The sequence below is a fragment of the Phoca vitulina genome, unplaced genomic scaffold, assembly GCF_004348235.1.
Source record: "Phoca vitulina isolate PV1807 unplaced genomic scaffold, GSC_HSeal_1.0 scaffold1, whole genome shotgun sequence".
NCBI lineage: Eukaryota > Metazoa > Chordata > Mammalia > Carnivora > Phocidae > Phoca > Phoca vitulina.
The window spans coordinates 14,511,910-14,656,088 of NW_022589704.1; the positions used below are offsets into that span (position 1 = coordinate 14,511,910).

At 41.3% G+C, this 144,179-nt stretch overlaps 1 protein-coding gene across 2 annotated transcripts; it reads left to right on the top strand.

Annotated features, from left to right (window-relative positions):
• The first annotated feature begins 23,961 nt into the window (after positions 1–23,961).
• On the top strand, positions 23,962–77,671 carry AP1S3 (adaptor related protein complex 1 subunit sigma 3). Of its 2 annotated transcripts, none has more exons than XM_032401220.1 (5): positions 23,962–24,113; positions 60,888–61,066; positions 63,087–63,195; positions 70,377–70,514; positions 75,638–77,671. In XM_032401220.1, exons 1-5 carry the CDS (start codon positions 24,111–24,113, stop codon positions 75,671–75,673), a joined length of 465 nt encoding a protein of 154 aa, XP_032257111.1. In that variant the 5' UTR covers positions 23,962–24,110; the 3' UTR covers positions 75,674–77,671. The 2 variants fall into 2 exon arrangements, with proteins under 2 accessions (XP_032257111.1, XP_032257113.1); XM_032401222.1 differs by lacking the exon at positions 75,638–77,671 and adding an exon at positions 67,407–67,538 and having other exon boundaries at positions 70,377–70,462.
• Positions 77,672–144,179: the final 66,508 nt, after the last annotated feature.

The following is a 144,179-nucleotide window of genomic DNA, read 5'->3' on the forward strand; positions in this document are numbered from 1 at the left end:
CTTCTCCATACACCTGCTTTCACGTGCTAGAGTGTAGTGAGTGTTTCCTGTAAGGGTTAGGGGTCAGGTATTATTATCTCTTTTGAAGTTTGTGAAGCCCCCAAGTCCAATTGCTCTGGATGTCTAGGCTCCCCAAGTCACATGGGGACACCGGCATCTGTGCCCCAGTTCTCCACGTCAGCAGCTCAGTTTTGTGAATAAACACAGGGTGGTTCAGACCCAGGAGAAGTTATTCCTTTGCTTAGCTGATAGGAAGTTGATTTCTTAGAAACCAGCATGGCAGTTTACTGTGTTTCTTCAAAGCAATATAGCTTTATTTAATAAATAATATGTAATAAAATAATATATAATTTAAAAAGAATAAAAAGAAAATGAAAATTAAAAGATAATACCAAAAAGTATTAAAAAGATTTGTTTTAAGCCCTCTGTCCCACCACCCAGAGAAAACACTGTTAAAGCTGGGCTGTATGTCTTTCCAGTGTTTTTCTTAAATGCATGCACGCATCTGTAAAAGACACCTATGGATACAGTTTTAAGGGGCTGTACTTCTCCCCCCACCTGATGTATTATGGATCGTTTGCCCGCATCAACAAATAGAGCTGCACGGGAGCATTTTCAGTTGTGGTGGATGCGAGCTCCGTGTGGTCGGACCTGCGCTAAGGCCGCGGGTCTCCAGCGCCTCGAGGGTCGTTGAGGGCACGTGACTTGCTTTAGCCAATGAAGTGCGGGCAGAAGCGTTTAATGGCAGGTGAGAGGCTTACCCTCCATGGGTTTCCCCCGGGGTCACAGAAGTGCACGTTGATAGAGAAGATCCCGTGGAGCCCAACTGCCCTGGACCCACCGTGGACTTTGCATGGGAGATCAATAAATCTTTGTTGTTTCAATCCACTGAGGTTGCGTGAGTTTGTGCGTGTGCACGTGCGTGTGTGTGTGCCCTGCGGCATCACCTAGCCTGGACCGCAGTATCCCATTGTTCTGTTATGTGGCTGAACTGTCGAGTATTTTACCAATTCCATGTTGAAACTAGACCATATATTTTTAGGATATTTATAATTTTAATTAAAACACTATTTAGAAATACTAAATTCAGCATGCTTGTATGTTCATCTTTGCCCACTTTTCCAATTATTTTCATAGGATAAATACTTCAACATGGGAATTACTAGGTCAAAGAATATGCATATTTTAAGTTTTTTATTCTTACTGCTAATATCTTCACACCATTGCCAGCACTTGAATTTTCTTCCTTTGAATAGGGAATAAAAAGGCACATCTTAATGTCTTAATATATGGAATTCCAGTTTATTAATTTACAATAAGAATTCTATCTACCAAACAGACCATGTATTTTTTTTTTTTTTTTTAAGGTTTGTTTATTTATTAGAGGGCACGAGCAGAAGGGGCAGAGGGAGAGGGAGAGAGACTCTCAAGCAGACTTTGCACCGAGCGCAGAGCCTGATGTCGGTCTTGATCTCATGACCCAGAGATCACGACCTGAGCTGAAACCAAGAGTTGGATGCTTAACCGACTGCGCCACCCAGGTGCCCCCAGACCACGTAACTTTAGGACAGTCTAGATAGAACCCAAGTCATCACTGGAAGAATGCTTAGCAGCCAAGGACACAGAGGAGAAAGGTTGGCTGGATGACTGATGCCATCGTGACAACCTGATGGGCTCATTGCCAAGGTTACTGGACAGTGGAAATGCATGAGCAAGTTCTTGTTTCTGGCCTTCCCTTTGTAGATTTCATCTGGCTTACCATTCATCTGTAAAACACATGCTCAGGTGAGTGGTTCAAGTATTGGAGTTCCAGCCTTCCTTCCCTTCACTCTTCAGTTCCCTAAGGCTATACCTTAGATCTCTCTCTATATCTTTGCACTGTACATGCAAACTGTCCCTCAGAAGCCCATTACATATTGGTACATACGGTTTCTCATGAGAGCAGACAAACACATTCTGGGCCCACCATCAGTGTTGTCATCTGTAATGTAGAAGTGGGGCCTGAGATGACCTCTCAGGTCAAACCCAACTGGGAGACTGAAGGTTCCAGCTCAGTCTGTCTGACCTCAAAGCCCATGCTCCTTTTTCTCTTACCCCATCCAGCTCGTTCATATTTGAGATAATTTTAGATCCTGAGTTTTGACATTCTGGAGAAAGATAAAGTAATAGTAATAGACACTTGGTTACAGCATTAGCAAGGCAATATGGCATATTTTCCCACACCCAAAAGTTCCAGTAGACTCTGTGACAGATGTGACATTTAGTATCTTGCTGCAGGAGTCCTAGCAGCATTTATCAAATGGATTCCAAGTTGCACATGTGTGCTGAAAACAGGCAAGCTTGCAGACAAACCTCAGTACAAGCCTACGGGCTCTACCTTCCAAATGTATCCCAACATGGCCCCTTTGCACCATTGAGCTGCTATTACCATGGTCCAGTCCAGTGTTATCTGGATGATTCCATTAGCCTCCTTTTTTTTTTTTTTTAAAGATTTTATTTATTTATTTGAGAGAGCGCATGAGCAGGGAGGAGGGGCAGAGGGAGAGGAAGAAGCAGACTCCCCGCTCAACAGAGAGCCTGATGCGGGGCTTGATCCCAGGACCCTGAGATCATGACCTGAGCGGAAGGCAGACGCTCACCCGACTGAGCCACCCAGGTGCCCCAAATTCCATTAGCCTTCCCAGTCTCCCTGCTCCTGCCCCTATCATCCTGTTCCCAACACGCCTGTTAAAACATGAGTCAGATTATGCCATTCCTGTGCACAAAACCCTCCCAGTTCATCCCACTCAGTCAAAGCCCAAGTTCTAAAATGGCCCATCATTCCTTCCCCGATGTCTGTGTTCTGGCTTCCTCCTGTCTCCCCTCACAGTTCTCACTTTTTCCTCCTAATTGCTATTGGGACGAAGCAGTTGTGCACACAATAGCATTGAGCTTGGTGTCAGGCATATAGTAGGTACTTAACAAATGATGCTTGTACGTGTACAGTTTGGGTACTATGTGCATAAATGAACTTGTGTGAATTCGCCTTAAGTTTGTGGTGGGAGGCGGCTGCCCCTCTCCACCATCACCCCCACCCGTCGCACACCACCTACCAAGCCACTTTTAAATTTCCAGACGCTGGGGGCACCTGGGTGGCTCAGTCGTTGAGCGTCTGCCTTCGGCTCGGGTCATGATCCCAGAGTCCTGGGATCGAGCCCCGCATCCGGCTCCCTGCTCCGCGGGAAGCCTGCTTCTCCCTCTCCCACTCCCCCTGCTTGTGTTCCCTCTCTCGCTGTGTCTCTCTCTGTCAAATAAATAAATAAAATCTTTAAAAATAAATAAATAAATAAATTTCCAGAGGCTGAAAGGAGCACCTGGAGGAAAGTGTAGGGAGGTTATAGAGAATACGTTACACAAGGGACATGATGACATGTTCTTGTCTTCCTGCAACCTCAAATGCCACTTCTGGGTGTCTGAGCATCCTAAGACCTACTTTAAGACAGCCCCAGTTCGCAGCTTCATGTTTGATGGGTGTAGAGGTTTTAATTCTGCGAATTCTCACTCTTATCAAGTGGTGGGATTTCTGTTCCTCCCCTTGAATCTGGGCCAAACTTAGTGACCCACTGATAGGATATGGCGGAAGTGACTCTACAATGTCTTAGACCAGATCAGAAGAGGCCATGTGGCTTCCACTTGGTTCTCTGGGGGAAGCCAGCCCCGTGAGAACTCCTGGTCAGCAGTGGAGCTGAGCTTCTGGCTGACAGCCCACATAACTGCCAGCCCCATGAGTGCCATCTTGGACATCCGGCCCGGTTGAGCTTTCAGATGGCTGCAGATCCAGCCCACCACTGGGTTAGCAGGAGAGGTCCCAAGTCCCAGGTGAGACCCCAAGCTGCCCAGGTGAGCCCTTCCTGAATTTCTGACCCACCAAATTGTGAACAAAATAAAATGGCTGTTATAAGCTGCTAAGTTGTGGAGTGATTTCTTTCACAGCAACAGTAACCTGAGCAGTGGGCCACTGGACCCAGTTTCCCATCTGGGAGCCAAAGGGCAGAGCGCTGCCCCCTCCCCACCACCTCCACACAAGAGAGGTGATGTGAACTCGAGGCAATAGCGTAGCAGGGAGCTTCTTCAGGAGCAAGTTATTTTCCCATAAGGGTACTCCAAGGGCCTGTAGCCAATAAGTCATGGTCCTCCTTATTTTCTTCAGACTTCCATGTGTCTGTCCACCATGGCCATCCTGCTGCCTCCACTCCAAATTGTTATTTGAGGTTTTCCTTTTGACCACATTGAATTTGGTTTGAACTAACCCAGCCTGGACTAAGCATATTAGATTCTTATATTGGCCATATTTAAGGGTGCTCACATTTTTCTATGTTTTTGCGCATTCTGTAAACACAAGCTGTGCACCATGACTAGGGCATGGAAGATTCTGAATTAACAGAATTTTCAGTTTCCAAGCACTGATGCATACCTATGTTGTGTATGATGTGTATTATTTCATACATAGTGCTTTTATTGACGTAACACCATTCATAGAAAAAATACTGAGTACTTATATATAGGTATTCTAATAGATTCTTAAAAGAACATTAGTGAACAAAACAGAGACCCCCCACTCTTGTGGAGTTCACGTTCTTGCAGAGGGTGACAGACAATAAACCATAAGCCTAATAAAAAAAGATAAATTCTACGGTATTCTAGAAGGTAATGAGCGCCATGGAGAAAAGAAAAAGGTTCCTGGAAATGGAGATGCCTATGGGCGGGGGTGGGGGGCAGTTTGCCAACTAGAGTGATTGGGGTGATACACGCTCAAAGAATTGGAAAGAGGTGAGGAAGATAGCGGAATGAAAATCAAGGAAAGGGTCCCAGGCAGAGAAAATAGCTAGACAAAACGCTCCAAGACAGGAGTGAGCCAGATGTGTCCAAGGAAAAGCAAGGAGCCCAGAGTGGCTGCAGCAGAGTGAGGGAAGGCGAGAGTTTTAGCACAGAAGGTGTGAGAGCGTGGTGGGGGCTGGATCTCGTAGGGCCTGGCAGGCCTTTGCAAGGACATTGGCTTTTACTAAGAGTGAGGTGGGAGCCATCAGAAGGCTGTGAGTAGAGGAGTGATGTTATCTGACTTGCACCTTAGGAGGGTATGCTGTGCATACCCTATGGAGGCAAGAGTAGAGGCGTGGAGGCTGCAGGAGAGTCTGTGGGGTGACCCAGGACAAATGACAGCAGCTCCCCCAGGAGCGGTGATGTCGAGGGGGTGAGAAGTGGTCATATTCTGGACATACTTGGATGGAGGACCCAGCATGACTTCCTCATGCCCTGAATGCGAGGTACGAGAGAAATCGGCAAGTCAACATGGACTCCAAGGTTTGCCCCAAGCACCTGGAAGAGAGGAGCTGCCGTATAGCTCAGGATTATTACCGGGGATCAGTTGTTGAACTGAGAAGTAGATGCCGTGGAACCCTGGTCTAAATTTGCATTAGAAAAAGAACGCAGCATGTTCGGAACCGACCAGGTACCAAGCCAATACTCCGAAACTCTATACGCATTTTTTTATTTCATACCACATCCGTGAATGAGGCTGCATCTGCGTTTTACAGTGAAGGAAACTAAAGGTCAGTGAGGTTCGGAGAAGTTTCCGTTCAGAGAACTTGCCCAGCCTGGTAAGTGGAGGAGCGAGGACAGGACGCAAACCCGTGTCACCGCCAAGGCCTGTTATTCTGTCTTGTTACTCCTTGTTACTATTTGCTGGTTTGTTTTCATAATGTGTTCCTTAACTGCCCAGTTGTTGTAGAAGACAAAATTAATTATTGATCAAGGGGTGTCACAGCTTTCTAAGCCTCCCCTCTCCTGAGTCAGTAGATACTTCAGTATCTTTTACCTACAGACCCATTTGACTTCCTTTACCCTATTTATTCGGTCTGAACGGCACTCTGTTCTTTGGTTTATTATCTGATGCAGCTTGAACATTGCTGCCAAAGACTGTTGAAGGCAGGCTGCTTTTGGTCCTACCTGTAGTTTTCTAATTATTGATACATAATTTCTAATTACTGGTAAATACTTAGGCTTCCAAGCATAGGTATGTGAATTACCTATAGTTTCTCTTCATCTATGTTGTGCTGACTTGGGAACCATTTTATTGTTGAAATAGTGTGGATTCACTCTGGTGCCAGATGATCTGTTAATTAGGAATGCTTGATACAACTACATTTTGACATCTCGCTAGGCTTCTATTATATGCAGATATTCCACAGAAGGAGGAAGTTTGTGAAATGTGGAAATGCAGGCATCATTGTTCCTGCTCTGTAAATGCTTGTGCCTGTCGGAATGTCCAGCCCTAGGCAAGGGGTGGGGGTGGGGACCTCTCCAGACCATTCTGTTAGATGCCTAGGTCCTCCCGTCTGAGAAGAGGGGGCTGCAGGTGTTTGACTGTCCCATTGTGGAATAGCCATTCCATAGACACCGTTTTAGATCCATGAAGGGTCCACGGTTCCTTTCTTGTTACCAACTGCGAGTGTCAGCTCTTTGGTTTGTGGGGTGCATGCAAAACCTCAGGGGCTTCCGACTCCGCCTCAAGGCTTTTTAATCTTGGTTCCCTGTTTCCAATTATAATTTAAATTAAAATTGATCATAATTTAATTAAATTGATGCTTGCCTAGGCTGATTCCTTAAATTTTCTGCCCTCAGAGACTCACAGGCTGTACCCTAATCCCATCCTGAGTCACATTACCTAAATTGTCTTGGTATTTGTCATAATCAGAAACTATTTTCTTCATTTATTTACTGAGGTGAATAAAGTGAAATAGTTCTCTCTCTGCCATCAGACTATAAAGCTCCATGAAAATATAAACTCTTATCCCAAACAGGGCTTGCTAATCCAGTAGGTTTAGGAAGCACAGGTGCCTACGGCCCATGATACTTGCCGGGGCTCACGCAAACATCTGAATTTTAATTCTAAAAATCAGAAACGCTATTTTCATACTATTTAATTTTTGTTATACTGTTTGTTATGCTCTTTAATTTTTGTTGTCATACTGCTTAATTCTTGTTAACCAGAAAAGGTAAGAAAAGGAATCCCTGTAGTTTTAATTTGCACTTCTCACATTATGAGTGAAGTTGAACATCTTTTCATATGTTTAAGGGTCATTTAAAACATTTGTGTGCACGTATGCATGTGTGTCTTTTGCCTTTTGCTCATATTTCTATCAGACATTTTGACCTCTTCCTCTCTCATTCTGAGGAGTTCTTTATATGTTAGATAACTAGCCCTTTATCTATGGCCAATGTTGCAAATATTTTGTCCCGTTTTTCATTTGTATTCTGACTTTGGCTTACGGTGTTTGTTTTCCTGTCAGGACATTTAAAAAAATTTTTATGGAGTCAAGTTTATCAATCTTTGATTGATTCTGTTTTTAGAAATCCCGTCCCTATACACAGGTGAAGAGGAACTTGCATACATTTTCTTCTAGTACTTGCATGATTTTCTTCCCTTTTTTTTTTTTTTTTTAACATTTATGATGAGGGGGCAGAAGGCAAGCTGAGGGCAAAGCACAAGCTGACACCGGGCAACGCCCCCCCCCCTCCACTTCCTGATGGGCTGTGTGTGGCATTCCTCAGGACTCCAGGGAAACTGAGGGAAGGGAAAACAAATGGTTAATTAATAGAGATCACTGTCCTTGGAGACCGAGTCTCCAGCAGTTTACAAACCTATCTTAGTGATTTACAAGTTAAAAGCCTTCTTATCAATCACCTAACTTCCAGAGACCCATAGACTCAATTTCCCTGGAGCCCCCCTTCCCCCCCAACATCACCCACCCTTCCACAGTGATGTGGGAAACAAAGATAGAAGGAAATGTAGATAAAATTAAATTTCCTTATAACCTGCAGTCGATTAACAAATACTTGAGTCAGGCAGAGTATGTTACTCCGGGAAACTCCCAACTGTCTTAATGTTAATGCCTTACTAGAAGGAAAAACAACCTTAGTTTGACAATGGCCAGGCCTCCAGGATCCTGGGAGTCTTCTTTAGCACATCAAAGCCCTTTTGGACACCTCCCTTTTTCCTTACCTCCCCCAACTCTCAAGTATTTAATCCGTCACCCCTCACAACCCTGGGGCAGCCGCACTCTCTGCCCGCGGGTCCTGTCCCCGTGCTTTCAGGAGATCACCTTTTTGCCCCAAAGATGTCTCAAGAATTCTTTCTCGGCTGTGGGCTCCGGACCTCACCAACATTCCCAAAATGACATCATTTCGCTCCCTGATTCCTGTGGAGTTTAATCCCATCTATGGTGTGAGGTATAGATCTAATTTTATTTTTCTCCAAATGGTAAATCCGTGTCCCAGCATCATTTATTAAAAAGCCCGTCCTTGCCTTGTCCATATTTGAGATACCAGCTTTGTCGTGAAGGTGCAGTGCACTCGGGTCTGTTTCTAGACTTTGTGTGCCCTCCTGCTGGTCTGGTCACTTCTGTGCCTGCCACCCTGTCGCAGTTGTAAAGGCTTGAGAGTACCGGCCATGTCTAGTAGGCCTGGTCCCACGCTGCAGCTCTTGTTTTTAGATGTTTCCTGACTGTTCTTGCATGTTTATTTTTCTCTATCAACTTGATTTCTACTTGTCCTGCTCCATGAACAATGTCTTGGTATTTTTATTGGAATTGATGCTTTTATATTGTTGAGTAATCCTATGCAACACAGAGAACGTGTGCCCTCTTGTTCAAATCTACTCTTGTGTCCCTCAGGAAAATCTCATTTTTTTCTCAAATAAGGTTTTGAACATTTCATGTTAAATTTATTCCCAAGTAATTTTTCTTTTCTATTTTTGTTGCCATGGTAAATAAAGGTCTGCCTGCTATTATTTTCTCTAACTGGTAATTGTGCAGTTGAAGGGTATTGGGTCTTGTCTCGTGTTTGTTTTTTGTCTTTTGAAATTATATACTGCTTCTTGACTGAATTCTTTTATTGTTTGAGTGCTGAGTGCTCTTACAATTTTGTGTTTCCCTCTCTCCCTGAAAAACTACTTTTCATAAAACCTGGACATCAATGGCTCAGTTATCATGAGTTGATTGAAGACTTTTTTTTTTTGGCCACATTTCAGCCACAATTGGTGAAAGTGCATAAATGGAAATGAAGAAGTGTACATTTTAACAGCGTGTTATCTCAAATCCTCGTATTTAATTTTTAAAAAATTTCAAAGTCCTAATTATGCAGTGAAGTCAAATTTGTGGCTGGTCTCTGGGAATGTGAAGTATACTTTTTCACATGGCTCCTTACAAATTTCTTAGAGAAACTTAAACAATGGTTTACAGATATTAAGCAAATTATACTTGTGTGAATTTGAACCTTTGAAAACTTTAGTAACCTATTGGGTAGAGGGTAAGGAGGAGCCTTCATACATTTTTTTCTGATTTCCAAAAGCAGTAAGTAGACAAAAGTAGCTTAAAAAAAATCTAATGTTTTACGTGTTAAAATGTATTAACTAAGGATAGTACACAATTAAGCACCTAATTGTATTGAAAATGCAATTGCACATTTAGGGAAATTCTCCCCAGTCGCAAAGTTGTTTCTGTGCTCACATAATCATTTCAATTGCTCTTTGATCTCCTATTTAAACTATTTATCTACCTCCTAATGAATGCAGTGGAAGCTTCTAAATAAGTGCATAGTGCTGGATTTATTTACATCCATGGCCTAAGTCTCCAAACCAAGTCACAGGCAGGATCCAGAGGGGCACATACATCTCAGAACATCAAATACCATTAGAGACTTGATGTTGGTATTTGCACTTAGTGTCTGAAAATCAAATATTGAAAGGAACATAAAAGGAAGTGTGTGTGCCTCGTGCAAGGCTTGCAGCCCTTGCATTTCTTCTGGCATCAGGGGCTTTATTAGAGTTAATTCAATGAAAAAATATGTCTCATTATATTTTTCTAGGTATCTCTGATGAAGTTTAGGAAAATCGGGTTATTAGTTAGAGCCATTTTTTTTTTTTAAGATTTTATTTATTTGACAGAGAGAGACACAGCGAGAGAGGGAACACAAGCAGGGGGAGTGGGAGAGGGAGAAGCAGGCTTCCCGCGGAGCCGGGAGCCCGATGCGGGGCTCGATCCCAGGACCCTGGGATCATGACCTGAGCCGAAGGCAGACACTTAACTGCCTGAGCCACCCAGGCGCCAATTGGTTTTTTCAACAAAGTCAAATTAAAAGGTAGAGCATTGAAGAACTGTTTCAAAGAGAATAAATATTGATTTATTTGTTCATTTATTTGAATAAATGAATTTGAATATTTTTTCTTCACATTTCTCCCCTCTGGCCCTGGTGGAGGAAAAGGATTGCTTACATACACTGAGTGCTTATGCTTTTCTAACCACGGTGCTAAATTCTTCACCTGGGTTATCTGTTTTAATCTTTTTAAGAATGCTCTGTAGAAATGGTCCTCAAATTACAAATTTTCTGCTTCTAAAACACACCATCTCCCTCCCTCCCCAGACAGGGATTCTAGAACCTGGGAGGACGCCAACAGGAAGTGCTAATGAACACCGTCACACAGTGTCAGGTAGAAAGAGCATGGACTTTGGCTCCAGACTTACCTGGGTTTGAATTCCAGTGCTGCTACTCACTGGCCAAGTTAACACTTAATGCAACCATTCTGGGCACTCATTGCTTTCATTACCTGTCAGATGAGTGCAATTATATCGTGTGTATAAAGATTAAGGCATTGAGGGGCACCTGGGTGGCTCCGTCGGTGAAGCGTCTGACTCTTGATTTCGGCTCAGGTCATGATCTCAGGGTCATGATCTCAGGGTCGTGAGATGGAGCCCTGCTTCAGGCTTCGGTCTGGGTGGGCATGGAGCCTGCTTAATATTCTCCCTCTCCCTCAGCCCCTCCCCACCGTGCTCGCTCTCAAAAAAAAAAAAAAAAAAAAAAAAAGATTAAGGCATTTAAAGTCGGTAGCCTAGTATCCATAGTAGATAATAAATATTAGTACCTTTCTTCTCCCTCCTGTCAATTAGAAATGATAGAGATGAAGCAGGGATTGAATCTGCTTTGGGGAAGTTGATGGAGAAGAGAGTGCTGTGTGAGATGTTCCCCTTGAGGCAAAGCTCACTTTGGGGTGGAATTGGAATGTGTGGCCTGATCCCATTTGGAGTTCCTGGCTCATAGCTTTTAAGAAAGGCTGATACTGGTCAGTGCCATGCAAGTGTTCTCTGGTCCAGCCCCTTAGGTGCTTGTTACCAGTTAAAGAAGGAACTTGAATGAGCAGGACTGGGGGTGTGGGTGAGGCCCCCTCTCCGAAGGTGGCCAAGAGGGCTCTGTAGTCATGGAGGGGAACATCTCTCCAAGGGCCAGGGATAGAGCTGCCGGCTGAGAATCCCCTAAGGTCTAGGAAAGAAAGGCGAGGTGCTAGGAGAATGTGGTGTCTAGGAACATTTCTCACTGGGACCTTGAAGTGAGTTCCATTTTGACGCGTTCAAACCCTGGTTGGACATTGGTTCACTTGGCATGTACTCACTGAGCATCCACCGTGCAGCAGCAGCTGTGGGGGGTGGCAGTGTTGGGGGAGGACCAAGAGCACAGGCTGTGGTAATGACCCCCTGGACTGGAATCCCCCCTAGGAGCTGTGTGGTCCCAGACCAGTTATTTAACCTCTGGATCCAGATTTCTTTACCTGTAAGATGGGGAGAGTAATTAACTTTAGACAGTGTCGTAGTGAATATTAAATGAGTTAATACGTACAAAGTGGTTTTTTTTAAAGATAGATTTATTTTAGAGAAAGAGTGTGCAAGAGCAAGGGGAGGGGCAGAAGGAGAGAGAGGGGAAGCAGATTCCTGCTGAGCGGGGAGCCCAGTGCGGGGGCTTGATCTCAGGACCCTGAGACCATGACCTGAGCAGAAACCAAGAGTCGAACACTTAACCAGCTGAGCCCCCCCAGTTGCCCCCGTACAAAGCATTTCGAACACTGCCTGCCACGTACTCAATGCCCAGTGAATTTTAGGTATTTTTATTTGTCAAGCTGGGCAGAGAAGATCAGCATTTCAAAGACTAATTAAGTCTCAGAGGGCTGCAGGGCACCTAGAGGCCCCTCATCCCAGCAGGTGGAGTCTGGGTATCCTTGTCAAGGCAAAGACGTGTCAGGCACTTCCAGACCCAGTTCCCAGCCCTGCTTGATGAGGTGCTATTGAAAAGCCTGCGTGCCATGGTTTCAGGTCAGAATCTTTCTTCTCTGGTTCCGGACTGGTCTTTCTTACTCACGTCCTTTCTTCTGGGGGCAGAGACCGCAGTGTAGGGGAGCTACTGTAGTCTGAGAGCCAAGCCTGGGGGAGGCCACAGGCTTGGACAAGTTGCAGTGGTGACTCTTCCAAGCCTGTGAAGCTGGGTGGAAGTTTTGAAAGTTACAAGTTTAAAGTAGCCGAAAAGAGTGAGTAGAGAGCACTGAATCCTATCCCACGACCCATGACCCTGGAACTTGACCACCCAAGCCAAAGGCAAGGCGAAGGCAAGGCTAGAACCCAGGTCCCCAGGTCTTATCATAGGCTCCTGAGACTTTAGTACTGAAAAGGCCCCTGGACAGTGTACGGTCCAAACTTTCTCTATTTACAGATGATAACATTAAGGCTCAGTGACGTTAAAAGACACAGCTTGCTGGCTCCACTGAATTTAAGCTGACTTCTTGTTGATTAAGTTGTATTTGGAAAGGTGGCAACCCATCATAGAATAAATACGTTCCTAAGAATGGCCATGGTGCATGAAGGACATTTCCCCTCTTAACACCTTTAATTTTCTTTGGGTGGGAGGAAAAAGGTTGACACTGGTAGCTATTACTCAGAATGAACACAGGGGGTCTCCACTGCCCTGTCTTGGCCTTCCATTAGCTCAGTTTTCTGGTCTTCCTTGAAAGCCTTACTACACCTCCACCTCCCATAAGACTGTTAGAATCTAGTCTGTAAGCCGGGCAGGGTAGAAAGGGTTACTTACTGCCTGGGAGCTTCATTTTACCAGAAATCCAGCTCTGAGCTCAGATTCAGACTTTCCTTTTGCCTGGAAGTGTAGGTTTGATGCGAGAGGACTGTCTAGGCAAATGTTGAGGGTTATTCAGTGGGAGCAATGAAAAAGATGGAGCACTCCCCATCACCACATTCCAAGACAAATGATTTCTTGTGTGGCACAGGGGGGCTCGGGTAAGCGGATACCACGCTGCCGTGACCTGGGAGGGACGACACCGTGGAACATAGAAACACAGGATTCAGACAGGGGAGGGGGAGTGAACCAGTGTTCTATTCATGAATTCTTTAATCGTGGAAACTAATGAGTGCCATTTTGCTCAGAAAGCTAAAACAAGGAGGTTTTTTTCTAATAAAATTCCAAGTTTTTACCAGAGCCGACCAGGCCTGCCCCATCTAGAGCCAAGATCTTCTTGAGTGTTCTGCTCCCCACTATGTTCCTGCCTTCATTCCACTCGGCCAACCCCTCACCTGCCCTCGCCCATCCTCTTCATTTGGCTGAATCCAGTCCAATTCTCCCAGTCCCCTTCAGCCTTCAGATTAAATGTCCCTTCCTTTATTCCCCCTCTAAGTAGATCCCCCACTATTCTCCATCCCGGTCACTGGTTCTATCTACCATGGAACTCATCACAGTTTCCAATTATGCTTTATTACTGCTTTTGTTGGTGTACTGGTTTACTGCTGGTTAATTCTCACCACAAAACTGTGAGTTGTATACTAATACTATCTGCATTTACTACTCCTCTCCTGGTCTTGGAGGAGACATAGTCTGAGTGAGATCTTTGTTTTTGCCTATGGCAGAGGTTCACAAACTTTGGTATCAACAAAAACAGTTAACCTTTATCAAGCACTTACTAAGTATAGGCGCCATGTAAATACTCTTTAGGTATTATCATTGTGGTTAATTCTCACAACAACACTATGAGTTGCATGCTGATATCCTCTCCATTTACAGTTGCGGAAACTGAGGCACAATCAGTCCACGTTTGCAGGGTTAAGAAATGGTGAGGTCACTTATTAAATCAAAGCCTTGTAGTAGATCTGAGCTTGCAACTACCTCATTAGAAGCCCTTGAAGAGATCTTCTGAATCACCATTTCTCTGGGCAGGGCTGGGCATGCGTATCGTTAGCGTGTTCTGGGTGATTCTGTGAACACCAGAGTTTGAGGTCCACTGGCTGTAGTGAGAGGGGTCTTGAGTTCTGATGGCTTCCATGGTCTCAGCAGGACTTTTCTCGTAGGTGTGTGAGTTTGCCCTTCTAATCAGGGGGACCCCACCCTGTGTTGAGAAGTGTGAACACAGCTGTGTGCAGGAGACAGAACCCTCTTTAGAATCTTACTCACAAACGCTGAGAGGGTTGGCTAGAATAAATGCAGCCAAGAGAGTTGGGAACGAAGAGGACGAGATAAAGGAAAGGTCAAAGTCTAACTAAAACATGCTGGGGGCTGAAAGATAACTGTAGTGGAAAGACAGTGGACTCTGGAGTCAAGGTCGCCCGTCTGAATCCCAGCTCTGCACCTTACAAGGGAGGTGACCTTCGAAAGCGTAACCATCCTGAGCCTCGGTTTCCTCATCAATACAAGAGGGATAATGACTTAACACGGTGCATCTGGAGCATCTCTTTCCAAAATGTGTGACCAGAGAGGAAACAAGAGGTAAGAGAGGAAAAGAATGTTGTTTAAGAAAATAAAGAGGGGGATGAACCGCTCGGAAACCCCCCACTGTAGAAGGGACTCCTGGCCATTGTTTGCTTCACTCAACTCTTAGAATACTAGATCAAAAGGGCAGAATGCTTGTCTTAGAGATAAGATTAATGGCTAGTATTGATTACCTATTAACCCACTAGAGAAAAGCCAATATGTAAGGGGATATTTATGATGGTGTCATATTGTAAGGACAGAAATAGGAAGTCAACGTTCTTAATCTCTCTCAACAGAAGAAAAGAGAGTACTTTCTCACACAAAATTATGAATGTAGGAGACGGCTTGCTGATGTTTTCTCAGGTGAAAATCTCTGCCTTTGCAGATCCAGCCAATAGCCATGTGCATTCACATTACTCACCCTAAAGAACGTCGAGACCGTGTGGTCACCCACACCCTGGTTGTGTGTGCAGATCACTATTCTGCTTATTTCTTGAGTCTCGTGCACCTCACCTGGCATGTGGCTTGCACTGCTGGGGACAGGCTTGCTGGGGCCATGAAGCTACCTTGACATCCCGCTCAGCTTTCTCCATTACTTTGAAACATGCACAAGAGGTCACATTTTAATATGCATTGGAAAAAGTATTTTGGTCCATGAGTATACAAGGCTGCTATTCAATAAAGTTAACACAAATGAAAACTTAATACTAGTAGTAAGACCAGCTAGAATTATTGAGTACTGGCTTTTAAATCCTGGCAGCAACTTTAGGAGGCATAAGACTAATCATCTCCACTTTACAGATGAGGACATGGAGGCACGATGAGGTTAAGCATCTTGCCCGAAGTCACGTGGCTGATAGGAGGAGAAACCCAATCTGCACTCAGCTTCTGATTGCAGAATCCTCTCCTCTTAGGAGGGAATCCCAGCACTCAGCCAGGTCTGTGGCCACATGTCCCTGGGCAGGGGTGAATTCTCCACCTTTCCCGTCCCAACTCACTCGAGGGCTAAGGGATTCTGTTCTCCATCACCCTCCCTGCTCCCTGTCCCAGATTCTGAATCACTGGCCTAGATGTTCAGTTCCTTGCCCAACATCTACATTTATCTAGGGACTCTGTTCTCATTATGCTCAGCCTACGCACAGCCACAGGATTGCACGGGGAATTCACAACTAAAAGCTACAGAACCAAAGATGGCTCTTCATCAGGAGCACCAGGGCTAACAGTTCTCTGGTTGATGTTGAAATTTAAATATCAACCAGGGATTTCAGCATATTCGGTGTATGATACCAAGGTGGCATCAAGTTTCAGACCAAACCGAAGGCCTCTCAAATAGGAGGGGGTCTCCTACCCAGCTATAAATCGGGCCCCTCCATGTCACCTCTGTGTCTTTGGGAATTCACCGGTATCACTGCTGGATAAGCTCAGGAGCCTGGAGTGTGGCTATTTGAGTCTGCAGAATTCCAAAGGTGGGTGGATATGAGTAGTGAGGAAATGGTAGCAAAAATCCGACAAAAGTGGAATGCAGCTGTCAGGAATGATGTCAACCCTTTTAAGCCAGGATCCAGAGCAGGGAAGGTGAGCCTAAGAAAATGGACTGATCAAATCAAAGGCTTGTTCTCACACATGAAATGTTTTGGTTGTTTCAGAGGTACTCGGTCTTACCCATGACGCCAATGTATTCTGCGTTTTTATTTTTATTTTGTTTCATGTTAGTTAATTAGTTAATTTTAATTAATTAAAAGTAGGTTCCATGCCCAGCGTGGATCCCAACACGGGGCTTGAACTCGTGACCGTGAGATCAAGACCTGAGCTGAGGGGGAGTCTGACACTTAACCCATTGATCCACTCAGGTGCCCCCTATTCTGCGTTTTTAATGGTAACTGCCAGCCAACATCGGGGTGCCTCTGCATTCCACTTTCTTTTTGGTGTAGCGTCTACCTGCTTTGTTGAAGTATCTCATATTTGACAAGACAAAACAAATGAGAAACACAGGAACTGTGCTCCTTCCCGTCCTGTTTATCTTCAGTTTAGTTAGCCTTTAACCAGATTACCATTATGATTGGAAAGAAAGACCTTGTTCATTTCCTGACACATGTTGTTTGGTATCAGTAAGTCTTATTTACAGAGATTTATCGTTCAGAATTCAATAGCCATCAGGAAGCATTTTGCACAATCACACGGAAAACGGCATACTTTGCACCTTTGTTTCTTCTAAAGAAAATATGGCATCTACCGTGTGATAAAATAACATTTGAATCGTGTTAATTGGTGTATACATCATCTGGATAGATGATTGAAACTCTAAGTCAGAGACGCAGGTTACTGCGGGGATAGTTGTCTCATTCTGGAATCATTCACATTCTTGAGGGTTTGCCATGTGTGCATGAATCCTTTAATATGTCCCGAAGAGATGACACAAGGGACCACTCTTGGTACTACGCATATGGTGATGCTTTTAAAGCCAATTTATGGTCTCTAGAGATCATGGACATAATCATGGACCAAAAGGGCTTGGCATTTCAGAACTTACCTGAAGAGGCAGGGACCTACTCAAGGTATCCGCCCAGAAGAACATGCAGGGGTGACGGCAAATCTTCAGCATATGACTTGCTGGCTTTTCCCCCCTTCTCAAGAATCTGTCCTGATCCCACCACAGCTCTGGCTCTGGGGTTCACACCCCTCTTTCCATAAATCCCCGCTGCATGGAAGCCATGCTGGAAATATGTTCATGTAGAAATGGAAACAATTTGATAGCTGTGGACTGCCTTCCCGGGTGATTGATTTCAAGAAATGATAAAACCCATAACCTAGAGGAACCGAGTGCTCGTGCAGGAGTGTGTGGGCATGTCTCTGTACGTGTGTGTGCATGTGTGCACACACGCATGTCTGTGAATTAAGTTACACGCACACCCTGAATTTCTTGGCCAGGATTACTCGTTTCTTCTCCAATCTCCAAAAGCACATCTAAGGTCCCACGTGATTGAGCATGTAGCTGTTAGAAGAGTTCCTTCAGACAGCCTGCCCCTATGCCCTGCAGCTTTCAAACACTTTCTCCAGTTAATCTCCTTCAAGCACAGCTGTGTTCCAGCCACACACTCACCCCTCCCACTGCACTCCCTGCCCCCAACCTTCTCACCCTGCCTGAAAAAAATTAATAGCTCCTCATTGTCTAAAAGTAAGGCATAAATTAGCTGATGGGCGCTAGTACTCTTCAGAAATTTGTCCATTAGCAGCTTTAAAACACCCACTGTCTGAACTCATGCCGCATCTCAGCTAAACCAGGGAGTGAGTTCGAAGACAAGAGCAGTCTGAACACTGAAGGCAGGTAGGCCAATGCATAGGGGACTGGAAGGTGGGGGGAATTTAGCAAAGGCAAAAAAGGACACGGCCAATGAGGTAGGAGAGCCGAGAAAGGAGTGTCCTGGAGGCCAAGTACACAGTTTCCGGGAGGAGGTCATGAGCAGTTTGATCCAACGCTGCTAATGGACGGAGCTGGATGTGGATCAGAGCTCCCCCACTGGGTTGGGCACGAGGAGCTCATTGGTGATCTGGATCAACGCGTCTTGGCAGGCCCAAAAACCTAATGGAAGTAGGTTCAAAAGAATCTGGGATGTGTGGATATGAAGACAGAGTAACAGCGAACTGTTCAAAGGCATGACCAACAGGGGAGCCGAGACAGAGGTGGCAGCTAGAAGGGAATGTGATACCCAAGGAAGTTTTGGGTTGTTTTTCAAGGATGGAGGGAATTCCTGCACGTTTGCACATGGCATGGGAGCACTCACCGGGGGAGGGGAGGAGGTGGGACGCAGAAGAAGGTGGCAGGTGCAGAAGGAGATCTTCGCTCTGTGGGGCAGGGGACCTCGTGCCCGAGGGGACTAGCTGGGCTGGCTGTCAGGGTGGTCCCAGGAGGGTTGAGCAAGTGGCAGAGGTGGGGGAAGGCGGGAAGCCACGTGGTGTTTTAAGGATGAGGCAGTTCTGTTCTGATTGCTTCCATTTTCAGAGAGGGAGGCAAGAAGGGAAGGTGGAAGATACTTCCTCCAGGAGAGAGCAGCCAAGTGACTGGTGAGCCTGCCCGCAGGCCCAAAGGCCTATTTAAATCTGTGGGCATGAACGTAAAGTGAGACTGGCCAGCCAAGTTGTGAGTTTTCCCCAGCTAAATTCAGCTGGAACTCTGTTTATATTAAAATGCATTCTTAACTGAAGAGTTGTTTATTACTGCTGGGAATGTGTATCAGTATAAATTGGTACAATCTTTCTAGATGGATGGGTATATATAGAGAGAGGCCTGAAAACGGTTTACTCTTTTAACCAGTCATTTGAATTTTATGGATTGATCCTGATGTAATCAGAAGCTTGGACCGAAACTTTATGTACAAGATTTCCATTGTGATATTTATCAAATAAAAACCAGAAGCAATCTCAGTATTTAGTTGAAGGACTTAGATTCCAAGAATTTCATTATGTATCAGTTATAAGGAAATAGAATATGACTAGCCCAAGAATGGGCTATTTCTATGTCCTCTAAGTATCTTTTTTTTTTTTAAATTAGAAATTGATGTTGAGAAATTCTCACAAAATAATATGAAGTAAAAAATCCATTATAACCCTCCTGGTCGAAGTCACAATATCATCTCTCACTTGAAATATTGCAAAGGCTCTCAAATAAGTCTCCCTATGTCCTCTCTCGTCTGCCTTCAGTGCAGTTCTCCACACTGCAGCAAATGGGATTATTCATAAACATCCTTAAAACATAATCTGGACAATTCTCTGCTTGTAAGCCTTCAGTGGTTTCTCATTTCTTGGTCTCATATTCCGAACCCCTAAAGTGACCCCCAAGGCTCTACGTGATCTGCCCCTCCCCACACTCAAGCTTTCTTGTTCCAGTATTCTCCAGCTTGCGTGCTATTCCCTCTGCTTCAGTTGTGCTCCTCACCTCTCTCCTGGTCCAAGCCAGCTTCACTCTGATTCAGTCCTCAGATCTCACCTTACACCTCCTCTCCTCAGGGAAGCCTTTACATCCCCAATCATCTTAATTACCCCAAATTGTGACAATTCAAACTAGTTCAGATAGCCGCAAAACCCAAGGTTAGCTCAGGCTCGATTCAGGACAGAAAAAGTCACCGGACCTGATTCTCTCTCCACATCTAGGCCCCATTTCCTTGGCCTTGCTTCCACGGCAAAGCTCAACCTTCATGGTGTTAAGATGGCTGCAGCAGCTCCAGCTACCTCATTCACCTTCAAACCCAGTAGGAAGAGGGGATAGATTTCTCCAAGAGGATTCCAAACAGTGTCCCAGAATTCAGTCCAATTGACTTGGGTTACTTGACTCCAGGTATTTGCCTATTTTAAAACCAGTCATTGTCACTGTGACAATGCAATGCTCTGACTGACTAGGACTAGGTCAGGTGCCACCCCTAAGACTAAGAGTTCGCGTGTGGGTCCGGTCCCAAAGCTAACCTGGGAGTGCAGGAAGCAGGGGAAATGTATCCTGAAGAGGTAAACAATCTTTGTCCCACTGGGATTTTTTTTACTACATGATTGCATAGCACCTTATCCTTCCCTTTCATAGCATTTGTGATAAACTGTATGTTTATGTATGCCACTGTTTATTTAGTATTTGTCTTTCCCATGACCCTCTGCACTTACTTTGAGAGGGACTGTGTCTCTTTTCACTGTTCTATGCCTGGTAGCCAGCATAGTTCTTGGCACACAGCAAATGCTCAATTAACATTTGTTCAATAACTATGTTACTAAAACCAAAAAACAAAAAACCCACAGCAGACTATAAGACAGTACATATAATAAAATTCCAATTTTTGTTTTAAAAACTATCTCTCTCCCCTCCTCTCTCTCTATAGATTGCAAATTTGAAAGGAACTACACCAAATATAACAGTGGTTATTTCTTGATGGTAGAATTAAGAATGGGATTTTATTTTATTTTTTTATCTTTTTTTTTTAAGATTTTATTTATTTATTTTGAGAGAGAGAGAGAGAGAGACAGCGAGAGAGGGAACACAAGCAGGGGGAGTGGGAGAGGGAGAAGCAGTCTTCCGCGCTGAGCATGGAGCCCGATGCGGGGCTCGATCCCAGGACCCTGAGATCATGACCTGAGCCGAAGGCAGATGCTTAACGACTGAGCCACCCAGGCGCCCCAAGAATGGGATTTTAAAACAACACTTTTCTTGATTTTCCTAATCTACAATGAACCTGTATGATTTTTAACTGAAAATTTTTCTGAAAATATGCCTTAGAAATATAATGGATAAGGTTCTTCCACTTGGAATAAAAATGTCCTGTTTTGACAAGAAAAGGGATTTTCTAAAGAGTGTACAGCCTTAAGCCAAAAGTTTCCCCACGACAAGATGAATTCCTGTGCACCGCAGAAGGGATTACTGGAGATGTTGATTACTTACAACGTTAACTGGAGGGCACTGGGGAACAGGAGCGCCAGGTTTCAATCAAGGATGTGTGCTGCTGTGGAGGCGTTACGTAAGAAGGCTTTGAAATGGGCCTCTCTTTTGCTTCTTTTATTTTTAAAACTTGTAGCTTGACCTCTCTCAATCTCTAGAAAGGCAACATTTTGATTTATGGATTATCATAGTTTTACTTTATTATCAGGTCCCTAATTTCTCCTCCTCCCCCACCTCCATGGTTGGTGGTGGCTTTCACGGCATTCTCTCTATCTTCTGTTACCTTGTGGTTCTGGAGCGAAATTCATGCCTTGAGTTGATCAATTACCGGCATTGTGTGGTGAGTAAATGTACACACACAGAATCGCTGTGCACCAGCTCACAACCTCATCTGAAACACGCAGCGCACTGTGCTCCCTGAGCTCTGCCTAGGCCAGCAGATTCTGAATCTAAAGACCCCCTCGGGATTGGACCAGGGAACCCCTTTTTACAGGGGAACATCTTAAGCTACGGGGCCTCTGGGTCCCCCCCTTGGGGTCAGCCTCATTGTTGGTAGACCTGCTGAGGAGTTCGAAAGGGAGCAAAGATGGGAGAGGGGAGTGAAGACGCAAAAATGCAAGTTATTCCTCTGAGACACGTGGGCATTCTGAATAAACATTGCTCACCACCCACTGTCGTGAACTGAGTGGGTCTGTCCCCGTGTGAGGCTTCAGGGGGAATCAGCTTGAGCCATGGTGCCGTGACACCAGACGTGCTCTGCCTCTTATTAGCTGTCTTACTAGCTGTCTTATAGCCTGCTTTGGCCTCACTTCCTCTGAGTCTCAGCCTCCGTCTGGACGACGGGCACAGCAGCCCCCTCCCTACAGGCTGTCTCTACAGCCAGATAAGATAGGCTCTGTGAAGCGTCCAGCCCTGGGGGGGTGGGGGAATCTGGGTGCAATGGGAGAATCTGGAGGGAAGAACATTCGGGGGCAGAAGCCCAGGAGAACTTCCACTGCCCATCTCAGCAAGGCTGTGAGGGAAGGCAAAGGATACTAATAGTTTTTAAGTTAAACTCTCCTCATTTTCTATTCAAACGTTCCCTAACATGGGCCACCCTGTAAGGGAATTTTTCCTGCTTTAATCTTTTATGGAACCATTATGGCAAGAGCACTGAGATTTCCTTAGTTTTCAAGCACACCTTTAGTCCCCCAGCTCCTTGCATTAGCAATAAAACCCTTAAAGCAGAGGGCTCTGGATGCTTTTCATAGGCTCACCAAGGCAGGTGGGGCAGGGCTGGGTCTTGTCCTGAAGTTAGAAAGAAAAAGACACACAAAGGTTAGAGTAGAACTGAGTAAAGTTGAAAGGCCAAAGATAGGGAGAAAACGCACCGTGGGGTGACAATTAGAAGTTTAGAAAGCAGCTCTCGTAACTTCACAGTAAATTGTGGATCATCTGTCAAGAGGCAGACTCACCCCATTGCCTGGGGTGTAACTGTTAAGTATCCTCTTCCAGAGTCCTCTGGGAGATGCCGCAACACTGGGGCGGAAGCCAACAGGGGTGTGTGGCAACACGGCGGTGAGCTTTTTGAGGACTTTGAGGCTGTCTTGGGGGCTATAAGTGCACATGATGCCATAATGTAGGGAAGACCCAGTGCCTTCCGACTCCGGCCACCACTCTGGCCTCCTATCGCTTACGTCCAGACACAGAGGCCTGCTTTAGGGTCTTTTGAAAATGACAACTCTCTTCTTTTCCTTCTGAGCACTGGTTTCTCACCTCCGGGTCTTATGTCCCGGCCCTGCCCCGCCTCCACCCCCCCCTCCCCGCCCGCCCACCCCCAGCTCAATGAATGTGGCTTTCCCTGAGCCCATCCCAGCCACCTGCACTTACCCTCCTTATAATTTTTTTTAACACTCATCTTACTTTATAATTATTTCAAATTATTATTTATTTACCTGTTTATTATTTGTTGTCCCACAAGAGCCTGTAAGCTTCAGAAGAAAGGCGGCTTGTTTGTTCCCAGCTGGACCCCCGTCTCCTTCTGTAGGACTTGGCACAGAGTGAGCACTGATAAATGCGGCAGCGAGGCATGGATGGACGGAGTATCCCTTGTTTCCCAACACCTCGGCTGGCCCACACCCCATGGAAATTACACAGTAAATCCTAGGAAGGACTTCCACCAATTTTGGCTTCCAGGGACCCCCCCAGGCAAAGCCTTTTAACCTTTCCACACGGATCTCTTTAGGTATGTGATGAAACCAATGGACTCTCCCAAAAGAACCTATGTATACACTCAAAACTCTGCTTACCACCTGGGGGTCTGGAGACTTCTGCCGCCCCAGGTAAAAACTCTAGACTTAAGAAAAATCAAGTGGAGAAGGAGAGAGACTGGAGACTGGACGCCACAAAGTCTTAGGAGAGACTTAAAACCGCGCCTGTAGAAAACGATCTATGTCCTTGGTTTGCAGGATTAAAAGATAAAAAGAAAGAAAGAAATCTAATTGCTTCTAGTTCTGCATCTGCCAACCGCTTCTGCCCTTGGCGGTTTAGGACGAGCCCGCCTCTTGCCACTTTCCCTAAGCGTATTCCCAAGTGCCAGGGCGGAACACGTTTCTCAAATAAATGAATGACACGTTCCCCGTACAGAATCCGGAAAGCAGCCCCCTCAGGGCTCCCTGCTCAGCGCTTCCCAGTGCCCGGGGGTGCAGAGGCGCGGGCAGGTGCAAGTGCACCTGCTGCCGCCCGCGGGGCGCTGGGCTGGGAGAGCTGCGGCGCGGGGCGGGGGGCGTGGGGGAGAGGAGGAGGTGGAAGAGGCAGAGGAGAAGATGGAGGAGGGAGAGGAGGAAGGGGAGGAGGGAGGGGAGGGAAAAAGCAGGGGAGGAGGGAGAGGAGCCGGAGGGAGAGGGGCCGGAGGGAGAGGGGAGGAGCGCGGGGAGGAGTCTGCAAACTTTCAGTTCGAGGGCATTGTGGGAAGCAGCCATGGTCTGAGGCGGGCACCTCACCTGTCAGCCGCGCGGGCTCCTGCGCTCGCCTCGCGCCCTCGTGACCCCCGCGCTCGCCACTCGCCGCTCGCTAGTCGGCGGGCGGGGGCGGCGGAGGCCCGGCCACCATGGTGAGTGACCCGGCAGCGCGCGCCGGCGGGAGGCACCTGCGGCGGCCGGGGGTGGGGAGCCGCCGCCGAGTCCCGGTCCGCGCGCGCCTGCGGTCGCGCCGCCGGACGGGGCGGACGCGCGGGCCACCGGGGACGCCGGTCAGGGACTCCCGCGGCCACGGGCGTCGCTCCTTCATTCATTCGCTCGCTCGCTGAGCGCGTCGCCTGTGCCGGGCAGGGGGCCAGGCGCGGGGTGTCGCGGGGGACCCGGGGGACCTGTGCTGGGGGGGGGGGGCTTACATTCTCGGACGAGGCCGTGGACGGAGGGAGACGTGTCGTCTACCGGGAAAATAAAGGTTACCTGCGCGAGTGAGGTCTCCGCGAAGGCCTCTTTGGGGAGGCGACATCTGAGCTGTTGGAGGTCCTGAAGGGGCGCTGCCCGGGGTGGGCGCGGACAGAGCAAAGGCCCAAGAGAAGACACCCTTGCTGGTAGGGTTGATACACAGAGACCAGAGCCAGTTGAGGCAGGTCCTGGAAGGAGTTGGGGTCTTATTCCAACGGAGTTGAGCCTTGGGAGCGTTTTTAGCAATATAACAGACCTTATTCCTCCTACACTGAAAAAAAGGCCTCTGGCTGTTGGTGGAGAGTGGACTGGGTGGGGTGTGTGTGAGGAGGGGTGTCAGCGTAGAAGCAAGGAGACGAGTGTCAGTGCCCCAGGTGAGAGAGATCCTGGCATGCACTTGGGTGAAAACTGTAGCTTCCGGGGCCTCTTCCAGTGCCTTCGGTCGGGGGGCTAGTGTTTTGAGAGTGTGGGGGTCCCCCTTGCCCAGGTGAGCTCACTTCCCAAATATAAGCAGGAACAGAAGTGACCTGCACTCTGAGGGCTTGAGCCCCCACCTCAGGCAGGAGCAGAGGGCCTGTGGCTTCAGAAAGTTGGTGGACAAGGACTGCAGTGGGGTGCTGAGCCCCTGGACAGGAAGGCCACAGATGCTGGTCCCCGGAGGAGGTTTGGTTGCACAGACTAGAGATGCCCTGGTTGTTTGTTGAGGGTTCCTTGTAAGTACAGCACGATGCAAAAAGGAGGCTGTAAATAATGGAGCAGCTCTGTGGGCTTGCTCAAGTTTCCCAAGGAACGCGGTGACAGCGTGCCTAGATCGCTGTTATCATTTGCCTAATGGAGGGTAGAATAAGGCCCTGGAACTTCTGAGTAGCAAAATGCTGCTTCCATCCCGACAGCTGGGGCAGGATCCTTGCTCTAGACAGTGCTCGCTGTGGAGTTTTCTTTTTCCTTGCTGGTGTCATATAATCAGGTAATCAGAAATGTGTGAAGCTTCCCTAGCTTTTCCACCAGGCCTTGCCCAACAGAAATGTTCATGTTATTATTGAGCACTTCTGATAGGCCGTGCGGGATGCTCAACCCTTCCCATTCACTGTCTCGGGCAATCCTTGCAGCAACCAGATGAAGGTAAGTATTATGCTCTTTGCCTTTTACCTGCTCTGACCTGTTTCAGCAGTGTGTTCTTGGACAGTCCCCTTGGCCTCTCTGTGCCGGTTTGCTGATTTGTGAAATGGGGATAATAAGAAGGGGTTCTCCAAGTGCTGTCTGGGGGCCCTAAGGAGTCCCTGAAACTTTTCAGAGGTCCACGAGACCCAAGTATTTTCATAATAGTTCATAATAGCACTATGATATTATTTGCCTTTTTAACATTCATTCCTACGCAACTCTATGTGGCATTTGCTTGAGACTAACACGCCCTGGGATAGCGTGACAGTTTGAATGCAGAAGTAGCTCAGGGAGTCCAGCTGCCTTCTATTGAGCCAGACATGAGGGAGATTTGAAAAACTGTAAAACTGTGCCACTCTTCTCATGAAATTTTTTTTCTTTTTTTTCTTTGGAAAATATTGTGACTGTTGATAAGAAAGTTATTTCTGTTAATGTGTGATACTACTTAAAAAATGAATTAGTAAATATCTAAAATTTTTTTCCCATTGAAATGTATATTACGTACCTACCAAGGGAAGCAACCTACATAAATAAAAGGTCTTGGGGGTTATCTATTTTTAAGAGTGTAAAGGAGTCAGAGACAGGAGTCATTAACTCTGTGAGTTAATGCAAGTGAATGCATTTAGAGCAGCTTTGCCCACTGTAAGAGCTCAGGGACCGTGGCATCTCATCTGGTCTTCCTGCTGCGAGGTGACCCTCCCTGTTGCCCAGCAACTTTGGCTTTTTGGGAGGGCCACTTGGTGACTCCCCGTCTTTCTCTTTCTCTTGCTCTGTTCCTGACTTTTGCCAACTCTTACTCTAGGAAACTGGAAGATGCTTACAGCATCCCACCTGCTACCTCCCCACAGGAAATGGTTCTTCATTCCCTTGTGCCAGTGGTCCAGATTTCTAGCACAGAGACTTCATACCTCCTGACTCTTGGGACTGTGTTTGTATCTGGATTATCTCGTTTGAATCAACTTTGTACTTGTGCACCCTGTCTTTGTTTTTGAAACCTCTGCCATGGAAAACAATGTAGGGTTATTGTGTTTCAGGGATTCCCGTGATTTCTGAGCCCAGTGTACTTAAACATCTTAGTGGGAAGAATTTACTTCTGAATGGTTGACAATGTTGATGGAAGGAGGAGGATTTTTCTTTTATTTGTTTCTTTATTCTGTTTTCCTGTAAGAAAATAGCAGTGGGGATTTAGAGGGTGACGTTTGAAAAGCTTTGGGGACTTTGGTAAAAATGCAAGTCGACTTTGCTTTATGTAGTCCGCATACTTCTGAAAAGTTAAAGTGACTTTTAAAACCACATTGTCAACAAAATAGAGGAATTACCCATTGAAAGAAACTCAAATGGTGACCGGTTTTTTGAAATATGAATCATCATCTTCTTGTGCTGCAGATCCAAGTCTCATAACGTATGCTGTTTATCTAAAGTGAGATAGACTTACACACACACAAAAAAATCCAAATCACGGATTCTTTGGTGTGATTTTAAATCTTCCTTTAGAGAGAGAGACCTTCCCAAGCTGAACTGTGAAGCCGTTTCTTTATGAGAATTGATGTTAGTTTGAAACAGTATGAGTGCACCCTTCTCCTAAATCAAGTAATTCAAAGTTGCCCATGGTCATCCTCATCTTACTGAATTACGTGGGAACAGGAGGGGTGAAGAGGAGTTGCAGAGGGTGAGGCGGGGAGAAGTCTAACAAGAACCTGGAGATCCTGCTATGCTCCCCCTCTCCCCACCCAGTATATCAATTTAATTGTCCCAGGCTTGAGTGAATTGTAATAACCGTGTCATTATTTTGGCAGTTGAAGTTCTAGTTCGAGGGTTTAGTAGTTTCTTACAGTGATGAGCACTTTCCTGCTCTGAGGCCTGGTTTGGGTTGCTGGCCAGCAGTGAGTGTGGAGTAGAGGGGGTTGGGAATAGGGGAGGGAAATGTCCCTCTGTGGTGTTCAGTTGTCTCCAGAGGGTAAACCACAACAGCCCTTCCCCAAGGTCTCCCAGCAACACCATTGAGATTTGTATTTACCCCTCGCCGGGATTGTTACTTCTGAGTTCCCATTACTGGCTTCTGTGGCAAATGCCATCAACAGCTTTCAATTTTTATATGGCCTTTTACCAACAGCATTGGAAGGAAGTGGTCAGCAGATTGTGTATTTGCCACAGGGCATTTTCAGTGTGTGTCCTTTTGGGTCCCATGAATGATTTGATTATCGGCTGAGACAGAACAGATAAAGCGAACCCTCCTCCCCACTCCACCCCCCAACACAAACAAAGAAAACTCCTTGAAGAGTCCCCAGAGATAAGCATTTTTGGATATCTCCATGACTCATTCCTTCAATATTATTTTGTTGTTACAATGGCCAGAGGTTCTCCCAGCGGTCTGAGACTTCACTGGGGTAACTCCTTTCCTGGGACCCTTACTTACCTCTCAGAAGGTCTCCTTTCTGGCATATCTTGTTCTTCTCTGATGGAATTCTTTGTTTTCCCCAAAGTATCCTAGCCATTTACCCAGGAAAAACTCCCTTTTGACCACCTGGATCCCCCAGATCCTGTGATGTGAGAGACTGCACACAGAAACCAAAGGCAAAGCCCCTTGAATTCTCTCAGGGCTGCACTGACCTGTCTCACCAGCGTCCTGACCAGCTGGAGAAAATGTGCTCATTATGTGGCTCCTGATAGGATAAATTGTGATTTTTAACTATGATAAAGGAGTGCTGCAAATTATTTACATTAGAAATGAAATGCTCGCTGTCTCTCTCTGTCAAATAAATAAATAAAATCTTTAAAAACGGGGGGGGGGCACCTGGGTGGCTCAGTTGGTTAAGCGTCTGCCTTCAGCTCAGGTCATGATCCCGGTGTCCTGGGATCGAACCTCGAATCGGGCTCCCTGCTCGGTGGGAAGCCTGCTTCTCCCTCTCCCACTCCCCCTGCTTGTGTTGCCGCTCTCTTGTGTTTCCACTCTCTCGGTCTCTTGCTCTGTCAAATAAATAAATAAAACCTTTTAAAAAAAAAAAGAAAGAAATGAAATGCCATTGACATATTATGATATATTATGAGGAAGCTGGCCTTTGAAAAATCTCTGACAGAGTCCCAGGTCTGAGAACTCAGATCTGAAATGGCTTTCTCTAACGAGTTTCTGAAAAGTGCCTGCGGGAAAAGAATACAAGCGTTCATTAGCCTCTCAGTGTGATGGGACATAGACCTAATGTACGTTCGGTCAAGAGGAAGGGCATTCAGGATTCCATAATTTAATGTCCTTGATGGATCTTTTCTAGCAGGATTTCAGGGCTGGTAAGAAATGGTGGGTGTGTGGTAGGGTTCAGTGGATACTTAAATACTACAGGAACCTTCTTTCCACACTGGGTCATTAAAGAGAGGAAACTGAGGCCATTGCTTGCAAGCTGCCATGCTTCTACTCATTCTTTTTTTTTTTTTTTTTAAGATTTTATTTATTTATTTGTCAGAGAGAGAGAGAGCAAGAGCACAGCAGGGGGAGCAGCAGGGAGAGGGAGAAGCAGGCTCCCTGCTGAGCAGGGAACCCGATGCGGGACTGGATCCCAGGACCCTGGGATCATGTCCTGAGCCGAAGGCAGACACTTAACCGACTGAGCCACCCAGGCATCCCGCTTGTACTCATTCTTATAGAGAAGGGACAGCAAGGGATAAACGTGACGTATACAGATCATCTTAGATTAAAAAACTTCTCTACACCGAAACACGAATGCACTTGGGTCCAAGATGCAAAATTCATACACTTTAAAGATAAAAACCTAAGAAATAGCTTGTTTATGGCTGGCTGCTTAAGATTAGCATACTACATCTCACAAAAATGTTGAGCTGGTATTCTAAGGCAGGGGTAAGAAAAATTTTTCTGTAAAGGGTTGGGTTGGAAGTATTTTAGGCTTTGTTGGTCCTATAGTCTCTGGTATTGTCATTTAACTCTTCTATTATAGAATGAAAGCAGTCATGGGCAAGATGCAAATGAGTGTGGCTATTTTTTTTTTTTTAAAGATTTATTTATTTATTTGAGAGAGTGAGAATGAGAGAGAGAGAGTACATGAGAGGGGGGAGGGTCAGAGGGAGAAGCAGACTCCCTGCTGAGCAGGGAGCCCGACGCGGGACTCGATCCCGGGACTCCGGGATCATGACCTGAGCTGAAGGCAGTCGCTTAACCAACTGAGCCACCCAGGCGCCCCGAGTGTGGCTATGTTTTAATAAAACTTTATTTATAAAAACAGGTGGAGGGCCAGAACTGGGCTGTAGGCTGTGGTTTGTTGACCTGTGTTCTAAGGTAACTTCCATTAATTCACTGTATTTGACAAATGAATTGGACACAGTGCTCTAGGTAGGACTGGCTATATAATTTGTGGCACCCAAAATGAAAATGTAGGGTCCCTTGTTCAAAAATTATTGAGAATTTCCAGATGACTGCAGAGCATTAAACCAGGTGTAGGATCCTTCTGAACTCAAGGCTCCAGGTAAGGACCCTATGTTCATGGAAACTATCCCTGGGTCTAGGCCCCAGAGGTTGTGTTAAATAAATCAGAAGCTCATACTGTCCCGGAGCCCATGTTCTTGGTGGGAAGTTCTCTAAACTTTCTAAATATTCTGTATCAATTACACAGAAGAAGATATTATAGAGCATTGGTAAATCATCATCTCATTTTTACTTCATGGAATTTGCAGACATTTCTGAGGCGGGTGATGTGGGGACCAGTCGGGGCATGTGGAATTGGGAGCAGTCCTGGCCTTGGTGCCTACTTCAGGCCCTGCCATTTCAACCCTTTGTGGCCTGAGGAAGTGGATCCCTTCATCCAGCTGACTCAGCTGGCCCTTGGTTACTTCCTGAACCAGTTCTGGCTGGACAGAGAGTTCAGGATCCATATCCTTCTCCCAGGCATTGCTTTTGTCCATGTCCCATGGAGCCTTGGGTGCCAGACCTCATGGCTTCCCCAGCCCCTCCCAGGTTTGCCCTAAAAATCTGGGTGTGGTATCTTTTGTCAACGTAAATCCTGTACATTAGCTCCCCATTTGTGTAAAATAAGGCAGATATGCCCATACAGAAACTGGGAACTTTTAGCAGGATATGCAAGAAACAGTGATTCTTTCTGGGAAGGGCTCTAAGCATCTGGCATGGTTAAGTTTTACTTTTTATTGTATGTTCTATTAGACCATTCAGTTTCCTCTATTTGAATGTTATATCTTCTAAATTATATGAAAAACGACTTTTTAAAATTTGTCATTTATATTACTTCTCCAGCAGAACTCTGTTTTGTTTTCCCCCATTTTTTAACTTCTTAAAGTTGGATGTGTCTGGAATTGGGATGGAAACAGAAGTTCCCTGAAAATACACACACACACACACACACACACACACACAGAGGCTTTCTCTAACTTGGGCTCTTGGCCAGACTTCTGAGATTCCTATTTGTACCTTGCTTTCATATGAGAATTGAGAATAGCCGAGGGGGCAAAAATGTGATTCATCTTTCTCATTTCAGTGACTCTGAAAACTTTTGCTAATAATGTAGAATGCTTCTAGTCTCTTTATAGGACTAAACCATTAATGTAGAGATGGCTGTCAGATCACCTGGGGTTGGCCTCTCTGCATTCAATAGAGAGCCAAGCATTCCAGTGAGATTAAGAAGTCATGTCCCTGAAAAGGTCCAAAAGGCCCCATCGAATGTGGCATCAGATTCTGATGATCACTGAACTGTTCTGCCCCCAATTTCAGTGTCTGCTGCACACCCCCAACTCCCCTTGCCTTCCTTAAAAAAAAGAAAAAAAAACATCAACTTTTCATTACGCAGGTGAAACTAGAAAAGACTCGAAAAAAATGTTGTTTTCAGAGAAGTGTCAGAATTTCATCGGGGGACAGGACATGCTGTTGGAAGACACATCTCTGTTGTGTAAGCTACTCCTTCCCTGTGGAAGTGACACACAGGGCGTTTCGCCCAGCTTCCCCCCCCCGGAGACACTTGCAGAGGTCAGTGTGTCCAGGAAGAGGATGAGATGAGGGAGACAGCCCCAGGCCCTGCATGTAAGCTCTGTGATCTCGAGCACTTTGCTTATCCCTCTGCACTGGGCCCACTTCCTCAGTTTACCTGAAAATCGAACAAGATAATCCAGTTCAAGCCCTTCACGTGAGGCCTGGCACCTAGAATGCATTCCATCAACCTTAGCTAGGCTATTTTTAAGAGAAACAGGAAAAAAACTCACAAAATGTTTAAAAATGGTTCATAAGTTGTTTTTTTTCTCCCCCTAGGAAACTTATTTGAACCAATGAACTAAAGAAACAAAATATCGTAGACTGTAAACACGGGGGAGGTGGGAGAAGGTAAGGGTTATTGTGAGATCACAGTGTTTTTCCAGTGTGGTTCAAAACCCAGTCTATGTCTAGGACATTTTTCTTGTATTTCTTAGACAAGTACTTTCAGTTTCTTTACCAAGAAGCCAAATCCTCAATTCTAGGTGCACTACCTTTCAAAGCCTGTTCGGACTCATGACTTCCATACTTCAAGGATTCAGATAATCTACATCAACAGTCTTGGTAAAATAAGAGGGAAGGGGAGACTTGATTGTATAACAAGGCAGATCCGTCTCTCAGACTGAATCTGAACTTTGAAAGAGGATGATGGATGTGCCATCTCCCGCCTCCTAACAAATTTTGTTCAGGCTATGCACATCGTTGTCAAGGTATAAAGGCCCTGGGGACGGATTTTTAATGAGTGCCGGGTAGGCTGCAGTAGGAAGAAAATGAAAGTTCTTAATCAACATTTAAGTGGTCATTACCGTGCAGGGTGCTGAGGTTAGCATAGTAAGCCTAGCCTCTCAAACTAAGTTTGTTCCTGATCACAAAAAAATTCACATTAAGAAAGATCAAATAAGCATCACTATGAAATACGGATAGGGTCCCAAGTTATTAATGTTTCATTTGACTTCAAAGTCATAGTGAAATTTGCCTGGAATGTCTACTCTCTATTTCTAGTATCTTTTTGCTCCTTAAATGATTTGAAACAGAACTGAAGGCCAGTCTGCCTCTCAGAAAACTCCAGGAGAAAAACCTAATTAGAGGAGTATTTACTATAAGACAAAAATTAAATGATTAACAGGTATTGTTGGTACATTCCAAGTTGATTACACTGTCCAGAGGATGTGATAAATGAAAAAATAATATGTGAATCACTTTTCAGGGTTTTTTTTTTTTCTCTCACTTAAAACAAGAACTCTGAGTTCTTAACTGGGGGGGGGGTATTAGAAAAGAAACACTCACAAGTGTAAGATCTGTTTCTTGATTACAAGAAACTTGTGTCATCGGGAAGAAATGTCTCACATGCATAGCAAATCTAGATGAGTGCGGGAGTGGATAATTAAGCACCAAAGTATGTTGCTCAGATTATATAATTGCTGCAGGAATTCGTGGAGCAGGACTTGGGAGGGGCTCGTGGGAGGGAGAGAGGCACGGGACTGAGTCCAGAAGGGCAGGGCGATCCTGCCTTTAGCTTTTCAGTAGAGAGCATACTGTGCGTGTGCTGGATGTGCGTGTGAGTGGCAGGGGTTAATAAGCAGACCGGAAAGACAGGCAATTATAAGGAAATGCAAATCCTGGAGGAGAGCCTGGTTTCTCACTGACGCCCCCTTGTCTAACTTTGCTCTCCCATCAGCCCCACTAGGGCAGGATTCATCTGGGAATGAGAACTCACAAGTGGATTTTCCAGATAGCTCAAAAGGACAAAGTTTTTTTTTTTTAATTTTAGAGGTAAAAAAGATGTTAATACCCTCTGCAAGCATTTGGGGAAGTGGATCAAAAGTAGCTTGAGGCTTGTCCAAAATCAGGAGCAGCCTCGCTTCATTCCTTCACTCCACTGCTTGGTTTTGGAGACGAGTTGCGTTCTTAGCAGCCAAGGTGCAGTGTTACTGAAATTGCAGGTGTATTTAAGAGTCTGTGTGTCTGTATGTGTGTGTGTGTTGTCTCCGAGTGGGTTAGTTCCCTGGTGTATCTCTAAAACACCATCTGCTGTTCTTTCCCTCACCTGCCCTGCATGTCTGTCCCCACACTCTCTTCTACCACCTTCATGTCTGTTTCGAGAAGGAAAGGTCATTTTAATGGCAGCATAAGACAGACATCACTAGAAAGACAGAAGAGCATAACACTTGGAAGGATGGCTGCCCTGGAAATAAGGGGACTCTGGGTCATCGCCCAGCTATGCCAATAGCTATGACCTTCACCACTCCCCTACCTCCCCAGGCCTGTTCTTGCTGTCCCATGAGGCAAGCACGGACCTGAGGCATACTCTTAAAAAGTCCTTTCTGGCTCTCACAGTCTATGATGAGCCACAGGACAATCCTCTGCCTCTCCAAAGCTAATATACACTATTTTCTGAACGTGTCAGAATTGGAGACAGGGCTGGCCTGATGCTCAGTTGTTGATCTGTGTGTCCTCATGTTGCTCTTGATGAGGACTTGGGCTTGTCCTCACTGCAGCGAGCAGGTGGAATTTTCATGTCCGCAGCTGGCCAGAAGGAATGATGGCCGCACCAACACAGAGTGCCCGTAACTAGATCATGAGTCACTGCATTGCTCACACTTCTGTTTGTTTACAGAGTCTAGGCACGGTAGTAAGTGCAATTTTAGCCTCAGTCAGGTGTAAAAGAAGCACAGCATTGTCATTTTGCTTTAGGTCAAAATTACCGAATACCTACTGTGGTCTAAACCCAGACCTGGAGATTATGAAGAGCTATAAAGGAAACAAAACTGATAATGCTTCTGATCCCATGGTGGGGGATGGGGGGGGGGGACATATACATAGAGTAGCTTGTATGCTACCCTAAACTGTGGCTTTCTTCAAAGAATGTTGAAAATGAAGATGTGGTCAGCAGAGGCTAGGGTTCACAGGGAAGTGGACATTTTGAGACGGGTCCTGAAAGGATGTTACAAACCTGCTTCCGGGAGGAGCGTATTTCAGATGTGGGCAGGGGGGAGGAGCCAGGTGGTGAGGTGGGTCCCAGCGGGGGGTGCCTCAGGGCCGGCAAGCCCATTGGCTTGGGTGCATAGGGGACTGAGTTTGGAAAACACACAGACACACACACACACACACACATACACACACACACACACAAAACACCCAGATATCTAGTGCACGAGAAAAAGTAGAGGACTTTGGTGGAGGATTTTGAAAGACAGGAGATTTTCTCCGTGTCATTCATCTGGAGGACAGTCCAGGAAGGTCTGGCTTTTTTGTCTTCTGTTCAGGACCATCATTCCATAGATGGGGACTATGAGCAGTGTGACAGGCACTGCTTGGGACAAGCACCTGAACTAAATCCCTGTCCCTCTGTCTTATTTTTGGATGGTGGAGGGTAGTATGTATACGTACGGATGTTATTGATTTGAAGTGTTAAAAAAAATGTAAAGTTTTATGTTCACCTTCTTTGTATTAGGTAAGTTGAACAACTACACCCATTTCTCAGGAGAACTTGAGCCTATCTTTGCCTGTGATCATTTTATTTTATTTTATTTTTTAAAAGATTTTATTTATTTAAGACTTTTTAATAAAACCAGCCTTTAAATCCCATTTTCCTGAGCTCCTTCTTATAGCCAGTGAATATAATTATATTTTTCAGTAAAAGAATAGAACAGCTTTGCAATAATCACTATATTTTTAGCAAATATCTACAATGTGAATGCTTCTATGATATACTTCCAATTTAGAATTATATTCTGTAGTAGAGTCTTGACTGTGGAAGCTAAAAATTTTAGACCTTGAGCAAAAGTGACCCAAAAGAGGTGTAAAGTTCTTTTTTATTAACTGCAAAATAAGACCTTCATAAACAGAGTAGGACTTCCTTTTCTTTACAAAGCATCTTTTTTATCCCCAGTTTTATTGAGGTAGAATTGACTAATGCATCTTGGGGTGGTATTTTTTTTTTAATAACATCATTGAAAGATTTATAATTAAATATCAGTTTTACTGCCAACTCACACATTTATGGGTGCCAATGACTTTATTGTTTATTTTGTAGCTACACATTGCTAAAATTAGATTTGATTTCTGAATTTTAAAATAACGAGTTAAAATGTGCAAGGAAAAGAAGTGAGAAAATAGAGTGTACTTTTCTAACACGGCCAGTTTCTCTACTAAGTGATGTAAAGAATGTTTATTTCCAGCAAAAGTGATCCCAAAACATCTGTTGTACTCTCTCTTAAAAAAACAACAAACTTCATGCTGTTTGGGAGGTCTAATAAAAGAGAAACAGATGTTCAAATTGAAGATGTTAAATCCATCTTCAGCCCTGTTGACACATGGCGGATTGCAATGACCCCCCGCCCCCCAAAAGGGTCAGGCCGGTACAGGGCGTGGTCTGGTGCTCCCAGTGCTGCTTTTCCTCGGGAGCTGGAGCCTCCAGGTAGAGAGTAGAAGCACTTTGGCCAATGCATGTTTATGTCATCATCCACCCTTCATCACTCACACTAAGAGTAGAAGGGGCCCAGAAAGGAATCATATAATGAGATTTGAGCAGGAGGTCAGGTTCATTATCAAGTAATGAGCCCTGAAGTGACTTTAATGGCAATTAAGATAGCATTAAACTGTGGACCTGTGACTGAAACTTAAATCTGTGACAATGAAATAAAGTCACCTTAATGGATATAGCATGTATAAAATACCGCGCTGGCGGTTTTTAAAGTTTTCTGGGGTAAGAGCCCTTTTGAAAATCTGCTGAAATTTCTGCACCTATTCCCTAGATCAATTGCTCATAAATCTAAAATTTTGCATAGACTTTTAAGAAGTCTACCCATACCACTCTCCCTTTTAAATTATCCTTAAACCTTGGGCATTTATTTTAAAGGTATAGAATCCTACCTGAATGCAATACCTAGCACTACCACCTATATCTTGATGACTCAAGAAAAGTCTTTTAAGTGTCGACAACCTTATTTCTTTTATCTTCAATATGATACATCACCTAAGTATGTGGATTCAGTAGTATAATATGTGTAAATGTGCCCCAAACCATGCTCGCCATGCAGTGGGTGGTTTTTATTGATAAATATAATTGTCATGTGGAATACTATGTTCATATTGGTCAATAGACTGAGTCTTCCTGGAGGAAAGGGTCCCTGAGAAGTTATAGAGGCCAGACAAGGTACCTTTTCCCCTAGAGATGTGTTCACAAATTCTTCCAAATTGTCCTTTTTTTTCAAGGACTCTGAACAGACCACTGCTGCTAATACAGCTGTTTTCAGACAAGTTACTATTCAGTGGATCCTGAAGCCACTTTCTGGTTGTCATTCCAGCCACAGAATGACCACACCATGGTTGATTGGACTGTGTCTTCTATAGAGAGCTCATCTTGCCACTATGGGCTATTTTAATTGCCAGGTTATGAGGATTACCTGTAGTCTTCTGTGAACAGTCTACAGTGTTGTGGATGGTAGTGTTATGCACCTATTTAACACAGACTAGGAAGGCTCAAAACCTGTAACTCGCAGTCTCATGTATGCTATGCACACTGGAAGACTGCCTCGGATTGGTGGGAAGGATTGGTGTGTGGATGGTGGGAAGACCTCAGGCTTTAGAGCCAGACTTATCTGTGTTGGAATCCCTCTCTGTCATTGACTAGCTTTTGAGCTTAGTCACTGACGTGGGTATTCTAGGACCTCGGTCTGGGGCCTCGTATCCTCGTTCACTATCTGTTCCTTGCTGGTGATTATCGTGATTTTGATGGCTTGTGGCTACTCACGCTTCCTGCTTCTCTTAGCAACACAGCATGTTCATGGCCTGGAGCCCTGACTTTGCTCAGAAAGAGGCCCTGTGATCTCTTGATTTGGTTTTGACAAGTGACCAACTGAAGTAGGCTTTTTTCAAATGTATGGAGATGAAAGGAATAATCATCCACTCTCTGTCATAGAGGTTTATCATCACCTATGTTACATTACATTCCTAATTTAGCCGATTAACCTAAGATGATGAAGCTCATTCTGGTAGTATCGTGTTTTGTGGAATGCAGAGTAACGTACACATAAGAATGGTTTATGTGCTTGAATTCTTTGCTGTGGAATTAAAACGTTTTTAGATTTCTTAGGAAGCTAGGACCCATTGCTTTAGTTTTTATGACAAGGTTCACATGTTAAGTAGGTTTTATAAATCTGTGCATCATTCATTTTAGGTTGGTTAGTACCATGGTCTGAAGATGGTTCATAAACCTTTAAGGAAAATGATTGTTATCTGAAGGTTAAATCAGAACCTAAAAGAATTGTTACTTGGGTCTTTCTGGAATTAATTAACCCAGTCTCTCTGCTTTCCCTGGATTGAGTCCAAAATCAACCCTGGACAGTTTCTCCCAGACTTACCTCCTCCAGACTCTTCCTCCCAAAGAATATGTCTCCTACACTGGAGCCCATGACTGAAATTTACCACGCAAGGAGAATCAAAGACTGTCCATAGTTTTATAGCAGAAGATACTCAAACATTTTCCAGTGTGGTTGATAGAACATTTACAGAATCAGTGGTATTGTTTTACTAACTCTATCAATCCAATTGGTAAAATGAATTAAAAGTCCAAGTCAAAAATTAAATCATGTTCACTTAAAATAAAGTTAGGTCTTTGTTATTACTGTCAGCCTGAAATCTCTTGTACAGTCTTGGAATTCTTGCTGTATTTTTTAGTTTAATGTGCAAACCTCGTTTTGATTGAAGTACAAATAAGTTTCTGTATTTGAAGCATGAGGCTGTTTTGCAAATGGCGGATGTTCCCATGATCAGTGAGAATTTTGTTCATGAAGTTTGTTAGGGTCTTTGGAAAACTGGTTCTGGGCACATGCTCCTGATTATTTCGGCCTGGAATGGTGACCAGGGAATGGTTTAAGTGTTACTTTTCAAATATATTTGGTTTCACAATTTGGTGATGTCTGAGAAACAGAAAGGCCAACCCTTTGTCATTTTTGCCTCTTTGTTAAACTCAATTCTGATGGGTGTGGCCTCTGGTTCTAGGCTGCGAGCTCTGAACTAGACAGAGCAGAACAAAGAGCAGAGAATAGCCATTTCCTATTGTTAACAGAGCAGAGTGTGAGATACCCAGTGATGCCAGATATGCCCTCTGCAGCCTCTTCTCTATGATTTTGCTCAAACTTACTCGGCATATTCTTCCTTCTAGTGAGAGTCACAGAGGGTCAGCGGTGGGGGGCACAAACCGCCGGCCACTTCCACATTCTGAGGCCACTGGCATGTGAAAAAAACCAAAGTGGCCAAGCCAGGCTATAAATACTGTGGCACTTTTTCAAGCCTTATGCTTAACAAGTGAATGCATGTAACATACATAAAATACTGTGCACTTTCATTTTCCCTTTTGCAAAATGTTTTAGGGATTTATAAAACACATGTTGATTCACTGTGTAGGCCAGGAGCTTGGACTGGAAATGGGCACAAGCTTATGTCCCGTAGGAAGAACATCTCTGTCTTTTGGCCTCACTGGGGCTTCCCTGTGACCTCCTAAATAAAGACACAATTCTAAGTTTGAGATCCTTTGTGGATGTGAGGCTGGCCCCTTCCTTTTCACCCCTTACACTCAGAGGGGTACCTCTGCTTCTGAGGATGACTTGTCTGGCTTTATAAGAGGTCAGAATGGCATACATGAAGCAATAGTGGAAGAAAAGTCCATTTTGTCATTGGCTTTATTACCAGTTTTGATTCCAGTTTACTTGTTTTTGTGGCTTTATGGCACATTCCTGGTTTTACTCCTCCCCCTCCCTCCACTATTTGAACAATAAGACAGTGGTGTTCAAGCAAGGCTCCATGGAGATCCCCGAAGCCCCCCAACATCTCTAACCAGAGCTGCTCAGATTTCACTTTTTACTCTTTGTCATTGACTTTTATTTAGATCTAGACATTCTGTGTTTAAAAAACAAAAGCAAAAACCCTCAAACTTGAAAACCACTTCTCTAAGGGCAAAGGGTAGAAGAGAACCAAGTTTTACCGCACTTGCTGTATTCCAGGTAAGCAATGGCTCACGTATCTGGGGCGGGGCAGGGGGAGACTTCGATCAGTCAATGTGATACTTGTGTTTTTCTAGAATATTTGGTTTCTGAGAAGTATGAAAAAGTGCTCTATGACTGCCCATCTGAGAAGCACTCTCTGCATCCCATTATTTGAAAGAGTCTGTGGTTATTGTTGCCTCGTGCGATGGAGATCCAGTGTCAGACAGTTGGGGTTGAAAGGAACCATGGAAATTATTTCAGGTGCAGCACACCAGAGATGCTGGTCAAGTTTCCAATCACATGGAACTGGTTCTTGGTAAAATCTGGGATTGTAACCATAGTTGATGCCACTAGGCCATGTTGTTTTTCCTAAGGCTGTTATTTCACTGACTCAATTATAAATAGGTAGAGAATAAGCAAGCCTTAAACTACTCACAGGGCACCTAAAAACTACCAAATCACTGGGGCGCCTGGGTGGCTCAGTCGGTTAAGCATCTGCCTTCAGCTCAGGTCATGATCCCAGGGTCCTGGGATCGAGTCCCGCATCAGGCTCCCTGCTCAGTGGGGAGTCTGCTTCTCCCTCTCCCTCTGCCCCTCCCCCTGCTTGTGCACTCTCTCTCTCTTAAATAAATAAATAAAATCTTTAAAAAAACCATACCAAATCACATATTCCAATTTCTATAGCTTATGTCTAAGGGGCCCCAAGACATAAACACAACTCCCATGTTCCAAATAACCTTCAAACCAGAATGCCCCTAGCATCTACAATTATATATAGATGGGATTGTTAAAAATGGTGCCAAAATGACTTAATGAAAATACGGACAAAGGCCTTGAATAGACATTTCTCCAAAGAAGGTATCAAAATGACCCAACACGTACATGGTCAGTGTCAACGATTCATTAGGGAAATGTAAGTCAGGTTGATAATGAGATAGCACTTCATACCTGTTAGAATGGCTACTATTTAAAAAACCCACAAAATAACAAGTATTGGCGAAGATGTGGAGAAATTGGAATTTTTAGGCAGTGCTGGTGGGAATAGAAAATGGTGTAGCTGCTATGGAAAATGGGATAGTGGTTCCTCAAAAAATTAAACAGAGAATTACCAGATGATCCAGCAATTTCACTTCTGGGCATGTACTCAAAAGAATTGAAAGCAGGGACTTGAAAAGATTGTGGGGGCACCTGATGGCTCATTCTGCCTTCAGCTCAGGTCATGATCTCAGGGTCCTGGGATCGAGCCCTGCATTAGGCTCCCTGCTCTGTGGGAGTCTGCTTCTCCTTCTCCCTCTGCCGCCCCCCCCCACTCGTGCTCACTCTGTCTCTCTCTCAAATAAATAAATAAAATCTTTTTTTAAAAAAAGATTTGTGCACCCATGTTTGTAACAGCATGATTCACCAAAAAGTGGAAGCAACCCAAATGTCCACTGATGGACGAATGGGTAAAATGTGCAATATATACATACAGTGGAATATTATTGAGACTTACAAAGGAAGGAAATTCTGACAGAGGCTACACCATGGATGAGCCTTGAAGACATTATGCTAAGTGAAATAAGCCAGTCACAAAAGGACAAATACTGTGTAATTTCACTTGTATGTCGTATCTAGAGTAGTCAAATTCGTAGAGACAGAAAGTAGAATGGTAGTTGCCAGGGGCAAAGTTTCAGTTTGCGGAAATGAAAAAGTTCTGGAGATGGGCGGTGGTGATGATTGCACAACATTATGGATGTATTTAATGACACTGAACTATACATTTAAAAATGGTTAAAATGGCAAATTCTATGTTATGGATATTTTACTACCATAAAAAAATCTTAAATCCTTAAAAATTTAAACCATAATAAAAGGATAAGTCACTTCTTAAAAGAATATTGCAGTGAATGGATCAGTAAGAGAGGAATCTTTAATGGTCTATTAAAAATAATGGCTGTCTAATTTATTGGGAATTTTCTATCCTTCACATAGTATTTGTTGAGCATTTTCTGCATAGTATTTCTTTGGTAAGTGGAACAGCAGATCTTTGCATTTAGGTAAGTAGACATTACTTCACGTGTTATTTCAAGAAAGGGAATAACAATGCTTCTTTGGGCCAGCTGCAAACTTAGGAGTCGTGTATTTCAAAAACTGCAAAAGAAAGAAGGGGGTCAGGTATCATTTTTTTTCCCTCTGTCATGTATTAAGCCACTAAGTTTAAATTTTCACTGGCCCAGCTGCATTTTGCTTTGGTCAAAAGACAGCTGTAACCTGGAATTTAAAATAAACACACGTGTGTGTGCGTGTGCACACGCACACACAAACACATGACAACGATATTTGAGGTCAGGATCCCCAGGCAATCATCCTGACTCAACAGCTTACTACTAATACAGTTTTGGGCAGCAGCTTCTCTTCTAGAACTGAGTTTCAACAGATTGCATCCAATAGTCTATTCAGCTTTAGCGTTTTGTGAACGTTCTGGTGATACATTGGGATTTTTAGTGCATATACAGATTTTAAAACATCTTGCTCTTGGCTCTTGGTCCATATAGTTCTTTTCTCATTTCTCAATCAAAAAAGTCCTCGAAGATTGCTTTTGAAGAAAATGTAGGAAACCCAGTAGACTCAGTAAATAGCCTAGACTTGAGAAGAGCCATGGTCAAAGATGTCAACGCATCTTTTTTTTTTTTTTTTAATTTTGTTATGTTATGTTAGTCACCATACAATACATCATTAGTTTTTTTTTTTTTTTCATTTTTTTTTAAAGATTTTATTTATTTGACAGAGAGACACAGCGAGAGAGGGAACACAAGCAGAGGGAGTGGGAGAGGAAGAAGCAGGCTTCCCGCTGAGCAGGGAGCCCGATGCGGGGCTCGATCCCAGGACCCCGGGATCATGACCTGAGCCGAAGGCAGATGCTTAACGACTGAGCCACCCAGGCGCCCCACATCATTAGTTTTTGATGTGGTGATCCACGATCCATTGTTTTCGTATAACACCCAGTGCTCCATGATGTACGTGCCCTCCTTAATACCCATCACCGGGCTAACCAATCCCCCCCTGCCCTAAAACCCTGTTTGTTTCTCAGAGTCCATAGTCTCTCATGGTTCATCTCTCCCTCCAATTCCCGTCCCCTCATTTTTCCCTTCCTTCTCCTAATGTCCTCCATGCTATTCCTTATGTTCCACAAATAAGTGAAACCACATGATAATTGACTTTGATGTTAGATGGTGTCCTATTATGTCATTCTCAGTGTTGCTATAGAAACATTTTTGTGAAAACTGCCATTAAGCCCCCTTGACGCTAATGCTGATGGAATCTGTTATCAACTCCCTCTGGAGTCAGCTGGTGGGTACCGCCGCTCTGCCATTCGAACAGGACCTGGAAAAAGCACGAGAACTTGAAGGGATAGATACTGACAGAGGCTTGGATCCCCATTCTGAAAATATTGGCTTGGAAATTAAAATAAAAGTTTTCCCAGGAAAACAAAAAAGTGAAATGGCTACCTCTAATGAATGGTTTTAAGAAAAATTTTTAATTTCCTACTTACTTAAAGTTTCACGTGTCCTTAGAGGCTTACTTTCTACTTGTACTGTGGTAATTCACGTAACCTAGGTACATGCTAGGCACAAACCCTGGTCTGCTTTTATGCTGTCAAGATTTTTCCTTTGGCTGTAACTTTTTTCTGATAGTTGGTTGTCTCATTTTCTGGGAGGGGTAATATTGAATGTGCTGGAAGAACAGATATTTTATGTATCCAGTTGAAAAGTTAAATGTTAATCAACTAAACGTCACATCCCTGTGGCGATTACTTCATGATTGTTAGTCTTACCAGTAAATGGGCTAAGGGAGATTTTCTTTGGCTATAGATGATGGATTATTCCTTTTTTCTTTTCCTATAAAATTTATAGGAAGAAAAATTCATAGTGTTCTTATGTTCCTTTTTCATCTGCTGTCCTAGATTTATCTACCAAAGATTGGCACCGAATATACTTGCATGCTGATAGTATATCAACATTGCCCAGACGAAATTAATTTATCTTCTCTCCCACAGGCAAAATTCTGCCATTAAGATGTGAAGCAGTGGTTGATTTAGACATAATTCAAAACCCATCAATATTATTCTAAGCATTAATCTTCTAAATTCTCACAGTTCTATTGTGAGTTAACTAAATAATTACATTTTACACATTAACTTTTCTTTTTTGTATTATGGAACTACTAATGAGTAAATTACTGCTTCATTGTCTTCATACAAGAGCAGATCTGCCATAGTCATTAATTCTTTCAAAAAGCATTTATTGAGGGCCTACTATGTGCCAGGCACTATTCTGGAAGCTTGGGATACATCAGTACACAAAAGACTACATGACTACCTCATGCAGCATACATTGTATACTGTGGAATAATGATAATAAAATAATAAAGTGGGACGCCTGGGTGGCTCAGTCAGTTAAGCATCTGACTCTTGATTTTGGCTCAGGTCATAATCTCAGGGTGGTGAGATTGAGCCCTGTGTCGGGCTTCATGCTGGGTGTGGAGTCTGCTTGGGGTTCTCTCTCTCTCTCTCTCCCTCAGCCCCTCAACCTCCCCCGCTAAAAAAATATGAAGGAGAAAAATAATGATAGGCAGCAAAAATTATCTAAAACACAGCTAAATGATATAATGTGATATAAAAATAATCAGCTAAATGATATAAAAATATATAGGCAAAATGATATAAAATAATCCCTTGTTTATATCAAAAACTGAAATGTGACTGTGAATTTTACAAGGCGTGCATTTTACTTTACTGGAGTGATTCCTGGGAGGGGTTATTTAGGTTTGGCACATTTAGTAATGAAAGCATGTGGTCATTCGGAACCTGTCTGGTTTCTTTCTAACTTCGCAAGCATGCCTGCTGGAGAGCTATGCAGTTTTTCTAGTGTTTGTAATCAAGTCTGTCTGTACTTTTATTTTTCTAGAAGTTAGAAGTTTGACATTCTTTCTCTCTCTCTAACCTTTACTTCGTACAGTACCCATTCTCCTATAACAAATCTGATTCTGTACTTGATCAGTCAGCATTAGAAATGGAGATTTCTGATACACTCAGACTAGTGAAGGCACAGAGTATCAGATTTAATCTTAGAATCATCACCATTTGCAAGAGTTCTGAAAAACATTATAACTGATTTGTGTATATTGCTTGGGTAAAAAGCATAAAGCAAAAGGAAAAGAAAACCTCAACTCATTGAAACTTCAAAGCAAATTAGGTTAAGGATCAGCCTACGAGATACCAAACTACATTTTTAAAAAAATTATTATTTTTTTTATTATTTCAAGTTTTTACTTAAACTCTAGTTAGTTAATATATAGTGTATTATTAGTTTCGGGAGTAGAATTTAGGGATTCATACAACACCCAGTGCTCATACAAGTGCCCTCCTTAATACCCATCACCTATTTAGCCCATCCATCCTTCACCCACCTCCCCTCCAAGAGCCCTCAGTTTGTTCTCTGTAGTTAAAGAGTCTCTCTTATGGGGATGCCTGAGTGGCTCAGTCGGTTAAGTGTCTGCCTTCAGCTCAGGTCATGGTCCTGGGGTCCTGGGGTCCTGGGATTGAGACCCACATCGGGCTCCCTGCTCAGCGAAGAACCTGTTTCTCTCTCTCCCTCTGCTTGTGCTCTCTCCCTCTCCCTCTCTGTCAAATAGAGAAATAAAATCTTTAAAAAAAAAAGAGTCTCTCTTATGGTTTGCCTCCTTCCCTTTTTTCTTTCCTCTATGTTCATCTGTTTTTTTCCTTAAGTTCTACATATGAGTGAAATCATCTGATATTTGTCTTTCTCTGACTGACTTATTTCACTTAGCATGATACACTCTAGCTCCATCCACATCATTGCAAATGGCAAGATTTCATTCTTTTTTATGGCTGAGTAATATTCCAAACTACATTTTTTTTTAGAAGTATATAAGAAGGGAGATGGAATCTTGAATTACAATAAGGTATTAGCATGTACTTGAGCACGCATTGGTACTCTAAAGTAATTTAGAATGGTATTGGATACACATCTGAAGTATCTTATGGATCACTTACTTGGCAGAATAAACTTTGAGACTAAATGCTTCTGTCTTGACTTCAGAAGGGTAACACTCTATGTTGTAAACTTAATGGTAGAAAACACAATCTCCACAAGTATTTCAGGAAATCGCACATAAACCTGTTTCAGTAGTCACTATTTCTTTCTTCCTAAGCCCACTGACAAGTTGCCAAGACTTCTGTTCAATGCTGGCCTTTTCTTTGCTGGGCTATTCAGAGGCAAATTCTTTCTGTGGTGGTTTCTCCATGAATATTGTCTCACAGGCTCTTTTTACTTGACTTATAATTGTGTATGTTTCAAGCCTGTATAATTTCATGTGTTTGGCTGAAGGTGGTTTTCAACTAACTAGCACCAAAATGCCCATTCCCTACAACACTGCACAAAATTAAGTCTTTTCTTAAGATTCAGTATTCGAGATGGACATACAAATAGAATCTGCAGATTTTACCATTAATATCCTTAAAAACTTCCCTTCCTTCCATGTGATCCAGAAGATCCTGGTCTTTTCTGTAATCCCATAGTTTGGAATCAGTGAGTTGGAAAACTGGAAGAAAGGGAATTATGGCATTGGCAAAGCAGGTGTGTTCCCTTGAGTGTGCGTTGTGACCTTAGTGGTTACACTGCAGATCTGCAACCACTAATTTGGAGCATTTGGGACACGTGCTCAGCCACTGCCTGATGGCTGTTCTGTCATGCCTGAGCCATGGGGGGGACCTAAATTTAAGAGTGTGAACCTAGGCATCGATTGGGAGGCTCTGCATGTCTAACTTTACCTGGCTGTCATCACAAGAGTTTTTGGGTCTTTTGTTTGTTTTGTTTTTCAAGGGCTGTTGTTTAGCCTATTGGAGGGGGAGATGCAGGATAGAGCAGGTCACAATTCATCATTCTACTTGAACTTGAATAATGACAGCCTTGCATTCCACATTTCTTCTGTCCATTCTACCTTGCAAAGGCCAGGAAAATTAAATTTGTTATTAAATATCTTTTGGAGCTAATACTTCCATCATCATGGCTCTTTCTCTCTTGTTTGAGTTACGTCAACTTTCCCACATGTTTTCTGAACTCAGGCATACAATTTTCACCCCAGTGGTAATAAGTGACCTGCTGTTTTCTTTGAGTACATAGTACGGCTGGACCCATCACCTTTACCCTCATGCTAGGCGTCATGCTATTAGGATAAAACCAATTAATTGTTGCATGAAGCAAAAAGCACTTACACATGGAATTCTGAGAGGTGACAGTAACACTAAAACTGCATCACAAAATTGGGGTATTATACACGTAACAGCATCTAACTTTTGTATGCCATTTTGGCTCCTCTTGACTCATCCTGGATATAAATTTAAAAAATCAACTGGCTGCATTTGACTTTGAATAAAGCTTTAGCTTTCTGAAAGAGGAAGACCTATAAGTGAATTTATGATCTATTTGGGGATAGAAGATCTGAGACCTGGGGTGGATTGTCTTCATTGCGCACCAGTGATTTTTAAGAAGCAAACAGAAACTTGGCTGCTGATAGATCTATTTGTTTGCCATTGGTAACATCATTATGGTTTAAAGTTGCTTTAAACAGGGTTCAAGCAGTCATGGAAAAATGTTGCCTTCTCTTTACAAAGGGTGGTTCAATATCATAGGGATTTTAAAAGTGGTGAAGCCAGCCCAGTAGGTGCCAATGTAGTGGACTTGTTTTCTCTTCAAGGAGGCAATGTTACATAACCACTTAAAGGGTGGGCTCTGGAACCAAAGCCCAGCTCTGGAGTCTTCTAGCTGGTTGACCTGGAGCAAGGTACTTCACTTTTTTTGGGCCCCAGTTTCCTTATCAATTAAATAGCAGTAATAATAACATTCTGATGAGGATTAAATGAGGTATTGCATGTAAAGTGCTTAGCGTGGTGACTAGCACATGCCCAACATATGTCAACCATTATAAGTAAGTCTTTGATGTTAGCATAAGACTTGCCTGGTTATAATTATTTGCATAAATAGAAAAAAATGAGGAAGAGTAGTAATTTTAGCTTTGCTGGAAAACAAAAAGTGGTTGAAGGTACCAAGTGCAAAGAGCCTTGGGCTGGGAGGCAGGAGCTTGTTTTAACTCTGCCACTTACTAGCTACGCAACTGAGGGTCCAGCTGTGAGTGTTCTGGGTCTGCAGTTTCTCCTTTTCAGAGGAGAAGGTTTGTACCAAAGCAGCTCTGTTGTCCATTCTAATGTCAGCATTTTGTGAATCCAGGAATGAGTGATTATTTTGTTTTAAATACCTCACTGTAGTAGACAGTGAATAAATATTTGCAAAGTTGAATGGAATCTGCCCACCTTATCTTTGGAATGTAGATGATTTGGTTTTATGATATGCACTGTAATGGCATAGAAAACAGCAGTGACGCTTTTTGAGATTAAGAAAAAAAAAAAAAAAGACAATTCAAAGCCACAGGCAAGCTGCTGTAATAAAGGACCACAAACAGATTGGCTTAAACAACAGAAATTTATCATCTCAAAGTCCTGGAGGCTGGAAGCTCCAAATCAAGGTTTCAGCAGGGCTGATTCCTTCTGGGGACCCAGAGAGAATCTGTCCCATGCCTCTCTCCTAGCTTCGGGGGGTTTGCTGGCCATCTTCGGCGTTCCTTGGCTTCTGCTGCATCACTCTGCCTTCATCCTCCCCTAGCATCCTGTCTGTGGGCGTGTCTCTGTCCAAATTCCCCCTTTGAGAATACCACCTGTCATATTGGAGTAGGGGCTCACCCTACTCTAGTATGAGCTCATCTTAACCAATGACATTTGCAGTGACCAAGGTCACATTCTGAACTACTGGGGGGCAGGAGCTCAACATACGAATTTTGGGGTGATGCAGTCCAACCCATAATAGGCTGCTTGTCCTGTCTTCGTGTGCTGCTGCCTGGAGGTCCTTCCTTCCTTCCTTCCTTCCAATAAACACTACTGTGCAGTACAATATAGGTAGATGGATACGGATGGTTTTATAAGGAATTTTCTTTACAGAAGGAGCTTTAAAGTTGTACATCAATGGTCACCAGCTAATTCTCAGCAGTTAATCCCTTAATTTGTGGATTACCTATAACTTTTGTTTCTGATCTCATTCCTCTCTTCCTTTTCTCTTGCTGCCCCTCTGATGCTCTTCCTCTTTCCTCCTCACCTCGTTGGCCTGGCACTGTGCCTTCTTCACTGGGCATTTCACTTGTTCTAAGCAGACTGTTCTGCCACCAGATGGTGTACAAGGATCAGGAAAAGAATTGAAAGACGTTGGCTGATGGGGCTCCTTTTCAGTATTTTAATTCGGGGGAAAAAGGCTGACACAATAAGCCAAAAATGAGATTCCGAGATTGTGTGGATTTTACTTTCTATTTAATGTTATCTTCTTTTATTATAGAAACAGAAACCAGAGCTGGAAATCTTGAAGAAAAGAAACCTATACAGTTTGATGAATTAAGTTAATAGGAGATTCTGATTCACAATAGATTTGAAGTAATATGGGGCTGAGATGTGGAAGCAAGGTTCTCAGGTCAGAGGGCCGCTTCCTCAAACAGAGAGAGCCAGAAATCACAAGGAAAGGGAATCCACTGCATGCCCAATGCTACAGAATGACATTAGTACAATAGGGGACTTCAGCTGTGCCCTAATTCAGCAATGTCACATGAGGCCTGCAGCCCAAATGTGGTTCGAGCCCACAGCCATCACAGTGTGCTTTGCTTAGCGTGAGTACTATTTTGTTAGTATTAGTACTAATATTATTTGCCAACATTAAAATAATCCCAGTATTTTACATTATCATCCAGATTTCAGGCTTCTTTTGGAAAAAAACCAATCCGAAGACCCAGCAATACTGGCTGATATTTTTCCCTGGCAATACCCTAGTGTGGCTGAGTTGTGCCTGTCCTTCAGTCAGGACGTGTGATTTCCAGTTTCACTCTGTTTCTTCCACCCCCTATTATATTACCCTGAACCTTTACCTTCATTTGAAAGGTTTCCTGCCTCTGTGCCCAGCCCTGGAAAAGTATTTGAGTATGTGACCCTGCTCTCCAGTTTCATAGGGGAGGACACAGGGCCTGGAGTGGGGAGCCGATGGCTGGTTGAGGGCCGTTCCTGCCCCGCGGCTCCTGCGAAACCTTGCCGCCCTGGTGAATAGGACCTGCAGGGGAGAGAGAGAAAGTGAACACTAAGAATTAACACATGAAATGCCATCACTCAGTTGTGGAAAAGGAAAACGGAGGCACACACCCACACACAAAGGTGAAAAAAACAGAGAAGCCTAAAGTAAACACCTTACAGAGAACGTGGAGAGAATTAATAGATGCACAACCAGAAGACCACAGGTCAGCAGTCTAAAGAAAGAAAGGGGCTCTGAATGACTTATGGGCAAGTTTGGGCTGTCTTTGGGGCAACCTCATTATTTGAGCATTGGGAAGGTAACCGAGGGGACTAGGTAGCAAGCAGGTCGGCTAGAAACTGGATGGTTTATGATTACCCAAAGAATCAGCAGAATGCCTCTTTGTGTCCCTGAGGAATGCCCATCAGAGACTCTTTCCGTCCCAACGTGGGAACCAATGAGGGAAAATAGACGGAGGGGCCGTGATTCCAAAGGAGGAAGCAGAGAATGTGTTGCTTGCCTCAGTGAAGAGGAATGACAATATAAATGGGTGGAGCCGACTCCTGGATGACTTATTAGTAACCGCAAGCATTCATTAAGAGTTTACTCTGCGCTAGACTCTGCACAGAGGTTGACGTGTGTGATATTGTCGCAGCCCCCAAAGGCCCGACCTGGTGATACATTTCCTTGATCAAATTTGGGTTGGCCTAGTGGTGAAGGCATAGCATACTCTGGATCTAATCTGGAACAGTGGTTGAGATACACAATTTTGGTTGGATAGCATGTAGCAGGTTTTAAAGAAGTATCATTTTAATTTCTGGCAGGTAACAAGTTTGTTTCAAAGGGTCACTAAGCTAGAGGACTGACAGATTGTCAGGGAACCTTCATCCTAAAAAGTTACATAAATGACTCTTGGGAAAGCATAGTCTGGCAAATCTTATTTCCACTCAGGGCATGCTGGTAAAATCTATAAAAAGAGTACCTCACTAAAGACTTAAGCAAATGGCCTTTGCAGAGAGAAAAAAGCTTGGCTTGTGGAAGAAGGAGCTCTCTGTGGTTGCAGCCCCATGAGCAGGGGAGTACATGGGGCTGGTAAAGACGCAGTGGATGTCCCTTTTCACCTTCCAGAAGCCTCTCTGATGCTTGAGAGGCAGCAGCCCTGTAGGGATGGTCTTGCAGGTTTGAAAGCAGGCTTAGAGGAAGGAGGAAAACAGTGTGATTGTTTAAGTGCTCATCCCTACCTACAAATACAAACTGGGTAGCCCTGAAGGAATGCGTGCCCAGACCAGTTGTGTGTAACACTTTTGTAATTGATTCTAGAACAGTAGCTGCATCTCTCAGTTTGTGGATGCTCTCCAGCTCTCCGGGCCAGAGGACTGTTAAATCAGTCAGGGAAGCTGCCAGAAGATCTGGAAGATCCAAGTGCTCAACTCATCTATTGCATCTGGAGAAAAGTAATTCCAATTGTAAACTTACGATGCCCAATAAAATCTCAGGCTTTTAAAAGGTCATCTCAAGAAAAACCATAATGTTCTCTAAGCCTTATAGAAAACCCAATTCTCTATGCAACATTATTACAGGGCTCGATGCCATTTCTCAAAATTCAACAGTCCCACCCATATTTATTGAGTCCCCGTGATGAGCAAAGACTAGAACTGGACGTGATTCTGGAGAAAGGTGCAGACTGAGAAGGGCGTGTGAGAATTTCTTTTCTCCTTGCTTTCTTACTGCATCCAGCTGTTTACTTTCCCCCTATTTGTTCTAAGGGCATGGTCACACCCATGACAGAGTGAGACATTTTCCTCCATTTTACTTGCTTATTTAGTTTGTCTGCACTGAGAAAAAGAAGTTTGAGTTTATTCCTACTCCAAAGAGGGCATCTTTCTATTTTTCACAAGCAGACTTAGTTATTTGGCCTGATGTTGCCCTTCCTGAAAGTCATCTTCCTCACTGTTTACGATGTCATGGTTTGCTATACCTGGAGATCCATTCCAAATGGTGGCTTCTCATATTGGGGAAACAGTTATGTTTATGGGAATATTCTTTCTGGTCCCTGGCATTCTCTAGAGCTTCAGTATTAATACTGAGTCAAGAGCTGTTTTGTTCTGTTAACATTTCCCTACTGACTAGCTTTGCATGAACATATTTTTTCCCTACTTCTTTACCTCATTGTGGACGACCTCTTCACTAGGCTCAGTGTCTTTGTCCTTAACTTCTTTCCCATGTCCTTCTCCCCACTCCTCTCCTTCTTTTAGCCACAATCAATAGCAAGAAATGCACTTTACACTACCTCCCAGTATAAGTATATGCTATAGGAACAAGTTTCTTGAAACACACACCCTTAATATACACGATAGCTCTGCTATGTTCTGTTCTGTCCTTTTTTAATTAAAAACATACTGATTGTGATGCACTGAGTTTGTCAGCCTGTTATAAAAGCAATGCTCTAGTTAATGTGAATAAAGCCTAAACTATTGGCTCATGCTTTTGCTCATTCTCCCTTTCTTTATTTCATTGCCAGAATTAAAAGCATTGTTTTGAAATTACAGAAAAATAACTACCAGGGCCCCCACTTTAGTAGGGCAACAATGACCATTTTTGCATGTTCTTTCCCTACCCTCCTTGTCATTATGCAGGCATGGTCCCATGGCCAGGACATCCGCTGTGAGCTCCGGCAGGGGGGGCGGGGGGTCCTGCAGGATCTCTTGAATAGCCAGTACTGTGCAATCTCCTTGAGGTATAGTTTTATTTGTTGAAAACACTTTGACATTTACTTAGTATTTGACCTTCAGATAGAATGCTGACTGATTTTTATTGAACTTGCTAATATTCTTTTCATTAAGCATTTTTTTTCTAATTATAAAATCATGCATATGAATTTGGGAAATTCCAGGCAAGTACAAAGAAGAAAATAACATTTATAATTCCGCTCTTCCAAGATAAACACTATGAACAATTTCGTGTCTTTCTTTTATATAATGTCTATGTAAGTATAAATTGTTGCTGTAATACTCTGTGTACTATTTTATATTCTTTTTTTTTAAAGATTTTATTTATTTATTTGAGAGAGCATGAGAGCGAGATTGAGAGAAAAAGTCGGGGGAGAGGCAGAGGGAGAAGCAGACTCCCTGCTGAGCAGGGAGCCTGATGTGGGACTCCATCCCAGGACCCTGGGATCATGACCTGAGCTGAAGGCAACTGCTTAACCAGCTGAGCCACTCAGGCGCCCTATATTCTTTTTTTTTTTTTTTTTGATGTAACATTATACTGTAGGACTTCTCACTTACTGAAATCATTTAACAAATAGCATTTCAAAATTTATTATTGGTAATTTAGGTAGTTTACAGTTTTATTGTTTGTGTGTTACTATAAAGAACTACAGTAAGCATTAACACCAAAATGTTTATCTGCATTTTAAGGCACATCCTTAATACAGATTTAAACAGTAGGCTTATTGGGTCAAAAGGTGTGGGCACTTTTTGGACTCGACACTGACGGCTGAGTCAAGGTTGGGATTCTAAAGAGGACCGTTGTTTTTTAAACATGAGAGAGACTTAGAATTATTCAGTATCTACATGTAAGGAGTTTCAGAAGGGAGGGCCAGTGTCAGAATGCTGAATCCACATTCCCGAAGACATAGGTGAGGGTGGACGGCCAGGACAGAAGATGATATTGTGTTCTTTGACATAGGGAGAAAGTAAGTTGGTGGGGGTGGGGGTGGGGGTGACTGAGTTTGTCCACGTGGGTGTGTACTGGTGTGGGAGGAGCTAAGGAAACCCTGTGGAATGATTTTTATTCTCTTGACTTTTATCTTCCCAGAGTCAGGGAGTAAGGATGGAGGTAAGGAATAGGAGGGGCTTGGTGGTGACTTGCAATAACCCCTGTGGGGAACAGAAGGGGGAGTTGCTTAGCAACCCTTTACGTGAAGAGGTAGATGGAGAGTTTCCAAGTACCACTGGAGATTTCACTGAGCTGGACCATCGTACCCCTAAAGTAGTACCAATCTGTAGAGTCTTATGTGATTTTTCTCAGGAGTGCCTGATACCTCGGTAGAGAAGCAGAGATGAGAGTGGATGGGCTGATCTGGGTTGGGAGTCTGTAGGGTGGCTGCAGAAGAAAAGGGGCTAAGGCGGTGAGGACTCCAGAAGTAGTGTTGTTTAAGTGATGTATCATGAATTACAGGGCACCAGAGGAAGGGCCTGTCAAGTGGATGGAATGGGAGGAAAGGAACATATTCTGTGGGCTTATATTTGCAGCTCAGATCCTGCAATACAAGCCAGCCCTGAATAGGGGGTGTTTGTGAGGTGACAGTGTTGGGGATAGGAAAAGGTTCCTGGATGCCTGTCTTCTTGGAAGCTAGTTGTGGTTCTACAACTCCCTACTCAGGAGCAGGGAGATTTACAAACATTAAGAACCCAAAGTGCTACTGGATGCTTTCACCTTTTATCTTCAATGAGAAGGAAGATGCTAACACTGGTTCAAAGCAGGCTAAGTAGATTGGTATTGGTCCGCTTTGTGCTTCCTGCAAAGGCCTAAGGGTACCTCCCGGGACATGCTTCAGAAATAAAATTACAAAAATGCCCAGAGTAGTTTGCATTCTGGGTCAAAGTGACAAATTCAGGCTATACTCAATTAGGTCAAGGATTATACTAGTGGACACTCTGAGGACAAAGAATGCTTGGATTAACCAGACGTGTTTGGATTTAAAGGATCATCTGGTACAGAACCAGACCCCTCAGAAGGGCTTCTGGGAAAGGAATGGGAGATCTTGGTGAAGCTAAGTATCCACCTGAGGCCAAAAGAGTTGGGCTAAATTTAAGAACTTAACCTCACTCAACATACTTCATTGGATTTTATGGTTATTTCTGGAGTTAGCATTTTCCAGAAGGGTATTACCAGTCAGCCTCTCCATTACTCCTCTTATCTCAGCAGTACTATGGAAGGGGAATGTCTGGGTGTTATTTTCTGAAGTCAGAAGAAGTTTGTTTATGACATCACTTGAATGTAAGTTGGCTTTTTGTAAATATTGAAAAAACCCTTCCAATTGCTTTCTTCCTACTCTTGAGAGTAAATTAATTAATAAATTAGCTAATGCTAATCAATAAAGGTGTTTGATTAACCTCTTGAAACATATTATTCAAATATGCCTTGAATGACTAAACTGATAAATTGGGTAAAATTGCTGGAGGTGATGAACTCTTGTAAGTCACTACAATTCATTCTGCTGGTTCTCTCAAGCCACACCGCTAACTCTGGACGTGTGACAGACGCCAGACACCACAAACACAAGCTACGTCTGTCTCGGAGCAGAACTCGAGAGGGCTAAATCTCTCAACACTGTCTTATGCAAGGCAATTGTGGGATAAATTTGAATCAATTTGTTGCTTCTTTTGAATTTAGAATGTATTTGTATATTTTATATGGGCTTTATAGATGTGTGTATCAGGTTCCCGATCATCCTTTCTCTTTGAACTCATTGTTAGAATAAAGATTTGCTCTTTGTTCATTGCCCTACGTTGTTGATCCACGTTTAAGAAGGGAGGCGCCTGATGGTGAGAGACTGTTGCAATGTAGAAGAACTAGAAAGTAATCCACAATGAAACTCAGCCCTACTTCCAGCCTCTCACTGGAACTTTGGGTATTGATCTGAGTGCCCTCAATTAAAAGTAACATTTAGCCTATGGAGAAATCTGGGAGGAATCACAACAAGCATGATTTTGAGATCTGGAAATAGAACCAATAAGAAGACAACATGAAACCAGGGTTATTTCTCCTGGAAGGAAGACGATTCACCGTAGCCTGAAAGGCTATCCTCAAATATGTGTAGAGTTAGTTATTATTCCTGGGGTTGTGACATCCTGTCTTTTAATTTACTCTGTGGATAAAATCAGGGGAAAATGGCTTAAACTGTAACAGAAGAGATTTAGGTTAGATGGGAAGAAAAAATCTTTTCTGAGAGGAAATGCAAAGTGAGCACTAAGAAAAATGTGTGGATTTCATTTCTCTAGTGAAAGTCTGACCATTTGCTAGACATTGAGTTGAATAGACTTATCCATTGGTAATGATCCAAAGCTGAGCCTTGTTCTCAAAATCCTGAGGTTTTATGGTTCTATCACCATTCCACCTTGTACTTTTATTTATTTTTAATTTTTTTTCCACCTTGTACTTTTAGAATGTCACTTTTAGGATGATCTCTTCTTAGAAGTAAAAATACCTTTCTCAATTTAATTCTTAGAAAACAGTGACTGTGTTCCCTTACTTAATTATTTATACCTGTGCTGATAGTGAAATGGGTATTTAAGAAAATGCTGTGTTCTCAGCAGATATTTAAAATTCCAGACTGAGGGTGATGTTTCTTAAAGTTGCTAGATGAGCAGAGCTTTCACACTTGCTTTCTCCTCACTTGCGATGTCTTGGTTCTCAAGTCCTTATTCTAAGAAATGTTTTCTTTTTTTTTCTTTTATTTTATTATGTTATGTTAGTCACCATACATTACATCATTAGTTTTTGATGTAGTGTTCCATAATTCATTGTTTGTGTATAACACCCAGTGCTCCATGCAATACGTGCCCTCCTTAATACCCATCACCGGGCTAACCCATCCCCCCACCCCCCTCCCCTCTAAAACCCTCATTTTGTTTCTCGGATTCCTGTCTCTCTCATGGTTCGCCTCCCCCTCCGATTCCCCCCCCTTCATTTTTCCCTTCCTACTATCTTCTTCTTTTTTTTTTTTTTAACATATAATGTATTATTTGTTTCAGAGGTACAGGTCTGTGATTCAACAGTCTTACACAATTCACAGCGCTCACCATAGCACATACCCTCCCCAATGTCCATCACTCAGCCACCCCATCCCTCCCACCCCCCACCACTCCAGCAACCCTCAGTTTGTTTCCTGAGATTAAGAATTCCTCATATCAGTGAGATCATATGATACTTGTCTTTCTCTGATTGACTTATTTCGCTTAGCATAATACCCTCTAGTTCCATATGCGTCATTGCAAATGGCAAGATTTAGTTGGTTTTTTTTTTTTGGCTGCATAATATTCCGTTGTATATGTATACCACATCTTCTTTTTTTTAAATTTTTTTATTGTTATGTTAATCCCCATACATTACATCATTAGTTTTAGATATAGTGTTCCATGATTCATTGTTTGTGCATAACACCCAGTGCTCCGTGCAGAACGTGCCCTCCTCAATACCCATCACCAGGCTAACCCATCCTCCCACCCCCCTCCCCTCTAGAACCCTCAGTTTGTTTTTCAGAGTCCATCGTCTCTCATGGTTCTTCTCCCCCTCCGATTTCCCCCCCTTCATTCTTCCCCTCCTGCTACATTCTTCTTCTTCTTTTTTTCTTTCTTAACATATATTGCATTATTTGTTTCAGAGGTACAGATCTGAGATTCAACAGTCTTGCACAGTTCACAGTGCTTACCAGAGCACATACCCTCCCCAGTGTCCATCACCCAGTCACCCAATCCCTCCAACCCCACCCCCCACTCCAGCAACCCTCAGTTTGTTTCCTGAGATTAAGAATTCCTCATATCAGTGAGGTCATATGATACATGTCTTTCTCTGTTTGACTTATTTTGCTCAGCATAATACCCTCCAGTTCCATCCATGTCGTTGCAAATGGCAAGATCTCATTCCTTTTGATGGCTGCATAATATTCCATTGTATATATATACCACATCTTCTTTATCCACTCATCTGTCGATGGACATCTTGGCTCTTTCCACAGTTTGGCTATTGTACCACATCTTCTTTATCCATTCATCTGTTGATGGACATCTTGGCTCTTTCCATAGTTTGGCTATTGTGGACATTGCTGCTATAAACATTGGGGTGCACGTACCCCTTCAGATCACTACATTTGTATATTTGGGGTAAATACCCAGTAGTGCAATTGCTGGGTCATAGGGTAGCTCTATTTTCAACTTTTTGAGGAACCTCCATGCTGTTTTCCAGAGTGGATGCACTAGCTTGCATTCCCACCAACAGTGTAGGAGGGTTCCCCTTTCTCCGCATCCTCGCCAACATCTGTCGTTTCCTGACTTGATATGTTTTCTTTCTAAGACAGAATATAACCTTATTAAGGAAGACCTCAAATTCTATAGGTTTGAGGTAGGGGGAGCTCTGAGGAAAGAGCCTGGTTGCTTTTGGTCCTCAGATATCACCCCCTAGTGAGTTTTTATGACCTATGCCCTGATATTCAGAGCCAAACCTCTTCAATAAAAGGAGGTGAATATTTTATTTATAAAATGTTTTTAAAGGGGCGCCTGGGTGGCTCAGTCGGTTAAACATCTGCCTTCAGCTCAGGTCATGATCCCAGAGTCCTGGGATCCAGTCCCTCCTCATGGGGCTCCCTGCTCAGCGGGGAGCCTGCTTCTCCCTCTTCCTCTACCACTCCCCCCCTTATGCTCTTTCTCTCTCTCTCTCAAACAAATAAATAAAATCTTTAAAAAAAAGTTTTTAAAATTTTAATTATTTTGGCTTCCAGTATATATCATTCTCCCCTCCATGACACACTTAACCCCTACTGAATTTTATTTTTTTTTAAAAGAAAAGAAAGCAAAAACCTGATGAAATAAATTATGATTCTTTTTTTTTTTAAGATTTTATTTATTTATCTGACAGAGAGAGACACAACAAGAGAGGGAACACAAGCAGGGGGAGTGGGAGAGGGAGAAGCAGGCTTCCTGCGGAGCAGGGAGCCTAATGCGGGCTCGATCCCAGGACCCTGAGATCATGACCTGAGCCAAAGGCGTCAGACGCTTAATGACTGAGCCACCCAGGTGCCCCGAAATAAATTATGATTCTAAACTACTTCTCACATGGTGCCTTGAGAAAACTTAATCTCCCATCAAATAAATATTATACCATCTGACAATTTCTGAAAAGCATCTCTGCTGAACCTCCAAGGTACCAAAGTAAATTTCTACATGTTATGGTGTCTTCCATTCATTTAAATTTTTTAAAATGCATTGAAATATAAACCCTTATTTAAAATACACATTTTGAAACTTAATTGAAAATAAGATTGGGTTGCTTCCAAACACAGCCAACACACTATCTAAATTGTTAACAAATCTATTATGATGACAAAGACAATTGTTACACGAGATGGTCTATTCTAAAGCTCTCAGCCAAGTTAGCCACAAAGTGGGGTAAAGAGCTTACATTTAAGACTTCGTTTGATCTTCCAACAAAGCTGCCAAGAACACACAAAGGGGAAAGGAAAATCTTTCAATAAGTGGTGTTGGGAAAACTGGTTATCCACATGCAAAAGAATGAAATTGGATCCTTCTGACACTCCCTATTAAAAAAATCAACTCAAAATGGATTAAGATTTAAATGTAGGATCTGAAACTGCAAAACTACTAGAAGAAAGTAGAAGGAGAAAGCTTCATGACATTGGTCTGGGCAACGATATTTTGGATATTACCCCAAAAGCAAGGGGAACAAAAGCAAAAATAGACAAGTGAGGTTACATCAAACTAAACAGCTTCTTCACAGCAAAGGAAACAATCAACAGAATGAAGCGGCCACCTGGAAGAAAATATTTGTAAACCATATATCTGTTAGGAGGTTAATATCCAAAATATAGAAGTAACTCAAACCAGTCAATAGCAAGAAAATAAATAACCTGATTAAAAAATGGACAAAGGACCTGAACAGGTATTTCTTCAAAGAAGACATACAGATGGCCAACAGGTATATGAAAAGATGCTCAACATCATTAATCATCAGAGAAATGCAAATCAAAACCATAGGAGATCACCTCCCATTGGTTAAAATGACTGTTACCAAAAAGACAAAAGACAACAGTGTTGGTGAAGATTTGGAGAAAAGGGAACGCTGTTGGTGGGAATGCAAACTGGTGTAGCCATCATGGAAAACAGTATGGAGGTTCCTCAAATAATTAAAAATAGAAGTACTATGTGATCCAGCAATCCCACTTCTGGGTGTATCTTCAAAGGAAATGAAATCAGTATCTTGAAGAGATATCTGCACCTCCAAGTTCATTGCAGCATTATTCACAATAGCCAAGATACGGAATTAACCTAAGTGTCCATCGATAGATGAATGGATAAAGAAAATGTGGTATATATGTGTGTGTGTTTTGTGTGTGTGTGTGTGTGTGTGTAATGGAATATTTTCAGTCATAAAAAAGAAAGAAATCCTGTCATTGGTGATATCATGGATAAACCTGGATGACATTATGCTCAATGAAATAAGCCAGGCACAGAAAGACAAATACTGCATGATCTCACTTATATGTGGAATCTGAAACGTTAAAAGTCATAGGGGCATATAGAGTAGAACCATGATTCCCAGGAGTGGGGAGGTGGGGGGAATGCGGAGGTGTTTGTTGAAGAGCACAAAGTTGCAGTTATAAGATGAATAAATCTAGAGATCTGCTGTTCATGATGATGACTATAGTTAATAATACTGGATTGACTACTGGAAATTTACTAAGAGATTAGATTTCAGGGGCTGTCATCACACACACACAATGGTAACCATGTGAGGAGATGAAATGTTAATTAGCTTGACTATAGTAATAACTCCACTCTAGATATGTGTATCAGATCCCTCTCTTGTATGCCTTCAATATATACAATTTTTATTAAAAAAAAAAAAAAGACTGAGAATGTAGCCCCTTTCTTGCTTTCTCACCCTTTCCTAGTGCTTTATCTTCCTTTCCCTCCTTTCTCTCCCTTTTTCCCCCCCTCTATTATCACTATATTGCCATAGTTTTGACATGGAACTGGGATGCAATTTTTTAAGTAAACTCTTCCACTGTTATTAACACTTTATTTTTGCCTTGTGAAGGAAGATTTTATTGTTTTCTTAAAAGAGTTACATTCTTCCTTTATATATTTTTCTGCCTATAATAAATTTGTGACTCCCAAAAGGGATAATTTTTTAAACTCTTATCTTTCCCCTCTAATATCAATAAGCCATGTTTGGGACGCACACATTTCTTTGTTCTCGGATGGGTTAAATGTAATTTTCAAATGAGATAGTTTTCATGCTGGTGAGAATTTTTTCATTTGTTCAGAATTATCATCATTTGTAAACCCTGCCATTTAATTTCCAGTGTCTATGTAGAATGATTTAGCTGATCAAGTTCTGTTTTTCTCTGTCCTTTATTTGTTCTAGATACATTTCATATTGCTTTTCAGTCGACAGGGGAAATTACGGCTGCAGAAATGGTACACGACTCTCCCTGACAAAGAGAGGAAAAGGATCACCCGGGAAATTGTTCAGATTATTCTCTCTCGTGGTCAGAGGACAAGCAGCTTTATTGACTGGAAGGAGCTAAAACTTGTTTATAAAAGGTGTGAGTAACTTTATGAGAACTGTCTTTCTCATTATTGCTTTGGATTGTTTAATCCTGAACATTTTTTATTACAACACCAGTTGCATCACTTACTGAAATCTTTGGAGCCTGGAGCCCAAATATTTGTATCAATAGACTAGCAAAAAAGAACTCTCATTTATTGAAAGGCTTTCCATGTGCCAGGATGGATTCTACGGATGTAATCTACATGTGGATAATGTACAAGTGCATTCAAGAAATAGCTTCTGGGCACCTATTACATTTCCAGCACTTCTAATGATGGTGGATGCCATAACAAATGACAGAAACAATGCTGCTCTTATGGGGCATACTCATCGGTTAGGCAAACAAAACCTTATCCGTTAGTAATACATGCTATGGGACAAAATGCAGGTTAAGGTGCTAGAGAGAAGGGCAGCTCTTATTATTGCCATTATTACTCATATTTGCAGAGGAGGAAATTGAAGCCATAGAGAGTTTCTAAGTAATTAGTCTTCAGTCACAGGAACTAAGGGGCAATTGGGAGAGTCAGGATTCAAATCCATATCCTTCTGGCTTTATTATTTTTTTTTAAAGATTTTATTTATTTGAGAAAGAGCACATGAGCAGGGGTGGGGAGGGGCAGAGGAAGAGGGAGAGGGAGAAGCAGACTCCGTGTTGAGGAGGGAGCCCGAGTTGGGGCTCGATCCCAGGGCCCTGAGATCATGACCTGAGCTGAAGGCAATCGCTTAACAGACTGAGCCACCCAGGCGCCCCTCCTTCTGGCTTTAAAACTTACATATCCTCTCATTATTGCACCTGCTTGCCATAGCAGGACCATACCGGTGAGCAACTTTAGTTTATGGGTAAGGAAACTGAGACCCTAAGAGGTAAAGCCATTTTGCTCATAGAGGCCCAGATAATTCGTGTCTAAGCCTGGACCAGAACCCAGCTGACCTGACCCTGCATTCAACATCCTCCTGACACTCCCAGAAAGAAAATGCACATTAGGAAGGCTCTTGCAAAAGGTGTTTATAAAACCTGAAAGGCAAAAACAGAGGCCAGTTGGCAGGCTATATTTAATGGAGTAAGTTACGAGGAAGTGCCCGGGCAAAGCTGCTTCTGCCAGGTCCAAGGTTAAAGCATTTAGTACTAGCATCCGGAGAGATGTCAGTGAAGGCCCCTTTTAATAAGCATCCCAAGGATGGCAAGGCAGAGTCCCAGGAAGCACTTGTCAACAAGAAGCTTGTCCCTACTGTCTGCCTGCTGGCTTTTTAAAACTTTGAGTTCATTTGTGATTTAAGCCATTGTATAAAGAATAGACTTTAGCAGTTCTCTCAACAGATATTTGCAGCACCTGGGAACATGAGCAAGGCAGACTCAGCACCTGCCTTTGGGAAGCCAGTGACCTAGTGGGGCAGAGACAAGCCATGAAATGGGCAGTGAAGAGCACTAGGTGCTCTGCTGGGGGAGGCACAGGTGTGCAAAGCCCGGCATCCAGTCCCGTCTGCGAGGTTAGAGATTTCCCGGAGGAAAGACATCCAAGCTCAGAGCTAAGGGGGGGAGTTGGCATTAACCACACAGATGGGTGTGGGAAAGAGGATTTTAGGCAGGAGGATAGACTGGATGGGCTGAGGGTGGGTCACATACAGAAGGAGTGTGAGGTGAGAGCCTGGGTCAGGGGCTTGAAGTTTAGAAAGGATGGTTCACAAGCAGGGGAGGGGCATGAGCAGACACCCCCATTACTCTGGGCCAAGGACTCTGTCTTCCTGATAACAGTTCCTCAGGGTAAAATGGTGTTGAGAGTCTTTCATATAATTAACCGAAATAACCCAATGGCCACTCTGTTTTTATATATTCTCTTTCGCATATTGGGAGGCTATTGGATGTGATGGATGATGACTTCTTTCTTGGATTTGGATGGGGAGAGTCTCTGGAGAAGAGGGAGCTTCGCATATTCACTGCAGAAAACACCATCTTCAGGTTATTGGATGTGTCATCATATTTTACTTTTCTTTCTTCGTGTTTTTCCTTTCAAGGTATGCTAGTTTATATTTTTGCTGTGCTGTAGAAAATCAGGACAATGAGCTCTTGACACTAGAGATTGTGCATCGTTACGTGGAGTTGCTGGACAAATACTTTGGAAATGTAAGTGTTGTTCTGGTCTGTTTGGAATTAGTCCCTGTTTCAGCTCTTACGTCAGTTCTGTCTTTATCACATTCCTTCTCTCTCTCAAGTCTAAAATATGAATTGCATTTGCACAAGGATCAGAATATGAGGCATTCTCCCCCTTCCTGTGATTCTTTGTAAACAAAGATTCCAGAGCTTTCAAGAGGCAGGCCGTGTCTCTCTCTGTCTTCAGACCACAACCACCCTAGAGAGCTCATTCAGTGAACAAGAATTTAATTGTGAAGGATTCCTTGATGTTTTCCTCCTCATTCTTCATCATCTGTCATCTCTCTTCTATTTTGACTTTTTAATCCCCTCTCTGTCTTCTTTTACTAAGCTCCAAGTGTTCTTTAATACTATTTATACGTAAAAAAAAGAAAAAAGCCAAACAAACAAGGAAGCCAAAATCCTTTTCCTTCCTATTGCTATTTAACCTCCATGCATTTACTGCCAAGTAATATCCTGTATGAGGTGCCCCATCCTTAGAACTCATTCACTCTTTACAGCTCGGGCTCCACCTTTATGGCTCCCAGGAAATCATAAAGTTACCACTGGCCCCTTCCTAATGGTCAACACCAGTGATGCTTCTTCAGTCTTCCCCTGCCTCACCTCTCTGTAGTACGGGATCCTTGCTCGTCACTGCTTCCCTTTCTTTTTTTGGCACAACCCTGAGTTCTGCTAATTCTCATCCTGTTTCTAAAGGCCCCTGCTTGGTTTCTGCCCCGAGCTCTCTTCCTACCCCTGCCCTTTCTACCCTCCTGGAATCCATGACCAGATGGCTCTCTTTCCAGAAGTCTGCTGAGGACAGTCTTCTCTGGGCTTCTCTCAACCGTCTCCGTCGTAACGTGTCAAGAACTAAAATAATCTTCTGCAAACCTGTTCTGTCTTGTGACTGAGTTTATTATGTCCCAGGATCCTTCAATGCTTCTTTCTTTGTTCTTCCTCCACCCTTCGCTAAAGGCTGCCTTTGTCTATTCAGATGGGACTACAATCCATCTCTTTCCTTCCACTCCCACCAGTACAGGTTTACTTGGGATTGCAGTTTTGCCTTTCTTTGAAACCTCATCTCTGGCCCTTTATGCCTCTGGGCTCTTCTCTGCTTCCCTTTCCTGGCTTGTTAGTTACCATCTTCCTTGCAATGCATGGATCCAGGTGACGGTTGTCCTCAGCCACTTTCCATCATCTATAATGAATAAAAGCCCAACTTCTTAGCCTGGCATTTAAGCTTTCTAAACATCAGTCCCAGACCACGTCTCCAACCTTCTCACTGTTCTTTCTTTTTATCCCTGATATGCTCAGTGCTCCAACCACATGGGACAGCCTGGTATTATCCTTAACTTGTGCAAGATTTGTATGAACACCAAACTTCAAGTGTCTCGAGATCATGACCTAGGATTTAGTTGTTTGATTTTTCAACACTTGTGAGCAACTCTGGGCCAGATTTTAGCAAATGTTCCAGAAACATGCCATCCATTTCATGGTCTTAAGAAATAAATCCTAATTAATGAGTGAATTTTATAGCATGTAAATTATATCTCACTAAAACTAGTAAAGAATTTAAAATAAAATATGCATAATTTGAAAAAAAAAAAAGAAAAAAGAAATAAATCATTGGATTTGGAATATATTTTCTCTCAGTAATGCTCCCTTCCCTGTTCCCTGGGTCACTGAGGATTTCTATTAAGTGTTGTTGGGACAGTTTGCTTCCACAAGACTTTCTGTGCTCTGGTCAATGGAATGAGTAACATTTGCAGCATCGGCCAGGGTTTTATCAGATTACTTGCAACAATTTTCACAAGGGTGAGTACTTGAAAGGTTTTTGAAAGAATCTTCTTTCCCTCCCTCCCTTCATCCTTATTATTCCCCTTTATTTCCCTTCGTAAACGATGTTAGAAGATGACCTTAAATGTCGCTTCGGAGATTTTAGGTCGTTGGTCAGTATAGAGAGTAAGACAGCCAGACCATTTTTTCTTTCTCTTTCTCTTAGCTCCCCATGTTTATTTTCATCTTTTAAAGAGGGATTCGCAGGTGTATAATTGCATGTTTTTGAACGTGAGATTATTTAATTTTATGCTTTCCATTATTCAAAGGAAGCCTGACATTTTGAAATCCACTGCAAACTTGGCCTTCTGTAAAGAAAGGCCTGAGGTGTTTTCCTGAGGCCCAGGCTTTCCCAGGACCTGCCTTCTGCCCGTAATTTCTGCACTCTGGTTTGACCTGTTGTGTTTTCCTAGATTTCCCTGACTGTGATAATGTGAATGGAGGTTAAATTTTGATGTCAGTCTTATCTGACCAAATATTAGATATTTGAGAACACATTGCTTTCTTAAGAGAATCTAAATCACCTTCACCAAAGCTGAGCCCAGTTAAGATATAAAGAGAATCAGAATGAATTCCTATTTCTCTAACATTAATTTTTCATCCTATTTTGGCATACCTTTAGAAGCTCTGTCTTTCCTATGGACCAAAATTTAATTCACTAAAAAATTCAATGAATCTTTTATTAAGCTAAGAGCAGCTAAGAGCAATTCAAGGCTATCCGCCCAGTAGGTGTTCAGTTCTTATTAATTAACTGTGATGAGCAAAGCCTACCAGTACTGATTCTCACTGACATCATCTCAGGAATAATATATTTCTCTTTGGCTTTCTTTTCCTCTTGTGTTAATCCTGAAGGTCTCCTGGAATTCTGCCCTTAATATTATCGAAGAGAAAACTTTGTACTGAGCTTCTCTTATAACATTGGAAAATATTACTTTCCTGTGACAGATAAATCAAAATCTCTGGCTACTAATTTATGTGTTTTTTGAGCATTTTTCAATTCCAGGGAGATTTACAAGGATTAACTGGTTAATCTTTTGATCTTCAGTAAACAGCATTAACCCCAATTTATGGAGGCTAAGAGGAAATGCCCCAGAATCTCCCAGTTGATAAAGGTCTGTCTGAGGATTTAGCCACCTGCATATTTTCCCATTACAGACTGTAGTGTGAGTCTTTACAGATGTGCTCAGAGAGTATGGGTGTTGCTGCCCCAGAGAGGTTTGATCTTGATTTAGGAAGTTTTCTGGGAGGAAGAGGAGGGCTCTGAGTCCTGCTGGGTCCTGGTGTCCACTCACTCACTAACCAGACTCATGATTTTGGCTCGGGATAGATCTCTAATTTACATATAAGAAAAATAACACTCAAAAAGATTAATAGAAATATTTACTTTGCTAATCTCATGGGGCTGTTGTGAGGATCGAAGTGACAGTGTAATTAACAATACTTTACAAACTGTCAATTGCTATGTCATTGTACCTTAAACCGTAATTATTGTATGTATGGTTTTATACATTTACTGTATATAATTTAAACTTTTTGTATTTATTTTAGAACAGAATTTAGTAAGAGAAGGTTCTTAGACTCTATCCAGAAGTATTTAGTTATTGAAATGCCAGAAATAATCTTCTGCATCATGTATTCTGCTATAAGAGTAGACCCTCAGGTCAGATTATAGTAAAGCATAGGCTAAGAGATCAAGGGTAAAATTAAATTATCACTGTTTCTGCCTTTTATAAGCTTTCTTCCAGAATAGAGATACACAAGAAATGAGAAAAGAAATTAACAGTCTCATGTGTTTATAAACATGGAAACCACTTGTTTTTGCATAATTAGATGAAATGCAGTCATTTGAGCATCAAGGGCATATTCCTGATGTACCGGGACAGTACCCTTGAGGTGGACTCACAAGTATTTGAGTAATTGGTCTGCATTTGGTCTAAGGTGCTCTGGGAGATATTCCCTGTTCTTACTCACAGATACAGTAACCCCTTGGGGTTAGGATCAAAGAATAACCAAAGAAGTAGCATTTTGGAGTTGCCATATATGAAATAGTTGCTCATTTGTAACTCTCTATAATTTCAATGGAACTTGTGCATCTGTTTCCTTATGATCTAGAGATAGTAATTGTATATCCAAGCTGCCTCTGTGTGTGTGTATGTGTGTGTATGTGTGTGTGTGTGTGTGTGTGTGTGTGTGTGTATCTGGCTTTGCATGCCATGTTACTTTATTCCCATCTCTTGAAACTAGATGCAGTAAATTAATTGCCCCATGGCTGCTGGCCAGCCTGCAGGTTGCCTCTCTGAGAGTGGGGTTTGAGATAGTCCTAGAGAACTAGAGAACTTGCATTAGTATCTGTCAGGTTCATCTTGCAGGATTCTAATTGCTGGTTTCTCCTAATGAGGCTCCTGTCTGTCTCGGACTCCTGGTCTACGCCTGCCTTGAACTCTGAGGTTCCTCAGCTCTTGCTGCTATAACTCCTGACTTCCTGCCTCTTCTGACCTCTGGTAACTGCTTGCTTCTCGTACCTTCTCTAATGAGCATGGATGCCTGATCTATTGTGCTTTCTTTCTGTTTATCTGTATTATTTAAAATTGTGTATTTTTTTACATATCCTTCTAGACATATACAGTTTTATTTTTAAATGGGATTATGCATATTATGACATTATGCATATTATTCTGCAACTTTTTCTCCCCCCCCCCTTACAGATGTATCTTGGAGTTCTTTCCACAGCCATCCATAGAAATCTATCTCATTCTTTCCAACTTCTACATGGAATTTCCATGTCATCAGGGTAGGCAGAGATAGACTGTTGAGGGAGGAGGGAAGTAGCTCTAGATATATACACCCACTTGTTGTTGATTTACCCACTTGATGCTGCTTTCTAATGAATGAGGAGACCATGACCTTTGCAGATGAATTAGGTGAGTTTTTCTGAGCTGGCCATTTATGATAGCGGTATTTACCTAACCGTTTACCTTGTGGAGTCTGCAAGCTTATTGACCTAAATGGTAAATGTATGACCTAAACCCTTTGCTAAAATGTTGACATGGGTTTTATGTAAAGTTATAGTACTCAGCAGCATCAGAGAACTGTTGGTCTGGGAAGCCATTAATTCCCAGCATCATAGAAACAAGGCCTAAGTGATGACTGACTCATTTATCCTGTAGATGTGTACTGCATCCTGTTATGTGCTAGATACCAGGGATAGCGAGATGACTGATAAGATAAGGTCTGTGCCTGAGCTCACAGTACTGGGGGGGGGCAGAGATTGATCAGTCAGCATACACAAAAAGAGAGAACACAGAGCAAGCGGTGTGAAATCCAAATGGGGGAAAAAGGCTTCGGTGGAATCATTGTGCCCCTGACTTTTGAATCTGGCCTTGAAAAATGAGCTTAATTTTGCCAGCAGAATAAAGAAAAGGCCAACTGGGGCCATTGCAGGAATTGCTGGAATGGGCAAAGGGTAAAGGCATAAGAGAACCCAGTGAGTTAGTGGAGTGTGGGTGTAGCATGGGGTGGCTGAGTGCTGACACGGGCAGCAGATAGCCCGCCCAGGCTGGGTGGTCAGGAGTCCTATATGCCAGGCAGAGGAATGGAAGCTTTGTCCTTAACATAAGACCCTACACAGGAGAGGAAAGAGATCGGTACTTCAGCACAGTGTTAATGGTTGTTGGCCTTGAGTGCGGACGGACACCGCCTAGAAGGTCATTGCAGTGGCCTTCATGAGAGGCTGCAGGCCGGAGCAGCGGTGGTGAATGGGGAGAAGACAGGAAGGGCTGGGATTTATTTCCATGATAGAATCAATAGGAATTGGAGACCAGACTGAGAGGGATGAGACTGAAGGAGAGAGAGGGATGAGGGGGAGGGGGAAAGAAGTGGATCTGTGGGATGAATTAGATTGAGCCACAGATAGAGGTTGCAGCTATGAAGCCAAACAGGGTCTACGGGGAAAAGAATACACTTAAGCTCAGTTTGGCACCTGGTGACTTGGCCTGAGGAATATCCAGGCAGAGAGGTCTAATGAGCAGGTGGAAATATTGGACTCGCCCCAGAAGGAGATCAGGGCTAGACATCTGGGTTTGTTAAGACACCTGCATGCCAGACACAGCTCTAGAGCGTCCGTGGCATTGTCTAGAATATACGTAGGGCGAAGATAGAGGCTTTCATGAAAAACACCAGCATTTAAGCAGAAGGTGGGTCACTGGAATGTAAGACACATGCAGCCATGAGACTGGCTTTGCTGATTCTGTCCCGAGAATTCCATAAATACTTCCTAACCAAATGTGAAGTAGGGGTAGAGATCATCCAACGAGTCTGAGAAGGATTCAGGATTCAGCAGAGATGGAAGACAGGAACAGGCATTGAATGGCATTGCCAAAGTCAGGGAGCAGGGGAGAGAGGATTTTCAAGAAAAAGACTGGTGAAGGGTATCCAGTGTTGCTGAGAAGTGAAGGAGGGGGAGAGCTAAAAACTTGCAGGTGGAAGCCTTCCAGAGGGTGTGGAACCGGAAACAGAAGTGTTGGGGAGTTGAGGAATAAGTGAGAAGGAAAACCTCAGGAGAGTGCCTGAGTGCTGGTCCGGTCAGGGAATTGGAAACGAGCCCTATCTGGATTATTGGGGGAGGGGGGTGCTCTTGTCGCTTGCTTCACTTACACAGCAAAATCTATCGGACTCTGTTTTGGTCTATGACAGTCGTTCTCCCTGTGTGGTCCCCAGACCCGCCTCATTAGCATCACCTGGGAACCAGTTACAAGGGCAGACTCTCAGGCCTTACCCAGACCCACCGAATCGGAAACTCCAGGGCTGGGGCCCAAGCACTGTGTCCCTTAAGGAGCCTTCTGGGGGATTCGGATACACTCTGAAGTTTGAGAACCACTGGCTTGTGACATAATTTTGAGAAAAATTAGCACAGTTGAGCTAATTTGCCTCTGAAGAGCGAGCTTCTGAGAGTCCTAAAGCTAGGAGCCAAGATTTCCAGCCAGGCGAGTAGGAGGAAGGAGGCGTTGTCCTCTGCCTGACTTGCAGTGGGGACTTGGCTTCTATTCGTGCAGATGGAAATATGAGCTCATGCTGCCTGATTCCTGTCCCAAGTCTCAAATTTCTTGTTGTGACATAAAGGAATATTATTTAGGGGCATGGCCTGCTTAATGGAATGTGGTTTTACTTTTGCTGAAGGCCTGGGATCCCCTCGTTCTGTTTCTCGGTCCTTACGATACCATCTGATGGTTTTATCTTTGGTATGCCACATGGGTGTAACTGTTGAGAAAGCTTGAGACGCTGACCTATGTTTGCCCTGATATTCCTGCAAGTTTATCAAAACATTTCTTTTTGTCTACCAGGTCTGTGAGCTGGATATTATCTTTAATTTCGAAAAGGCTTATTTTATCCTTGACGAGTTTATAATGGGTGGAGAAATTCAGGAAACGTCCAAAAAATCTGCTGTCCAAGCCATTGAAGATTCTGATATGTTACAGGAGGTCAGTACCCAGCCTTGGTGCCATGGGGGAAAATGATAATGATGATGGTGGTGATGATGATGATATGTTGGCAGAGACTTACTGAGCGCTTCCTCTATGCTGAGTGCAGTTTCTAAGTAACTTACCTGTTTTAACTCATTTAATTATCACAATAACTCTAAGAGGTGGGTAGCATTTTTTGCCCTCATTTTGAAGCTGAGTAAACTGAGACACAGAGAGGTTAAACAATCTGCTGGATGTGACACAGCCAGTAAGTATGGAATAGAGATTTGAACGCAGGACGCTGGGCTCCAGAATCTTCGTTCTTTATGTTTGGCTGAGTTTTTTTTTAGTGAGGATACCTAACTGTCAAAAAGGTATCAAAAGCTTGGTGCTATTTTTTTTTCAAGGATTTTACGAGAGGTATAAAAAGATCTTCATTAAAATATCTGCGCTACCCTGGGAAAGGAGAGTAGGAGTACGTCATTATTTCATTTGCCAGGGATATTAGAGCTTTATTATTGAAGATGGCATTTATCATTTTAATTAAAATTTCTCACACCTCCCGCCGAGGCTGCACGTGTGCTCCTATTTGCCTAAATAAATTGAGAATACTGTGGCTTGCTTGCCAAGGTATAAATGGGCCCAGAAGCATCCATGTGCTCCTGGTTCTGTGATATTTATATAAAATACAGTGGGTCTTTTAGAAGCAGGCTAGATTGGCATTGTACCCAGTAAGGGGACTCACCTACATCAGCCCCTTCACTCCTTCCTCCCAAGGACACCAAGAAAGAGCACATCACCCCTCTGACCTTTGGCCTCCCTAATGAGGTGACCCCACCAGCTCTGGCACAAAGCTGAGCTCTGTCCCGGCTTCACCACCCCTGGGTACTTCTTCCCGCAGCGTCCTTGGGTCTTTCCACTTGCCTGTTTTACAGTAGCTGGTCAGGAGATCCCAGAGGATCATAAACTCTCTCTTAAAAATTGGCATTAAAGCCATTCTTCCTGCCTTTTGAGAAAGAAGATACTGATTGTGTTAATAAAACAACATCAGGCATGGTTTCCCAGCCCCTTTTTTGTGCACGTCTCTGAACCGATGAGTTGCTCCTGCCCATCCAGGGGAACCGGTCCTCAGGTGAACGGACCCTGAGGAAGACCTCTGTAGGAGCAGTACCCCAAAGTGTCTGCACGTGCCTTTTAGGAGGCTGGTGCATTTCTTTCCATAGTTGTTCTCACCTCAAGAAATGCACTTAAACTTTCTGCTGTTTACTTGGCTCTCTCCAAATGCCACAGGAAGGGAATTTTACAAGGTGCTTGAGAACTCAGTGGTTTGGAAATCCCACAGAACAACCTTTCTTAAAATATGCCAGGGGTTATTTATAATTCTATCCTCAGGGCCCTAACTGTGGAGTCTAAGCCTTACAGGAGAAAGGGACTTTTTAGCAGGGTCTTTGGCACTCACAGTAATTAAAGCTTTTTGAATTGGGGCCAAGACACACCTGGATTATTTTGAATTCCTCCTCTGTAAGAAATATATAGAGTTTCAAAGAGCTTGCAGTGAATCTGGTTCCATGGAACTCTGGGAAGCACAGATTTCAGGAGAGAGCCCTTTCACAAGTAAACATTAACTGGTAGTTCATGTCCCTGGCGATCAAGTGGAAGGTCTTGATGGGTAGGCCTCCGGAGCCCCTCCGTTTAGCCCCGGCGTCCCCATAGTGAGCAGGCCATGCCATGACTGCCCTCCAAATCTCTCTTGGTGAAATCACAGCACCTGCCAAATAGAGACAGTGTTATCAGTGCTCTCTTGGGCTCTGGGTACTTCAGCTAAGTCAGTGAATCAGTGAATGTTTGGGGAGCTGATTGAGAAATTGACTGTGTATATCTGATCAGAAATGTTTATAATGAAGGGGTGCAAGTAACATAATTACATAAGGAAAAAAATGACTGCTTTCTTTTTTTCCCTGTTCTCTGGACCTGAGCACATACATGTAGCTACTAAAGGTTAAGGGAGGCCTTTGTAATATTGCTTGTGCTTTTAGCTCCTGAACTTTCCCCGACTCCTACCCAAGAAAGGTTTCTTAGAATAGAAAGGCTGTCCTCACATATTTAGTAAGAAGATACATAGTCTTAAATCTCCAAATGCTCAAGGATTATTCTGAGTGTACTGGGGCTTGACATTAGTAGTACGGATTAAGAAAAGAACATTTTAAGTGGTTGGGGGTGACTTTAGGAGGTGCCTTATTTTCAGGGTGACAACCTGTGGGCGGTGGTGCGGAGTGAGAAGAGAAAAGAAGCTGAAAGGGAAAGATGGTCCTCATTAGCTGCGGGGGTTGCAATTCCTGGCATCGCCAGCCGGGGGCGGCCGACAGAAGAGGTTTCCCCACAGGGTGAGAAGCGAGGGTCAAAATGTACCTCATTAGCTCACGAAACAGGATATCTTGCCTGTGTATGTGTGGATGCGTGAGAAATGGCTAGGTGCACCCCAACATTGTCACCCTTAAAAGCACAACTCATGTTAACAGCTAAGCGAAACTATAGTGCAGTAAAAAGTTGTAGTGCATACGGTGCTGAATCCACAAGAAATGTGGGGGTACAAGATGGATAACAGATGGGGTCCTGAGGGACAGATTTGGGTCCTCTTGTGAATGGCCAGAGCAGAGCTCTTTAAGGTTGTGTCATTCTTAAAAGTCTGTTCCAACCTTGAAAGTGGCAAGCTCAAGAAAATACGGACCTTGTGTGCTCTTGGTTCATGTAATTTGGGGAACAGCATGGTTCAGAAAGGGCAGTCCATGCAGTCTTTAGCAGGCTGAGTTAACCAGTGCTGTGAAGCAGGGCCGATAACTAGAGGCCAGTGAACCAGGAAGTCAGTGGAGTGACAATTCCAGAGCCTTTTGTTGGCCCAAGCCCCTTCCAAGGCTGCAGGCTCATATGGTGAGATTTGCAAAGGTAGGATATCTAACTGCAAAGCATATGTAGCCATGCAATGAACGTATTATAAAGTGTGTCAGGTACTTAATGAATGGAAACCATATGCTGTTGTTCTGAATTCTGCAATATTTGTCATCTTTTAAAAATTTATCATCTGAGGGATGCCTGTGTGGCTCAGTCGGTTAAGCATCTGCCTTTGGATCAGGTCATGATCTCAGGGTCCTGGGAAGGGACCCCCATCGGGCTCCTTGCTCAGCAGGGAACCTGCTTCTCCCTCTGCATGCTGTTCCCCTTACTTGTGCTCTCTCTCTCTCTTTCTCCGACAAATAAATAAATAAAATCTTCTAAAAAAAATTTATCATCTGGGGGCACCTGGGTGGCTCAGTCAGTTAAAGCATCTGCCTTTGGCTTAGGTCATGATCTCAGGGTCCTGGGATCGAGCCCCACATCGGGCTCCCTGCTCTCTGTTTGTCCCTCTCACTCTCCCTCTGTGCTCTCCCTCTCTCAAATAAATAAATAATTTTTTGAAAAAAGTTAGCATCTTTTATTTCTTTTCTCATTCTAAATAAACTTTATACCCAATTTTGTATTTCTTTGTATTCCTTTTTTTTTAAGAGAGAGAGAGTGCAAGCTGGGGTTGGGGGAGAAGCAGAGGAAATCTTAAGCAGGCTCCATGCTGGGGGAGCCCCAGTGCAGGGTTCGATCTCACAACCCTGTGATCATGACCTGAGCCAAAATTAAGAGTTGGACGCTTAACCGACTGAGCCACCCAGGTGCCCCTTTGTATTCCTTTTTTAATGATATAAACTCTAGATTCTACAAAATAGGCATGGGCCCCAGGCCAATGTGATACTCCGGCTAACTTTAAAGACACCAGCGGCTTCTGTAAGAGGAGATACAGGGCAAAGGTCTTAGGGTGTGGGTTTCTGTTGGCCAGTGCGAGGTGTAAGAAGAGCTTTATAAGAAAGTGTGGATGACTGAGCACAAGTATTTCAGCAGAGAAACACTGGAATTCTAAACAGAGCTGGTGAAAACCAGTTAGAACACCGGATTTCTAACTTTAGTACCCTCTGAGCAATGTTGCTTAGCCATGGCCTTGCTCAGTTTGGCCCATGCTGATCAATGTCTTCCCTGGCAGGTGCAAGTGAGTCATGTACCCTGAGGTTCAAGCCTAAGAACAGGTTGCACATTGCTGATTGAGCTGACCCTGGCTCATACGGAAAAGGCAGGGGCATTACCCAAGGCTGCCCCCTTGAACTTCCTTATTGATTCAACCCAGGAACCACTCTGTTACACAAATATATATGTTTACAATAGGAAAGAATGCAAGAGAAAGTCCATTCGTCTTGCATGGTAAAGGGCTTGCAACATCACTGTATATTTTAACTCTACCTCTAATTGCAAATCTGTCCAAACATTTTTTAAAAAGTGCTGGAAAAAAATTATGGCCTTGTGGTGTGTTAGCAAACTTGCCAACTGATGGGGATGAAGAAAGTTTGCATACTTTGGAGGAAAGCAGTTTCAAAATACGTGGAAGAAATTCTTTTTTTTTTTTTTTTTTTTAAGATTTTATTTATTTGACAGAGAGAGAGCGAGAGAGGGAACACAAGCAGGGGGAGTGGGAGAGGGAGAAGCAGGCTTCCTGCCGAGCAGGGGGCCAGAGGCGGGGCTCGATCCCAGAACCCTGGGATCATGACCTGAGCCGAAGGCAGATGCTTAACCGACTGAGCCACCCAGGAGCCCCTACATGGAAGAAATTCTTATGAATCGTAGTCTATCCTTTATATCTTGCCAGTAAGTGTAAAAAGATGTTTTGCACAGAATCTGTAGCAGAAACTGAGATTTCTCTAATACATGTGCCTGGAGGTGGTTCTCATGATCGTTTCAGTAGGCATATTTATCTGAAGTCAACAGTGATATGCTGGCCGCTGATGCTTTAGTATTTTTCTTATCCGACATTCTTTTTATGATCAAGCTCAGCTCTTTCTCTGTTGAAAGTTATTTAGTTCCAGCCATATGGAGATGTATGCAAATTATTCTCAAAGTCTGAACCACTGTTCTTGATCAGGATGCAAAGATTTATGTCCATATATGTTTCGGGAACTTCTGTTCAGTAACAGCAAAAAATGAGTAAGTAAAAGAATGAAAAAGGTTTCACCTTCTGCTAAAGGCTGTGGTTTAAGGGGAAATCGTTCTCACTTATTTTTTTCTTTCAGACAATGGAAGAATATATGAACAAGCCTACGTTTTAGCTATGCATCTACTTGAAGAGTCCAAGTGCTACACGCTGGGAGCCTATAAATTAGCAAATTCCTGGTGTCCAGTTCTTTGACAGAGCCCCTGGCATCATGCCAAAAATCACCTAAAAGGGATTCTTTGTTAACTAGCAAAAGGTTGTTTAACATAATATATTTATCATTATTACATGTCTGTATTATACTGTATATACCTACTTATTGTAGTCTGGATGTTCAAATAACTGCTTCGTGACTCAACTGACTGAATATTTGTTTTGCAGTGTTTGAACCCGTGTGATATTTTTAAGCTAATTTAAATAAATGTGTCGCAATGTTTTTTGTTGCATTTGATCCTCTACTGACAACTGAAAAGTGCATTGTAATAACCCCTGATTTTGAATGTAAAATATATGTTATATCAATCATTCTTTTCTAAATGTTTAGCTTTTTAAATTTTGTAATAATTCCAAGTTTTGTTAAGAGTTCAGAGCTCATACATAATGCTAGACATTTTTAATATGCTTAGTAAAATGTAACTTCAGTCCAGATACAATGTATCTGATTTTAATGTCCTAAATTCATTTATTTTTTCAGGGTTGGAATTAAGGAAAATAACCAAAGACAATAAGGGACTTAAATGGTTTTGATGTCTTAGAAGCTGCCATCTAGTTGAAGTTTTAATTTTACCTTTTAGTTGAATATTAAGGGCATTCCGATAAGGCTGTGTTTCCTACAAACTCTATGTATTTAATAAGGATTTGAGACTTCAGAGATACAGTGTCTGTGACTTCCCTTACTATAAAAATAGTATAATGAAGACTAATACCAATAGTAGTAATTATTATTACTACTGTGATCTTAATAATTTTTGAGGTTCCAAGCACTCATTGCTTGAGAGATTTTGCTTCAAATATGTTTTATTGTATGCCTACTATATTTGAAGACTTATTGTTTATTAGACTTAGAGAATTGAATATTATTACAGCCTATATGGTAGATGCTCTTCCTTCTTTTTTATTTCCTCATGCCCCAAATTTTGCTGCTGACCATTATTATGGTGAGTATGTTGCATTCGTGCTTCCTGGAATGAAAGTTCTATATAACCAGGTAGTAAATGTGATCAGGCATTATAGGGAAATAGTTCGTAATACTCTGTCTTGATGTCCCACTTCTGATGTTCTGTCTGTGCATTTTTAATGTTAGTTTTGAGGTCAGGTATGATTCCTGTTGGAGTGGTTAGGAGTCCCTTAGTGCTTTTCCTATGAGAAGAGTATGCTTGCTGTTGTATTCTTTCTCTAGAAGATCCTATATGGTAGATCTTTAGAGAACATGAAGGAAAAATGTCCTCTTTGAGGGAAAAATGTCCTCTTTGATTCATCTTGCCAGATAGATTTAGGGGAAAATAACAAGACCACAAGAACAGAAAAAAAAATTGATCAATTCCTCAATAGAGCCATTACTAACATGAAATAACTCAAATTAGAATGTGAAGGAATTATTGGGCTTTTAATACCTAATATTTACTCACATTAATCATGTGATTACAATGATGGCATGGCTTGAAGTTTAGCTGTCATTTTTGATCACTTATGTTTATGTCTTCAGATTTGTGGTTTCATTTTTTTGTTGTCAATATGGTGGAACTCTTTATTTTTAAAAAGTTTTGTAGAGATGGACTTTATATAAATCAACACAGTTTTTCTGGTTCCTTTGAAGTTTTCCACCATTTTGGGGTGAAGGTATTTATTCATGTATTCTTTCAAATTGGATCATTCCACATGAGACACTGTTGAGCTGTATGGAGGGCTGTTCAGACTCCACATCAGTGTCTCACGTAGAAAATGAACATAATGATATAGCACACTGTGTAAATTTGAGGGATTTGGGGGACGTTTTACGTGGGTCTTGGTGAAAATAATAATTATATTTTCTTTATATTATATGATTATAATAAAACTACCAAGTGAAAGATAATAAATGCTAAATTTGTATAAAACTTACAAATAAAATGTTTTTAAATTTTTTAATGAGAAACTTGAGTGTGCTTTTATGAATATAGTTATTTTTTAGTCTGATAGTCCAATTTTATGCATGAAATTGCTACCCATACTTCCTGGTGAAGTCCCTTTAAAGTGATCTCTTTATTTTCTTGGTACTTACTGTCCAGGAGCAACTTCACAAGCATGTGACAGCAGATGAGAGAAGAGTATTTACTGTTTTGCTCCTATTGACTTCTTTCTCATCATTCACCCACATTTTGCTTTAAAGATTTTATTTATTTGAGAGAGAGAGAGGGAAAGCATGAGCCGGGGGAGGGGCAGGCAGGGTGAGAGGGAGAAGCAGGCTCCCCGCTGAGCAGGGAGCCTGATGGGCTTGATCCCAGGACCCTGGGATTATGACCTGAGCCAGAGTCAGCCACTTAACCGACTGAGCCACCCAGGAGCCCCCATTCACCCACATTTTGATAATCTGATCTCTTTGCATGTACTTAGTGATGCAATCATTCTTTAAATCTAGTAATTTATTTTCTTTCATGAACAAATGTAAAGTTGGCATTTACTGTGACAAAGTAAGTGAATCTTCATTCAAACTCATTTTCCAAATCAAGTCTCCTAAAATAATGATAAAGCTTTTTCATCAGCTGTTGTTCTTCTAGAAGTTCCTCTCTAGGATTCATATTGTTTGAAACATCACTGTGAAACACCACTGAGGAACTGTGTTTACCTTTACTTTTCTAAGGTTAAATCAATGAACGTCGTTGTTAAATGTTAATGTATTCCTTCACACGGTCTCTGCCGTTCTGGATTAAGTCCAATCAGATGCTATGGGATGTAAGTAAAATAAGCCAATGACCATTTTTCAGTAATTAACAAAGGGGAGGGCCATTAAATTTCTCTTCAATTCTTATTTTAGCTTTTGACAAACTTGAAAAAACTCGTCCCATAGACAATGTACTTTGGTATTCCAAGTGATAATCTGTTCTGTCACATAGAGCTAAAAATAGAAGCACCGTAACAGCTAGGGCTGTATTAGCTTCACATTTTTTTTTTTTTTAAAGTAGGATCCACGCCCAGCGTGGAGCCCAGTGAGGGGCTTGAACTCACAACCCTGAGATCAAAACCTGAAATGAAATCAAGAGTCGGACGCTTAACCGCCTGAGCCGCCCGGGTGCCCCAGCTTCGCCTTTTGCTGGTACTATTTAATATGGAATTCAGACAGACAGGTGTACTTTTACTTCTGATAAGTTCTTTGTGAATAAATTCACCTATTAACTGAATCTCAGGCTTTCTCCTTGCATCTGTACCATCAGTATTTTAGTTTTGCTCATAACTTACTTGTTTCAAAGTGTTCGTGTACTATTTTGTTAACTAGTTTGTTCTGCTACTTGATAAAATAATGTTCTAAGCATTTCTCTTCTGGGATTGACAGCCTCCTTCCTAACCTAACAAAGGTAGATTAATCTGAGGTGATACACTAATGATTTAATCATCTTCTAGATTAAAATGATTTCAATGTGTTTGACACATCCTCTTATCTGTTTACTGATAGTATTATTCAAAAAGCACTTTTGTCTTTCCTCTGGAAAATGTTGAGAGTTTCCAGGAGGCTGGTAAAATGAGCAGTTCTGCAATTGTGTGAGTCTGTGAGCTTTTGCTATGGTTAGCATAACCTTCCAACTAACTCTCTGAGCTACACCTGAGACTGTTATAACTTATATACCTGATACTGTTATAACTTATAAGAGAGCGTGGCTTCTTAATACTTGCACATGTTTAAAATGCTAATCTTATGCATAAGGTGAATATTTAGTAAAAGGATGCCAGCATAATTGACTTGATAATATTTTGAAGTAAATAGGACATTTAGGCCGAAGAAAAGGAAGTATGAGGTTGCTTGGTTTCAAATGTGAGATAATCCTCATTCTGCTTCAGTAGTAATTTAAACTTTTTTTTTTTTTACTGTTTTTTGGAGGGGGAGAAATCTGTTGAATTTGGGAAGACTCCAGTTTTAATAAATTTTTTTCATTATGGTGGAAAAATATCTGCAAAATCTAAGACTATATAAATGTAAAGAATAAAGAACTAGTGGACTTGAAGGGGTTTGTAATTCAAAAATTAAGTCTCAAAAAAAAATTGAAGTCATTTGCAGTTTTTAGAATAGCATAAAACTAAATTAAAAAATGAAAGTGTGATAATATAATTTTGCAAATTAATGCAGTCAAAATCGAAAGTATTGAAATATTAGTTTTCCTTTAATAAAATAACCAAACTTCTAAAGACATCTTAAAATATAAATATTACTTTTACTTATGTAGGAGTAAATATATTTTGGAGAAACTAATGATTAAATCATGGTTTTCTGTTTATAGAAATAGGCATCTTTTTATTTCTGGAAAAACATTTTTAATATCCAACAATTTGGATAAGTATAACAATTGCACTACTAGGTATTTACCCAAATGATACAAAAATATTAGTTTGAAGGGGTACATGAACCCCAATGTTTATAGCAGCATTATCTACAATAGCCAAATTATGGAAAGAGCCCAAGTGTCCATAGACTGATGAATGAATGAAGAAGAAGTGGTGTGTGTGTGTGTGTGTGTGTGTGTGTATATATGTATATATATATATATATATACATATATACACACACATATTATTCAGCCATAAATAAGAATGAAATCTTGGGGGCGCCTGGGTGGCTCAGTCCTTAAGCGTCTGCCTTCGGCTCAGGTCCTGGGATCGAGCCCCTTGTCGGGCTCCCTGCTCAGCGGGAAGCCTGCTTCTCCCTCTCCCACTCCCCCTGCTTGTGTTCCCTCTCTCACTGTGTCTCTCTCTGTCAAATAAATAAATAAAATCTTAAAAAAAAAAAAAGAATGAAATCTTGCCATTTGCAATGAGGTGGATGGAACTAGAGGGTATTACGCTAAGTGAAATAAGTCAGTCAGAGAAAGACAAATACCATATAATTTCACTCATATGTGGAACTTAAGAAACAAAATAAATAATAGGGGAAAAAAAGAGAGAGGGAAACCAAAAAACAGACTCTTACCTATAGAGAACAAATTGCTGGTTCCCAGAGGTGAGGTGGGTGGGGGATGGGTGAAATAGGTGACAGGGATGAAGGAGGGCACTTGTGACGAGCACTGGGTGTTGTATGGAAGTGTTGAATCACTAAATTCTACATCTGAAACTAACATTACACTGTATGTTAATTAACTGGAATTAAAAAAAAAATTTTTAAAAAGCCAAAACTGACACAATGGATGGATGAATGAATAAACCAAGGCACATAATAAGAAAAATGAATAAAATCAATTATGTTCTACTCGGAATACCTAATCTCATACAATAATAGTAACAGTTACTAAGAAAGCAGTTTGTACAGACTTTGTGTATTCATTTAAAACTTTATTTAAAATGTAATTAACAGCATAGAGCCCGTTAAGTTGGAAGAAAATTTAAATCTTTAGCAGACACAACCTCCAGAATGATAAATCATAAATTAAAAATGAGACTAACGCAGTAGTTTAGAAAGTGCTACATGTGCAGACGCTTTTTTTCCCGCCCTCTGCTTTTTGTCAGTGTGTTCTATATTCAAAATTGTAGGAGCCAAAACACGTAATTACTAAATATTTCTGAAGTGATTTCTCTGAGGCAGCCATCCAAATACTATTCAAATATAATTTCAACTGTTGTGAGCTTTTGAACTTGTGGGAAATAATGGCTTGATTTTTTTTAAATATCTATATAATTTTTTTTAATCTGTATAATTTTCTATATAATTTTCAGCCATCGGTCTCTCTGAGCAAACAAGCAGACCATTACTCACTGGTTGGGACCATAACTTACTGTTGGGATTTTTTGAGCCATAAGACTAAGTATCGTATTTGTGGTCAGAGCATCAGAATGGACTAGAAATTGGAGACCTTTATACTGGTGCTGAATGTACTGCTGAGAAGGCTCATGAACTTGCCCTTTGGAATGGATTTGGAAAGTCAGAGTCAGGATTTTGGAAGTGAGCTAGTCTCTACTACTCATTATACAAAGAAAAAAAGAGTAGTCAGTGCATTAACATTTACACTTTGATCAGGTCTCAGTGCTAAGCAATTGCTTAATTAAACCTGGTCTTTTTCAAAGGTGTTACCTCATGAAAGTATTTGATGAGCTTGTTTTCCTGGGATGAAATACAAGCCTAATGACATTTAAACATGTTTTTCACCCCTTTTAAATGATACAGACGAAGTATATTGAGTGCACTTTGAATGAGGGATGCCATTCTAGTAGAAAAAAGCTACTGCTGGAATATAGGAAAAGGGTGAATTGCCAAGTTTGTGTTTGTTGAATTTTGGCAGTAGAACTTCTTACATGTTTCAGAGGGAAGGGAGTACAGAAGAGGAATACTTTTTTTTTTTTTGGCTAGTCTTGAATAAAAGGAACTAATGATCTGGAAAAATCCTTGAATTCAGTGACTGCCTCCTGCATATAGCTAAGACTTATCATTTCAACCCTCTTTGTACCTAACTATGAAAAAAACCCTTTGCCTTTGGTTCTGAGCTGAGGAGCGGGGGGTGGGGGGATGGGGTGGGGGGGGATGAAACCAAGCACTGCCTGAAAAGGAGGCAGATACCAGCTGCTTATTCTCCAGCTCATTTCCTGTTTCCTCCTGGGCACACAGCTGGACTTCATCTCCCGGCCCCTCTTCAAGTGTGGCTTCTCCACGGCGAAATGACAGCCAGTGGAATGTGGGTTGAACTAACAGACCCCCCACTCTGCAGGTCTGGCTCGTGAAACACTCCCACACGTGACCCTCCATTTTCGGGCTTTCCCTGTTATAGCTGAAGGAAAATACTCCAGGATCCAGAGAAGGCAGAGCCACGAGATGGAAGGAACTAAAAAAGGCTGTCAGGAGGGCCAACCAGGTAAGAACAGCCACACTGGACCTCTCCATGCGACAGAAAGAAACAACTGTGAACTGAACTCCTGTGGTTGATTTGTTTCAGCCACGAGCCCACGCTAACACGTGGAACCATCATGGGCTACCATTGGCAGGATCAAGATAGGGGTAATCAAGTTTATTTTCAGATAATGGAGAAACATAGCCCCCTTTAGAGCTAATACAAGCAACTAATTATCCAGAAGAGGGTGGATAATAAATCTGATTGGGAGAGTAGGCTGCTGAGAAGTAGAAAGATTTTGATGTTACTACCCACACACTGCACCAGTTTTCTAGAGGGTCAAACTGGGTCCCTCCCAAAGGGTACCCTGAGCCTGCATACAGATTTTGTTTGGCTCTCACTGGGTAAGAAAATTGAATCAATTGAGTGATTGCACATGGAAATTAGATTTTTTTTTTTTTTGCGCTTTGCTTTGCTTTGCTTGGAAACTTGTAAGAACTGGCCGCTTTGGGCTTGCAGCTCTGCATGGCCAGAATCAGCTGGAGCTGGAGGACATGCACTGCTGCTTTCTATAGTCCTCACCATTATTCCTGCCCCTTCACTGAGTTACAGACTCGCCCAGCTTGGGGTGGGGGGAGCATTTTCATTTTGACCCCTGCGCTACATTTTCACTCTGCTTCTGTGGTTGCTGATGCAGCTTCTTAGTTTGACTTTTGAGACCTTTCATGATCTTTAAGTCTCCTATGCCACGCTCCTTCGCAGTTCAGCGTGTTATTGGTGCTCGTTCCCTTTATTCCTTTACCTGAAGCATTGTTTGCTTCAATTATATCCAGATTCTTTAATACACAACCCGAGTGTCACTTTCTTCATGGCTCTCCTTTCATTCCATCCTTCCTCCCTTTCTCTGTAATCCCTTTGCATCATGTACATGCTTCCCAGGGCACTTGTCACTTTAATATTATAATATAGATATTTAAATACATGTCTTATCTCTTGCTGAAAAATACTTGAGAGCAGGATATGTGTATATGTGTGTGTGTGTGTGATAGAAAGAGAGAGATCAATCACTTTTTTGACTCTCCTGAAGGGCCTGTTAGTGTCTTGCATACACGAACAAAATTATCAACATCTATCAGATCAGAATATGAAAACCTCCCCTTTAAAAAGGTACATTTTCGGGGCGCCTGGGTGGCTCAGTCGGTTAGGCGACTGCCTTCGGCTCAGGTCATGATCCCAGGGTCCTGGGATCGAGCCCCGCGTCGGGCTCCCTGCTCGGCGGGACGCCTGCTTCTCCCTCTCCCACTCCCCCTGCTTGTGTTCCCTCTCTCTCTGTGTCAAATAAATAAATAAAATCTTTAAAAAAAAAAATTAAAAAAAATAAATAAATAAAAAGGTACATTTTCTTTAACACTCCCTCACTGGAAGGTTTTGAAGAACCATAAGAAGTTTATGAGGCCAGCAAGCACTCTGCCCATTTCTGGAGTATGTCCCCCACAAGAGTGTATTGTTGGCCAATGTTGTATTGAATTCTGAAATAATGTTAAAATCTTACATTTCTGATGTATGACTGGATCCCTGAAGCTTCAGATGACTTGTTTGATTTCATCTCCTGCTGGGTCCCCAGCGCCCTTAGCCGTGCCTGAGACACAGTAAAATATCAAGAAATGTTTGCTGAATGGGAGCTGAGTGATGAAAGACTGGGTGCAATGTGCCAGTGAATTGGCCACGGTTGTTTCTGGGATTGCAGCAAAGTGATTAAAATTAAAACTGAGCACTTAGCAGCGGTACCATATGGATATGTTTTGTTTCTTGCGAAAGAAGACACGAGAACTAGTGGGTTGGGACCAGAAGGGAAGCCACCACACTTCCGGGCCAGCCTTCATTCAGTACCATTTCCGTGCGTGGCACACCAGGCTTCTATGTTGGAGCCACTCCTCTGGGGGGCAAACCTGTCGTCAGAGTCTTACCAGCGTGAGGAAGGAGAACTGCGTGGTTTGCTGATGTGGTTGTACACAGAGGAATAGCCTCTTGAAACATATGCAATTTACTTCTACCCAACAATTAGTATTTTCTGTATTTTTAATTGGGTCACATGGATTAGACTCTGCTGCATGATTATGATAGGGCATGGCTTTTTGTTGAATGGAAATTTCCTTTTTGAGGATTTTCTTCTTCTTGTTCTTCTTTTTAAAAGGCTTTATTTATTTACTTGAGAGAGAGAGAGAGCGCACGGGTGCGAGCACGCACACCAGCGGAGGGGGAAGGGCAGAGAGACAAGCACACTCCTGGCTGAGCGTGGAGCCTGAGGCAGGGCTTGATCCCAGGACCCTGACATCATGACCTGAGCCAAAGGCAGACACCTAACTGACTAAGAGCCCCTGAGGATTTTTTTCTAACTCATGAAATAGAATGCACTGAGGTGCTAAGTCCTCTCTGTCTCTTCATTCCCTTTGCCCTCTGCTACAAAAATGAGTTGACTTGCTTTTTGGGTACCATGTAAGATCTGTGTGAATTTAAGTTACATGAAAGCAAAGCTATGAAGGTGCATCTGTAAACAGAAATGAAAAAACACCTTTTAAAGAAGCTTGCTGTAGCAGAAAGTGGCATTTGCCGTAGGAATGATTGACCACCAGTTATATATCACACCAAACCTAGCTAAGATAACGCTCATAAGGGATGAGAAAGGCAGTTTCTATTTTAAAAAGATTTTGAAAATTTAGAACAGCTGAGGAGGTATGGAAGAACAGATAGCAGTAAAAGAGAAAATGATTATTTTCTGCTGGCAAATGTAAAGATTCCCCATTTATTGATTCTCTCATTTTGTGCTCCTGTTTATAGATGGAGAAGTCATAAAATAAGAACTTAGAATGAACAGCAATTGTAAAGGAGGTCTGAGAGCCAGATTGGATTATTTTTCACAAGTGCCAGGATGTACAAAGTTGGGAGCTCTGCCATAAACCACTTGGTAATAATTAGCCTTACAAACTTTACCTTGCAGAGAGGACTTAGAACAGGAGCCTTCACAATACGACAGTCCAGAAACCCCAAATGCACTGAGAATTCCTGTCTCTAATGCATGTGCTGAAGCCTTGACCTGAAATACCTTACCTTTCTCTTTCCCGCTCTGACGGTGCCCTGCTCGCTCTTGACCTGGCAATTCTTGGTCACCATCCAGGCTCCAGTTCAGGTGTCAGATCCTGTAGAAACTGCCCCTAGTACCCCCTTCCCCAGCGCTGATGCATCCCATGGGGGCTACGGGAGCAGAGAATGTTGCGTGTGGCTCATAGGGACGTGACCACATGCTGACAACATGGTGCCTCTTCCGCAAGACTGGGAGCCGCCTCAGGGCAGAGGCTCTGAGCTTCACACTTACATAATAAATAAATAAATAAATAAATAAATACATCACACTTTCATATTTTAGGTGGAAGGATGCAGCCAAAAACCTTGACTCTGGGGTTCCCACCCACCACATCCCGCTGGACACAGTTGACTGTAGACTCAGGGTCCCACTGTCCCTTTTTATTCCTTGATAGTGTGGATGGAATCATTTTAGGAGGTATAACTTTTTCTTGGATGATGTGTATAGGAAAGGGTTAACTCAGCAGGTCTGGGTCGCTCCAACCCTGCACATCGACATAAAAACCTGCCTCCAGAATGGGCTGGCTCTTGAGGGCATAACCTCTGAGCCCTTGGAAAGTTCTGCCTGGTAAGAGTGGTTTCACATGTCCGAGGGCATGGGCCATGATCTGCCAGTGTGGCCAGACAAGTTTATCCTGACAGCGTGATTTATGGTGAACGCTTGTTTTTGCCGTGGGTTAGGGGCTGGAAACTGAGTACCTGAGATCAGTCACATGGGCCCTGTTTACCAACAGGACTGATCCCAAATGAAACCTCTGGACACCAAGGCTTGGGGAGCTTCCCTGATTGGCAGCACTTGGCATGTGTTTTTGCACATTGTTGCTGGAAAATTCAGTGTAGCCCCATGTGACACCATTGAAAGGGACACCCAGAAGCTGGCGCCTGGTCTCTCTTGGACTTCACCCCATGTGCCTCTTCCCTTTGCTGATTTGACTCCATGTCCTTTGACTGCAACAGTGGTTATAAGACTTCTGAGCCCTGTGAGTCCTGGTACATCACTCTGGGCACTCCCAGCACACAACGCATTCAGATGCTACCGTTGGGTAGGATGGTATGGGAAAACAAATAATTATGGAGATCAGAAAGGGGAGAGTCTGGAAGGTGTTTTGGGGGCTGAGTGCCGTGGGTTCTCTGACCAGGTTGGGTCTTTCCACTTTAATGGGAAGGCTCTCAGCTTTGTTTCTTTTGACACAAAAAGTATCTCCATGTTCCCAAGGAAAGGAAATGAAGTGAACACAGGGTACATATATATAACTGGCAATTTTGCAGATTTGGGGGTTCTAACTCTGCCCACGGCAGCCTGTCCATCTAGGACTTCTTCCTCTAGGGAGCGGGAAAGGCAGACCTGCATGGGAGTGAGGGGAGAGGTGGGCCTTTCTCAGCCTTGTAGGCGCTGTGTCAGCTCTCTAAGACCAGGGGAGTCTCTTCACATAGGCCATTTTATGAACTCTTGATATTAGCACCCACAATCCCCGAGTTGGTTAACAAGGTGGGTTTTGCCCCCAGAGTCTCAGAGTTCCTATCCTGATGCTGTCACCTGCCTGCTTGTGACTTTGGGCAGGAAACTTCTGCCTGCCTCAGTTTCTTCATCTGTGCTCAGGACAGGGTCTGGAACCTAGAAAGTGCTCATTACATGTCAACTGCTGCTGTTGGTTTCTCTTCTGGATTTATCTGAGAGGCATCAGGAGAGCTAGGCTAACTGAATCACTGGGAAGAGGGTTCATGTTGTTTAAAATAGCTTTCTGGAGCTAAAAGAAAGAAAAGGGACTGCAGTGGAGGTCGGCATTTTGTGAGTTGATTACAGAGATTGAGCATGAATACCATGTCTTAGATATTCCATTCAAGGAAGATGATTTCTTTATGGCAAATCAGTTGGGGTGTGTTCCCTTGAGGGGGCTTCCTCCTTCCCTCATCCCTGGGGCTCCTTTCCCAACCCCTGCCAACAGCTGGCCAGGACGAATTTCTTGCGTCTCCAGACAAAACAAGTATGAGGCTAATATCACCCCTGAGGCCAAGAGGGGCAAACCGACAAAATAAGAACTTTAATCATAGACAAACTCTTGGTTTAAAATAGTCTTTTTCTTTGACATATTTAGGATAATCCCCAAATGATAGAGCTCATTTTTGCACACATTTGAAAGGCCACGGGCCAGTGTTTTCTGGAGCATCATATCCTCAGTGTGCTGAGGGTCTGATGTGACATGATCTCCTATGTGATTTGGCGAGACTGTCCCTCCACAGGACAGTAAAAAAGAAAAAAAAAAAAGGCATAATGAGGCATTTTAATTCTCTAGGGTTAGGTGCTCCATTTCCAAATTCTTAAAAGTTTCAGTAAGATTGGCATATTTGAAGAAACGAGTAAGACTTCCTAGCACATTCTTTCACAAAAATGCAAATCGTATTTAGCAGAAGAAGGAACACCAAAAATAATACCCAATGTTGGCTGACACAGGTGAAGAGCATAGACTGCTAAAACAGAGTTTGTTAGTGTGTGTAAATAACACTGTCATGATCCTTTGACCCAGGGATTCTGAGAAGCGAATGCAGAGGTTGGCAAGTTGGCCCATGCAGATCCAACCTGTGGCCTGTTTTTTGTATGGCCAGCAAACTAAAGACAGTCTACAAGGTTTTAAACTATTTTCAAAAGGGACAGGAGAAGAAAGAGGAGGAGGAGGAGCGAGAGGAAGGGGAGACAGACTGCCTGGCCCACAGAGCCCAACATTTTTACTATCTGGCCCTTTTCACAGCCATCTGACCTAAGGAATAATCCAAAACATGGAAAATCTACATGAACAAGGGTGATCTTTGTAGCGGTTAATAGTTCAAAAGACTGAGGACAATTTAAGTGCCCAAGAGAGAAGACTAGTTCCATAACTATTAAGTGATTCACATAAGAGGATATTTTACCACAAACAAAGTGATGCCTCAGCAGGACCACGGATCTGTGTGATGCATTTTGTCCATCTTAGGAACCCTTTATGGACTGCCAGGCTCACAGACCTTCTTCTCACTCCTAAATGCTTAATGCAGATATGGATAAACAGCACATTTTAAAACTTCATGATATTCTGCCTTGAACAGGAAGGTCTTGACTTAAGGAATGGATCCTGACAGCTCCTGATACCTGTGTTCTGGCTCTCAGGACCCTTTGTAGCAGGAAAGTTACACCTAGGGTCACACAACCCACTTGGGAACATGTTCTAGCTCAGGACACTCTCTTCTCCTTACTTCAGGAAGCTTTTCTTTTTCCTGGCAGCCCTCAGGATCCCTTCCTCCATATTCTGCAGAGTATGGTGTGGGTGGGTAGGATTCTTACATTCTTGCGTTGATTTCTATGTCCTTCTGAACCTGGATACCATAGGGCAGGTTGTATGTATCTCATTACATGGAAGCTTTGTGGTTATTTCTGTAAAAGTCTGGCTTCAGAGCCTTGGCCAGGAATATGATCACATTTTTGTTTTGTTGAAAGACATCAGATAACATTTACATTGTTGGCTCTTTTCAGAGAAAGAGGCCATGTCGATTGTTTCTAATGAAGACTTGAGAGGAATTCTCTAACCCAGGCTCTGCGCCAGCGATTTCTTTACGATCGAACAAAGCACCGCTGAGCTACAGGTCAGATCTAGTCCCCATGTTACCTTTAATCCTGTTGTGGATCCCTGGTGCCCGTAAGATAATGTCCAAGCTCCTGGTGTGGAGCTAGGTGTTACCACAATCTCTCCAGCCTCACCCATCACCGTGCCCCTCATTCAACCGTGCCCCCAACATGTGATATGCTCTTGCTTTCTTCTGCAATTTTGCGTGTTTGGAACCTACAGCTTATATGTCACCTCCTCAGAGAGTCCTTCACTGATCACTCCAGTTGTTACTTTCATCTTATAACCCCATTTTCTTTCCTTTATAACACATGATTTGAAATTCTCCTATGGCTTTGTTTGTCTGTTGACCTATTTATTTACCTGTGTTTGCATGTATTTATGCATTTATTCTCCCCCTCTTCTCCCTCACTAGAATGTATGCTTTTTGAGGGCAGGGACCCATGTTCCCAGCCCCTAGAACACAACTTTAAAGAGAGCCTGGTGGGCAATGGGTTCCCCAAATTTCCATTTTCCATCATGTGCCAGAGGATACTTCCTCATGTGTAGGACCTAAGGGTCACCTTCCCAGACCTTCCAAGGTGGAGGAGGATGCCTCATCTTCTGTGTTCTGCCAACACAGTTCTTAAGTAGCTGCCATGGTCAGGTTACGCATCAAATCCCCCACTAAACTGTGAGGAGCCTGGGAAGGCAGAGATTGGCCCTTTGTGTCCACAGCTCACAGTCTGGCATTGAGTAGGGAAAAATTTTTATTTCCTGATTGGGCAATGAATAAATTCATAGTAATTTCCCAATTAATACTTGTTATTATGTTGAGTTGACTTGAGTCTACAATTTCTTGGTTCCTTCTTCTTAAAAAGAAACAAAAAATAAAACACACATTGCTATATCTATTATCCTAATATCATGCTATATTTATTAGCTTAAATTATTATGTTACTCAAGTTTAAAAATATGTGCCTTTATGGAGAATGCTAGCTTGGTTTATATTTGGTTTAGCTTTTATTTTTTTATTTTTATTTATTTATTTTTTTTACCTCCATCTCTCCTAACTTGACAGACAACCAAAAACTCTAGAAATCATGTGAAGGCATAATACTTCTGGCTATTATTTTGCCATATTCACCTCTTTTCCCCTTTTACAGTCACAGAAAATAGAGTTGGTGAAGCAGCTTCAAAGAGTTCATTTCGTGATTCCATCAGATGAGCTTATATTCAGGCCAGATACCTCACACAAAGAAATAGGAATTAATCATAATCAGGGCTGCGCAGTGGTGACATAAGGTAAGGGCTCAGGGGCACACATTGTTCAAATGTTTAAGATCCAGAAAATATGGGAAGATTTTCACTGATTCATTTCTTTGTTTGCTAATCCGCTTACCCATTGATACACCTCTTATTTAGTAGTACCTCACTTAAGTATAAAAAGAACTTGGAATGAATCATGCTCATGGACAAGAATCAAGGAGTTTGTAATAGAGCAATGAGCTTGGGCTGGGAGAGGTCCACAGGGGACTCAATTTCCGAGCAGGGCTGTTACCAAAGGAACAACCACAAAGCATTCTTCCCTTATTTGCCTGCCTATTCTTCCCACCTATGGTGTGTCATAGCCAGAAGGAAGCCAGCCCATGTGAAAGGCTCAGCAGAGCTGGGCTCGGTAGCCATTCGGCACACCTCTAGTTACTGACTATTCTTAAAGCTGAAATGCCAGAGCATAAGATCCAAATGAATACTGGCCTCATGCTGGAAAGATCTATGGTTAGTCCAGTCTGCTGCTATGGCTCACAACCATGTTGGAATTCCTCTTCCAGAACTCACCTCCAGAATGCCACACTTTCAGCCACTTAATGACCCAATGAATATTGAGCTCCCACCACATGACCACTGTTTGTGCCCTCACTCACTAACCGAGTCTGTGTTGTTCCAATTTTACAGCTCAGAAAACTGAGGCACGGGAAGTGATTTACCTGAGCATGGTCATACAGGTTTTAGGAGGTAGCAATGGGACTTCTTCCCAAATCTAATCACTGGCCAGCAATTTGATACTTGGAAGTCTTTGGACGTCAGGTCTGGTGAATACGGTGGAGGGTTGACTTAGGTGCAAACCTCTGTTTAGGTGAAAATAAGGCACGTTGATTTAATGATACCGGTTTTCTTTTGGGAGTCATCAACCGAATTCGAAGGCAATTTCAAAAGATTCATTCATTCAGAAAGAAAAAGAGAGAGAAAGGAATGGAAAGAAAAGTAATAGAACAGAGAGGAAAAAGAAAGAAAAGGAGAAGAGGGAGAACAATTGGCTGGCCATCAGAGAGCACACTGTATTGATGGGGAGTCTAGGAAATCAGCCGGGGGAAGGGCAGAACCCAACAGAGGGAAGCGGTTGCTCAGAGTCACCGTACTGCCCGGATTGTGCCCTGGGCCCCACATGGCAGAGTACAAACTGCCTACAAAGAAGTGAGAGAGTTTTGGAGAAGGGGGATGGATCTTGGGCGCTCAAGGACAAGCGTTCCAGAGGAATGTCCAAGATGGCCTTGAGGGGCTGAAAGGGAAAAAAATATATCCAAAACATTTCATTGCAACTATTTTCAGAAAGAAAAATGCAATGGGTACCCTTTTATCTGTGTACTAAATTTAGAAAAAACAAGCACAAGGACCACAGACTCTTGGAGTTGACAGGGCTTTAAATATGATCATCTCATAATCCCTTGTCTTTATTGTAAATGAGAAAACTTTAAATGTAAAATAAATTTCTTTTCAGCGAGTGACTTTCCCATTTGGGTAATGAATTGCAGAGTTGGAACTGGAATCCACATCTCCAGATTCCTACTTTGGTGCTGGAGTTGGACTAGAATTTCTTGTTCAATGTCAAATTCAATGGTTTGAATCCCAGGTCTGCCACTTACTTGCTGTGGGATCTTGGATTTTACCAAACTTCTCCATTTTTTCATCAGTAAAACTGGGGGTGGTGGGGGAAAATCTCCTCCTCTTTGTTAAGATTCTTGAGGGAATTACATGAAGTAAAGCTTGTAGGAGTTTGGTTCAATGCCGGAGAATTAGAAAATGCTCAATTAAGGTCAGAGCTAAACCCAATTATGGGTACTTGGATGAGCAGGATGGAGCTGTTGCAGTGGCATCGTTCTGAGACATCCATACTGCAGTCGAAAAATAAATTGATTTGCGATACTGGTGAGTGGGTGGATGATAAATGTGTTGAGGAACTTTGCCAAAGAAACAGCTGAGTGAAAGGCCAAATTCCTGGCTCACGATGTTTTTAAAAATGGACTTCTGTGTGTTCCTAGATTGGCCAAGAATATGCTCAAGACGCAAGAATGGAACTTCGAACATAGGAGGAGGGCAAGAGAGGAATGTGATTGTATCTTTCAGGTGCTTCAAGGTTCTGGCTGTTTTTGGAGATACCCAGGTCCTGCATTGGCTCCTCTGTGAACTCGTGACCTGGGAGGAGAGAAAGTGTGGGACGCTCCAGCTGAGCCTATGCAACAGGAGAAACAAGCTATTCATCCTTGGGGTCCATGTCTGGCTCTTCTCCCCACATTCCTGCCTGGAGCCCTGTCCTCCCCACCCCTGCCCTCTCCAAGGGGTCTCTACATGTTTGCTGCTCCAGAAGTACCTGCCTTGCACCTGCCTTGGTGCAAAGTGACCTGTTTCTATCCATTGGCAAATCCATACAAACGTCCTAATCATCTAATCAGTCCTTGCCTCTGAAACACGTTGCTCTTCGTACAAATAGAAAATGCCAAACCAAAGATAGGGGCTAGGCCCCAGGGCCCCAGTTCCATGGTCACAAGGTTTGCCTTGAGGCAAGACTGAACTCCCCCCATCTCTGATGCTCTGTGATCGACATTCCTCCACTCTCCCTCTTCTTCTAGCTTTGGGGCTCTTAGAGTTAGGGTTCCACCTATGATCTCTGACCTCAGACCCTCTGCTTGCATTGTCCTCCCAGTTCCATGTGGCTCTAGCACCTTCCCTGGCGTTTGATTTCTTGGAGTTGAGCTCAAGAGTCCATTCCTCTGCACCACCCACCTCCTCCCTTGTCACACCCACTTCCCTCCAGAGAGGTGAGTGGGTTAATGGTTATTTCTGCTGAGTGTTGACCACAGGTGCTTAGGATATGCTGCTCTTACCACAGTACTTCCCAGGGTGTGACACATCCAAGTCATTGAAGGAGATACTCTATAAAATAAGGTCCTGTGCTGAAAACTGCTTTAAAAGTCACAGTACATCTGAGCTGGTTGCAGGCTCTGGAATCCCCAATTGTGAGGAGACATTTTAACTTGGTGTTTTATAGTTGTATTTGAATATAGGAACATTTTCCCAGAAAGTATTTATTAACAACCCAGAGAACTAATATTTCACGGAGAATGTTGCCTTCACTCCATGTAAAGATGGCACCCCTAGGGGAGAGCGTCACCCATGGAAGGTGCTCGCTTAGTCTTGTAGCAACCCTATAAAGTGGAATTATTACCCTCATTTTATTTTACTATTTTGTAAGAACTTATTTTATGAGAACATTTTTAGGTTTACAACAGAACCTAGAGGGAAGTACAGATATTTTCCATATACTCCCTACCCTGACACAGCCATAACCTCACTCACCAGGATGATACATTCCTTTTTTTTTTCAACCAAGGATGAACCTATATTAATACATCATAACCACCCAGAGTCTGTAGTTTACCTTAGGCTTCACTCTTGGTGTTGTATTCTGTGAGTTTACACAAATTTATAATGAGATGTATCCATCATTGTGATAACATACAGAGTATTTTCATTGCCCTAAAAATCCTCTGTGCTCTGCCTATTCATTTCTCCCCCAGTCACCCCTGGCGAACACTGATCTTTTACTGTTTCCATAGTTTTGCCTTTTTCAGAATGTCATAGAGTTGGAATCATGCAGTACATAGCTTTTTCAGGTCGGCGTCTTTCACTTAGGAAATCACATTTAAATTTCCTTTGTGACTTCATGGCTTGATAGCTCATTTATTTTTAGCACTGAATAATATTCTGTTGTCTGGATGTATTGCGGTTTATTTATCCCTTTGTTTACTGAAGGACAGTATGCTAACTTTTTAAAGAAACTGCCAGACTGTCTTTCAAAGTGGTTGTACCATTTTGCATTCCCATCAGCAATGAATGGGAGTTCCTGTTGCTCCACATCCTCGCCAGCATTTGGTGCTGTCAGTGATTACTTCCATTTTATTTTATAATTTTTAAAAGATTTTATTGATTTATTTCTTTGAGAGAGAGAGAGAGAGGGAGAGAGAGCACAAGTCGGAGAGGAGCAGAGGGAGAGGGACAAGCAGACTCTATGCTGAATGCGGAGGCCAGTTGGGGCTGGATCCCATGACACAGAGATCATGACCTGAGCTGAAATCAAGAGTCAGATGATTAACTGACTGAGCCACCCAGGTGCCTTGATTACTCCCATTTTAAAGAGGTGAAGTAGTTTTACAGAGCTCACACTTAATCTTCCCACTGGCAATCACGGGTGAGGAACACACCATCTTATGTTGAATCTGCTGGTGCCATGAAAGTGGCAGAAGAGAGGCAATGCCCCATCTCTGGACAAGTGTCTGGGGCAACAAAAGGGACCCACTCTATGTTGCTGTAGGGCTGAGTGGTGAGTTCAGCTTGCAGAACCCGCTTTTGGGTTATCTCTCTCTCATTGACCCACCTCCATCCAGTCCACCTGTGAGACATGGTGGATTATCTTCAAAAGATTCTTAAAGATCTCTTTTCATCACCTTTGCCTTTACTACCCTAGTTCAAGCCACCAGAATTTATTGCCAGGATATCATAAAGGCCCCTTAGCTGGTCACTTCCACTCTCGCTTCACTGCAGTCTACCCTGTAGTAACGAGTGATCTTTTTCAAATAATAATTACATCATGGCACTTTTCTCAAATGTCTCCAAAAGCTGCCCATTACATCTTATATCAAATCCGCATGAATCTGGCTCCTGCAAACATCTCTGTCTTCAGGTCACTCTCCCCTTTGTCTGTTTTGCTGTGGCCATGTTGGACTTCACCTCTGGTTCGTGAGTCCAGCCAAGATCAGTGGAACCACCTGGGCAGGCAAGCCCCCAGACGTGGGGGCAGCACTAGCTCAGTGTTTGATTCCAGATAACTGTGCATGATTTGTTATAAGCACCGTTTGGTAAGAAAGAGCCAATGGTCTGGCTCCCTCACTTTGCTCATTTACATTTGAATGCCTGCTAATCAAAGGGGCTTTTCTTGGCTCTTCAATCACTTTCTATTTCTTTATTTTTTATTAAAATAAATTTTATTTATATTATCAATTTATCCCTATTTCTTCACTTTTTTTGCTTTAGTTTCTTTTAGCTGTTATCACTGCCTCAATCAAGAATATATATCTGTCTCAGGAAGCTACTGGAGGGCAGGAGTTTTGTCTTATTTATTACTGTCTCCCCAGGGTCTATAACAATGCTTGTGTAGATGAGGAGCTCAATAAATATTTGTTGAATAAAAGACTGATATTAAAGTCTTTATCTCAGTGTATATCATCCTCAGGAGGACTTCTCTGATCCCCACCTGCCCACACTCAGTGGGGATCCCCACCTGCCCCACTCACTGGGGATCCCACTTCCCCCACTCAGTGGGGATCCCTGCCTGCCCCACTCACTGGGGATCCCACTTCCCCCACTCAGTGGGGATCCCCGCCTGCCCCCACTCAGTGGTGAGTACTCAGGCTTAGTACTTTCATACTCTCTAATGCTTCCCTGTCTTAGCATTTCATATTGCTTACCTATTTATGTGTATTTCTCTCTAGATTCTAAAACACCTGGGGCTCTGTCTTGGTCATTTTATCCTTAGAGCTTAAAATAAAGGCATGGCAATGGTCACTAAATATTTTCTGAAGGTATGAGCATATATTCAGCACATAGCCCATTCTGGGTTGAATGACTTTGTCTATTGTGTTAAGAGAGGAAGCAAATAGAATAAAAATACCCCAAAAAGAGAACAAGGTGTTTTTATGCCCACGTGCTTTATTTGTACAGGATCTATTTTATGAAAATTTAACAATTTTACTTTTAGTTGGCTGAACTGTCTACCCACAGATAATTTAAAGTTGTCCCTGGAGAGGGAATGACGCAGAAAAATAAGAATAACCGGTGTTGACGTGTGAATTACACCCTGGAAGGCAGCAACAGCTAGTATATCAGTTCCATCAGGCTCCTCTTAGTTACTGTATTTATGATGTGGACTTGAATTCAGAAGACCAAACATAGCAGCAAGAGCCCCAGGCAATTGATGGGAGCCAAAGCCAAAAGTTTATCTCGTGTTTCCCATCAAGCTCCTATTAGAACTTATCCCTCTTGTATTGGCTTTTTATCTGGTTTTATCTGGATAAACCAGGAGCAAGGAACATTTTATTAAAGATATCATTATTTAAGGTTAAAAAGCACCCCTACCTGTGACTTACAGTGTAGAACATATTCAAAGCAGGATTGGTTTTTTGTATGTTGTCACTTTTTCTATTCTTTTCTTTCTCTCTTTCTCTCTCTCCTCCCTCCTTTCCTCCCTCCCCCTCCTTCCTTCCCTCCCTTCCTTCCTTTTTCTTTTCTTTCTTTTTCTTTCTTTCTTTCTTTCTTTCTTTCTTTCTTTCTTTCTTTCTTTCGTTCTTTCTTTTTCTTTCTTTCTTTCTTTCTTCTTTCTTTCTTTCTTTCTTTTTCTTTCTTTCCTTTCTTCCTTCCATCCTTCCTTCCTTCCTTCCTTCCTTTCTTCCCCTCTCTCTTTCTTTTTCTTTCTTTCTTTTTGTGTGTGAAATCTTTTTTTAATTATGTTCAGTTAGCCGCATATAGTACATCATAAGTTTTTGATGTAGCGTTCAACAATTCATTAGTTGCATATAACACCTAGTGCTCATCACAACACGTGCCCTCCTTAATACCCATCACCTGGTTACCCCACCCCCTCCCCCCTCCCTTCTATAACCCTCAGTTTGTTTCCCGGAGTCCATAGTCTCTCATGGTTCATCTCCCTCTCTGACTTCTTCCCATTCAGTTTTCCCTCCCTTCCCCAAAAGTTTCCAAAAGTAAATTTGTTTGACTATTTGCACAGGGATGTCAGAGCTTTGTTGAGTTGTGACCCGGGGGTTATTTGACACACTTGAACCTCTGTTTGAATAAGCATCAGAGTGAGTGGTGGCATTGCCCCATGTGTAAGCTGGTAAAGCCCTTGGAAATTTGGCAGTGAAAGGCAAACTGGAAGTGGTCACTATTAATGTGTTGTAAGCAGATTGTTACGGACCCCATGTTTGGTCCTCCCCGCAGATCATACGTTGATATGTGATGGTATTTGGAGTGGGGCCACTGGAAGTTAATTAGGCTTAGAAAGGTCATGATGGTAGAGCCCCCACGATGGGATTAGTGTCCTTAGAAGAAAAAGAGGCCAGAGCTTGCTCTCCACCTTGTGAAGACACAGCAGGAAGGCAGCCCTCTGCAAACGAAGGTCTTCATGAGACATGAATTCTGCCGCCACCTTGATCTTGATCTGCTGGCACCCCCGCCTCCAGAATTGTGAGAAATAGATGTTTGTTGTTTTTATATGGTATTTGTTAGAGCAGCTAGAACTAAGACACAAATCAGTACAAAACACTGTATGCCTTCAGCATTTTCCAAAGGAAAAGAATTCACAACAAAAATGTGGTATTGCTTGACAGGAAGAAAAACTCCTTTTGCCAGTTTTTCAGTCAGCTTCATAATGAAATTGGGGTTTTCACAGTTTAAACTTTCTCTGGGTTGAAATCATCACTGCCAGGCGGGGGAGGAAGAAGCCATTATGACCCGCATGGGACTCAGGAGGGCATATGGGTCATTCTACCCAGGACATTACCATTCCCTTCCTACTCCTCTGAAAGAAACAGAGGCTGGGCGTCAGGTGCGGGTGAGTCATCTTTCCTCTCAGGGGCTCTGGCTCGGATTTGCAGGCTGCCTTTGCAGCAGCAGCTCTGTTAGTCATTCACAAAAAAGCGTATTGGAAAAGCTGAAGGGAAATGCTTGGATGAACAAGTGATTAAATTTCTATTTTCATGGCTGTGAATCTGCTTGCTTGCTCACAAAAGCAGCTTCATCCAGTACCAGGCACCCTGAGGGCGCTCGGTAAATACTTGTTGATTGACTGACAAAAGGATCTCCTGGGTCCTGGTAAATCGGGGTGTTGAACTGAATTGTCAGATAGGATTATATAGTTGGTATACAGAAGTTTGTGCTTATTCACTTCACCGTACCGTGGAATGTCAACTCAGATTGATCAGATTTACATAAAGAGTTTAGTAACACTGCTGGCCCCACTCTCATGAACATCCCTGAAAGGAAAATGAATAGGGCCCTTCCTGGAGCTTTATCTGCAAGGTTACGTGTGGGATTCAGCACACGGAAGGTTGAATTGTGTTGTAAGAATTATGCTTTGTTTTGCTCTAGAAGGCCCTCCCCAGTGTTTCAACCTATTTCAGAACCTGTTAGGGAAAAGAATAAAAATATCTCCTTACTTGCCGGCAATGCAGAGGAACAATCAAGAATGAAGGAAAAGAAAGAGGGTTCCTTCCTCCTGGCTTCCTTCAGCCTGAGGCAGGCAATATCTTTATTGCTTTGCTACCATTTAGCCGATAGGGAATCTGAGACCCCAGGAGGGATGATGAATTAGCCAGCAATGTCTAGGAACCATGGACCATGTTTTTATTTCTTTGCTCTTAGGGGATCTCCATGGCTTTGCAGACCATCTGCATGTTGATGACTCTTAACATTCCCAGCTCTAGCCCTAAGCTCCAACCTCACATATATAGCTTTGTGTTTTACATCTTCACCTGAAGGTGAGAGGTAGCTCAGACTTCACATTCAAACTGGAACTCATGATTTTCCCCTCACGAACTAGCTCGTCCCTTCCCTCCCTGGGGACAGACCACCATTTGTAGTCATCTGAGCCAAAATGTCTAGGAGTCATCTGTGGTTCCCCTGTTCTTCTCATTCCCTACATCCGATGCATTAGCAAGACTTTTCATTTCTAGCTCTATTCCCTTCTCTCCGCATCCAGTGTTAGTACCCTACTATAAATCCCGGTCATTTCTGCACTGATGGCAGTCACTCTGAGTTAGTCTCTCTTCTTTTACTCTTGACTCCTTTTATCTATTCTTCAAACAGAAGTTAATGTGAAATTCTAAAAATAGTAATCAGATCCTTTTTACCCTGGTTCTTGCTTTAAAATGTCCACTGGCTTCCTGTTGTCCTTCAGATGACCTTCAAACCTCCCACTGGGGCACAGGGTCGTACATGATCTGGTGTATCTCATTCTACTTTCACCTCGTTGCTCTGGCTTCTCTTAGTTCCTCCCACACGTCAGTCTTGCCCTCCCTCAAGATCTGTGCACTTGCAGTTTCCTCTGCTGGAAATCTTTTCCTTACCTCTTCACAGAACTCTCTTTTCTACCTTTTAGATTTCAGTTCTAGGACCCCTCCCCTGGGAAGCCATTTCTGAAAACCCTTTTAAAAGTGGTATTCCCTGCTCACTCCCATTCCTTAGGTACCACCTCACTGTTTAATTCCTCTGTAAAGTTAATCACAGATACCAACTCTAGTATTTATTTACTGGTTTATTGAATTTCCACTATGCTCCGTGCCTCTTTCCAAGGAGGATGTAATCTCTCTGTGAGCAAGAGCCTTTGTCTGTCTTTTTTGTTTTAAGATTTTTTATTTATTCATTTGAGAGAGAGAGAGAGCATGAGCAAGGGGGAGAAGGGTAAAGGGAGAGGGGCAGAGGGCAAAGCAGACTCCCCGCTGAGCAGGGAGCCTGATGCAATGTGGGGCTCAATCCAGGACCCTGAGATCATGACCTGAGCTGAAGGCAGCTGCTTAACTGACTGAGCCACCCAGGCGCCCCAAGCCTTTGTCTGTCTTAAAAGAGACAAGATGGAATAGTAGTTAAACTCTCACACTCTAGAGATAGATGTCTTTTTTTTTTAATTTCCTTTTTCCCAGTTTTATTGAGAAATAATTGATATGTATCACTGTACGCTGAATTAAAAGCCCAGCTTTGCTACGCATGTGGCCCTGGGGAAGTTGTTCAACCTCTCTGTCCTCATAGGTAAAATGATGGCAGTAAAGGTACCTGCCTCATCAAATCGTTATGAAGAGCTCCCTGCCCATTCACCATAGCTGTCCCAACGGGGTGTACTCAGCAACTGTCAGCTGTCAGTATTGTTAATTACAAACCTGCTTCACATGTATTTATTTGTTGAATGGCCAATACATTAATGTTATGTATTCAAGGAACACTTCTGCTGTGTCACAGATCATTCTGTAGAACATGCATTGAAGGAGGGCCCCCCCTGGAGGCTGACAGAGGAGTTTGGGAGCTGGCTGGGTGAGCAGCTGCTGCGCAGAGAGGCGGGACGTAGCATGTGGAAATGGAAAATGATAGTAATAGAAGCCAGAGTTTATTTAGTAGTTATTCTCTGTTAAGTACAGTGACCCATTTTTCCATTGTTTTCCTCCTCAAAATTTCTGATGCATTACTGTGAAGTTATCTTATGAAGCACTTCTGATGGTTCTTCATTGCATCAACCTTCCTCCTCCTACAGAAGCTGGGTACAGTCCATTCCCCTGCATGATTACCCTTCCCATCCCCTGCCCTCATGCCTAGTTACCACGTACCCTTCCTCAGCTCTCAACTACAATGCCATTTCCTTAGAGAAGCCTTCTCTGATCCTGATAGAATGTTCTAGATCTCCCTGTAGTACATGCTCATCATGCCACCTACCTTTCCTTTCTTGCATGAACCATTGCTTACATTAATTTACATGATTATTTAATTAATCTGTCTTCCTGACTAGATTCTATACTTTGAGGGGGCCAGGTCTCTGTCTCGTTTTTCTCACGATGGTATCCGCAGAGCCCAGCAACACTCCTTTCCAGTGGTTGGCACATAAGAAATACTTGCTGAATAAGTAAGTTATTGCAGCAGATGATATTGCAGCAGAATGAAGTGCCCCCAAATCTAACTGTAACTCTTCTTTGAAGATTAAAAAATGCAAAAGCCAGTTTATTTGAATTGAATTTTTGTGCTTATCAAGTCCCATGCTTCTCTAACTTCCTTCCCTACTGAATTTAACCTGAGATACTGATGAAAAACAAAATTTGTCTTAAGTTCTAGAAGAAAGAGAAGTCACAAAAAGAAGGAAACTGGTGAGAGCTGTGGTAAATGAAGGATAAAACCAGGATACTTCCTAGCATCTTTCAACTTTTACTCTATTGAGAACATTTCAGAAAAAAAAATTTATAAGCAATTGCATTTTCCTCTTTGAAACCTAACAGACACAGTCTCATCTGACTTCTGTACAGAGTTATCTATACATTCATTACAACCCTTCTAGAAGAAAAGCTTGATGTTCTTTTAATTTTTAGGGGACAGTAAAAAGAACTTCTGCTGATATCAAATTTATAAATGAAAAAATAGCATCCATCTGATTAACATTATTTCTTAAGAGTCTGGTTCAACAAAAACCCAAGGAAATTCAAGAAAAAAGAATCATCAAGGAGCAGTAGTTTTAATTATCACTTGATAACAAAGGTCATTCCGCACTTTATTATTCTCATTAAAATAAGAATGACTAATTCAGCACGAACCATACAAATTGTTTACAACTTTAGATTATTCATGTCAATAATTTCCACTAGGGTTGATTATGAAACTAGCTGGAAACCTGATAGAATTCAGAGAAAACAGAACAGTCTTACCATGATGGTAGTATCTTCAGAGATGGCAAAAGTAGGGAAATCACCAAAAGAAGCTATTGTTTGACCCACTGCCCTACTGGTTCATAAAAGAATGAAACCAATGCTCCTGAGGGGAGAGATCAGAGCACTGAAATGACTCCTCTAGAAGTTCAGAAGGAAATGTGACAGGTTTGAGTTCAAAGACAATTCATAAGACACTTGTCAAGTCGGACTGTAAAGGCACCTATTTCAAATTTAAAGCCAAATCTCTTGTCTGGAATTTGGTTTTTTCCCTTGCCTTTAACAAATTAATATTTCAAGCAAGGATAAGATTTTTCGGAGGTGTATATGAAAGGTATATTTACCATTTGGGATTAGGTATAAGAAAAATGAACTGAAATTACATTATCAGTGAAGTTACTGGAGATCTCTTAATATGAATTGGAGCCCCAAGGAGAAGTTGATGTAAGAAAATTCTTTCTGAACCAGTGTTCAACCTAAGAAATAGGGACTTGTATGAATGGAGGGAAATAGCAGAAGAGAATAACAGACAGGAAAAAATAAAACAAATCAAAATGTGAAGAACTACAGAATAGGTGGTCTCTCATCCCCTCTCCATCATTTAAAATTTTTCTTAAAGTTTCTTTTTTTTTAATTTTTATTTTTTAAGTTTTAATTTGTACAAGCAATTTAGGAACCTTCTCTGTTTTTTTCTACAGAAATTTATCTATGAACTCTATATCTACTGGGATCAATTTTGGAAAACCATATTTTCCTAGATAATTATCCATTCATCCAGTGTTTCAAGTGTATTGTATAGAGGTCTGCAAAGTAGTCTTATTTAAAAAAGAAAAATTCTTCTTTTTCAATGACTTGTTTCCCCCAATGTCATTAATTTTCTGTATTGTGCTTTCTCTGCTTCCCCCCCTCAATTTAGTTAGCTAGTATTTTATTTGTTGTTTTAAGAAATTCATATCTCATTTTATTAATTAGATCTGCTGTTTTTCTGTTGTTTTTCTCATGAATTTGCTTTCATATTGATTATTTCTTTCCTTGTGTTATATTTTGGTGTACTTTGTTACTGTACTGATGGTTGTTTTGTTTGGCTTTTATGAGTCTGGAATTTAGCTTAGTTTTTCATTCTTTTCTATATATTGATAAAGTGTTTAAGGCTATGAATTTTCCCCTACAAACAGCTTTAAACACATCCCATAGATTCTGAACTGTAGTGTTTCAATCATCGTAAAGATTAAAAAGGGACAGCGTGTGAGTCTTCTTTGGGCTTCCCTTGCTTGTAGCTCTGGCTGTCTATCAAAAGCATTCAATCACTCAATTTTGCCATCATAATTCTTTAATAGTATGGCTTTTTAACATTGGTTTTGGTATACAGACTCTAGGAAGGCTAATATATTTTAGAGATTTTATGAATGATAAGTAAGCCTGTTTGGTCATGTCTTACAGAGTAATTAATAAATATCTACATTAAAAATAATTTTTAGAAGGGCTGCTATATTGGTTGTATATTTCCTTTTACTTAATAGCTATTTGAGAGAGTGTTTTTCTTTTTTTTTTAATTTAATTTTATTTATTTATTTGACAGAGAGAGAGAGCAAGCAGCAGAGGGAGAGGAAAAAGCAGACTCCCCGCTGAGCAGGGAGCCTGACATGGGGCTCAATCCCAGGATCCCGGGATCATGACCTGAGCGGAAGGCAGATGCTTAACTGACTGAGCCACCCAGGCACCCAGAAGTGTTTTTCAATTTAAAGTTTTCAAAACAAACTTGATTTTGAAATAATTTTATGCTTACAGAACAGTTGCAAAAATAGCATGGAATTTCCATATACTCTTCAGACAGTTTCCCCTATTGTTAATAGCTTATGTGATTATGATACATCTGTCCAATCTAAGAACCAATATTGGTACATTACCGTGAACTATACTCCAGACTTTTTTGGATTTCTTCAGTTTTCCCATTAATGTTCTCTCTCTGTTCCAAGAATGAATGCAGGGTATCACATTGCATTTTGTTGTCATGTCTCCTTAGTCTGCTTTGGCCTGTGATAGATTCAATAGTAATTTTTGAATTTCTGAGGTGGGGAGGAGGGACTTTTAGCTTTTTAAAAAAATAGTTATTAATAATTATCAATTTTGGGGCACCTGGGTGGCTCAGTTGGTTGGGCGTCTGCCTTTGGCTCAGGTCATGATCTCAGGGTCCTGGGATCAAGTCCTGCATCAGGCTCCCTGCTCAGCAGGGAGTCTGCTTGTCCTTCTGCTCCTCTCTCCACCCCCCGCTTGTTCTCTCTCTCTCTCTTTCTCTCAAATAAATAAATAAAATCTTTTAAAAAATTATCAATTTTATTGCATTGTCATCAGAGTGTTATTATTTTTATTTTATGTGACTTAATGTTATTTTCCTGTGACCTAATATTCGATTGTGTTTGTAAGCATTCTATGTGTGCTTGAGAGGAAAGTGTGTTCTCTCTTATCAGGTCAAAGTTCAGCATAGATCCATGAGATTTGTCTTATTAAATACATTCTTTAGGTCTTCTATATCTTTGTTTATTGTCTACTCGATCTATTTTGTGCTGAGGGTGGTGTCTTCAAAGTCTCCTGTTTTTAGTATGTTTCTACCTATTTCTCTTTTTTGGGGTTCTGCTTCATAAAGGTGGTTTCTATTTCCTTTGGTGCTTGATATTCATAACTGTTTGAACTTTATTGTGAATTTTAACACTTAGTATTTCAAATGGTTCTTTGTTACCTTTAATGACTTTGGGCTTGAATTCTATTTATTTGATACATCACAATCTGAAAGCTTGCTTTCTTATTATTTCCATTTTCCTGGTTTACCTTTGCCCATCACTTCATTTTAAACCTTTCTGAATCACTTTATTTTAGTTGTGTCTCTTGAATACAGCATACAGTTAGGTCTTGCTTTGTGAGCATCACTGAGATATTTTTTTCTTGTAATAGATTAATAAAGCCCATTCACATTTATTGGTATGACATTTGCGTTTGGTCTTTTTCAAATTATTTTATAAATACTATGTGTACTATATTATGTTTTTTGTGGTTTATTCTCTATGTGATGTGTTTTCTTTTTTAAAAAATCGCTTTGGATATTTAGGAAGGTTTTATTTTTTCTAGTAGTTACATATTCTACTTTTCTTTTTTTTAGTAGTTATTTTTGTACTTTTTTGGGGGGAAGGGTATCTTTTTTAGTTCCTTTTAAAAATGTTTCCAGTCCATGTTTCCTTGTTTAATCTTTATTATCTGGTTTATGAGTTTTTAATGCTATCCTATGACACCCACCAATTGCCTATTAATGAAACAGTGAACTCAATCTGCTTTCCTCTTTACCTCTTTCTTGTCCTCTGATGTTTTAATTGCATGATTTATACCTCATCAGAACATACAACATTTAAATATCATTCTTCTGTCTTTTGTTCTCATGTTTGTTGAGTCTTAAATCTACAATTGTATATATTAAGTGCTCACCCTCCATTCTTTTTCTGTTGTTTACTTAGTTATCTCTTGGTTGGGTGAAGCTCATCTTCCAGGAAATCCTCAGGAAGGGTGTATGTGTACAATGTACCTGAGTTCTGCCACACTGACAACTGTTTTCTAGGGACACCTGGGTGGCTCAGTCATTAAGTGTCTGCCTTTGGCTCAGGTCATGATCCCAGGGTCCTGGGATCAAGCCCTACATCATTGGGCTCCCTGCTCAGTGGGGAGCCTGCTTCTCCCTCTCCCTCTGCCTCACCCCCCACCCCCGCTTATACTCTCTCTCCCTCAAATAAATAAAATCTTTTAAAAAAAACCCTGTTTTCTATAACCTGATAGACAAAGTACATCTTCTGAATATAAAACCTTCATTTCATACTTTCTTTCCATGAAAGCAGTCCATGTGGGTGCATACCTTAGTGGCTGTCAACTAGACAGTTTGCTGGTGGTAAGGGGGTGACCAGAATCATTTGTATCCTCTATGCATATTCTCCAGGTTGGCAAGAAAATCTCAGATGAATATTTAACTTCAGTTAGACTGGCCTAGGTACTTGTTAAATATTAGTTCTCTTATGGGCTAAGTGCTTTAGATAATTTAATCACACAGTCCTCTATGTATGTATAATTATTTGCATTTTCTGGTGAACCTCAGAATATTATATGTCACAAACTCACACAGCTGAAAAGTGACCAACCTGGCACCTAAGCGCTAGGTCAGAAGGTACCCAAAACTGCACACATACGAAGGGCTAGCTAGTGTAGTGGTCAAGATCACCGACTATGATGCCAGGCTGCCTGGGTTCAGATCCTGGGATGAGGATGAGGATGACTTCAGCTTTTACCCCATGGAGATGCTGTGAGAGGGGCAAGTGCATGTAAAGCATTTAGAACATTTGCCTTCATGAAATAGTTCACCTTCCTCTCTAATATTAATTTCCATCAAAATTCATCCATCTATCCATGAATCCAACCATCTATCCATCAACCTACCTTCATAATGATTATTATATTTTATGCAATACCCAAATATGCTGCACTCTTTTATATCTCTGTTCTTTTCTCTATGTTCTTCCCACTGCTTGAAGAATACCTGTGCTGTACTAACTCCTACTTTTCTTTCAAAAAGTCAGCTCTGAGGGCAATTCATGTGAAGTTTTCCTCAGGCCCCTCAGGCTGGGTTAGGTGGCCCTTTCCTACTCAGCCCCTCAACACAATGCTTGAAGCCTCCCCAAAAATCTAGTCCCAAATTAGTTTCCAGCTTTGTCTCTCCCTGTGGTCCCTCACAAGTTCATAGGCAGGACTGCATAGTAGTCAAGAGAGAGGGCTCTGATATCAGATTGCAGGGACTGATACCCTGCTTGTGTGACCTAAGCCAAATCCTAACTCTAATCCTATTTTTTTTTGTCTGCAATATGGAGGTTTTAATATACCACCACCCTCCTGATAAAATCAGGTATCATGATAAATTGTCCCACTTACTAAACACTCTCCATATATTAGCTATTATCATTAGTAATAGTAATAGTGTGTCTCATGCTGAACTTTGCTTAGTTTTTCAAAACTCTGATTGACACTGGAAACTCAAAACCTGAAGAACAAGAACTTTTACCATGTTAAAAGTTCAACGGAGAGATAAGTACACAGAGAGAAGGAAGTCAAGATGTGTATAGTGATAAAGGGAAGGCAGTAGATTCAAACCTGAGAAAACATACCAAGAATGAGTTAGGACATAGAAACAAAGTGATTTATGAAGCTTATTCTAGGGGTGGAGAGAATTTCAGTTGGGCCAGAGGAAGCATTGGCATCAACACAGGAATAGTATAAATTAGAACTTTACACAATGAGCTCTTACAAGTTATCCTTAGAAGAGGCTTTGGATTCGATTATAATGAGATTTATTTTAAGGGACTAAAAGAAGCCATCAAAGTTTATTTTATTTTATTTCATAAACCGGATTAGAGATATTATATATTGCATGTATTTTATGTTTCAACTAAAAAAAAAAGACAAAAACCCCTCAGGTAATTCACATATTCTGATGAATTTTCTTTCTCCTTACGCCAAGCATTGGCAAAATAAGATGGGTGGATTGGGATGATCTCTAAGGCAGACTATAATCTTTAAGATGACCTCTATCTCTGACATTCTATGACATTTAAAAATTTTTTTGTTTTTCCTAAGAAGATTACTATGGTAGAGAAGGAATTGTAATGTAGCCACATCCTTCTTTTAATGAGTTTTCCTCAATGAGATGTCACTTAGAGTTTAATGGGATTAATTTGGCTGACATGTTCAATTTTAAAAGAAATTTCTGTTCTTGTGCCAACCAGTATGGGTTTTGAAAGGCAAAAAAAAAAAAAAAAAAAAGCTCCGACCCTGCCAATTTCCCCCAAGCAGTGTCTCCCGCTGAAAGCCACTTGCAGACATGGGTTGCTTAGCTGATAAAATTGACAGTTGGATGAGGGGTTCCTGGGCTCTCAAAAAGAGCAAATACTCCTGGTCTTCCAGGTTATCCAGCCCAGTCTCTGGGAGCTTCTTTCCAATCTGTGCTAAGAGGACAATCAGATTTAGAGGGAACAGTGTTCCACTACCCCAGGTCTCAGGCACAGTTGAAGATGAACTTCATACCAAGGAGGTTCATTCCAAAGCAAAGGCTCTATCATGGAGGCAGAATGGTCAGCCCTACAGTTTCTCTCTTCCCTTCTGGCCCTTCCCTTTCTGTACCTTCAGGCTCACGCAGAATAGCTTTCTGTTCGTGACATGGGTCTTTTCAACAGCAACTACTCCTTTATCTTCCTCCAGTGGAGGCAGGGCCAGTTCTCGTTTAACTCCAGCTGCTTTTCATGCATTTTAACTTCTTCCTATGGAGAGGAATGGTCTTAGTGACTGAAGGGCAGGGCAGCTATAAAAAATTAGGGCCAACTCAGCAGAAGCTGAAGCCACTGGGATTCCAAATGGGTCTTCCTCTGATGAATTAGCTAAAGTATCACCAGTTAGCTAGGATACATTCCATTTTTATCTATCTTCTAAGGCTGGGGGTGAAGGAGAGCACATCAGAATAGACCAGGGATTGATCCCTGGAACACATTTCTGTGACCACCTTGGTTTTGCACATTGAACTTAGTTGATTTGCGAGGACGTGCCCTGGAGCTGAAGCACAGGGAGGCCATTAAGCTGCAGATGGCCTCCATGTCGGCCCCTGGAAGGTATTACTTGCCCTGATTAAGACGTATACTTTAGACTTGGATTTGATTCAGTCTAGCGTCCACTTCCTACTGTCCATATATCTGTTACCTGGGCAAGCTACTTAATGTCTATGTTCATCTTCCCCTCTCTAAAACTAGGATAATAATCATGTCTCCTTCATAGAGTTGTAGTAAGGATGAGAAGAATGAACCTAAATGCTCAAAACTCACCAGTTATTATTAAGGTATGGACATTATCTTCCTTACTTTTATATTTTTTATCCTTGAACCCAGGCTTCTGGGGCCCAAATTATATCAGATTGAAGGCAAGGGGAAGGGACAGACAAGGCTCACTTTCAGAGACTATAATGAAAAGATTGTCAGGACACAGGAAATTCTTTTATGAGAGACAAGAGTGAAACCAAAGATAATTATTAGGCTTAAAACTTCAGAGACAAAGAAGATGGCGGTATCAAGGAATGGGACGTTAGGGGAGGAAAATTCTTGGAGACAGAAGATGAAGAGTTTAATTGCTGATATACAGGCGTTGAGACAATGATGGAGCAGGCAACTGTCCAGCAGGAAAATGCAAAAATTGGGAAAATAATTTTTTTGTTTACTTGTAGAAATTATCCTAAAAATCTGAGTCTGACTTTGATGACTTTATGTTGAGATTTTGCTCTAGATTTTTAATAGTATGCCGTGTCCTTTTCCTTTCAGCATTTGAAGGCATTTTAATTTAATTTTTCAATTATGTTTTTCTTTTTAGAGGAGTTTTACATTATAATTTGAGGGACAGGATTTAATTGCCTTTCCCTAAGAATTTTAACCCTTTTCTGAACATGTTATGATCTTTATTTTAACGAAATATTAGCAGACTTAATGAACGAAGTACACTTCTAGGAATCCAGGAATTCTAACTACACAGGAGGGAGTTCATGGATTAGCAATACAAAATCTCTCAAAATGGAAGTCCATTAGGAAAATGTCTCCCTTTTAAGAGATGTTCTGAGAATAATCCTATTAGGCTAGAAGCCTGCTAAGCTTATCAACTCCAGACACATTTCTCTACAAAGGGGAGAAAATCCAAATAGAATTCATGTGACAAGTAAATGTTGATAGAAAATATATATTTAACCTCAGAAAATAATCATCACATTATATCCAAATGTCAGTTTCATGACAGGAAAAATTTGATGACCTTTTAAGATGTAAGCTTTGATAGCATGAAAAATGTTAAAATGAAACATTTTTCATTTTAGATGAAAAATGAAAAATTCAGTCTAGCTTCAAATAGTTGGATCAGTGTGATTCTTTAAATAGTCATATGCATTTTTTTTTAAATTAAGGGGAAAATGCCTTTCTATATTTACTGAATATTCACCAATTCTGATGCTCTTTATTATTTCCTGAAGATTTGGGTTTCCATCTGGTTTCATTTCCCTTCAGCCTGAAAAACTTCCCTTAGCATTTTCGGTAGTGCGAGCCTGGGGGTTGGGAACTCTTAATATTCTCTTATCTGCAAATGTCTTTATTTGACCTTGATTTTTGAAAGATATTCGTGGAGATAAAATTTTACATTGACTATTTTTAAAAAATCTTTCAGTACTTTAAAGATAATTACTTCTGATGAGAAGGCAGTGGTCATTTGAGTTTTGCTCCTTAGTGTGCAATGTGTTGCTTTTCTTTGTTTATTGTTAAGATATTTTTCTTTATCTTTGGTTTTCACCAAATTGACTGTGATGTGTGTAGGTGTAGGTCTCTTTGTATTAATACTGCTTGGTGCTCACTGTATATTTATGGCTTTTATTAAGTTTGTAAGAATTTCAGCCATTATTTCCTAAAACATTTTTTTTTTTCTACCCCCATAGTTTCTCTTCTCTTCTCCCGGGATTCAAATTGCACACATTGTAGACCTTTTGATATTATCTCACTGGTCCCTAAGGTTCTGTTCCTTTCTTAATTTTCAATCTTCTTTTCTACTCTTTTTTAGATTGGATGATTTCTATTGATCTATTTTCAAGTTAGCTGACTTCTCTTCTGTCACCTCCACTCAGATGCTGAGCGCTTCCAGCAACATTTTTATTTCAGAGATAGCATTTTCTAGCATTTGATTCCTTTTTAGAGTTTCTATTTTTCTGTTGAGGTATCTGAGTTTTCACACAATATGAGAATATTCTCTTTTATATCCTTGGGCATAATTATAACAGCTGGTTTAAAATCCTGGTCTGCTAATTGCCCAACACCTGTGTCATCTCAGGATTGGTCTGCATTGATTGTCTTTTCTCTTGAGAATGGTCTGTGTTTTCTTATTTATTTGTATGTTGAGCAATTTTGTATTGTATCCTCAACATTGTGGAAAATGTTATAGAAACTCTTGGTTCTATTATATTCCTTTGAAGAATATAGATTTTTTAAAAATCAGGCTGATAACTCGGCTAAGCTGAGATTGAAAATTTTTGTTTCCTCTGTAGCAGGTGGTAGCTCAAATACCAACTCACTTCTTTTGTCCTTGTGACTGCCTTCTATCAGAAAGTTATAAAAACTGGAATTTTACCCAGTGTCTGTTTTAATAAATATCATCTCCACTCCATTTTCTACCTGTTTTTGTTCACCCTCCAGTACCTTTAGTTGGGTGTTTTTATATCTTGTCCAGAGTTTATAGTTGTTATTTACTGGAGGGTCAGTCTGATAAGAGCCACTCAACCTTAGCAGAAGTTGAAGTACACCACCTCTTTCCCCACTCTCCTGAAAATGGAATGGCTATTTCCACGAATTCATTGTCTTGAACACTCTCAATTTTTTTTTTCCATTGCCTTCCTGAAAATAGAGTGTGGTCTTGCATAAGAGAAGGATAAAATGTTTGAGCAGATGACAAGAAAGTATCCACTCTGTTAGTTGCTGTTCTCTACACATCTGCAGGGAATTTGCCTATAGCTCTGGGTCGGTAATACCTCAGGAGGGAATGCACTGAGTATATTAGGTAGATAGAAGTAAAATGCAGTGCAAGTCTCAATTGCAGAGATTTGAAATCTGCTGCTTTTCTTTATGCTGGGAAGGCTAATATTATCTCTTTGACTAGAAAACCACAGGTGATAAGTATAAGAAAATGAATTATAAAAAATTAAATGCAATACACTAGTCACTATTATCTTGTATAGCATTTCCCAAATTTTGTTTAGATGAACACATACCCCAAGATATGTCTTTTGAAAAGGGCTATGTGGTTGAATAAATTTGAAAAAAAAATACTTGAGGAATAGGAATGTGGGTTTATTACCAACCACAAATTATAAATTTACCAAGATTGAGAGTACAATAAAAGTCCCCTTAGCACTGATTAACTAAGCTGAACATGATTTGTTCATTCTTGGATGATTCAGAAAGTACATCAAGATCTTTCTTTGTCTTGTTTTCCCTTTCTATATTCTCTGCCTAGGTGATTTCATCCATTTCCATGGTTTTAAATGCCATCGATGAGCTGAGGACTCCCACATTTATCTTTTTAGTCAAAACCCCTTCTCTGAGTACATTCAAAGAGCCCTAACAGTTCTTTTTTGATGTTTCATAACATTTAAATATTAACATTTCAATCCAGAAATTTTAATTATACCCCTCATCTCCAAATATTCTCCTACCAGTCTTTCCCATTTCAACAAATGGCATCACCATTTACTTATGCTGGTAAGTATTGATTCTTCTGTTACATCTGACCCATTAGTGAGTTCTGTTTGCTATTGATTTTCCTCCAAAATATATCTTGAACCCATCTACCAGTCCAAGACATTACTATCAGTTGTAAATAGGGAGGGAAAAATGTGTATCATGTTATTCTCTGAGAAATTAAAGCCCTATGAATGATTCTCATGCCTAAGATTTACTATTTTATACTTTTCATTTCCTCATAATTACCTGCATTAATGAAGGGTCGGAAATATAAAATCCCCTGAGATAATTTAGTTCAGGTGTCAGAAAACTATGACTATATGCCATATCTAGCCTGTCATATGTTTTTGAAAATGAAGTTTTATGGGAACACAAATGATCCCATCCTTTTAAATATGGCCTATGGCTGCTTTCATGTTTCAAGAGCAGAGTTGAGTAGTTGTGACAGAGGCTGTATGACCCACTAAACCTAAAATATTTACTATCTGATCTCTCACAGAAAAGGCCAATTTGCTAAAGCCTGATTTAAATAACTACTGTAATACTTTCAAGATAGTGAATCTTTAGTATAAAAAATTAGTGAATCTGGGGCACCTGTGTGGCTCAGTCGATTAAGCATCTTACCGACTCTTGGTTTTGGCTTAGGTTGTGATCTTGGGGTCCTGGGATTGAGCCCCATGTCACTCCGTGCAGAGTTGCTTGAGATTCTCTCTCTCCCTCTCCCTCTGCCCCTACAGCTCATGCTCTTGCACACACACACTCTCTCTCTAAAATAAATAAATAAATCTTTAAAATAATTAGTGAATCTTTGAGTCATTATCATTTTCTTTTCTATATCAGATGAGGTTACATTTCTCAGGGGATGTCAAGGCATGAAGATCATCAGTGGAAAAAGAAAATCTTGAGTATCTATTTGATTACTTGTCAAAAGTAGCTTGTATATCCTGCCAACACCTTTAGGTGATGATGGTTGATCAAGGGTTTTAAATAAATGTGAATATACTCAATGTTTGATGTTGCATATTGAAGCCAACTTTTCTCTCCTTTTCCAATTATACTTAGGATCTTATATAGCAATAATTGATGGTAGAAAGTGTGTGGGACATGGATCAAAAGATCTACATACCACGTTCAAATATATCCCTTATTAGCTAATGACCATGATCACATTTAACTCTCTGATACTCAACTTTTGTATCAGTTAGGTTGAGACTAAAAATACCCAGTCATAGGTTATATGAAGAGGTTCTGGGTAAGAAGATATATTTTTAGAATCTTATACAGTTTTTGGCTGCTAGTATTATTTCTCCTAGCCTCTCCCAATTCCTTAGCCATGAGATCACCTCACTATTCCTCTTCAATGGATCTATTCTCACATTGTTTGTTTTTTCAATGGTGTGCTGAATATTCTCTGCTGGATTCCCAAACTCCCACAGAGATACTCTTATCTGTGAGTGAATGTTGAAAGCAATGTTCTGTGGGAAGATGATGGTAAAAAACTCCTATTTTGCCATTTTGCTGATGCCACTCTATAATATTGCCCCTTTAATTCCTAGCAGAAATTCTCCATTTCCATATAGCTTCAGCAATTAGTGTCTTTCCCCAGCACTTTCCTTCAGGGCACTGCCTAGGGAAAACAGAAACTGATGGAGAGATAAAGACTTTCCCAGACAAACAAGAGCTAAGGGAGTCAATTATCACTAGACCTCACTTATAAGAAATGCTAAAGGGAGTTCTTCAAGCTAAAATGAAAGTATGATAATTAATAATAAGAAAACATGAAAGTATCAAGCTCACTGGTAACAGTAAGTATATAGTCAAATTCAGAGTTTTCTAATACTGTAATGGGGAAGACCTGAAACTATAAGACTCTTAGAAGAAAACTTAGGGAAAAAGTTCCTTGACATAGGTCTTTGCAATGATTTTTTTTTTTTTTTTTTTTTTGGTATATGACCCTCAATGTATGGGCAACAAAATAAAAAATAAGCAAGTGCAAGTCCATCAAACTAAAAACCTGCACAGAAAAGGAAACAATCAACAAGTCCATCAAACTAAAAACCTGCACAGAAAAGGAAACAATCAACTTACAGAATAGGAGAAAATATTTGCAAACCATACATCTTTTAAAGGGTTAACATCCAAAATATATAAGGAACTCAAACAACTCAATGGTAGAAACACAAATAATCTCATTAAAAATGGTCAAATAAATTGAATAGACATTTATCTACAGAAGACATACAAATGGCCAGCAGGTACAGAATAAGGTGCTCACCCATCATCAGGGAATGCAAACCAAAACCACAATGAGATATCACCTCACACCTATTAGAAGGGCTATTATCAAAAAGACACTAGATAACAAGTGTTGGCAAGGATGTGGAGAAATGGGAATCCTTGTGCACTGTTGGTGGGAATGCAAACTGGTGCAGCCATAATGAAAAATAGAATGGAGGTTTCTTAAAAGATTAAAAATAGAACAACCATATGATCCAGGAATCCATCTCTGGGTATATTTGTGAAGGAAACAAAAATCAGTGTTTCCAAGAGATATCTGCACTTCCATATTCATTTCAGTGCTATTCACATAGCCAAGATATAGAAAGAGCTAAAGTGTCTCTCAACAGATAAATGAATAAAGAAAATTTGGTAGATATAGATAAATAGATGATAGATAGATAGATAAATAGATAATAGATAGAATATTACTCAGCCTGGGAAAGGAAGCAAGTCCTACCATTTGTGATAATATGAATGAACCTGGAGGATATAAGTGAAATGATCCAGACAGAGAAAGACAACCTGATATGATTTCACTCATATGTGGAATCTTAAAAAAAAAAAAAAAAAAAAAAAGACTTGTTAAACAGAAGAATGGTGTTTTTCAGGGATGGGGAGGGGAAATGGGGAGATATTAGTCAAAGGGTACTGATTTTCAGTTATAAAATGAATTAGTTCTGGAGCTGTAATGTACAACATGGGGACTATGGTTAATAATACTGTTTGTATATTAGAAATTTGCTAAGAGAGTAGATATTAAGCATTCTCATCACACACACACACACACACACACACACACACACAAAAGGTAACTGAGGTGATGGATGTGTTAATTTTCCTGGACATGGTAATCATTACCCATTGTATACATATATCAATTCCTCAAGTTGTACACTTTAAATATGTACAATATTATTTTCAATTATATCTCAATATAGCTAGAAAAAAATAATAAACTCTCATTGTCTTCATGGTCTTACTTTGCTTTAAAAAGAGATATTTATTCGTCATGAATATGAATCCAAGTGTTTGGATGGATATAAGAGAACCAAATACAATAGAAATTTAAGACTATTTTCCCCTATAGTATGAAAAATTTGATGTTTTGTATTTCATTGGACAAATTATCGAGCACTTTCTAGACCCCGAGGTGGTATATTTCATGATGTGGCTGCTGCATAGTTGCCATGATTGGGTTTTTCAAATAGTTAATTTAACTTCTTTTTAATATATATGAATTTATATGCCCCACAGGAAGAGAGCATAGATTATATAATTGTATTTATGAGTTTCCTGTTATTTTAATAAGTTCCATGATCAATGCAGATGTTTACTTGGAAAAAACAGAAGAAAATCTAAACACCTCTTGGCTTCTGAGAGTGAACTTCATTATAAGGTTCAATCCAAAGTTATGAGATCAAGAAATATATTTTATGTTGAAAAATGAATAAACTAACAAGAAAAATAGTATTCAGGAAGTTTACTTCTCAACTATCAAACTGTGTGTCAGATGGGCTGAGTGTGATGCTGAAGCTCAAACAGCTAAATACACCATCTTATGACTCATTTCCTCTAGTTAGGCACTGAGTCATAACTCATCTTTGCTCATCATATCTATGCAAAATGTCTTAAGATGAACTCCAAAGTACCTTATGTTCTTCTTAATGAGGTGGGGAGGTCTTTAAGTACATTCCCATCTTTTTTTCAAATATGTATTAAGTTACTTTGATGAGCAATTACATGAGATACCATTACACATTGACTAGATGGTTCATGCTCCTTCTCATTTTCCTTTCTTGTAAACTTTTTCTCCTTTAAACTTCCTCTAGCTTTTATATCACCCCTTCTGCCTCTAACACAATCCGAGTAAACTAACTTTGTTGGCTGGAACTGATTTGAAATTTCTTCATGCCTGAGATCAAGTTTGAAAACAGAGTCAAAAATCCCCTCCCTTTCTTATTTACTTATTTATTTAAATTCAATTAATTAACATATAGTGTATTATTAGTTTCAGAGGTAGAGTTCAGTGTTTCATCAGTCTTATATAATACCCAGTGCTCATTACATTACGTGCCCTCCTTAATGTCCATCACCCAGTTACCCCATCCCCCCACCCACTTCCCCTCCAGCAACCCTGTTTGTTTCCTATGATTAAGAGTCTCTTATGGTTTGTCTCCCTCTCTGATTTCGTCTTGTTTTATTTTTCCCTCCCTTCCCTATGATCCTCTGTTTCGTTTTTTAAATTCCACATATGAGTGAAATCATATAATTGTCTTTCTCTGATTGACTTATTTTGCTTAGCATAATACCCTCTAGTTCCATCCACATTGTTGCAAATGGCAAGATTTCATTTTTTTCGATGGTGGAGTAATATTCATATATATATATATATCACATCTTTTTTATCCATTCATGTGTTGATGGACGTCTGGGCTCTTTCCATTGTTTGGGTATTGTGGACATTGTTCCTATAAACATTGGGGTGCAGGTTCCCCTTTGAAAAATCCCCTTCCTTTCAATGGTTACTTTCTTTTAGCTACCTGACAATTATCCCACCCACTCCTTAGACTTATTTTCTGAACCAAAACAATAATTTCTCCTCTGTTGCAACCTAATGTACCTCCACCAGAGATGGGATGATGGAACCATTCCCAACAGCATGTTGTGATCAGATTCAAACACCAAGGCAGAAGTCAGAGAGGGAGACTACTTGAATTTGTTCTTGTACTATAATCAGGATAATAAAGGCATTAGCTCGACATATGTGCACAGACTTTATTACTCTGACAAATCTCCATTTCCTCTATTGGAGAGAAGGAAATCTTAGAGAAATTTTGAAAGGCCAGGAAAAAGAAAAAATGCGTGCTGGTTTTTATGGAATTGGGGGACCTCAAAAGATGCTAAGAACAGATTTGGACATATTTTGTAACAGTATTTGTGCTTGTTTGTAATGAACAAAAAACCCCGTCTTCTTAATTAGGATGAATGTAATTTGGAGGTAAGAAATAATCTCTGGGAAAGGAAATGACTTTGGGTTAATATACCTTAGATCTTGGCTTATTCTAAGAGTTTATACAAAGTCATTTTGAAGAATATATCCTATAGTTTCTCCTTCCTTAGGATAGTCATAACATTATTTAGTTATCACACAAAATCTGTGAATGACAATCAGAAGCATTTCCACGGGAAGTTCAGGATAAGCAGTCTTTCTCCTTGAGCACATTCTACAAATGTGGTTTTTTGTTCCCGCAACATTTTTATAAAGGGTATATGCCTAAAGTTAGCAGCACTGTATTATACACTTAAAAAATCTGTTAGAAGGACAGATTTCATGTTAAGTGCTCTTTTTTTTTTTTTTTTTGCCTAATGTTTATTTATTTATTTATTTTTTTAATTTTTTTTATTGTTATGTTAATCCCCATACATTACATCATTAGTTTTAGATATAGTGTTCCATGATTCATTGTTTGTGCATAACACCCAGTGCTCCATGCAGAACGTGCCCTCCTCAATACCCATCACCAGGCTAACCCATCCCCCCAACCCCCTCCCCTCTAGAACCCTCAGTTTGTTTTTCAGAGTCCATCGTCTCTCATGGTTCTTCTCCCCCTCCGATTTCCCCCCCTTCATTCTTCCCCTCCTGCTACATTCTTCTTCTTTTTTTCTTTCTTAACATATATTGCATTATTTGTTTCAGAGGTACAGATCTGAGATTCAACAGTCCTGCACAATTCACAGCGCTTACCAGAACACATACCCTCCCCAGTGTCCATCACCCAGTCACCCCATCCCTCCCACCCCACCCCCCACTCCAGCAACCCTCAGTTTGTTTCCTGAGATTAAGAATTCCTCATATCAGTGAGGTCATATGATACATGTCTTTCTCTGTTTGACTTATTTCGCTCAGCATAATACCCTCCAGTTCCATCCACGTCGTTGCAAATGGCAAGATCTTATTCCTTTTGATGGCTGCATAATATTCCATTGCATATATATACCACATCTTCTTTATCCATTCATCTGTTGATGGACATCTTGGCTCTTTCCACAGTTTGGCTATTGTGGACATTGCTGCTATAAACATCGGGGTGCACGTAGCCTTTCGGGTCCCTACTTTTGTATCTTTGGGGTAAATACCCAGTAGTGCAATTGCTGGATCATATGGTAGCTCTATTTTCAACTTTTTGAGGAACCTCCATACTGTTTTCCAGAGTGGCTGCACCAGCTTGCATTCCCACCAACAGTGTAGGAGGGTTCCCCTTTCTCCGCATCCACGCCAACATCTGTCATTTCCTGACTTGTTAATTTTAGCCATTCTGACTGGTGTGAGGTGGTATCTCATTGAGGTTTTGATTTGGATTTCCCTTAAGTGCTCTTAACACACACACACACACACACACACACACACACACACACTAACAACAAAGAAAAAAAAATCCAAGGGGCAGGTGGAAACTTTTGGAGGCGATGGATACATTTATTACCTTGATTGTAGTGATGGTATCACAGGTGTATGCATATGTCCAAACTCATCAAATTGTATACATTCAACAGGTGAAGTTTCTTGTATATTATTCCAAAAAGCTATTTTTAAAAAAGAGTAACATATTAACTCAAAAGGGACAGCTCTGCTGAGAGCATGGTAGAAAAAGCAAGACTGTGTAATACAAGGTAGTTATGGGGATGGGGGGGCACACATAAGTTGTTCCACCAACTAAGGACAAATCCCCTGCCCCTCACCCCCACCTGATCCCAAGTATTGCTCACCTTAAACTTAGACTCTTAGTGTGCCTTAATGATGATGTAGGTACATAAAGTAATAGGTAATCTACTGCCTACATCAGGAGAACAGTGAGAATCTGTACTCTAGGCACAGGTGGCAAAACCATCCTTGGCCTCCCTCTCAGAATTGACCCTGGGAGCTGCTGTGTCAAAGGGAATTACCCTCCTGACCTGCAGGCCCAGATGAGTGTGGTGCCATACACCTTGGCAGACAACTTCTATCATCTTGTTGTAGATATAGATAGATAGATAGATAGATAGATAGATAGATAGGTAGGTAGATAGATGATAGATAGATAGATGATGTTAGATAGATGATAGATAGATAGATAGATAGATAGATAGATAGATAGATGATAGATAGATGATGTTAGATAGATAAATAGATGATAGATAGGTAGATAGATAGATAGATAGATAGATAGATAGATAGATGATAGATAGATAGATGATGATGATAGATGACAGATAGATAGATAGATGATAGATAGATAGATTTTTTTTTGACTCTGTGAAATGCATTACTTTTTTTTCTTTTCTGAGTGAAACTGATCTCTCAGCTTCTCCAGGGTTATCTCAATATTGATGAGAAAGTAGTTTGTTTTTTTCAAAACCCCAGAGGCCAAATCATACTGTTCCCTAGACTGAGTCATAAAAAAATGCTAAATGCATTACCTGTTCCTTGATGAAAAGCATGGGTGTGAGATCTCCTTGAAGTTCATATGATTCACAGGAAATGAATGAAAAAGACAGCCTTATGAAACAGTATCAATTCAATTTATCTTTCCCCCTGATAATTACAAGGCCTCGATTTCATTTGGGTTCAGCGTGTTTAATGAAGAAAGATCAGTTTCTATGGAGAATCATTTCACTGGAATAGATGAACTAATAACTGTGCTAAAGACAAATATCTTTTAGCTGTGGAAGTTATACTTTTCCTTTAGTCATTTCTAAAATCATGCTACAGTCCCAAAAGTATTCAGTGTCTCAAAGTGCTGGTGAGATTGGAAGCCATGATGGATGTTCATCCTTATTTTAGAGAGTGAGAGCCTAAGAGAAAGAAATGTTGGAAAATTTTATCAAGTAGTGACATATTGGGGATGGACCAGGATATAATGACTGTGAATTCCACTGACTCCTATCAGAGCCTTTAACAAGATATGTTTCATTTGACACATTGCCATTACCTCATGTTGATATTCACAGACCATTTCATCTTGCATTTGGAGATGCCAAGATCATTTCCAAAAGGGAAAGGATTTTCATCACTATAATTAAAATTTTACAATAAGAAATAGACTAAGATATGTAGTGTGTTCTCTCTCTTTTTTGAACAGATAAGCCTAAAATGCTAAGTAAAAAAATGTGGCCGAACACAGCCTCAGCTATTATGCATAATTATGGGGGCTGTATGTCTGTCAGTTCTGAAAATGTGTGAATGTATTAAAAAGTTTCAATCCCCAATACTTGGAGAAGTATTTGTTCATTGTTCATTGAATAGGGTCGCCTATTAGAAGCAGAGGATAAACAATTTGTGGACAAAATAACATGACTTAGTATAGAAACACTAGATGAGTAGACTACTCTTGCCTTGTGCTAAATCATTTATGTTACAAAGATTCTGGAGGAATCTAAGTAGGAACCCACATTTTTTGTGAAGTTGCAAGTGCTTTCCAATTACGTAAAATGAAATCTCAGTGACCAGAGGGCTGGGTAAGTGCCTTAGTCATTGTTTGAATCACTTGAAATGTAACACAGAGAAGAGGAAGAGACAAGACTTCCTTGTTTCATTGAGAGTTGCTGTTCGCAATAAGGGCTGTTCTTCAAGCTTGCCCTCTATGATCTGGGGTTATCAGCCTCGGGTCTTGTCAGACACCTATAAATCTTTAAACACAGATGTCTGAGTCCCACCCAGACCTATGGAATCTGAATTTCGGGTGGTAACAGTCTGGCTTCTGTAATTTGGAAAGCTCCAATCATGATTCAGAAGGACAGCCTGAGTTGAAAATGGGTCCCTGGAGTTTTATGGATGGATGTGGGCAAAGGCTTACTACCCTCTCCGCTTTGCCTTCTGTCCTAGAACAAATAAGTCTATGCGTTTTTACATTTGGGTTTCCTTGTGTGAGAGGTTAAAGATCATCAGCGTGAAGGGATCCATGCTTTCCCATCCCTTGGCCCCTGCTTAGCTTCTTCCTGCTCCTCTCACTCTGAAGAGAGAACAGAAACAACTCATGAGCATGCGTCCTCCTTGGAGAGAGAGGAGGAACATGTTGGGAAGAGAGAGAGAAGGACATTATGGGAGGAGAGAAGGACTCAAGGCACCTAGATAGTGGGGCAGGGTGAGCTGGTGACACGGTTCTTCTTTTGGGTGGAGGACAGTAGAATGAAAGACTTCCAGGATTAGACAGGGTGATACTGGAGGTGGAGACTGGGTACAAGACTTTATATATTGTTTTGTAGACTAATTCTTGGATGGTATTAAATGTTTGAGAAGGAAGACAGATGGAGAACTCTAACTAGGTCATGTTTCTTTAAATGTGTTTTTCCTGGAATGGATTAGGGAGGAGGGTGATTTATCAGTTAGGAATGCTGAAAGCTTTGGTGGGCTTCTTAATGATAGCACTGATCCTGGCTCTTTCTGTTGTTCTACTTTTTCAGCCCTAGCGTGCTGGTCTTTTGTCTTTATACTTGCCCCTCCACCGTCACAAGACAGCATCACAACCAGTTTCAAAGCATAAAGAAGGGCTGAAGCCAGGAGCCTGGAGCTTGCATAAGCTCCTTTTATAAAGAAGCCAGAGTTTCCCAGTCCCACTAGTGAACGTGCCCTGCAACTTATTTGCCAAATTGGGTCATAGTGCCTTGTTGCTAGTAGCTGTGTGGGAGTCTACAGAAGTGGGTATTTAGCTTTCCCGGCCTCAACAGTGAAACACAAAAAGGGAGAGAAAGGCTAGAATTCGCTGCCGAGTAAGCCAACCAACAGAGTGTGGCATGACATATCACAGCTTCACAGGGCTTACACTTGATGCCAAAAAATAACCAAAAAATGAGACCCTGCAAACGAAATTGGGAAACTACTGTCTTAGCGTAGTTTTCATAATCATTTAAGACTTGTTGGAAGAAGATGTCTGGACCTCGGTCCCCATATTCCGATTCGGTAGGTTTCAAGTGATGTAGGAAGTGTAGATCACACATTGAGAATCAATGGTTTTGAGACATAGGCTGAAGTTGTTTCAGTGGTCCTGAAACTGGCTGAATGTTAGACCCTTTGGAAGCTTTTTAAAAATATCAGAGCAATGCCTTGTGCATGGGCTCTTTTCCCAACTAATTAAATCAGAAAATCTGGGGTTGAGAAATTAGCACCATTCAAAATCTCCCAAGGTGATTCTAATATGCAGTCAGGGATGAGAATCTCTGACTTAAAAGTTCTACAGACCAACAAGCTTCTTGCACAAATAGGAAAGCCAGGGACAGCTGGGTGGCAGAAAGATGTAGCAACCTCTCCATGCTGGCTCTCGGAAATCTTTGAGAGGGATAAATGGAGACGAGAGAATAAAACAGGCTGGCAACCTTAGATAAGGTAAAGAACAATTGAAATGCAAGAAATAATAGCAAATATGAGGTATCTCAAACATTTCAGTCTTTTTTGTCTTTTAATACTGATTTTATTTTTATTCATTTATTTTTTAAGATTTTATTTATTTGACAGAGAGAGACACAGCAAGAGAGGGAACACAAGCAGGGGGAGTGGGAGACGGAGAAGCAGGCTTCCCGCCGAGCAGGGAGCCCGATGTGGGGCCGGATCCCAGGACCCTGGGACCACTACCTGAGCCGAAGGCAGACGCCTAACAACTGAGCCACCCAGGCGCCCCTTAAATACTGATATTAAATACTGGTTTTAGATGCAGGCATTTAAATATTGCTTTTAAGGTTATTATATCATTTGGTGTGATTTGTCCCTGGCCACAAATTTATTAATATTTACATAGATCTTGTGATTAAGTGTTCATTTTGTTCAGGGAAAAGAAATACTGTTAGAAATGGCCATCTCTGGAATAATTTTCAATCTTTATCCGTAGATAAACTCCTTAGTTGTCCACAATGATACCTAGTGTAGACTAGTTAAAGCTGCAGGACTGGCTCTTTGGGATCTGAAGACTCTGGTCTTCAACAGCAGGTTTAGCAGACTAACTGGACAATTTCAAATTCTTAATAGTAAATCTAGTAGCATTTGGCTAGTGGAACAAGAATAAAAAGAAATATATATATGTGTTTAACTACCTATGTAAAACACCAGCCTGGTATTCTAGAAAGGGTGTTATTTGTGAGAAATGCTATCTGTGTGATACACTGATGCTTCCAAAATATCAGCCAAAGTGTTGAGGAATGTGGTTAGTTCATGCATGTTCCCAGACCAGCTCCGTGGCCAGGGAATGAATACCCTTTCCAGTGTTGCCGGTTGCTGCTTCCTGGTAGGAAAACAATGAAAAAGTGAGTACACGAGAAGAAACTAAAGGAAGAAATTAAATTAAATTCTATCCTTCAAACATGGATAAGGCACCAGCTGGGTCAAGGAAATGTTCAAGAAGAGAAGGAGAAGATGAACAAGAAATAAATCCTACCTGCAGGAGAAAGCATACATGATGAATAACTAGGAAACAGAAATATCATGAGACATTCAAAAGTCATTCAATGTAAATCACCTTTGTAAATTAAGAGGAGAGAGATTTACATTCCACCTTGGAATTTGGAGATGATTTTAAATCAGGTGGTAGTTTTTTGTTTTGTTTTTTTTCAAGATTTTATTTATTTATTTGAGAGAGCGAGAGCAAGCGCATGAGTGAGGGGAGGGGTAGAGGGAGAGGGAGAAACAGATTCCCTGCCAAGCAGGGAGCCCAACGCGGAGCTCCATCCCAGGACCCTGGGATCATGACCTGAGCTGAAGGCAGACGCTTAACCAACTGAGCCACCCAGGCACCCCTGAAGTGGTAGTTTTGGATGTAAGAAATGAAGCATGATGTTATGGGCTGAATTGTGTTCATATGTTGAAGTCCTAAGCCTCAGTAGCTCAGAATGTGAACTTATTTGGAAATAGGATGGTTGCAGATGTAATTGGTTAAGATGAGGTCACAATGGAATAAGGTGGGTCCTTACTCCAATAGGATTGGTGTCCTTAGAAAAAAAGGGGAAATTTGGAGATAGACACACGCAGGGAGAATGCCATGGGAGCATGAAGGCAGGGCTTGGGTGGGATGCATCTAACAAGGCTAGGGACATCTAAGATGGCTAGCAAACCAGCAGAAACTAGGGGAAGAGACTGGGACAGATTCTCCATGAGAGTCTTCAGAAGGAACTAACCCTGCCGAAACTTGCTCTTGGACTGCCACCCTACAAAGCTGTGAGACGATACATTTCTTTTGCTTAAGCCACCCTGTTTGTGGAACTTCGTTATGGCAGCCCTAGCCAACTAATACACTTGGGTATTGTTTTGACAGACAACAGGAAAAGGTATACCTGGAAGAAGGAACGACGTGAACAACGACACAGAGGTAAAAGGGTGTTCTGGTAACAGGTGCAAGGTAGTTGTGACACGAAGTCAGTGTGTGTGCACGGGGGGAAAGATGAAGAGTGGCCGGAAAGGCATGTTGGGGAAAGATCGTGAACACTGTTAAGGGCTATGGATCTTTTTCTGTGGGTGTGGAGGGGCTGCTGAAGGTTTCTAAGAGGGAGGATGAGATGTTTAGAGCTATCGAAATTATTTTTATCTACATGAAACACTTTTGGAGAAAAATCTTTGAGGAAACTGTAACCCAGTGTAATCCAGTGTAAGGGAACTGAAAAACTCACTTTAGCCTATAAATGATGAAGCCTTATTTCTGTCCAGTTGTGCCCAATTCCGTTGAATACGCACATGCTGTTGTCTTACACCTCACCTTTAGCAAACGTCACTATGCTGCTCTGTAGGAGGGCTTTCCGAACAGCCCCTCCGTCCCTGGATTGTACCAGAAATTAATCACACAGACCTTTCAGACTCCTAGCTTCCTGCATATAGTCGGCAGATGTAGATGTAGATTGTATAGATGACAGAAGAATTGGCTAGCGTATGAGTTTAAAAGGACAGGAATTGTTCGATGGGCTGAAAGGAACACCGTTGTTGTACACCTCATTTCCCTCCGTTCTGTAATCCACAAAGCCAGGGTAATAGTCCAGTAGCAGCTAACTCATGTGTTTGTTGTGAAGATGAAATGGGAAGATGCCTGTAATGTGCGTAGAGAATGCTCAAAAATGTCAGGTGTTGGTATTTCTGGCAGGACTGGAGGAGCTGGGATTCAAATCCCTGCGTTTTGACTCCAAATTCTGTGTTCTTTCTACCCCTTTGCTCTGCTTCCTACGTGGTATTGATCTGTAACAATAACAGGCTTTATGCTTCACTCCTACTGCTTTCTTATCATTACTTCTCTCTCCTGATACATGTTACACCAGCGTCTTTCCATGCAAACTCCTCATCCGTGACAGACATTGACAAGACTCAAGGGGCCCTCTGGGCCTCTGTGAGGAGGGGTTGAGAGCTGCCAGTGTGGTGAACAAGCAGGGAGTGGGCAGCTGGTGTCTCACATAGTCGTAGCGTTGATGGATTGAGCTGAACAGACTGCTCTCTAGAAAGGGTATAATCCCAGGGAACTGGGAAACTCTTGCATGCATGCAGTCAGGAGACTACATATTGCTGCAAACAGCATATCCTTGAGTTTCAGAGAGAGGCTTTCTCTTACGGTGTTGCAAGATCCCATCCTGGCAAATGCTAGTGACGAACTATGTCTGGAAAATAAAAACAACTGGGCATCTGGTTAAACATGAAATTTAACATCTGGCAAGAAGCAGATTCCTGCCAGGGGCTCTTCATGTTTGGTTCTGCAAGTGATATGTATAAGTAGAAGTTCTGTGCTTGGCATCCTTGCAGATGGTCCATTGCTTAGAGAGTTTGATATGCATAATGACCAATGTTCAGAGAGAAAGCTGTACCTAATAATTCCTTTATTTAAAAGGAAAACATTCTACCATCAATTAACCTATGTATCAATCAGGAGAGCTAGGTTATACAGCAGTAAAGAACATTCCCCAAATATTAGGCCATGACATATGACATATGTCATATGGCTACGACAATGTAGTTTTATTTCTCACTGTTACTTGGCAAAAATCCAACAAATTTGTAGTTTTCTTCCCCATAGTAATATCTTTTTTTTAAATTGAGTTTAACGTGGCAATCGTGAGACTAGTACTTTGCATATAATATCTTTTTAAATCTCATATAACTCTACGAGGTTGATGTTATTATTTCCTTTTTGCAGATATGAAATTGAGACACAAGTTCAGCAAGTAAGTGGTAGACTGGTTTGGAATCCAAATTTTTCTAATGCTAAACCTGTTGTTTTTAACTACTGTTTAGCTACTCTTTTAAATATAACCTTCAGGTTTTAATTTTTAAATATAACTTCACTGGGGCACCTGGGTGGCTCAGTCAGTTAAGCATCTGATTGTTGTTTTTGGCTCAGGTCATGATCTCAGGGTTGTGAGATCGAGCCCCAAATTGTTCTCCATGCTGGACATGGAGCCTGGTTAAGATTCTCTCTCTCTCTCCCTCTGCCCACCCCTCCCCCCCAAATGTAACTTCACTAGTGTCATCTTTCCAATATTTCTGGGGGAAAGGAAGATCCAAATGTTATTATTTTGCTGTATAGATTGGCAAATCAAGGCATAAGAGATTATGTGTCGATCTTGGCCAATACACTTGGTGATAAAGTTAGATATAGAACCTTAAGCAGTGTGCTCACATCAGAATAACTGTGAGTAGCTTGTAAAAATGCAGGTGTCAAGGCTCCCCCAGGGGTCCTGGGGTGAGTCCCATTCTGGTAGTGAAAGAAGGGCACTTGGAGAATTCCTGAGTCTTCAACTCTCCCAGTACTATTCCCACGAGGCCATGTTGTCAACGAAAGTTGAAAAACTATCCAGGAGACATGGTTGAAACTCTGCAGGTCTGCTAATGTTTTGCCCAGAGAGACTGCCTGAACTTGAAGATTGAATCTGAGAGCATTGTGAATTTTCTGATTGACCTCCATCTGTAGCGTTAGCTATATGGCAATAAACTGCCACTGTTTATAGCATATTCAAATCTAGATTCCTGAGAAGGCAATTAGCCTAATTAGTTCAGTAATGAATAATGTTAACCTTTGTAATATCATTATAGAGTCCGTGATACCAGTTTACTTCTGTCCTTCAATTTTATGTGTCATTAGAAATTGAGATGGAAGTGTATTCATAACTCAAAACATCTGCTCAATTAGGTGGGGCATCTGAGCAATAAAAATGTCAGTCAGGTGATTCCAAGGCAAAAATACCTGACGGATTATTATTATTTTTTATCTTCTACATTTTTGGGGGGGCAGGGGAGAGGGAGAGAGAGAATCCCAAGCAGCCTCCATGCCCAGCATGGAGCCCAACTCAGGGTTTGATCTCATGACCCTGAGATGATGAACTGAGTCGAAATCAAGAGTCAGACACTTACCTGACTGAGCCACCTAGGTGCCCCCCTGATGGATTTCCTATTTCAAATATGGCTATTTCAGCATGTGGCAAAATTGCTTAAAAGTAAAAATTACGTACTTTGATTTCTTGCTGAAATGTCATTGGATGGTTGCAGATTAGTTTACCAAAAGTTGATTCACTTGTTATTTTTTACTTCCTAAGTTAGTGTTTTTAATTTGGTTTTCCATCAGTTTTTAAGAGCTGAGACACTTTAAAAATATGCAGATTCCCTGGTGCACTTTGGGAATCTGTAGTGTAATCTGCCATCTAGGACAATTTAGCCCTCATGCATAGCCTTACCACCCACCTGTAAGTTAATGACTCCCAAAAAGTTGACAGCATCACCCTTTGAGGTCTTGGAATATTTACCTGTAAGGCTTGGGTTAGCTAGAGTCTGTCTCATCATATATGAACTCTCCATTAGAGCAAAGTTTACAGCTTTTTCTTTATTTTTTTATATCCCCCAGACTTTAATTTTGCTTTTCCAGTAGCGGTAACCCATTGTAAACTAACATGCAGAGCCCAGCTGCTCCTGTGAATTTAAAAAAGATCATACATTTCTGTACACAGCAGACCAAATAGATTAATGAAGGAAAATTTTGGGAAATGAGACTTTCATCCAAAAGACACATCCCTTACCGGGTGACTATAATAAGCGGAGTAGACATAATCTGCCCAGCAGTTTAGCTTTGCCCTTTTACCTAAGACTTGTTAGCAAAATTGCTGCTTTCTGCCTTTTTGATACTTTCCCAAATTAGGAAGATGAGACATACAGGATCCTTCATGGGGGAAATCAAAAGCAGTTCATACACATAACTTCCCAAATTCTTTCAAGGATATCAGAGGAGAATCTTCAATCACCAGTTTAATAGTTTAGAAGCAGAGTAAGTCACTTCTTCAGACATGGTGTAATTCACATGATTTAATTTTCTTTAAAAGTCAACAGCACCAAAATAATTAAATGACTATTAGAACCTGTGTTTTTTTATTGACAACCTGGAGATTATACATATAAAAATAAAATAATATATGTATAATCTCTAGGTTATATATAAAATAACATGATTTCTATAACACAAGGTATACAACACAAAATACACATCTATGTGTATAATATGACATTATTCTGTTCCCAGCATGTTACAGTTCACAGTTTCATTTGGAAGTCAGTTACTTGGAACTTGGAAAAATGCCTGATTTCTGATATTATATTACTTATTATTATATTATAATATCTGTGTATTTTACATTATAAGGAAAGTATGTATTACATCTTAAATTATGTAATAATTTATATTTTTTTATAACATATCATTATGGTATTGTTTTCTGACACTACAAAATGTGGCTAACTCCATGGTTAACCTACATAGCTATGGGTTTTTGTTTATATTTGGCAATAACATTTTTCCCATTATTATTTATTTCTACTACCTAATAGCACCATTAAACCACAGGCTAACTATGCTTTGATGTACACAACTAATAGATATTACAGAGTTATAATGAAAAATGTCCTGCAGTAACAAGGGAATGTGGTGATTGGTGACTCTTCCTCTGGAGGCGAACTGGCAGATGTCTAGGTCTTTGGACGAAGGGGGCTCTCCGGGTGGCATGGTTTGGCCATTGGTCTGTGTGGATATTTAAATGCCCTGTATCTATAAACAATGGAGACTCTGCCTTAATTGTAATGATAGTGATGAAAATAATAATCATAACAAGAATAACATCTTCCAAGTGTTTAAGATATGGAGGCACCATGTTAAGACCTTAAAATATTTTATCTCCTTAATCACAACTTTATGAGGTGGTTACTGGGGAAACTGAGCCTTGGGGAGGTTGAGTGAGTTGCTTTTTATCCAAAAGTCATTGTGAACAAAGGTCATTGAGAAAAGCCAGGGCTTGTGCAAACTGCCTCTGTCAAAAGCATGTTGCTTCTCCAATGTGCTGTAATATCTATATATATGTCTATTTAAAAAAAAGATTATGCAAGTTATCCATTTTGTACCAAAAAAAAAACAGTAAATAAAATCAGCATGTAGGGAAAGATCACAATCTTACCATTCATAAATAACTATTGTGAGAACCCTTTCTAACTCCCTGAAATGCAACATTAAATGGAGAATCTCTTCTTAGGGAGTCCATGACAATACGTTTGGCCTGATCCAACTTTGCATTCCTTCTACCATAATCCCACACCCTTAGTATCCATTCCCGCACATAGTCTCCAGATTTCTGATGTATACATTAGACAACTTAAGTAGTTCTTTTGGAGTGTAGTGCACTTCCTCACATTTTATACCTCTGGGACCTGAGTCTTAGTTGCAGGTGTGGAAGCAAAGAACAGAGGTGGCAGCGGTTCCTGAGCAGACCTAGCTTTGTCTTTCATGGCAGCTACCTCAGGGGAGGCCATTACTATTTCCTCAGGCAGTGCAGGATTAATCCCTTCAGAGGGAGGTGAAGAGGTCACTTCCTCTGTGGGTGGAGGGGCTGAGACGTCTGGGGGTGGAGAGATTGCTTCCACTGGCAAAAAAAGACTTATCAGAATGTAGAAGAAAGTTTCTCCTCACTCTAGGATGATATACATTTTCTCCTATATATTTTCTCGTAATTTTTGGTTGTATTTTTGACATTAACCTTTTTTTTCTCTTTGGGATTTATTTTGGTGTGGGAAATGAGGTGGGAAACTCTTTCCTCATTTTATACTTTTCAGAGCATTTTAATATAAATTAAGGCATTTTGTCCTTGTGAAGTAGATGAGAGCTATATTTTTTCTTGTATTTTATGCATATGAACTCAGTAATTCAGACATTTCAAGTGATTTGTCTATGATAACATATTCAGCTAATGGCAGAATCAGGACTGGAATCTAGATCACAGTCATCTGTCCAGAATTCTTCATACCCCATTAGCTTGCTTTTTGGTATTAGTTACAGACAGTTCTCTTTTCTGCACTACTTTTATTACTCACTGGAAGCGAATTTGGTCATCAAGTTTCTGAAATCATTACTGAAAGCAGTTTATGACATTATTGTTGAGAATTACAGCTTTTCTGAAGTCCCTGGTCTGTCACTAATAGTATGATTTCAGGCACATTATTTCACCTCTAATAACAATGACAATAACTGTTGACATATGCTGACCTTTTTCATGTGCCAGGTTCCATGTTAAGTGCTTAAAATTGGTTATCATCTAATCCTCACACACCCCTCCACCCCCCAGGAATAGACATTATTACTGAAATGCATAATATACAGCATAGCAACCATTTTCCAAATTTTGGGTTTCTGACACTCCCTTTACCACTCTTAAAACTTCTTGAATACCCCAAAGAGCTTTTTTTTTTAAAGTATCATTCATTCATTCATTCATTCTTTTTTTTTAAGATTTTATTTGTTCATTTGAAAGGGAGAGAGAGACAGAGAGCACAAGCAGAGAGAGAGGCAGAGGGAGAGGGAGAAGCAGACTCCCCATTGAGCCAGGAGCCTGACATGGAGCTCGATCCCAGGACCTGGAGATCGTGACCTGAGCTGAAGGCAGATGTTTAACCATCTGAGCCACCCAGGCGCCCCCCCAAAGGGCTTTTGTTTATGGGTTATATTTATCAATATTTACCCTGTTAAAAATTGAAACAGAAAAAAAGTTAGTATTTATTTACTATTTCCTTTAAAGAGGGAAGAACAATCACAAACCCATTATTTGTCAACCTAACTATCATTTTTCAAGCAAAAATAGCTATCTCTTCCCAAAGCATGACACTCTTTTTCATTTTCCAGTGTTTCTTTAATGGCTGCTTTAATAGAAGGACTGCAGGTTCTCATGGGTTTTTTCCACATTTAATTTGCAGCAATATCACATACCACGTAGCCTCTGGAAAACTCTCAGTGTAACGCTCATGACAGAATGAGAGTAGAGGAACAAGTAATATCTTAGTATTCTTATTAAAATAGTTTTGGTGTTGCAGAACCTCTGAAAGGCTCTTGTCTTTCTCTGAAGAATCACTGTCGTGTGGCACGATGGGTAAGAGGGCTGTGCTGCTGTGGAGCTGGGTCCCTGGGTTTTAATCCCAGCCTCACTGTTTACTCACTGTGGGATCCTGGGCAAGTTATTTTGCATTTTTTAGCACAGTTCCATGTCTGTAAAATGGGGGTTACAGTAGTAAGGATGAAATCAGTTAAAGTATCCGAAACATATAAAGCAATGCTTGGCAAAACAATCACTTATATGCAAGAGCTTCATTATTTTATTTTTTATTTTTTTTAGAGAGGGAGAGAGAGGGAGGAGGGGCAGAGGGAGAGGGAGAGAGAAAATCCTAAGCAGGCTCCACGCCCAGCATGGAGCCCAACCCAGAGCTCAATCCCACAACTGTGAGATTGTGACCTGAGCCGAAATCAAGAGTCAGATGCTTAACTGACTGAGCCACCCAGGTGTCCCTATTATTATTATTATTATTATTTATTCTCCCCTTTCTACACTGAGAAACCTGAAATTTGGATCACATCTCTGTCAGTTTTTAGCTATGTAATTTCCTCAGCTTTGGGATCCTCGGATTCCCTCACCTGGAAGATAAGAGTCATAAAAGTAGCCACCCTGAGAAGTTATACTGAGCTTTAAATGAGACAACACATGACAACACATGTCAGATACTTAGCACAGTGACCGTCAGAGAGGAAACACTTACTATGTGTTTGTGGTAACAATTGATATAATTGTTACTTCCTTTAAATAAGACATTTTATATATGTGTATGTATATATAAGCCCACACACACTAAGAATATATCTAGTGGCCTACGGAGACAAGCAAATAAACCATGGCATGGCCAAAACAGTCAGGTTGGTCGACTTAATTAGATTTCCATCCTCTCACATTGTCATTTTAGCTGGGATGCTTTGAAATCCACAGCGAACCTTGTCTTTTATTAATATTCAGAGGCAGGAACCTATGGGTGCATATCTAATAGCAATCTTCTAACAATTACAATTATTTGAATACTAGTAGATCTCCACAAAAAGCTCTTCTCATTTTGCTTTTTATTAGGAATCTCTGAACTGTTGCCTACCGACAATCAAATCTGAAAAATCCAACTCCAACATGGCTGAATGGCTGATGGGTTTTTTGAAATGACAGCCTTTGGATTAATTAGAAATTAAAGCAGCATGTCACTTCACATGTAAAGCTGAAAGTGCTCCATCTAAACATCCTCCTCAGATAATTAAAATGTGATGTGTTGTGCCAGTTGGTTGACTTTGATATTTTTGTTTTTGTTGTCATAGTGTTACCTCAGGAAGGTTTTCTTCCATGCAAATTATTATTACTTATAAATTTTAGCTTTACTGTTATAGCTTTGTAACAAGAGAAGGGAAATAAACCACAACACCTTTGTTTTGTGAATAAAATAAATTCTTTATAAAAATATTAAGACTTGTATGGATGGCTCTTTAAGAAAAACACTAGGCTAATATAGAAACTTCTGTAAACATCTAGAGTTTTTGGATAAAATTAAAATAAGAAACTTAAAAAAAAAGCTGGCATATTAGTCCTGGTTCTCTAGTGAAACAGGCCCAATAGAATGCGTCTGTGTGTGTGTGTGTGTGTGTGTGTGTGTGTGTGTGAATGCGTGTGTGTGTTTATTTCTTAAAGAAATGGGTTCAGGCAATTGTGCAGGCTGACACATACAAAGTCTGCAGGGTAGGCTGGCAGGGTAGAGACCCAGGGAGGAGTTAAAGTTGCAGCTTGAATCTGAAGACAGTCTGTTGGTAGAATTCCCTTTTCCGGGGTGGCTGGGTGGCTCAGTCGTTAAGCATCCACCTTCGGCTCAGGTCATGATCCCAGGGTCCTGGGATCAAGCCCACATCGGGCTGCCTGTTCAGCAGGAAGCCTATTTCTTCCTCTCCCACTCCCCCTGCTTGTGTTCCCTCTCTTGCGTTCTCTCTTTCTGTCAAATAAATAAAAAAAAATCTTAAAAAAAAAAAAAAGAATTCCCTTTTCCTTGGAGAAAGTCAGTCTTTTCATAAGGCCTTCTACTGATTGGATGAGGCACACCCACATTATGGAGGATAATCTGCTTTACTCAAAGTCCACTGATTTAAATCTCATCTAAAAAAAAATACCTTCACAGTGACATCTGAAGTGGTGTTTGACCAAATATCTGGGTATCGTGGCTTAGCCAAGTTGACACGTTGAATTAACCATCACAATGGCTGACTTTACCAGAAGGACAAAGGAACAGTACGTAAACTGGAATTGTAGAGAATGTTGATCGCCACAGCATGGAGCCACATGGTAGGTATGGTCATGGCATAGGGCTATGCAGAGGCAGAGGACAGTGCCCCCCCCTTTTTTTTTGCTACTATCACCTTTAATTCCATTTTTCCATTTCATTTTTAAAGCACTTTATTGAGATATAATTGATATACAAAAAACTATACATATTTAATGTATACAGTTTGATGAGTTTTGACGTGTCCATACACCCATGAAACCATCATTATGATCAAAATAATAAACATATCCATCACCTTCAAAAGTTTTCTCATGCTCACTTATTTGTTTTTTAAAATATTTTATTTATTTGAGAGAGAGAGAGAGTATGCAAGCATGGGAAAGGGACAGAGGGAAAGGGAGAAGTGGATTCCTCGCCAAGCAAGGAGCCAGATGCGGTGCTCTATCCCAGGACCCCAGAATCATGACCTGAGCTGAAGGCAGGTGCTTAACTGACTGAACCATCCAGGTGCCCCCGTGTTCTTTGTTTTTGTTTTTTGGTAAGAACACTTAACAAGAGCTCTATTCTATTAATTTTTTAAAGTGCACAATACACTATTGTTAACTACAGGCACTATGTTGTACATCAGGTCTCTAGAACTTACTCATCTTGTAGAACTGAAACATTATACCCATTGAAAATAACTCCCCATTTTCCTTCCCTCCGACCGTTGGCAACCACCATTCCACTCTCTGCTTCTATGAGTTTTACTATTTAGATTTGTCATATGAGTGCGATCACACAGTATTCGTCCTTCCGTGACTGCTCATTTCACTTAACATAATATCCTTTAGGTTCATCCATGTTCTTGCCAATGGCAGGATGTCCTTCTTTTTTTAAGGTGAAATAATATTCCATTGCATGCATATACCACATTTTCTTTACCCATTTATCCAACGATGGACACTTAGATTATTTCCATATATTGGCTTTTGGGAATGATGCTACCATGAACATGAGAATGCAGATATCTCTTCCAGATCCTGGTTTCTTTTTTGATATATATCTAGAAGTAGGATTGCTGGATCATCTGCTAATTCTGTGTTTAATTTTTTGAGGAACTTCTACACTGTATTCCACAGCAACTGTACCATTTCACATTCCCAAAACAGTGTATAAGTATTCCAATTTCTCCACCAATATCTGTTATTTTTTTTTTTATAATAGCCATCCTAACAGGTGTGAGGTGATACCTCACTGTGGTTTTATTTATTTTTATTTTTTTAAAAGATTTTATTTATTTATTTGACAGAGACACAGCAAGAGAGGGAACACAAGCAGGGGGAGTGGGAGAGGGAGAAGCAGGCTTCCCGTGGAGCAGGGAGCCCGAGGTGGGCCTCGATCCCAGGACTCTGGGATCGTAACCTGAGCTAAAGGCAGATGCTTAATGACTGAGCCACGCAGGTGCCCCTCACTGTGGTTTTAAGCTGCATTTCCTTGGTGCTTGGGTGGCTCAATTGGTTAAGCATCTCCCTTCTCCCTTTAGCTCAGGTCATGATCCCAGGGTCCTGGGATTGAGCCCTACATTGGGCTCCCTGCTCAGCGGGGAGTCTGCTTCTCCCTCTACCCCACCCCCATGCTCCCCTCCCCCCCGCTCATGCTCTCTCATGCTCTCTCCCTCTCTCAAATAAGTAAGTAAAATCTTTTAAAAAAAACTTTATTTCTCTAATGAGTAGTGATGATGAACACCTTTTCATGTAACTGTTGGCCATCTATATGCCTTCTTTAGAGAAACATGCATTCATGTCCTTTGTCCATTTTTTTTTTTTTTTTTTTAAAGATTTTATTTATTTTCTTGACAGAGAGAGACATAGCGAGAGCAGGAACACAAGCAGGGGGAGTGGGAGAGGGAGAAGCAGGCTTCCCGCAGAGCAGGGAGCCCGATGTGGGACTCGATCCCAGGACGCTGGGACCATGACCTGAGCCGAAGGCAGACGCTTAACGACTGAGCCACCCAGGCGCCCCATTTTTTTTTTTTTTTAAGTAGGCTCTTCATCCAGCATGGAGCCCAACACAGCTTGAACTCATGAACGCGAGATCAAAACCTGAGCTGAAATCAAGAGTTGGATGCTTAATGGACTGAGCCACCCAGGTGCTCCCTTTGCCCATTTTTAAATTGGGTTATTAGTTTTATTTATTTTTTGCTATTGAGTTGTAGGAGTTTATTAAATATTTTGGATATTAATCACTTTCCAGATATATAGTTTGCAAATATTTTCTCCCATTTTGTAAATTGCCTTTACACCTTGTTGTTTCCTTTGTTGTGCAGAGCTTTTTAGTTTGATGTAGTCCCGCTTTTTTATTTTTGCTTTTGTTGACTATGCTTTTGGGGTCATATCTAAGAGATCATTACCAAGACCAGATCTTCCCCATGCTTTTTTTCTAGAAATTCTATAGTTAGAGGTCTTATGTTTAACTCTTTGATGTATTTTGAGTTCATTTTTTGTATATGTTGTAAGACATGGGTCCAATTTTACTCTTTTGCATCTGGATATCCAGTTTTCCCAGCACCATTTGTTAAAAATACTTTTGTTTCCCATTGTGTATTCTTGACACCCTTGTTGAAGATTAGTTGACTGTATGTGTGTGAGTTTATTCCGGGCTCTCTATTCTGTTCTATTTGTCTATATGTCTCTCTTTATTCCATACCATACTGTTTTAATTACTTTACAGATTCAATGCAATCCCTATCAAAATCCCAATTGTATTTTTTTTACAGAAATAGAAAAAAATCCTAAAATTCATGTGGAACCACAAAACCCCTACATATCCAGACCAAGGTTGAGAAAGAAGAACATAGTTGGAGGAGACAGTGTCTTGAGTGGGTATGGGTTAAATATTGAAATTGAAGCTTCTGCATCAATTTGATGAGTGCAGTTCTAAGGAAAGTAGAACTTTGAAAAAGACAAGCCATGTCTTCACTCTGGAAGGCCACAACAAAGCTTATCTGAGGTATAAATCAGAGTGGGGAAAAAATAAGTCTCCCTTGAAATATAAAATCCATGAGCTCATAGATTTGGAGTCTGAATTTTAATTACCTTTGTGTTGAAGAAATCTCAGGATAAAAGATTAACGTAAAAATTAGACTCAGAGCAGAGATTCTACTGGGACAAGAAGTAGAAATAAGATGAAAACTTCTTCAGAGGTACATTTCAATAACCCTGACACTACAGAGAAAAACAAGTGTCCCTTAAAATAAGCGCAAAATAAAAATTAGAAACCATGCAAAAACACTCTATTATTTTTTATCAGATGGCAAAAAATAAAAGAGAGAGAGAGATGTCTCCTCCAGGAACTGGAAAGACTATGAACTGAGACAAACTATGACACATATTTAAAATGATTTAGAGAGAAAAATACGGATAAAATGCCTGTGGGTATAAAGCAATACATCATACATAGTCAGGTTTTAGAAAGAACAAAAGATAAATTACGGAAAAAGCAGATAGTCATTAAAATTAAAAACTCAGTGGGCAGATTAAATGTCACAGTAGGCACAGCTAAAAGGAATATTAATGAACTAGAATCAGAGCTGAGAAAATTAGCAATAAAAATAATAACAATAACAATAAAAAGACCAACACCTACTGATCGTATACTCTGTGCCAGTCCCTGGAACTGCTTTGTGGTTAAGTTTTTTAATCCTTACAGATACTCTTTGAGGAAAGCAGCAAGGATCCAGGTGGGTGGGATAGCAGATGTAATAGTTTTAGCTTAATCTAGAAATATACAAATATAAATTTGGGACGTGTTATGATCCAAAGTAAAATTATAGACGATGAGCAGTAACAACAGTTGTGTCTCAGAAAAGCTCTGTATTTGATCTACCCAATCCATAAGCCTGAGTATTTAAATTTTAAGATCAAAAAAAGGGAAAAGATGTATAGAAAAGAAATTCTAAATAATTTAAGGAACAATTAAAAGTTAGAACTCTTGAGTCAAGTTACCTATGTTCTAATTTAGATTCTCTTACTTTTATTCCTTTTATAACCTTAGGTAATTTACATAATCTATTTTTCCTCTCATCTCTCATCTATGAAGTTGGGATATTAACAGAAATTTATACTTTCAGCTTCTGTTATATTTTCAGTTCAGTTAGGTTTGTCTTGTCCCTTGTCAATTTTTTAAAATAAATTTCTTATTTTGGACTAATTTTAGACTTACAGAAAAGTTGCAAACATATCACAGGGGGTTCTGGTGTATCATTTACCCAAGTTATTCTAAGATTAATATGTCATATAAACAAGAAGTTAAAAGAGGAACCATACTATTAACTAAAGTCTTGACTTTCTTTGGCTTCCACCAGTTTTTCCGCTAGCACCTTTTCCTGTCTCAGAATCCAGTGGAGGTTTAGTACACTGCATTTTGTCATCATGTCTCCTTCATCTGTTTCAATCTTTCTTCTAATTTCATTAGAAGCAGTTGACAGCAAACCGTCAATTTAAACCTTGACGGCTTGCAAGAACACTTACTATGCATTTTGTACAATGTCCATTAATTTGTGTGTGTTTTATGTTTTTCTCATGATGAGCCTGGTGTTGTGGGTTTTGAGAAGAATATGACAGAGGTGAAATACCCTTCTCATCACATTGTATCAGGCTACATGATATCATGGGATTTAGGACTTGGGATGTTACCCCCAACCATGTGGTTATAGTGGTTCCTGCCAGGTTTTCCCATTGTCAATTTACTATTTTTTCCTTTTGATATAGTCAGTTCTTTTGCAGTGAGTCATTAAGTCCGGTCTACACTCAGGAAAGGGAAATTAAGTTCTACCTCCTGGGTGGGAAGAGGGATGTACCTTCATGTATTATTTGGAATTCTTCTGTAAGGAAGATTTGTTCCTTCTTCATTTATTTATTATTTAATAATTTATTTATATCACTGTGGCCTAAACCTTTAGTCAACTTTATGGCAATTTTACCTATAGGGTAACATTCTGGGGACTAATATCTGGGTTTCTGGCCTTGGTTATTTGATAAATTACCTCATGATACCAACCAAAAATTCTAGACTCTCACTGGCTCCAAATAAAATCTAATACATTTTACCTCTTAATATGGATCTGAAAAGCTCCCATATGTACAAAATATATATATGCATCTAAATTTCCTGAACTTTTACTAACTTGGCAATTAAAGAGTTGACAATAACATTGATTTAGAAATTTTCCAAAAAAATATGGCTATTTTAAGAAGTGTTAATTGACTATAGATGCCAATATTCCATTATCTACTCTATTTTGAATTCAACAGTGACTGAACAAAACGATGAATGTGCTGCTACAAATACAAGTTTGGTTTGTTGAATCTGCAAACCTGATTATGAAGCTGTTTAATGCCATTTAGCCTAGTGTTTTTCCTCCTTATTTAGCAGCAGAGATATTTTGTGTGTGTGTGTGTGTGTGTGTGTGAGTGAGTGTGGCATTAGTCTTCTCAACCCAGTTGGAAAAATGTTTAAGATATTTCCCCAAATTATCTTTTTCTGCCTACTGTTTCTAAATGCATGCTTCTGTGAGCAAAGTATTTTCATAGTGTCAAGTGTGAGCACAGCTATCCTGAACACTTTTTGAAAACGCCTTAAAATAAATAAAAATACATTATCTGTATAATGATGATAATCTGCCTTGGTGAGGACAAATACAGATTTCCATCATTATCTGAAAGGAGAGCATTTCTAGGAAAGCTTTCATAAGTCGAAATGACTTAAAGTGAAGAAGCACTTAACCATTAATTTATATGGAAAAAATTTCGAACATTCTCAGACCCCAAAAATATCCTCTCTTAAGCTTTTCTGATACCTTAGGACACATCTTGCTAACAGATACACAAAATAAATTGAGATACAGCACAGATGCTCAAAGACACCGTTCAAAGCTCTGGTGGCCGGATGTTGAAATGCTGGGTATAGTTTCCGGAGACTAAGCTCAACAGGGCCACTCTCGCCGTTCGGGGTATGCGGTGTCTCTATAACAGCTCCCTGGAACGATTGCTGAATGTTGGTTTTGCTTTTTTTTTTTTTTTCATAAAAGCAGAAATTCTTTTTTCGATTTCTTTTGGTTAGCAAAAACAGGTACTAACGAAAATCTTTCATACAAGCAAAGTGGCCTAGCACAAACTTTGAAGAGCGAGGAATACCTGTGTATTCTTATCATAGTCCTTAATGCTATTGCTAATATGGAGGTAAACAATGCCATCCTGGTCAAGGGGAAATTTGAATTAATAATAATAATGATAATGATAATAGTTCACATGAGCTACCAAGCATTATTCTGAGAAGCACTTTCCCATATATTACAAAATTCAATATTGTTAATAACTTCACACTTTAGGTACTTCTATTTCTCCCATTTTATAAATGAGAAAATCAAAGCTAAGAGAAATTATGTGGTTTGCCCAGAATTACACGGCTGGTAAGTGGCAGAGTCTCTAGGTGTGTGTTCCAAGTATAGGAAATTCTCGGAAGTCAAACAGAAGAGAGGAAAAGTTGGAAGAAGTGCTGGGAAGGAGGTGGAGCTCAGACACATGGGGAAGACCAGCTCCCCCCTCAAATCCCCCAAAGCCTCTTCAGTTCTGAGAGCTCATTTTTTATCTTATTTGTAATTGGCACAGAGGGGAACTCTGAAGACTCCACAGCTTTTCAGGCAAGTGAACATCTAAGGGACTTTCTCATTTTTGATGAACTGAGTAAGCCTGACAGGGTCTTGTGCTAGTCCACAGCCTCTAACATACTGTACCAGTTAGCAGGTCTCCAGCTGCCAGAAACAGACAAATTCAGGTCCAGATAACTTAAGCACGTAGAGGAAATTTAACATCTCATAGAACAAAGAATCCAAGGTAAAGTGACCCTAGGGTTTGTTCACTGAGGAGCTCCTTACAGTCACTGAGGATTCAGGTCCATTTTGTTGGTCTGTTCTGCTCTGCTCTTCAAGCTCCTCCACCTCAGTGTTTCAAGATGGTGGCTACCATTCTATGCATGAGATCCTGACATGACAGCTTCCAAGGAAAGAAGAGGAACTGTCTTTCCTTGATCAACTGATGAGCGTATGTCCACCCATAAAAGAATCACTGGCAAAGGGAACAGGATTACTATGGAAGGCTAAGATTGATCTGGATTTACCCTGGGACTAGGGGTTGCGCCATCTTCCTTGAGCATATACACAGAAGAGTGTAGATGCTCCACGAGAAAGAACTGGAGGATGGATGTTGGAGAGACAATCTATAGTCCGCTACAAATGTCTTCATCTTATATTGGTACTTGTTGAGATTGTTTGAGTGAAATTATTGTATTTTCAGAAAGGCGTGGAATCATTTTACTAAAAAACAGAGTTATAACTCTTTCTAATGTTCACTGCTACCTGTTCTGCTCTTTTCATCCTTATTTTTCTTATAGCTGTTCTCGCTTCTAACTGTTTTTGCTAGCATGTTTTTTCCTTCATTTTTATTTATGTTAATTAATTTTTTTCTGATGCATTTACCTGCTAGCTTGAATATATTTCAAAAATATTTTCCTGACCTTAAATGAAGAGTTCTGATAAAAGTAATCAATAGTGTTTGATGAAAGCCATACTGTTTTTGTTTTGGGAAAATTTTCAGGGAATCCTGATGTAGTCTATTTACAATTCGTATCTTTTTTTTTTAATGTTATGAATGAACATATCCAAGCTACTGAAATGAAAATATATAATAGTCTTGAGATGTTTTCCATATTCAGGTGAGTAAAAATACAATCCTGTAACTTCTGCAAAATTAAAGTGAGTGATAATGAGATATCAGACTGAGAACCCTTATTCTCTAGGAGTTACATTTGAAAGAGACAATTGAATCTTTATATTTATTGTCAGCTAAAATTTCTGCCAACTGCCCGGTTTTCCATATTTTGGTTATACTTAAAAAAACTAACATATATGCCCTTTGTTGGGCACTGGGAATACTGAATGAATTTAACATTAATGATTTTTTTCCTTTGCCTTGATCAAAGAAGAGCAGCAATTAAGAGCTGTTTCAAACCCTTAGAAACAAATTCCGGATATTTTAGCAATTAGCATTACAAGATCTCTTTGAGACCCCCTGCAGCAAAGAGTTAATGTTCAAACTATTTAAAATTCAGTGGTGGTTAATAAGGCAGTTTAAGGCTCTTATTTCCTGACAACATCAGATTTGTCTTATGCAGTTTTTCAATTATTCCAGCCATTTTTAAAGAAACAAATTCTAATTTCACTGCAATTTCAGGTGAGTATTTTAGCCCCTTAATCTGTGGGCTACATTTGGATTTATGCTGTGGGCCTACCTTCAGACACTGTCACATTTCCAAACTAAAATGTTAGAAACAGAAACCCTAAATTTCCTTTATTTCTTAAAACACAAATTCCCCCCGGTCTCTTCTTGTGATCCTTCCGTCAGTCACAAGGAAAATTTGGACTCTCTAATTTCATTCATTTCTTGTAATAAATGATGTGTTCTTAATAGAAATTGCTCCCAGAATCCACAAGCAGTTGTTGAGCTAATACTGTGTGAGAAGCAATACGATATGCACACACTGAGAAATCAAACACTTGTAAGGCAAGTCTTGGCTCTGAAGGAGCTCACAAGGAATTGGGGACGATATAGCCCCAGAATCAAAGACAGGCAATACAAGGCTACAAGGAGGTTGATAGAGAAACCAAGATAGGTGGATGGATGCTCTTAGTCTCAAAGGTGAGTGTAAGGGTAAGTCCATGATGGAGGAGATCATCTAGAGGATGTGAAGGCTAGGTGACCCAAGAGCTGGACACCAGCCATCTGGTCAGTTTATGTGACTGAGCCCAGCTAAGTCCTCTATATAAACTCTTAAGAGGGGCGCCTGGGTGGCTCAGTTGGTTAAGCGACTGCCTTCGGCTCAGGTCATGATCCTGGAGTCCCTGGATGGAGTCCCGCATTGGGCTCCCTGCTCGGCAGGGAGCCTGCTTCTCCCTCTGACCCTCCCCCCTCTCATGTGCTCTCTCTCTCTCTCATTCTGTCTCAAATAAAAAAATAAATAAATAAATAAATAAATAAATAAATAAATAAATAAACTCTTAAGATTCAGGTGACAAGGGCAGAGATCTATTTATCTTGTGGCCACCCAAGACAAACCTCATAAGTTCCCTTTCTTATTAAAGCTGCCACCCACCAGTCTGGAATGGTCTGCCTCTTTCTGTCTCTCCATGATCTCTATGTACAGTGCTCGTTTTGAATTCCACCGAGGGAACTCTTGAAGGTGCGAAGCAACAGTTTGCTAAGGAAATAAGATCTCAGTTGAGTCCTAAAGAAATTGGAAGGGCTTGCCAAAGAAGAGATGAACCAAGGGCACATAAAGCCATAGGAACTGTGTTGGCTACCAAACTGGTTACTTATTTAGGTGTTTTTCTTAATACCTAGAGGCATTTTGTGAGCCAAAGATTTCCTGGAGAATGTCCCTCAACCTTACTTGTATTTGTTTTATCAGCTTATTTCCCTCTTTATTACTTTTTCTCCCCCACCTCCCATGACAGCAAGTACTTAACACAAAAGCTCCTTAAAATGTTTTTCCCCTGTGCATTTCATTTTTTGTGGTGTGATCTCTGCAGGTAAAATGGCTCCTGATGTCTTCTGCACATTGGAAAGGGGGAAACGACAGCAGGACTTGACTTCAGCTACCTCCAGGACTGGTACCATCCTCATCCTCATTTCCCCGCCCTGCCCCACCCTGCCATGGTTGCAGTCTCTTAAAGTACTCTGATACTCTTCTTCTGGTTGTTTGACCATCCCCAGTGCCTGCTCCTTTGAGTATGTTGCCTGTAATTCCTGTGTCTCCTGAATCTGTTAGCATTGACCAAAATCATGCATTGAGTTTTGAGGATTTAAAAAATGGGTTTGCTC

Bases quoted from the DNA above. Each gene is read 5' to 3' on its own strand.
- AP1S3 (XM_032401220.1), top strand. The intron at 61,067-63,086 runs GTGTGAGTAACT...TTTCCTTTCAAG, and splicing joins CTAAAACTTGTTTATAAAAG to GTATGCTAGTTTATATTTTT. The intron at 63,196-70,376 runs GTAAGTGTTGTT...TTTGTCTACCAG, and splicing joins TGGACAAATACTTTGGAAAT to GTCTGTGAGCTGGATATTAT.